Genomic DNA, 116,067 nt, shown 5'->3' on the forward strand with positions numbered 1-116,067 from the left:
CGACCATTTGTCTTCCCCATCAGATTGGGAGAATTAATTAATATGAAAAGAAACTTTTTTAATTGCGTGTCAAACGAAATCAGATAAGGCCTTCCCGATTCAATGCCTTTTTTTGCGGTCTTCGTTTTGCCCAGCTTATGTTTCCTTGCTTTCTCAAGAAGAAAGCATTAAGAGGGGGGGAAAAGAGGGGGGGGGCAGAAGATATGCAATATTCCCAGGGAAAAAAAATGATGGATTTGGGCAGTTAATTTATCGATTCTGGCTCCTCTTCCTGCTTGTTTTATTTTAGAGGTCATTAATCAATGAAGAAAAACACCACTGCATTTCACCTTTTTTGCATGTAATACACTTCGCCTTTCCTTATTTATTTCTCTGGGAATGGATTCCTAACAAATATTCACCAATCGATTTGGGGTGGGCGGTGGATTTTTTTTATCAAAAGTGCGATCGCTTTCGAGAGGGTCGATGTGATTTGTTTTTCTCTTCGCTCTATAAATAATAATCATTAAAAAAAAAAGCCTGATGAGAAGGCGAGGGGCGGGGAAGGGTGGGCGCGTGCCTGTGCCGGAATACTAAATCTGCGCGGGGGGGCGGGGGGCAGAGAGCTCCTCCTCACGACCTCTGTAAACCCAGAAGCCGCTTTCTGAAAAACCAGCAAAGGGGGAAACCCCCAAAAGCTCAGGGTGAGGCTTAAGAAAAGGAAGAAAAGAAAACAGAGTCTTAAGTGAGGGTGGCCTGGCCTGAACTGGAGCAAAGAAAGGGGGCTCCCTCCTTGCTCGCACTTTGGGGCTGGGTTTTGGTTCCGGCGACTCATCGCGTTTGTTTTTTCCGGAGGTCCAGTATCTCCCACACCTACACTCCCACACTTCGGCGCGTTTACCAGAGCAACTGCTCCACCTTCTATCCAAACCCTTGAGACCCCCTCCTCGCCTTTACCATGGCCTCCCCGGACGCTGCTTAGCTTCTGTTGAAGCCGAGATACAGACGGCTTTGAAGAAGTAGGGAAGGGAAAGGGAAAGACCCTCCTGGCCTTTCCCCGTCCCAGGTCGCCCAAGATGGACTGCAGTTCCTCTCATCCCCCGCCAGCATGCCTAATGAACTGCTCAAAGTAAAGGGGGGTGAAAAAACTTTATAGCCCAGAGGCAGCCTTGGATGTGGATGTGTGTGTGTGTGTGTGTGTGTGTGTGTTTTAAACAACAGCCATCGAAGGTGGGAAGATCCGCGCCTCTGCAGGCCGGCGCGTAAAAGAAGTGAGCGTAGTTGGGGGAAGGGGACACTGCTAAATCTGGCATTGATCCTTCAACCTTCAGGTTGGATCGCGGATCATCTTGCAGCGCTTCCCCCCCTCCCCAAATGGTTCCGTGGGATTTTCTCTTGCGCCAAGACCCTCCGGTTCTTCACATCTCCAGTTCTCCAGCTTCACCTGGAAGACAAATGGAGCTATTGACCTTCCTTTCTCTTGTCTGACCCTTTTTCTGCCCCACTTGCAAGTTCGGTTGGTTTCCTCGCATATTTTTTAAAATCGTTGTTATATTGGGAGAGGCAAGGCGTTTGCAATAGGGACCGTAGAGGTGGACTTGGACTCTTGCTTTCGAGTGAATTGAAGTTCAAGTCTCAATTTACTCGAAAGTAATTTTCAATTCCCATGACCATCTAAGGAGTTCTGCGCTCTTAACCGTCGAGAAAAGAACCTCCTTGAGTTCTGTTCTCGACTTTTAATAGCTCTTCTTCCGCTTTGCTCTCTAGTTTGTCCCTTTTCACATTGATCTAAAACCACTCTCCTCCAGTGCTGCAAAGGGCAACACTGTATATCAGTATCTTTAAAAGGCGATGGCCGGAGAAGATGCAGCGAGAAATCGTTGTCCCAATCAAAGGCAACGAGGCTAGCGATCCATTTGGTATCTCCGAAAGGGGTTTGGCACTGGAGAGCAGACTTTGGTTCTTTCCCTCGCTCGCCTCCTCGATTGATGTTTGTTTTTAACTTAGGTGTTATCAATCTGTCCCGAAAAATGATGGATGACCTTGTCACAAGGTCGCCAGTCAAAACATTTCTTTTCGCTTGTAGCCTGAGCTACAAATCTGTTCAGATTTCCCTTAGACGCAGACAAAAACTAAACAACCAGAATTCCCAGGCTCCCTCCAAAAGAGCCAAGGCGACAAATGTCAGAGAACCAGTTGGGCAAAAATGGATTTATGAAAAGGATTCTAGAGTGAGAAGGACGTCTTGGAACAGCATTGTGCAGGAAGAGAAAAGTTAATTTACTTCTGGTTAATTACTACTCATAGTTTTAACCCAACTGCCTGCAAGTCTTCCCCGGTTGTGGAAGCTTCCCGACTCCTAGGGTAGAATTCCGTTCCCGTAATGTACGGCTGAAATAATAAGGCTGGATAATTCTCTCCGATTATCAGCTAATTGGTAATGCCTTCAATTTTATATTTAACCAACCTGACCCAAAGATTAAGGCGTGAACTTGTTCGTCATCCAATTGCCTACCCGTCCACGCACAATTAGATACGACCGTCGGTTCCCATTTATTTGGGGCAGAAAAAACAGGGAAACGCTTTTCCAGTGCTTTTATAACCACACCAGTTTCTTAGATGCTGGTGAAAAATATTGCGGGGGTGGCCATACAGACAACTCCGGCCATAGAGACAACTCCGTCTGGGAAAGGAAACCCCACGTTGTACAAAAAATGCCCGTCCATAAAGGTTAGTCTCGCGTGGCCAACCTGAACTTGAAGGCTCGGCCGAGGTGTGGGGCCCCAGGCTCTTCTTGGCAACCCATGTAAGGACTATGAGAAAACAAGCAAGCTCTGAATTGTTTCGAAAATGGAGCTTGACTTTAGCGGAAGGTCGGAAAATGGGAGTGGGATTAGGAGGACGTGTGTGCGTTTGTGTGTGTGTGTGTGTGAGAGAGAGAGAGAGAGAGAGAGAGAGAGTCAAAGGCCAAGGATGTCAGCATCTCCTCCCTGACGCCACTTCAAGATCAGCGAAATGGCCCGTTCACACGCCCAGGGAATCCGTTTTTGCTTCCCGCCGATTTCGTTCTCCACGAGTTTCCCCTTCGGGGCGGCCTTGCTCTTTCAGGAAGCCGCCGGGTCATCTTGCTCTTTTCCCGCAACCGAGAAAGTCCCCAGCGGCGACCGAGCTCTCTCCAGCTCCCCGTGCAGCCCGCGTGCCCGGTCCGGTTTTCCACCTCGAGAACTTGCGAAGGAAGCGGCGGCGGCGGCAGCTGCAGCGCTTTCCCTTCGGCTCCGCACGGTCGCAACTTCAGCCGACCCCGGAGGCGGGATGGGTACGCGCACGCGCGTCTTTGTGCGGACCGTTTTGCTGGGGGGGGGGAAGAGCGTGGAGAGCCGGGAAAGGAGCGCGCGGGCTTCTCGGTCCCAGATCCGCCACTTTCTCCGCTCCCGCTCCCCCTCCTCCCCCCCCCGCCCCGCCGCGCTTATGTTTGATGCTGTCGTCAAAGCCACGTGTCTCGCCCAAAGGCGGCCAGCGCGCGGAACGCTGCGGAGAGCCCAACAGCCTCCGCCGAGCAGTCACAGCCAGAGCGCGCCCGCCGGCCAGCGAAGAGGCCAACCGGTCTCCCTTCCGGACAGCCGGCCGCCCTCCGGCCTCGGCGGCTTCTCGCCTCCCTCCCGGCCCAGGTTGTCGGACATCGAGCTCCTTCGTCCTTTCGCCTCGTTTGGATCCGCTGGGACCCCGAAGAGTTCTCCTCCTTCTCGCCTCCTCCTCCCCCTCCGCGCAGCTCAGGTACTAGGAGAGGCCGGCCGCCGGCATCCAGGCGGGGGCTTTGCCCGTCGGGGCGCTGGGCTTCCTGGCCGCCCGCGATCGGATGAAGTTGGCTTTCCGGCAGCCAACTTCTCGCCGGGACGCTGCGGCTCGCTTGCCTGGAGATTCGCGGGCTCAGCTCCTTCCCTTTCTCCCTTTCCCTTTCGGATGGCGTTGGGGAAATCAGTGGGGAGCGCGGGGCGGCCTCCCTGGGTTGGAGGCGCAGAGGTCGGATCGGGGGGGATGCGGTAGGGTGCGCGGAGGGGCGGTGGGAAAGGCGGCGGGGATAAAGCGGACGACTACAACCCGGAGGAGCGGGACGTTTGGGGAATTCTAGGGGGTGGGGTGGGGGAGAGGAGAGGAGAGGAGAGGGGAGAGGTCAAAGCCCCCGGGCTCCTCCTTCCCTTTTCCCCCCCTCCCTCGAAAGTTGGGGTCTACCCTGTCAGGCTCTGCGCCTGAACGACCCTCCCCAGTTCTCAATGGTGCCGGGAAAATCTTGGATGGGCGCTCAGTAGTAAAAGACCCTCACTTCTCTCCCGCCCGCGCTTGTCCGGGGGACTGAGACCCACCTGGCTGACTAAAATCCCGGCAGAATCTCTCAGCTCTCTCTACCCCCCCCTCCTCCTCCCCAGGCTCGCAGAGATGCTGAAGCCCGGCGATCCCGGCGGATCAGCTTTCCTCAAGGTGGACCCGGCTTACCTCCAACACTGGCAGCAGCTTTTCCCGCCCAGCAGCCAACTGAAAGGCGGCGTGGGGCTGCTGGGCCATCCCCTCCAGCCGCCCGAAAGAGCCGTCGACCCGACCTGTGACAACCTCCGGCAGCTCCCGGCCTCTCTCGCTTCGTCCACCTCTTCATCCTCTTCGTCGTCGTCCTCCTCCTCCTCCTCCTCTTCTTCCACTCCTTCGTCCGCCCCGTCTTCGTGCGTCGCCGCCGCCGCCTCCCTGGCCAGCTTGACTTCGCTGCCGATGGCGCAGATCCCTGTCTTCGGGCCGATCCAAAGCTCCGATCCAGCGACGGGAGCCCCGGTCTCGCTCTTGCAGACCAAGGACTTGGGAGGGGGCGGCGGCAGCCTGGCCAAGTGCAGCGAGAGGGGGGCGTCCAGGTTTCGCTGCACCGCCGAAGAACTGGACTATTACCTCTACGGGCAGCAGCGCATGGAGATCATTCCCCTCAACCAGCACACCGGGGACCCCAACAATCGTACGTACCCACTGAGTTTTCTCTAGGCACGACGCAGGCCTTTGGGATGGGGGGGGGGTTTCCTTGCTTTTCTCAAGGGCTTTGAGGCCTCCTATCCGAATTTGTTCCTCCACACAGCCGAGCTCTCAGGCAAACTTGTACAAGTTTTACTCAGAAATAAATTTGCCGATTTTTTTGCGAATAGGCTGGTAGAGAATTTCATGTAGCCAGGATTACAATAACAATTGCTACCATATAGGACCACCCCAAATCCACCCTTAAATGAGACGCATAGGACCCGACGTCCTAGATATCTGAAATATGCCTACAGTTTACTTTAAATTAAGCAGGTCGGAAAGAAGCTTCAAACTGGCCCTTTTGGCCTTTGCATTTTGGAGGGCTCCCAGCAGCCAACGGGACTCCCTTCCCCAAAGTTTCATGAACTTAAGAAGTAAGCTTAAATTAAATCGTAGAAAGGATTTTTTTTTTTTTTTTTGCCACAAGTGTTCTCTGGAAAACATAGTTAGACCCCCAATAGATTGTTTATCAAAGCCTTACCTTACTGTAACTTTCTTGAAAATGAGTGCTTTGTATTTGATTTTATTTACTTTCAAGGTTTTCTTCTTAATGGTGTAGCAAGAGAGTTGGAAAGACTTTGTCCGCCCCTATACTGAGAATACAGTTAAGGAGAAAGAAATTTAACTTTTTTCATTGGCTTGTTTGGAAATATCATACACCTTTCATTCTTATTGGGTTTTCCTCACTAGTGTCCAAGCTGTTTTATAGGAAGTTAGTTTTCAAAAGTATAAATGTCAGAAGTATAACTGAGTTTCAAAACTCAATGGGGAATTTCAGAATGGATTTTTAAATTAAAAGAGTAATATTTATTTTATCAAAAACACTGGTTGAATTCTTTTTTGATAGTTTTTCCCCCCAAAAGGATACATATTTTGACAGAACCCCTTTGTTTCAGGATTGTAGCTTGCACTGCATTTGCTTGCACCATGGATGGCATTTGAAATTGTTTAAAATCTTTTTAGTTATCTTAAATGACAACATAATGAAAGCCTACAAATAATACATGAAAAATATATATGAGGAAGTACAATATAGTTGTAGCTTTCCTTTCTCCTAATAAATTAGTTGTTCTTCAACCCAGTGAAACATTCTACTTCAAACTGTATGACTTACACCTTTGCTATATTTCCATGGAAACAAATGCAAGCAAGTTAGGAGAGTAATTAATTTTATTTGGGGCTTGAATGGGTATAGATCTGTGTGGCAGAAGAATCCGTGTAAAGTCTGAGTAAGAATACTTTAATTCAAACATTAGAAACCTCATCAATATAATTATGGTTTAAATAGCCAGGTTGGTGGGACAGAAAAGTAGCAATCACTCAAACAGATATTTCCACTTGGAACTAAAACTTCCTTCCAAAGTTGCAGAAATTTCCCAGTTTCCCATATAGCTTATTGTAATAACAAGATTACACTTGCACTGAATTTACATAAAAGTGAATGTCTTTAGAGATCAGAGAATTGAAACAGCTACTTGGAAGGAAGCCCCGGATTGCATAGGGCTCAGCAAGTGCGGAGGTGAGCCAAATCCGACCCATGTTTACTCTAAATTTAGGGAGAGAAGAAGAACACAGTGCTAGATCTTTTTCTTCACCCGCACTCAATGGGATATTGTAGCCTTAGCTTTTCTCTTTTTAACCGTCCTCCGAAAACGAGGCGTCAATTTGGATCCGTTTTCAGCATTTCCACAGAGATTTCTCTTGGGGTCCTGCCTTGTTGCGTATCACCTGGTCGTGCGGCCGGTGGTTTTCCTCAAGAAGCGCAGGGCGGTTAGAGAGGAAGCGACCCCCCTAAGTTATTGGTGCCATAAATTAAGACACTCCGACAGGCGCTTTCAGTTGCCAGCATAGATAGCTTTACTTCTCGCAGAGAGAAATCGGTAATTTGGGAGATACGGGGCTTCTAAAGAGCAAGCTGATGAATTAAGAAAGAAAGAAAGAAAGAAAGAAAGAAAGAAAGAAAGAAAGAAAGAAAGAAAGAAAGAAAGAAAGAAAGAAAGAAAGAAAGAAAAGCCGCCTTCCTGGGATCGAACTGGCTCTCTTGTCTTTTTGTCCGGAATTAAGTTTTCTGAAGTCGCGCGCTTCTTCCCGGAAAGGCTTGCAAGAGCCACCAGGTGGCCTTCCGTCTCTCCCAAAAGGCGGCTCGCCTTGGCAGTGGAGCTCAGCCACGCGTGGGGCGGGTTTAGGCTCCAGCGAGGCAGCTCGCTGGCCCCAACCCACTCCGGCCCTCTCCCCCTCCCCCTCGAGCCTCGGCTTCCACCTGGCTTGCTCCCTTCTCTTCCCCTCCCCTGAAAAAGGCTCCGATTGTTGCCGACAGGACTTCCTTCCGATCATTGGGAGGCGGGCCAAGTCTAGAGCCTTGAGCTAAGGCTGGTGGATCGGGCCGTCGATGCCCGGACCTCGAGCATCGACCACTCCTATTCTTTTCATTCCTTGTGACCGTAATTACATCGCCGGGTGTGTCTGTTCTGTGCCATCGGAGAGGGTCTCAAATCCTTTCTCCGGCGGCGACTAGGGACCGTCAAAAGAGGACTGGCTGGGGAGGGGGGAGGAAGGAAGGGGGGGGGTCCGTCTCTACTGTGGGTGAAAATGCCATCTGCTGCAAAGGAGCTCGCGTTTGCTCTTTGAAGGGACCCAACTGGGGGGTGCATCTTGCGAGCTGGCTGCGAGGGCCACTATTGCTGAGCGTGAAATAGAGACCTTCCATCTCCTTCCCCTTCTCCTCCCGCCAGCCGGCCCTTCTGGTGCCCAGATGAATGAAGCTCCTTTTCGTTTCGCTGTTCTGTTTCCCCATTTCGCGTGCTGTCCGGTCCGTTCGAACCTGCTCGTTGCCCGGAACAAGAACGCTTGGACGTCTATGCCTTTCGCTCGATTTGGTAGTAAACGCACCACACGAGTGCTATTGCAATCGGAGGTGAATACTTCTGAAGCCGCCCAGGGTTCTAGGTGCGACAGGAGACTATACCTAAATAAAAATAATTAGGCATTTAGAAAGCCCGGGTCAGAAAGTCAGAAATTTGGGGAGGGAGGGCGGGGGTGAGTGGGCAGTCTAGTCTCCAACACAAGGTCTTGTGCGTGTTGATGGTGCCTTCATTTGCTTGCCCTATTCCCCATCAGTAATTTTGTCTTGACTGTTGTACAGCACACAATTTTTGTCACCCTTAGCCCAGTTAAAGCAAGTTATCGGATTTGTCATTTAGCACTCTTACCCAAAACACATTTACTAATTTTAGTGTCTCTTTGCTCCATGGATGGAGTCTAAGCCCTAATGAGTTGAGTTGAGTTCCAATATTTCACTTAATTAGAAAACAAATCCAGCTGTCAGTAACACCATTCAGCCTAAATGCTTTCCAGGCAAAATACAAACTGGAATGCTAAAATTTAATTAAGTCTGTAAAGCGAGCAGAGAATAAAGTTGCAGTACTTAATCCTAGATTAATATTAATTAACATACTCATTATATCACCAATATCATTAATAACCATTATAATATAATGCTTTTTATTCTTATTGACATGAATATGTGAAATTGAAAATGGCTCGATGCCTCATACGTTTCTGGTAAAAGGCATCTGTTTTGCGATGTGGCAGTGGTTCTACAACATGAATAGTAGCTAATTTACAATTTCACACTTTTAAAAAATATACACAGCCATTGCTTCACTTACACGTCGACTTCCAGATAAATAGACACTTGACTGCTGTTTTTGGCACTTAGGAATTTCCAGTTCTTGATATAAATTAATTTGAGGTTAACATTGAGAAGATATTGCCCGCACAGATTGATTGATTTTTATTTCTTTATTTATGAAACATTGAAGGTTTGTTGTTTCTAGCGGAAATATTCTAGCAAGGAAATCACAGCAAATTGAGAGAATTGGGAGTCGAATGGATTCGGTGAAATGAGCAATCTGGGTCTGTTGTTGTAAAGGTTTGATGAACTCCAAAGTTGCTGAGCAAGTAAGGGCGTTTTTACTGGAGATGAAACAGAATTCCAGTCTTTCTCTCTTTCACAGAGCCCAGGCGAGTGAACAAGTTCAGTGCTGGACGTGGAAGGTTTCCTATCCTAAAATTTGCAAATAAGCAATAACCCAGACAAAACATTTTTGGCCTAGTGCAATTATTTCTAACGCCTTTTAAGTTGTTTACTGATTACTATAAGTCCAAGAGAGCCACCCCCCCCCTTCCAGTTCTTTCAGTAAGGGCAGTTTATGGTGAGAAATCCTTAATTAAAGCAGAGCCAAAGAGGAGGAGACGCCGTGCCTTTAGCGCTGCCTCCTAAATCCTGCTTTTATGCTCTCGAAGTCTAGTTTTAAAACGTATCTTTCCTTCCTCTCTGCCCTCCCCCCCCCCCGGAGGTTTAAAAACAAAGGACATTTCTGCCCCACACCGCGCTTTGCAACGTGTGAAACGAACCAGCAGGTTCAACAGCCCGCCCCCTTCCGTGCATTTACCCCTCTGTCTGGCGAGCGCTTTTGCCCCACTCCCAACCTGGCGGGCAAGCAGGAGGAGGGGGCGAAGAGGAGCCTCTTGGGATTAAACCTCGATGTATACATATATATGTACACGGTGTATATATTTCCCCAATTGCTATCGTATCTTCAGCGTACTGTAGCTATTTTCCACCATTCTGTTTTTTCCCCATCCAGGAGCAGCAACTTTACAAGGTGGACGCGCGGCCCGTATATTAGATTGAGGTTAGAAGAGGTGGTGACTGTTTATTTAAGGTGATAAAATGGTCCATCAGCAGTAATCTTCATCGATACGTGCCACAAGGAGATGAAGGATGAGGGGACAAGGCACAATTAATTGCCCTATAGTTTTGTAGGAGAGAGTTGAGGCAAGACGGCCCTCGCTTCGATCTCCTCTCCCAACGCCCATTCATCATCTCCACATTGTGCACGGGGCTCCCCCGGGGGCAAGGGGTGGCAAGGTTTATCTACACACAATATTCTCCTAACCTTCTGATACTTGACACTGGAATTTAATTCATTCGTACATGCGATCGAAGGAATATATATATTTCCTTGCCGCTTACACTCATCGCGGAGCTTTATGCAAAAGCCGGTAACTTGTCGCAGGCTGAACAATCTTCTCTTTTCAGTTCTCCCACCCTGGATTTTTTTTTTTATCCAAGGGAGGGAGGGAGAGAGAGAGAGAGAGAGAGAGAGAGAGAGAGAGAGAGAGAGAGAGAGAGAGAGAACTGTGCCTCCTTTCGTTGTACTCTTAATCTGGCTCGGCTTAACGAGTGAGTGGATCGAAAGACACGCACATTCGAAGGTGCAACCAACCCCACTCTAGTGCAGGGTTGTTGTTTTTTTGCAGAACTTTTTTTTTTTTTGCAGAGTTTATGGGGGGTCTCTTGGAGTGGAAGAACCGTGGGGTTCTTTCAGATCCTGTCCTACGGTCGTCGCTTCCTTTCTTTTTCCGCCGATTCTCCGAGCTTTGCGCCTTCTGACACCTGCGCGTTTCCTTACTCGAAGGGCAGATGCGCGCGTCTGCCCCCCACCCTCCCCTCAGCTGGCTGGCGACTGGGCTCAGGAGGTGACCTCGCGTGGCTGTCCGCAGCTCATCTGTCAGGCGGCCAGAGAGGGGCTGAGGCTGGGGGCCAGTCCCCTGCCACTAGGCGCCTGTAAGGATGCAGACAAGCAAAGAGGAGAGAAGAGCAGGGAGCCCCCCCCCCACTCTCCTCCTCTCTGGGGTGAAGGCTGCTGGGGCAGGATTGGAACTGTCAAACAGGAGAAGCAGGTGAGGGTGTGGCTTCCTCTCCACTTGGTCTTAGAGTTTGGGGACCTTGGGCTCCAATTGGAGAAGGAGTTTCAGGGTTCAAGAGCTTCAGGGGTTGCCATTAGACAGGATGCAAGGAGGCTTTTCTGGGAGTGAGGGCTTGGGTTGCCTTTTTACTCCTGTGTTGTGTTGGGTAACTGGGATGCCTTTGGCGGTTTTTGCCTTGGGGGGGGGGAAGACATAACTTTCTTTGAAACAGTGATGGTGGTGATGAAGGCATGCCATCAATACATGGTTGACTCTTATTTATAGGTTTTCTCCATGATCATCTATCCCTAACATGGCCCTTCAGTATTCCAATGGTGCACCCATCACCACTGTAACTGAGTCCATCTTGTTGCTAGTTGTCCTCTTCCCTTTCCTTCCACCATTCTCAACATCAGAGCCTTCTCCAGAGAACAAGGTCTTCCCATAATGTGTCTGAAGTAGGATAACTTCAGCCTGGCTAATTGTGCCTCAAGTGAAAACTCTAGGTTGATTTGTGACTCATTGTTACTGCTTTTATTAATAATCACCATTGCTGTTATTACTTCAGTGTGTTGATTACAGATTCAAACCATGCTAAACTGTTTTGTCACTAATACTTTCAAGGGTTAGTCTGTGATACATTTTTATATTGCCATAACAAAGGCTAGTTTTGTTATAAAATCCTGTAGATCGTTGAAAGAGGGGTAAATGACCCCAAAACACAAAGTCAGTTTGAATTATGTAATAATTTATATAACTTACATAGCTTATAATAAAATTATAGGTTACAGGCCTAAAATTTAATAATTAAGGTTTATTTATAGCATGACTAATAGCAATTATATTACTATTAATATTTAGGAAGAGGATTCAAATAACTGACTCTTATGCAGGAAAACCTAACTGTATCTTACAAAATATTTTTTAAAACTTTCTCTGAGATAATTGCTCCAAGGACCAAGATCTCTTTGCTAGCATACTGGTGTACTATTGGGGCATGTGTAACCTCATATTCAAACCAAGATGCAAATAATTAGGGTACAATTATAGGTTGGCACAAACTAGATTCATGCAGTTGTGTGAGTATAATGCAATCATGTCTGAAGATCTAGATCAATTGCACAGCTCTAAGATATCTGAACTTCAGCTTGCAGAATTTCACAGGCTGGAAAATTCTGTAAATTGAAGTTCATGTATATTAAATTTGCTTAGGTTGAGAAACATTTCTAGATAATGCAGCCATTTTGTATAATCAGTCAATTTATTAATAAGACAGGAGCCCATTCTTATCTAAGACAGAACTCTGAGAAGAAAGACTCTGGTTTGTGGCTAGCATTTGGAAAATTGTTACCAAATTCACTATTGTAAAGAAAAGTGCATACCAAAAAGAGTATGGAAATGCTAAAATTGATGCAGCTTTGAGTATGGCACCTTACATGACATTCTTTAGTGCCCTCTTGTTAACTTTATTAAAATGAAGCAGGAGGCATTTTTATGTTACCAAAATGATTTGACAGAACTGTCTGGAATATGTTTTGTATTATCAATTTAAGAAAGTGGCAAAAGAGAAAGCTAACATGTAGTATAGGTAATGATTATGTAGAATTCCAGACTCGGCCTGGCTTAATTTTTGGACAAATCATGGCAAATGTTATCATTCCTTTATATGTATATCATTTTTAGGATCATAATATTAAAAAAGAAGTTTGGAGACTTCCCCTCTTCTGATTTCATAAATAAATGACTATGTGCAACAGCTTAAACTACGAATAAACAGATATGTGCAGCAAAAAGAAATAAAAATGTCGGCTTGGGCCAAACTGAAAATGTGTGATTGCCTTTTATGATCTTCTTGACATCTTTCAAAAATATTTTATGATATTTTAGAATGGATAAAAGGGTGAGATCAGCCTTGAGACTGGAACAACACTACTGATGGGGATTAACATTGCCTGGAAGATGAGATGCTACACTACAGCTAAGTACATTTGGCCAAAGTGTAGTTCTTCAAGTGATTAAACTGACACATCTATGCCCCAGTCTCTGTCTTCTTTCTTTCTTTCTTTCTTTCTTTCTTTCTTTCTTTCTTTCTTTCTTTCTTTCTTTCTTTCTTTCTTTCTTTCTTTCTCTCTCTCTCTCTCTTTCTTTCTTTCTTTCTTTCTTTTTTCCTTTCTTCCTTCCTCTCTCTCTCTCTCTCTCTCTCTTTCTTTATTTCTTTATTTCTTTCCTTCTTTCTCTCTTTTTTTCTTTCTCCTCTCCCTTCCCTCCCCTCCCTTCATTACACACCCTTTTTAAATCCAGTTAAACTTCCCTAATACCATCCATTATAGGCTGAGTAAGACATTAGGGTGGGGTGAGCTGAGCTGATCTGGAGAGTAGATCCACAACAAACTCATTTTCTGGGATGGCCCACATATTGCTCTGTATAATGCAAAATATCATACTTTCATTCGGTCATTTAAAAAAACTAAGTTCTTGATTGTAATGTTGCTCTCCCTAAAAATAGTGGGAATTTCAAAAGGGATTCTAAATGGCAGCTCCTCAGTTTTAATAGCATTTACCCCACAGATAAATAATTAACTGAATATTTGGGAGACACTGTATAAAACTAATTTATATGAAATACTTTGAACAATGTGAGATTGTTTCATTGGTATCTTCTTGTATAAATAAGATATAGCTAACCCTGACCTATATATATTTCCTACTATTAAATACGTATCTTTTGTTAACATCCTGTTAGATACTTAAAATGGTCTATTAGGTGTTATTTTGAAAGATTAAGTGAGATAGAAATTCATCTAAGTAACTAAAATGTTGCTTCATTCTTGGGTAACTTTATTTATGAAGATGTTAAATCTCTCTACCTCATTAAATGTACTTGAAATAAATATGTTGGATGTTAAATTTGGGATTAGGACTATATTAGCTTAATGCAATGGACATAACATTTACTCTGACTACAATATATGTTAGATTTTAAAATATAATAATTTAAAAATTATTGACTTGCTCTTGCTATCTAGTGTTAGCAAGATTTTAACAGCAATTATAGCATGGAGAACCTCAGGCTTGGTTTTAGTGTCATGTGTAAAATGTAGTGTATGGTTGTCCCTATAGTTCAGCTGCAAGATAGAAGTATGCATGTCAAACTTTTTCAGATTTACTGAGCTGTAGTCACCTGGCATAACAACAACATAGATCTTTCAGTTAGATAGTTGTTAGGCTGTAATATATCTACTGTTAAATACTGAGAGATTAAGACTTTTAGAGAGTTTTTCATTTTTGGCACCAATATAGTTAGATGTATAGGAGAGTAAGGTTGAATGCTCAAACAACACCAATTATCTGAGACAAGAAAGAAGAATAGACACTGTTAAATAGAAACATTACATAGAACTAAGTTTTCTGTTAAAATCAAATTTAATAAGTGAGCATTTAGATTTGAATACATACACACTATCATGTACAGGTTTTCTAGTACTGAGGTAACATTCTTATTGCAAAATGGTTGTTGTGAGTTCTATTCTACTGTATTATAGGAAAGTATAATGCACATGTTATATACATAAAGCTATGGGAAAAGTTACTAGAAACAGTTTTGACTGAGTTCAGTAAAAGTTCCAGCTATATGTGCTTAGGATTACGGAAAAAACCTAAATACCTGAATATACACTTTTTGTTGAGCTTATTATTACTTTTGAAGAATAATACTCCGGATAGCGGTGTGCATTTTTAAAAATGGTTGCCCTTCACCAACAGCAGCTCAATTGAGAAAGCCTAATGCTTGTTATACACAGGTAATTCATTGATTAATGGGGATGGGGGCAAACCAACCATAACATTTGACCAACAAAAGATCTCCACTTCACTAATATGTCCAGTCCACTATATTGTGCTTTTTATTTTTCCCTTTATAAGTAGATCACAATTCACATATAAGGATTTTTACATGAAATAGATTGGCTGATGTTTGTAATTCAGGGTAAGAAGCTTTTGTATGTTCCAACTGCCCTTATTAAACAATTTGAATTCTGTTTTATTTTTGCTGTATTTGCATAAATATTTTTGGTTATTTTATTAATATCTGATTTATTGTGAATTTTTTTCAGTCTGATGATGATTAGAGAATCATTTTTCAAAAACTGATGAATAGAGATCTGAATCAATGCGCCCTTGAAACTAGATGGACTTGAAGTAAACATAGTTTCACAATAAATTTTGAGAGGAAGATGAGACACAGTCATACACATGGTTGTTTTGATACCCTTATTAACAATCTTTTTGCTTGGTTAATAATGGTATTTCTTCCATATGTACAAAGATGAAACTCAATATAAATATTTTCAGGATTTTTAGGTTGGTCTCTTTCTTCCTGAAAAATATCACTAGTTGAGCTGCAATCTATATATCCTTTTTCTTCTGATAGCTTATCTTCTAAATAGCTTATCTGTTCTTTTATTTTTCTTCTTTAAAATTGAATTTTTCTTTATTTTTTAAAAAATTATGATTACTTTTGTTTCCTTTGCTGTGAAAAAAAATAATTCTTGTATTGGCAGAATATGTATTAATTAATATATGAACATTTTAATTCTGATAAATGAATCAGAAAGCTGATAATGCTTTATATGTGTGTAATGTTAGCAAAAAAAAAAAAAAAAGCAAACCACAGCCATGCGTATTATCATTTTTTATCCTGACATGGAATAAATATCTACATTAGAGAAAACAAGTTGTTGGCTTTATCAGATACACTTACTTTAATGAAATAATCTTGTACCTAAAGTACCTAAAGAAACAATCTTGTACCTAAAGAGTAATATATAAAGCTGCATGTGGAATATGTTAGAAATCTTATTCACCTAATGATTATTATAGCTTCTAAGCATACATTTCAAAGATTTTTCATCTACTATCCTCTGGTTCAAGCTGTGTTGATGCCAAAGGGATCCAGTGCCTGTAATTTGAATGTAAATTGATTTGAGTGTATCTTAAATCTTGACTCCTAATCTTTTCAGTAGAAATATAATCCATTTATCTGAATGAGATTTAGCTGTAAACAATGATTAAATGTAAACTATGTTACTTAGAGTATTGTTAAAATAAATGGGACAAGTTACTAACATGCAGCTTACTGATTTATTAGATCTATTATATGTATGAATTTAATCCAATAATGTTAGGATTGTAGCTGCACTTTAAAAGATGGAAAAGTAATTTGTGCATTATATTCATAAAAATTTAAATGTCCTGAAAAATAGATGTAAAATATGAAACAGTACTGAAGTGTTAATAGATCTATTCTTAAATCAAATTTGAAATGTACCCAGACAATAACTGAGTTAATTGGTTTTAGATTTTGGGGGGGGGGGAATATAAATTATAGCAAGCAATCAAGTAGCTCTGGTTTATTCAACGGTAGATGGCATTCAATACAAATTACAAAACATTTATAATAATTTATAATACGATCTTAAATATGGCCACAACAATAATGTCTTTCTGTTTATGGCACCTTATTATGAATAGTGGAAAACATAAAGAATTCTACTGAATAGTTAAACAGATAATTTTTAATATAAAACAGAACAGTTCAGTTCCATAATTGTCCAGGTAGAATCTATTCCTAGCAATGGAAAATAATCCTTGGCATGTACAGTAGTCTACAATTTGTTCTCCCTAATTTGTAATGCTGATCTTTACTTTTTGGGCAGCACTTCAGAAAAAAGTTCCCAAAACTGTGTTTAGAACGAGTATGTATAACCATCTCAGAACTGTATGTTTATATGATGTTTTGAAGACCACATATGCATAAATGTGAGTGATACTATATGTTAAATATAAGAGTTTGATCCTAAAACTGTATGGTTAGAATAAAAAACAAAAAGATGCTTTGGCTTCATTTAATTGAAGCTGCTTGGTAGACATGGTGTCTCCAAGAGAGCCATTAATAATCAGGAAGCTGGGAGGAGGTTACACATCTAAAAGATTGTCAGCAGGGAACAAATTATTCTAGAATCAAGGGTCTGCACTGAAATGTAACTGAAATCTTGACCATACGGATCCTATATCTTGAGACATACCAAGTTTCTATCCTGTTTTTGGTCATGTTAATGTTGTTTAATTGTATAAAAAAATCTAATTCAATCCAAGTCACATCTTATGTAAAATTATTACAAAATAGTGAAGGTCATATTTGAATTAACAGTTCTATGAAAATAATAATGAGAAATGTTAGCTAGTTGAATTATTTGAATTATTACTGAATAATGAGAATGAAGCCTGACTGTTGTCTGCTTTTTCTTTAAAAAAAATAAAACCTGCAATTCTGCTTCTGAATTCTGTTGCATTTGGGAACATATTTATTTGCATATATTGCAATTATTATCTTGGTCAATAATGTTTATTTTTTTTTAAAAAAAGGTGCCAGAACTCACACATGTCATACAACTCACCTTGCCTACCATACAAGGTCCTATCCAAAAAAGGTGCCAGAACTCCGTTCTGGGCGTTCTATGACCAAAAAAAAAAGCCCTGTTAGTAGATAATAAAATAGTTTAACACAAAGTTATAATACATTTATAAAACTAATCTCTATAAGTGAGGCTCATACTTGATATAAGTTATAACTAAAATTACAAGTGAAAATATCTAAAATATACATAAATTATAGTTACAGAGATTACATGCAGGAATATTGCCCCATCCGGGTCGAATGGATCTTCTATGCTGCTGCACAAAACCTAGTTACATGCACTGTAATAACAAAAGGTAGTTTGTGTATGAGCAGCCCCTGGCACAGGCTGAATCTTGGTAACCAGGATATCTACTGACTAGAGGTAGTATGAATCTGGTTCAAATGTCTCCGAAAAAGGAGCAATAAAATAGAACAAGTTTTGTAGTTTCCTCCTTTCTAGAACCACAAGGGCAAAGCTAATGGTATTTTTCTTTATTTACCATCCAATACTGTGTAGAGGAGAACATGGCATCGGGCAAGAGAGAAAGCCTTCTGATGACTATGTGTTTCTTGCTAGGTAAGGTAGCAGGCAACAGTGACAATATATCTGTTGTGTACTAGTGAAAAGATGGCTGGAGTCTCCCCTAGATCTGCTTTCTGCTTTATGTATCATTTGCTTCAGGATTTATTTTGCCTGTTCATATTCCATCCAGGGAGAGGCGTCTAAATATAAAAGTTTGAACAGCCTTGATCAATGTGGATTGGAAAATTGTCCTAAAGAATCAGTGGTGTGAGGCCTTGAGGATAGAAGTATATTTTCTTGGTCTGGAATTTAAATAGATTTAAAGTTCATCAAAGCCAACAATTAGTAGTTTAACTTGTAAAGAAGGTTGTACGTGAAACTTATTTGTGAAGAGGAATGATAATTATTAGGTATAGCAAAGTTAAATGCTTGTATCATCATATTTTTTTCCTATATAAATTTTCCTACATTACATATAAATGAGAATTAGGTTGGAATGGGAACAATTTACAACCTTGATCATTTAATCTTTCCCTGTCCCTCCCATCCTCCAGTTGGCTGCAGGATATGTAGGATGTCAGACCCACCAAGCTGTAGTTTAAAATCTTAACAAGGCTTTTTTTGTGAAGTCATGGGCCCCAGTTATGGAAATTTATGAAAGTCCATAACTTCATTTAATTTTGCTGTTTAAAGCAGGAAAGGACAGAATGGTCACGAAAATGCATTTTGAGTTAAGAATTAAGAATTCTTTTTTTGTAAGCACACTGGTTTTTCCTCCTCATCAAATTAAATTGATATCCACTTACCCTTGAATCAGCAGAAAACTGTACCCAGATGAAGTAGTTGTCTCCACTGTTGAACCCTGTCCTTTCCCTATTGTCTTTACAGTATCAGCCCAATGCCTAAACTCCTTCCAAAGACTAACAAGTTTACATACTTTGACCTTGCCCTTGGCCATGTTAAGTGAAGGAGGAAAACACTTCTTCAATGCTGGCAGGTGGGGATGAATCAAGCCTGTGGCCCTCATGGAATGGAACATGATGATAGCACTGATGAGGACATGATGGGGGAAAAAAAGATGTTGCAAGGGTTTGTTGGCACTGTGGATAGGTGTGAATGATTTCAGAGCTTGGGGGCCAATGTCGCACTTGAAACTGATCTGACTCAGTACTTGGATCATAAATATATTGACTGAAAAATATGAATCTCTTCAAATGAATTTTCTGTTGGGATCCATAGCATTCCACCCCAATTTTTGTGTACATAAGAAGGTTCTGCAATTATACTTTTCATCTTAAGGCCACAAGTATTTTATGGATTTGAAACTAAAATGACATTTAAAAAAACCTCAAGAACTTACTATTGTTTTCAAATAACATATTTTTATAGGATTATTCAAATTGCAACGTATAATGTGTATGTTTTTCTAGATCTACAATATGCTTCTTAACCTGGGTCTTTGCAAATGTGCAAGTTTATTCCTAACCACCCCAGCTACTCAAGGTTGGTTGGGGATGATGGAATTGTAATATGACAGATTTAAAGATGCAAGGTTGTTGATAGCTGATCTAGATGATGGCAAAGAAAATGAAATTTATATTCACCTTTGGAGCAATTTATTGGAAAACAGTTTTAAAACTAAATAGTAGCCACTAGTTTAGGAACAGTAGAATATAGGCTAGATTTTAGTTATATAATTGATAACCGTGTTGGATAGAAAGGATTTTTGTGCTCTCTGAAACATTAAACTTGACTAAAATTTATTTGACACAGGAGGAAAGAAAACTATGTCAATTCTACTAGGTTTATTACTTGTGGTTCCAGGATGTATACTTATTCCAAATTTATGGTTTAGACCACCAAATCCCCAACCAACTAGTGAATATTTTTGTTTTATTTTTAGCCGCAAGATATATATATGATGCAAAATTATTGGGATGAAAGAAATTGCTGTGTAAATAATAAAGAACAAGCATTACTTTTTGAATATATTTCTGTAACAGCATTTGAAACCTTCCATTGTGTTTTAATGTCCCAAATATGGTAGGGACTGTAGTTAATTCAAAGAAGTTCATTTTTATTTTATTTTCAAAATATATTTCTGTGAATAAGCAATGTTCTTGGAAATCCAGAACTAAAAATATATAAAGAATGTGGAAATTATTGACTTGAAATAGAAAAATAAACACCTTATAAAGTTCTCTTTATTCAAGATTATCAATTAAAAATTTAATGTAATGTAAAGATGTTGCCCATTTGTTGCAGCAGAATTTTGTATTAATAAAATTATTAATTTGTTGCTTTCCAAGACATCCAATAACCATAGCTCTTTGTGTAGCTTGAAAATTAATAGAAATCTATTCTAGAAAAGCCAATATAAAATCAATAATAGGAATAATAATGACAGCACATACAGTAAAATCGTAATATAATAAATTAGCAAAACCATAATTCTACCGGCTTTAGAGGATATAGTACCTGAGAGAATTAAAAAAGGTTTCATATGGTTTAAAAAAAACCCTTTAACATTAGCCTTTTTGGGGCAGTATTTTGAAAACCACCCCAACATTAAAAAGTCCTTGTTTTGTGGCAATATGCTTCATTAGTTATTAACTGTAATGCATCATAACTGAAATAGTAATGGGAAGAAATGTAATTTCATACCTTTGGATACAAATAATGGTACATTATATAATAGGAATAATTAGGAATAATGCAACATTTTAGATCAAACATAATACAAACATTGTTAAAGTAACCCAGGGTGTAGAATAGCTTTCATTTGGATGCTTCTTTGTCCAAATAAATCATGGTTTGTATATTGTAATGGACACAATAAATCTTGATTTATATGTGCAAACCAGGCCTTGATGTTGGATGTTTTGTTAAAATAAATCTCTTCAGTTTAATCCACAAAAATCAGTTGGAAGATAGTAAGATGCCGTGCTGTCCAGTGTACACTTCCTAGAAAATAAATATCACCCCAGTCAATAGAACTACCTTTCATATAAATTGGTTTAGATGCAAAGCTACGCCAATATTTTTATTCTTTGAGTAAAGGAGTGGCAATTGACCCCATCCGTTGCAGCAAGTGACAGTCATATTTTTGTATCATATCTAAACACAGCAGGCTTCTGACCTTGGACACCTTTCTATACTACTTGTCTATGCCTCAACCTGCCACCTGCTTGCCGTATGCCATCCTAGATAAATGCTCCATTATCTGTGGGAATGCGTGCCCTAGATTCAGTTGTCTTTCTCTCTGCTCAATCCAGGCCCATTTTGAACAGTAGTCTCTGTCACATTTTGGGATAAGGTGTCTAGGCAAGCTCTTTCAATGTGTTTTATTTATCATTTCTCCAAGCAAGAGCACCCAACAAATCTATTCCTATGTATTTCCTATGATATTTGCATCTAAAATGTAGTGGATGAATTCTTATTTGCCAGTCTCGAAATCAGAACTACAGTCCAGCAGCACTTAGCGTTTGCCATTCTCTTTTCTCCACAGGGTGTGACATGTGTGCCGATAACCGAAATGGAGAATGTCCCATGCATGGACCTCTGCACTCCTTGCGCCGCCTGGTGGGAACTAGTAGTGCGGCGGCTGCAGCTCCTCCCCCTGAGATTCCAGAGTGGCTTCGGGATCTGCCACGAGAAGTATGTCTGTGCACCAGCACTGTTCCTGGCTTGGCCTATGGCATCTGTGCAGCCCAGAGGATTCAACAGGGCACTTGGATTGGGCCTTTCCAGGGCGTTCTCCTTCTGCCAGAAAAGGTACAAACAGGAGGAGCCAGAAATACTCAGCACCTCTGGGAAGTAAGTCACAGTTTAAAATCCAAATGGGACCTTGGGTTTCATTTCATGGGAGATTGGTTTCATTTATCTTCATTGTTAATCCTTGGAGGATTTCAGTATGTGAACTAACAGTATTGACATGGAACATCTGAGCCTTTTCAGCCTAAATGTGGCATTTTTGTCCAATCTTTCAAATAATAATAATAATAATAATAATAATAATAATAATGATAAAATTAAACTGCTCTGGGACTTCAGAATTCAAACAGACAAGCACCTGCAACATAACACCCCAGACTTAACAATTGTCGATAAGAAAGACAAAAAAGTCTGGATAGTGGACGTGGCAGTGCCTGGAGATAGCAGAATAGAAGAGAAAGAACTGGAGAAGATAACAAAATACAAAGACCTACAAATAGAAATAGAAAGACTGTGGCAAAAGCAAGCAAGGGTAGTACCAATAGTAATAGGCTCCTTGGGTGCAATCCCAAAACAACTGGAGCACCACTTGAACACCATTGGCATTGACAAATTCGCTATTAGTCAATTGCAAAAGGCGGCCTTATTAGGAACTGCTTCCATCCTGCGACGATACCTGTAATACCATCAAACATCCACATCTGCCTATCCCAGGTCCTGGGTAAGGACTCGATAGGTAGACAAAATGCCAAATCCAGTCTGAACATCTGGCTGACTGTGCGATGATCTACAATAATGCAATGATATCTGTAATACCATCAAACATCCACATCTGCCTATCCCAGGTCCTGGGTAAGGACTCGATAGGTAGACAAAATGCCAAATCCAGTCTGAACATCTGGCTGACTGTGCGATGATCCATAATAATAATAATAATAATAATAATAATAATAATAATAATAATAATAATAATAATAATAATAATAAAGTTGGAAGGGATCTTGGAGGTCATTTAGTCCAACCCCCTGCTCAGGCAGGAAACCCTATACGATTACAGACAAATGCTGTCCAGTCTCTTCTTAAAAACTTCCAGTGTTGGAGCATTCACCGCTTCTGGAGGCAGGTTGTTCCACTGGTTAATTGTTCTAACTGTCAGGAAGTTTCTCCTTAGTTTAGGTTGCTTCTCTCCTTGATTAGTTTCCATCTGTTGCTTCTTGTCCTGCCTTCAGGTGCTTTGGAGAATAGCTTGACTCTCTCTTCTTTGGGGCAGCCCCTGAGATATTGGAATACTGCTATCATGTCACCCCTAGTCCTTCTTTTCATCAAACTAGACATATCCAATTCCAACAACCATTCCTTATATGTTTTAACCTCCAGTCCCTTAATCATCTTTGTTGCTCTTCTCTGTACTCTTTCTAGAGTCTCAACACCTTTTTTATATTGTGGTGACCAAAACTGGATGCAGTATTCCAAGTGTGGCCTTACCAAGGCATTGTAAAGCGGTATTAATACTTCATGTGATCTTGATTCTATCTTCTGTTAATGTAACCTAGCACTGTGTTGGCTTTTTTGGCAACTGCAGCACACTGCTGGCTCATATTTAAGTGATTGTCCACTAGGACTCCAAGATCTCTCTCACAGTTACTACTATTGAGCAAGGTACCACCTATACTATACGTTACATTTGATTCTTCTTGCCTAAATGTAGAACTTTACTTTTTTCACCACTGAATTTTATTTTGTTAGATAGTGCCCAGTGTTCAAGTCTGTCCAGATCCTCCTGTATCTTAAGCCTATCTTCTGGAATGTTGGCTATTCCTGCCAGCTTGGTGTCGTCTGCAAATTTGATGAATTCCCCATCTATTCCCTCATCCAAAACATTGATGAAGATGTTGATGAGCACTGGGCACCCCACTACACACTTCCCTCCATGTAGATGCAGTTCCATTGAGGACCACACGCTGAGTACGGCCGGTCAGCCAGCTAAAAATCCATCTGGTGGTGATGCTGTCTAACCCACATTTTTCTATCTTATCAAATAGTAGGTTGTGATCTACTTTATCAAATTCCTTACTGAAGTTCAAGTAAATTATATCCACAGCATTCCTCTGGTCCACTAATAGAAATGTAAAGTTAATACAATTCCAAACAAGTGAGATTCTGACTGCTGTCATAGTTTTTAAAATGACACTTTGTATAAAGCTTTTATCACAAATATTTTGAGCAGGGGGAAAATAGACTTTTTTGTTGTCTTTTCTAAAAATGAAAAATATCTGAAAGCTAGTCCTGCAAAATCTGGACAACCACTAGATGGCAACAGACAGGTAACAGAAAACACTGTTCCATCTGGCAATCATCTGGATTTTGAGCCAAATCTGGTGTCCTATAAAAGCTATATTTATTTAGGTAATTTCTCTATTAGTTAGCACATAAGTATAATGTTATACTGATTGACAAATGCATGTTGATTTGGTTTATAGACACTGTGATTTTTAAAGGCTTTTTTCAGATAATAGTTCCAAATTCTTAAACTGTGTTTTAGGAAGTTGGAAATTCTTCCTCTCACTTTGATGTAGCATTTTGATGTACCATTTTGGAATTTTAATGTGGGGCCTTTAAACCATAGTTTTATATCTATTCTATGTTAAATCATATTTTGAATCCTCCAGCGAGACAAAATGTCTAAAGAAGCAAGACAGCCTCAAATGTTACATGAAGGAAGATTTCAAAAGGTGAAAGGGAACGCGAGGCTCTCTTCTGTTAATTCATTGGAATTAGATCATAGTTTTGTTTTAGATTATGACTAAATTTCATGCAGCTCTGGGAGCATAATCACAACACTGTTTCTAGTGTAGTGAAAATAAAATCTCTGTGTTCCTAGCTGAACATTTTAGCTTTTCCATATGATGATAATATCCCTGTGAAGGTTGGGCTAAATTCAATAAAAGCGTACCAAAACTATATATCACTGAAAGCAAAGGAATATATCTTAATGGCAATATACTTTCCAGGCACGTTCTCCAAAAGCCAGATAGGAATTTCAGTTGGAGGTGGGTTTCCCCCCCCCCAGAATACCACTAATGCTCATTAATTGACAGAAGGAATACAGAAGCTTATGGGTCAAGTATTCTGCTGTTCATTCATTTGTATACATATTACACTGTATGCAATAAAAAACTTGGTTTAGAAGAGGAAAAAGCTAGTGCAAGAATTACGGATGAGTGTCTTTAGTTTAGAAGTTAATAAAAATGAAAGACATAAGATATGACAATCAAAGTAAGAGAACATGGTAATGAGCATGAGAGATGGTCAGAGGGAGAATGAGAATGTTGTGGAGAGAATGAGAAGAAGAACCGTATCTTTGCTGCACTGTGCAGAAAGAATTCCATATCTTAAATATAGATTTACCATAAATAAACTAAAGGGGGAGGGGGGAAATGGGTACATTTAAGGCTGTACATACAGTTAGTAGGATACAGATGATACAGTAATTGAATATAAAGGCTTGGAAGGAAATGTAAGGGTTTAGTCTTGGTTGTCTTAATTTGTTACGGCAATATAACATTCAACAAAAGAATCAGTCAAACAGTCAGGCAGTACAGTATTGGATGAAGGAAAAGAAGCATGGATTTGAGACTACCCACTGTGAAAGAATGGTTGGTGAAGTTGACAGATCTTGCTGAAATGGATAAATTGACTTCTTTAGTTAGAGAAAAGGCATTATTTACATTTATTGGTGACTGGTTGCCTCTTACGGATTTTTTTGGCGTAAACATGAAAAAAATGAACTTGTGACTTATGGTTTTGATGATGAGATAGGATAGTTTATAGAAGGAAGATTAATATCATGTAACTTGAGAGAGAGAGAGAGATTAAACTATATTTATACTTGTAACTGCTGTGAAGAATATTTGAAGCCACTTTGTATATATTTTTCTTTTCTCTTTTTCAACTTTTTTCTTTTCTTGCATTTTTTGCTTTTTCCTTGATTTCTTTCTTTTTGTTTTTTCTTCCTTACTTTATATTTATTATTCTTGTCTAAAAGTTTAAATTATATATATATATATATATATATATATAGGTCTTTGGTTTTGATTATATATATATAATCTTAAAAATGTGAATCCCATTCACATTCATATTAAGAGTAAAAACTTCTAACACCGGGATAAATATAAATATAAAAACAGCTGTTTATTTAATAAAAACAACCGTTTGTTATACAAACATCTGTCTGCTATCTGAGTTTTCGTCGGTCCCCTGCCGACGTCAGCAGAGTAAAAGCTTGGAGTTTGGGGAGTCTGCTTATAAACCTAGTTGTTTTTGCACTCTGTTCATTGAGCCCGTGATTGGCCCATTCGCTCTAAATGACTGTAACTGCCCTAAATGTCTCGCACCCCTTTTTATGTGGTTTGGTCCTACTGCCCTTTCTCCTCCCATTACTCCCTTCCTTGTCTGCTCCATTTTGCCCGCCCCAGTAGCCTTGCTCTATATGGCTGTATCTTGTCCATAGGTATGCATGCCAATCTTGGCACCCCTTTTTCTCTCATCCCTGTCCCTTCCACCCGTCTCGCTCGCACTTGGCTGCTTGGAGTTGGCGTTTTTGCTGGATCGTCTGACAGTTCTCCCCCCCCCCCATGGTTCTCGTCAGTCGTTGTACGCTACAGTCATTTAGGGCGCATGGGCCAATCATGCGGTCAATGAGCAGAGCGCAAAAACAACTAGGTTTATAAAACTTCAATCTTTTACTCTGATGACATTGGCAAGGGACCGACAAAAGCTCAGGTAGCAGACAGATGTTTGTATAACCAACAGTTGTTTTTACTAAATAAACAGCTGTTTTTATATTTATATTTATCCCAGTTATTTATTTTACTCTTTTTATACACACACACACACACACACGAACACACACATGCATGCACACACTTGGATCTTTTCAAAAGAAGGTTGGATCAATAAAGCTAGATAACATCAGTACTGAAGTATTATTGAGCCAGGATATTTGCCATGTTAACATGTCTAGAAAGAAAATAATATAGGACCAAGAATGCTCAAATCCATACTTTGTGAATCGCAGAGACTGGACATTGAGTTGGAGTGGGTCTAAAAAGGATTTCGAGAAAAGATAGGTAAATAATGAGAATGGGAAAGTAGTCTGAAGGCATGTAGTATGCAAGAAATTGGTGATAAAATAATTGCAATTTGTTGCAATTATTATAGGTAGTCTTTGACCTATGACTGTTTGCTTAACAATGGTTCAAATTAATGACGGCCTCAGAAAAAGTCAGTTATGACCCAAATTCGAACTTACAACCATTGTCCCACCCCATGGTAACATGATTGCAATTCAGGTAGTTGGCATCTGGCTTGCATTTATGACAGGTTGCATCATCTTGTGATCACGCAATTACAATTTGAGACTTTTAGGGCAGTTTCTAGCAGAACCTACCATTGATTAACCTGGATTGGCACATTCAATTATGTGATTGATTTACAACTGTATGACTCCACCTATGCCCATTCTAAAAATGGTCATTTATACATAGGCCATATCATTAAATTTACAGTAACATCTACTTAAAAACCAGCAAAATGTTTTACGAATGAAGAATCTAGTTTCTTACTCTTCCCTCTTTTCACGTGTCCTGAAACTTCTGATTTTTAATGGTCTTCAAATAATTTTTAGTATGATTAGAAAACCAATGAAGGGTTACTGCAGAGGCAATTAAGCCCTAATGCAGATGTAGCACTCTTTTATTTGTTTTACTTTGGCAAATATCAGGATTATTGCATTTGATGTATAATTGGACACTGTAGACACTTTTTTTGGCTTGTCTGTGCAAGAGTTCCTGTCACACATTTAGTGTTTGCTTTGTGTGTAATCCATACAGTTCAATATACAGCAGTGTGAAGTAAATTAAACGCCATTCCATTACCTCACAACATGGCCTGACACCTATGGGTGTTCATTGGGAAATTGTACAGTCTTTTATCAATCAGCCAAGTGATTTTTTTTTAATAGCACAGGGAAAAGACAATTTCTTTAGGAAGCCAAGAATATGATTCATTTCTGTTGTGATTCTTTTAATTTTCCATTGGCCCATTTTTAGCTGGGAAAAAATTTGATACATTTTATGCAAAGACAATAAGCTCTGATTTATTTATTTAACAGAAAAAAAAATAGCACTGAACTTCGCAAGTAAATCTTCATACAGAGATTGATCCCTTTGAAAGTCAGTATTATTTCTAATGTGGTTGTTTTAAGTTAATGAAACCAATTCTTTCCTAGTATTCTTGTAAATAAACTTTTTCAAAAATTAGATGTTATAGGTGAGGATGAGATATTTTTCTTACTGTTTCTAGTAAAAAAGGATCTGCATTAGCTTCCAACATGTAGGAAAACATTATCTCAGTTATTAATGTTTTTGTTCCCCAGAGATAAATTAATCTAGTTGCACAAGGTTTCTACTTTCTGTTTAACATCAAATTGTAATAAGACTAGACTCAAGGAATGCATAGAAGGCGCACTTTACATTCCATGGGAATATAATATGGACATTTAAAAGGTTTGCAAAGTCTCATTACTGAAGTTTTTCAAGCTTTAAGATCTGAAGACCTGTGAATGGCAAACTATTCGCCTTTGCTCCCTTCTTCATATACTGGAAACTGTATAATTGTATAACTATACAGTTATACATAGAACTGAAATGAATGCTACTTCTCTTTAACTGATTGATCAAAGGATTAATTCCTACTTGTTCTGTCTGCAAATTCTTCTCAGATTTTTTATGTACAAATAACAAATGAAAGTTTCCTTCTACCCTGTCTATGACTTTACTGATTTAGTGAGGAGAACTCTTATTAGATTGAAATACTTCCAATACCTATATTGTTTTTGAAGTTTTGTTTAATAATCAGAAATATAAGGCATGCTTATGCTATTTAGGAATGTTGAATGCTGAAAAAAAGTATTTTATTTATTCTTTAGAAACAGAATGAATTTACAATTCTATTCATACTTCACTGGGAATGAGATTCATTAAGAACAATATGTTTTATTTCTGGATAAATATATATATGTAAATATATATATGGGTAAATTTTATTTCTGGGTAAATATATATATGATTACACAGCCAACAAGATCCTTCACTGCAATAATATAACATTTGTCTTTTAGATTTAATAGCAGTTACATTTCTAGGATGTAAGTTTAACATCTTGAAAGGGTGTTCTCATTTCTTAGAAAGTTATTTGTGATTAAATCCTATTAAGATCAATGGACTCTTCTGCTAGACCAGTGGTTCTCAACCTGTGGGTCGGGACCCCATTTGGGGTCGAACGACCATTTCACGGGGGTCGCCAAACCACACTGTCCGCCATTTTTTCCCTTTTCCCTAGCTGTCCTACTCCCTCTTATTGGTGGCCACACCCATTTGGGGATCACCACAACATGGGGAACTGTATTATGGGGTCACAGCATTAGAAAGGTTGAGAACCACTGTGCTAGACCTATGCTAAATTCCTTTGATGTCTAAGGAAACTAAAATGTAACAAAGGTAAGGCTGAAGATAAAGAGAACATTTTAAGTATGCTGGAAGGAAATAGTCCAGACATTCATTTGCTAATCTGAAAATAAATGTATCTTCACATTTTTTCCACCACACTTAAAACAATTATCTGAATTGGGTCTTGCATCAAATTATAGTCTTTATATGACAAATGGGAGAAGCAATTTAGCTATATTTAATTTAGTTTAATTCAAAATCAGTTTTGTCCTGGTCTTAGTTGTCCAAGCTCCGCTCAGATTTTGAAACATCTTGCTTAATAGAAGAGATGATTTTTAAAAAAATCTTATGAAATCTGCAATCAGCATATTTCAGGAATTCCAAGATAGTCTAGTTACTTAACACACTTGGAATCTCACAAGTAGTTTAAAATTGTGAAAACCATGGAAAGATAAAACCCTATCCTCCTTCTCCTCCCTGTGATATAGACTAAGTTACAAATGTAGAGATAGACACACGTCACAGTCCCTAAACTGCCTTTTTTGTTTGTTTTAGATGCAGTAAAAGTTTGCATAAAATTAAGTTCGAACTATAACTATATTAAGATGAATATTATATTATTCAATAATCCATCATCTGTATTTCGTGATGGCTTGTCAGCTCTTTTTCAAATGTATCATGATTGATGAAATCTGAATAATTTTGCCTTGGAAATAATGTTGGATCTCAGCCTGCAATATCGAGAGAAAAGGCGCCAACATCAAGAGTGGGCTGAAGATAGATCTAATGATTCATTGTATATGAGAAAATCTCAATTGTTTTACAGTATTATTTATATGATTTACCATACCTAGTATGGTGTGAAAGGTAGAAGGTAACAAGAAATTGAATAGTTTGTGTAAAATTCTGGTACTGAATGCAAGTTCAGAATGTGCCTTCTTTTTAAATTCTTTAGGTATCTTTTTTAGTACCTGTTAGGGAGTTTAGAAAAAGTAGTTCTGATAAGCTGTTTGTAAATTATGCTAAATTAAATGTCAGAATATTTGGGGCCTTTAGATAATCTTGCTAAAGGAGAATGTGGTCCATTCTTTCATTTGAATATGATAGAATGGAAGAATAATTAAAATGCACAGGGAATGCTAAAACTAATGGTGTGATTATATGAAATTAGCAGTAAACCAGAATTGTATACAGCTATTTGCTTATCAGCTAGTTTGGGGATTGGATTAGGATATTAAACCCTTATCTCAATATCTTAATTCTCTTGCTTATGTGAAATGTAATGGAACACATCTGACTTACAAAGCATATTTACTTAGAAAAGTCTTCTTGGCAAGAGTCCTAAGTTATTCCTCCATTGTTTTGGTTGGCAATTGTTTTCACTAGGACTTGTTCCAAATAAATGTCAGCAAAACTGCAGCTATAATTCTTGTGCACGTGTGTGTATGTGTGTATATATACAAATAGATGGCCATTTGTTAAAATGTATTTAGAAAGTGCCAGTCCAGATACAGTACATGCATTCAGTAATGAACTGTGCATTTTTTAATATTTTTATTCCGTCTTAATTATTTTTGTATATAACAGTGTTTCTCAACCTTGACAATTTTAAGGCATGTGGACTTCAACTCCCAGAATTCCACAGCCAGCAATGAAGACTAGAATTCATAGTCTCCTGATTTTTAGGCTAATGCCTTAACCTCTAGATCAGGGGTGTTAAACTCGCAACATCACGTAACATGTCGCAACATATCGTGACTTTTTTTCCATTGCCGGCAATGGGGTGGGCATGGTTTCGGCATGACGCATCTGGCCCGTGGGCCGGCAGTTTGACACTCCTGCTCTAGATCAAACAGGCTCTCAGTTTGTTTTAATGTTTAGTGCTGTCAGATTCACTAGTTTTGGAAAAGTTAAGGATGAAATACTACCTACCCCACAAGCTAACAAAATGAGTTTTCATAAAATAAATTCACCTTGCTTGGAAGCATGCATTAACTTTCTTATGATAAATATGTTAGATAATTGACTGATTGCCAACGCCATTTGTATCTTTGACAAATTTGCAGATGACACCAACTGGCAGGAATAGCCAACACCCCAGAAGATAAGCTGAGGATCAAAAAAGGTCTTTACAAACTTGAACAATGGGCTCTATCCAACAAAATGAGTTTTAATGTGAAGAAAAGCAAAGTTTTACATTTAGGCAGGAAAAATCAAAGGTTTAAGTACAGATTGGGCGAGATCTGGCTCAAAAATAGCAACTGTGAGAGGGGCTTTGGAGTCCTAGTGGACTATCACTTGACTATGAGTCAGCAGCATGCAGCAGCAGGTAAAAAATCTAATATAATCCTGGATTGTATAAACAGAGGCATAGAATCAAGATCATGCATAGTACCACTTTATATAACCCTAGTAAGACCACACCTGGAATACAGCAACCAATTTTAATCACCATACTACAAAAAAGATGTTGAGACCTTGGTAAAAGTTCAGAGAAGAGCAACTAAAATGATCAAAGCCCTGGAGATTAAAACATATGAAAAACTGCAGGACTTGGGTTTGGCTAGTCTTAAGAAAAGAAGAAACAGGGGCGACATGATAGCAGTATTCCAGTATTTGAGGGGCTGCCACAAACAGAGGGCATCAAACTATTCTCCAAAGCACCAGAGGCAAGACAAGAAACAATGGTTGGAAACTGACCAAAGAGAGAAGCAACCTGGAATTAAGGAGAAACTTCCTAACAGTTAAGACAATTAACCAGTGGAACAGCTTGTCTTCAGAAGTCGTGGGCGCTTCATCCCTGGAGATTTTTAAGAAGAGACTAGACAGTCATTTGTCTGAAATGGTATAGGTTCTCCTGCTTAAGCAGGGGGCTGGACTAGAAGACCTCCAAGGTCCCTTCCAGATTCTATTCTATTCTATTCTATTCTATTCTATTCTATTCTATTCTGTTCTGTTCTGTTCTGTTCTGTTCTGTTCTGTTCTGTTCTATTCCATCCCATTCCATCCCATTCCATCCCATCTCATCTAGTGATAATAGAATAGAATAGAATAGAATAGAAATTCTATTCAAAATGAGAGGGGCAGCAAATAAATTTAATAAATAAATCATCATCACCACCATCATCTCAAGTTTCTATGCAAATCCTAAATATTTAATTGAATAACATATATAATGGCCACAGAAATCACCAAACCTTTATAATCAGGTGTAAGTCAGACTTAAAACAACAAATTTACATATAAAATAATATTAATATCAGAGAGGAAATATTTCTGGCTCCTGTTGCACTCGTATCTCCCAGAAAATTATTGTGTGCCAATGACTTTTGTGCCCTAATCAATTATAGGCACTTATGTATCAACACCATAAACACAACAAAGATCTCTTAGAATGCATTTTACATGTATATCTGTGCAATATTGATATAACTGACTTGTTGATTAATACAAATTCATAGAACATGGTGATAGAAATTTAATCTGCTGTTGGTATAACGATCATCAATGTATCCTTGAATGTTTTTTTCAATTTTTGTGGTCGGCAAAAACAGACATGAAATTTTATCACTAGCAGCAGGCAAAACAAGGAATAAAAACAATACTTCTTATATCTTATCAATAATTTCATATGAATCAAAAGAAGTACATTTTAAAATGTTAAAATGATACATTATATATAAGGTTTCTTTTGTGTGATTAGGCTATGGCATTGCATTTTATGTATTGTGTCAGAACAGGTTACAAAAGTAGCCATCTAGTTAGAATGCTTGCCCCTCCCATCCATGCAATTATTTGGAAATAAATCTCATTTAACACAATGGGATTTTGATTACAGATTTTTAGGATTGGCCTGTTATATCTCTGCACCTCAGTTTGGATCATATTTTAGTTGCATAGATATTGTTATACATATTAATGAATGTTTAAAAGGTTATAATATCTATCTATCATTAATCTAATCTAATCTAATCGTTTTTAAATATGCAGAGACAACCGCTCTCTAATTTATTTCTATTTCTCCAGTTCATTGATAACTGTAATTTGTGAACTGTTTTGTCTGAAACAGATCAGACTTGATATTGAAGGAGATCTTATTAAAGTCATAGAAATATTTTCCACACAAAACACAACATAATTACATTCTGTGATATTAGTATTAATGTAGCCAACACTGACAATGTATCTGATATTGGCATGGTAGCCATAATATGAGCAGATTAAAAATTCCTATTCCTATGCTGGGCTGTCATATAGAATCTGTCGTGCTAGAAATATTGCAGAGTTACCTTGCAAATCCACTGTGCTCATTCTCACGCAGTGTTATTTCAGGTCCTGTAGATTTCCTCCCCCCCCCCCTTGAATTTAAATATGGCTGCTTTGGAATAATCATTACCCCCAGTCTCCCTCTCCTTCAAAGAAGCATAGAACTATAGCCAGCGTTTGCTCCATTTCTAAGTCATGGCCATCTTTCTCCCTCCCCCCTCCCCAATAACTTAGAGAATTCCATTATCCAAATTGTTACACATGTGTGACAGAGGTTGACCTTTAGTCATGTCAATCCTTTTTGTGTAGGCCTCAGGCTCCAGCTTAATAGCTCAAAGCCTGATTTACTCACTGTAATAAGGGCAGAAGGTCGAGCAATTGTCAGCTGCCTGTTCGTACCCTTCTCGGAGTCTGACTGAAGGCTGTTAACACAAAGCTTTTCAAAGTGAATTTACAGCCACCACCACTGACAGAGGCCAATCAGTAAACCATAAATGTCAGGTTAGTGAGATTGAGCAGTAAGTAAAACACTGACAGCCTAACATTGACTCAAATCAATTGTTTAAGATTTAACGAAGAATAGCAATCTGTGTATAACCATGTCTAAATATGTAGAATGTGCAGATTTAATGATCATTAAGAGAAAGTGGTACCAATTGTAATTTAATTTGAGGGGTTCCCTTTATTTGAGGGAAAACTCTCTACACCATAAGGCAAATATTTTACCATATACAATATCCAAAGTGTCTTTTTTAATTTTATTTTATTATCTGGAAAGCAACATTTGCTTTATGATAACAATATCATCTGTTTGGCTAATTGTGGGGAAAAGATACAATTCATTCTTTCATTCAGTTTGGGGCTTAGGAAGCAGAAAATATAAAATAATATTTTAGCAATGTCATCATTTCATTAAAGTGTAATAATTTCCAACCATCAACTGCTGTGCTCAAAACCTATAGGTTTCTCCTCTATTTTTATCAAAGCTTTGTTTGAAAGGAAACATGCTCTTTACTCATGCTGCAGTTCTAAAATGGAAGGCTATCATGTAATTCACTAATAAGTGATTATGTTTTGAGGGTTTGAATATCCATGAGATATAGTAACTTACAAGACTGAATGTTTCTATCATTTTGTGCAATGACAGTTTGGACAACAATTCATTTAACTTTGAAGGCATCAGCATGAAAATGTAAGAATCCATTAAAATGCTGTATCTGAGGATTTATAAATTAGGCAATTTCCTTGATTATTGCAACCATTTACAAAATTGATTGTCCAAGTGTGGCATAGGCAGATTCTAACAATGATAATTGACAAGAGGCATGCACTTGAATATCTACATTCTCTGTTCACTAAAATAAGATGCTTCTGTCCACTCAAGGTCAATCATGCACTAAAGTATCTTAATGTAAGAGATGGCTTATCTTTAAAGAAGACTCATATGCTAATTATAGACTAGTCATGATAACCAAAAACTCTTTTTCTTTGCCTCTTATTTTAAGACTTGATAGTCTTAGATATTTACTGGGCCCTATATAACATATTCTCTGTGTGATCTTCTATTGAGAGATAAATAATTTTTGTACAACGCATTGCAGCAGTAAACATTTACTTGATTGAAAATATGAAAGTCAATAAAGATTTGTTTGTTTCTTGCAAAGTCCTTGTTACTCAATAGGTATGCTTGATCACACAATTTGATCGCAAACCATTTTTTCCACAGAAGTTATAATAAAGATGCCAAATCCACATTCAGGGAGTCAAAAGGTTACAAAATAGCATGGAAGTTTCAAGGCTTGTAGAACTTATCAGCATGCTACATAGTAAACAAAATGAGGGAAGGGTGGAAAAATAACCAGCAGGTTATGGAGCAGCTTCCCCAATTTAATATCCATCATTTGTGTTGGGACTACAACCTTTAGGATTCCCAGTTAACACTGGTAGGCCTGGAGGTTATATATCTAGAGGTGGCCATGTTAGGGAAAAGAACCAGCTAGGTATAGTGGTAAAGTATCAGGCTAGAAACATGGACACGGTGAGCTCTACAGTAGTTTTGCCTTAGACATAAACTCAACTGGGTGATCTTGGGTCAGACACTCCTTCTCAGTCCTAAGGAATCAAACCAGGCTGAGAAATTTTACCAAAAAAACTGCAGGGACTTGTCCAAGCAGTCACCAAGAATCAATATTAATTGGAAGGAAGGAAGGAAGGAAGGAAGGAAGGAAGGAAGGAAGGAAGGAAGGAAGAAAGAAAGAAAGAAAGACAGAAAGAAAGAAAGAAAGAAAGAAAGAAAGAAAGAAAGAAAGAAAGAAAGAAAGAAAGAGAGAGACGGCCAGGAGGGAGGGAGGGAGGGAGGGAAGGACAAATGGACAGGGAGGGAGGGAAGGAGGGAAGGAGGGAGGGAGAGAGGAAGGGAAGGAGAGAGGGAGGGAGGGAGGGAGGGAGGGAGGGAGGAAGGAAGGAAGGAAGGAAGGAAGGAAGGCAGGCAGGCAGGCAGGCAGGCAGGCAGGCAGGCAGGCAGGCTAGGGAAGGAATCAACCTGCCTCTGTCATAGTCTTAGAATTGTGAAAGTATTTTCCATATAACATGGTAGACTGCTGCAATTGTTTCAGGTTTGCTTAAATATTCTATTTTGAGTTGCATGATGAAAAACATACGATATGGAAACATTACATTTTGGATATAAAATAACATCTTCAGTTACGTTTTTCATTCCCAAAGCAATAATTAGGTAGGTACCTCTAACTACCTAGATATTATCAACAAAAACCACATTTTCTCTTTGTATATATAAAAAATAGAACTACGTATATTTTCTGGATTTCCTGATTTTTTTAAAAAAAATATAGTAGACATAACAAATGTTTTTACTACAAAATGTAAGCCAAGTTATATATTGTTTATAGTGATTATATGGACCATTGCTGTAATTGTGGTTTTGGCAAAGTTTATGTATCTGCTAATCCTTCATTTGGCAATCCCATTATCTGGTGGGTAGGCTAATATTATAAACTCTAAGCAACTGTTATATAACCAGTGGCCTCTAACAATTATTTGAACTGTAGTTTTTTTAACACTACGACTGATATAATATTCTGAAAAGTATGTAATTAAACATGCATAGTATGTGATTATTTTTCATTGAAATCCATCAGTTAGTTTTGCCCACTTAGGTGCTGTGGGTGGTCTTTGATGGAAGAGGATCTAAGAATTATTTCCAGGCAAAGCTAATTCTGTACCTCTAAATTAGAAATTAAGACTTCTCATGGCATGCATTTTTGAGTGTTTATATTTATTTGAAATAGTTACACATCCCTTGCCAAATACATCAACACTTTTGAAAAGTCAAAGTCATTTGCTTCTGAATAATTATGGTTTTTCTTCTTCCAGGAAGCCCATTTGCCTTTTCATGACTTTCCTTATTTTTCTACCTGAAAATAATAAATCGTTCTAGGTGCATCAGACAAAAATGGGTATTGAGCTAGGGCACATTAGGACATGGTATTAGACATATACTTTTGCAGTGTAAAACTCAATTCTTGGAACTGGGAAGCACATCTTAAAAATCTGAGGGAAGGATGACATTGAAATAGACAATAGAGGGTTTTTTTCCCACACTGTTGAGGTAAAGTGTTGTCCAGCCACTCTTGAATCACTGAGACTAAAGTTGTTCTCCCAATTGCCCCTCTTGTCTGTCCTGAAACCCATCACCTGATTTCTTTTCAAAGTAATAGCTGACAAAGCCTAACATTTTTTGTATATATTGAGGCTGTGCTTGGTTGGTGTCAGAATAAGGGGAAAAATGCTAAGGACAACTTACGTCTGTCTCACTCTTGGGCTTGGAACTAGATGAAGGCAACATCCTGGGGACACAGCTGAAAAATGATGTTGTCAGGGCATGTTTGTACTATGGTTAGATGCAATTAGGAAAAGGCCTAAGATACAAACCTTTTCTTTTTATAAATTCACAAGCTCACAAAAGTCAGACATTAAACAGCAACCTATGAAGTCAGCAATAACAGCTTTATAGTGTGCAGTGTTCAGAAAGGGGTTGAGCCATGTCATCACCAGCATCTCATGCTGAGGAAGTACTCTAAATAAATGCAATTGCCTATTCCTATCCATGCAAGCTGATTTAGTCCAAATACTTCTTTGAACTGTCTATGGAGATTCTCAGCCATCCAGGTCATAGTTATCTCAAAGGTGCTTTTCATAAGGCAACTGGACTTTCTTGTTTTTCTTTGAAAATGTTTCACTTCTCATCCAAGAAGCTTCTTCAGCTCTGATTGGATGGTGGGGAATGAAAGGATTCATACTCCTTGCAGACAGCTGGTTATTTGCATTCTTTTATAGAGTCATTGAGGCCATCTAGAGACTTATCTGTGTCTTCAGGGTCACCTGAGTAGTGCAAATGGGTGTGGAGCCTTCTTGGAACTGCTGAAAGAATTGTGTTATAGACTGGAGATAGATGATGTTGTATCCTTCCCCTCTGTTGAGAGAGGGCTATTCAATTTTGACATAGATGGCCTCTTTGACCCTTCTTTCAAACCAGCAGTATTCTCTGTCCAAAATGTGGACTTTGCTGTTATCAAAAGAGTGACCTTTGTCTTTTAAATGCAGATGGACTGTTAAATCTTGTCCTGATTGGTTTGTTTTCCTATGTTGTGCCATGCATTTATGAAGTGGTTATTTTGTTTCCCCAATGTACAGATCTGCACATGGCTCATTGCATTGTACTACATATATCACGTTGCTCAGTTTGTGTCTGGGTGTTTTATCCATAGGATGGACAAGGTTCTGTCTTAGTGTATTCATGGGTTTAAAGTATACTTGTATATTTTGTTGGCTGAAGATCTTCCTGAGCTTTTCCAATATTCCTGCAACATATGGAATGACAATGTTGCTTCATTTATTGTTTTTTTTCTCTGTTATGGAGGAACTCCTGCTGGGTCTTTTTTGGGATTTGATGAAGGCCCACTTGAGATAGCCACACATTCTGAGGGCTTCCTTGATGTGTTTTAGTTCTTTTTCTTTCCCATCTTTGCTGGTAAGCAGGCCTTCAGCTCGATGGTGTAGAGTTCTGATAACTTCCATTTTGTACTCCAGTGGTTGGTGAGAATCAAAATGTAAATATTGATCTGTGTGTGGGTGTTTTCTGTAAACTTCAATGTTAAGGCTTCTGTCTTCCTTAATATGTACTGCACTGTCCAAGAAGGCCAGGCTATTTTCCTTATCATCTTCCTGTATGAATTGATATATCTGTCCACAGAATTGATGTGTTTGGTGAACGCTTCCAATTCCTGATGCTTGACCCAAGCATCATCCACATACCTATATTAGTGAGTAGATGGAATTCCTGCGAAGGCTTTGGTTTCTACCTCTTCCATGTAGAGATTGGTGACAGTAGGGGACATAGGTGAATCCATGGTGCAGCTGTGTTTCTGTCTGTAGAGACTTTCATTGTATTTGGTAGGTCAGGCAGAGGTCCAGCATGGCATATAAGTAGGCTGACATTGGTTCTTTTGAAGACAGCAAAGTCCACATTTTGGAAGAGAGGTTTGAAGACTGGTTTGAAAGAGGGGTCAGAGAGGCTATCTATGTCAAAACTGAACAGCCCTCTCTCAATAGAGGGGGAGAGATATGGCATCATCTATCTACAACACAGTCTTTTCAGAAGTTCCAAGAAGGCTCCACAGCCATTTGCATTACTTGGGTGACTTTGATGACACAGATAAACCTCCAGGTGGCTTCAATGACTCTTTGAAAGAATGCAAATGACCAGCTGTCTGCAAGGAGTATAAATCCTTCCTTTCCCCACCATACAGTCAGAGCTGAAGAAGCTTCTTGGATGAGAAGCAAAACGTCTTAAAAAACAACAACAAGAAAGTCCAGCTGCCTTGTGAAAAAGCACCTTTGGAATACTTATTTGAACTGAAACATAATTTGCAAACATTTAGTAAATTGATTGCAACATCTCTCTTCAGCCAGATCCAATTCAGAAAGATAGACAAGTAATCTGATTGAGGTGGGCTTGGACTCCCTTCTTCCTTGGACTGTTTGTATCCCTCAACATAGTCAGTTGAAGGGCTGTCCACTTATTTATCCACTTTGTCCTTCTGTATTTCAAAGGAAGTGGTGTCATTGGGATCCTTAGTCTCTGCAGAATCTTCTGTGGGTTGACTAATTGCTGGTAACTTTGGAGGTTAAAAAAATAAACAAAGTGCCAAGGTTTTGGTTTGGTTTTAATGGATTGTCTCTCTTCTACTTGAGAGATGGGAAAGGGGTTTCATGCTTAGACCAGTAACAGTATCAGCATGGTGGCAATTTCATCATCTAGCAGTTGCCTTCTTAAAAAGACAGTTCTGCATGTGTGATTGGTCAACATATTTTGATGAAGGTATATAGGTTGAATTTTGTTTCTGCCACGATGATGAAAAAAGCGCCATAGAATGTAAGAGATAGAATTCAACTTGGAGATCATTTGGTCCAACCCTTCGCATAGTAAAGAAAACTATTACTACAGAATACTTAAAAAAATAGTTATCCACCAACTTCCAAGGCAGTTTATTCCATTGTTGAACAGGTCTTACAGTAAGAAATGTTTCATTTGACCACTAAAACTTAAATCCATTCTTTTTGGTAAACAATTATTTCCTGTATTCCACTGATCACTCTTCGGCTATTTGAAGAGAACTATCATGTCTCTCCATTATCTTATCTGCTCTGGGCCAAACATACTCAACGCCTCCAATATTCCTCATTTGTGTTTTTTTTTCAGGTCCCTTGTCTTGGCTGCACTCCACTGGGCATGCTCTATGACTTTGTTATAGTTTCATACAACTTTGTTTTTGTTTGCTGACATCATAAAATAATGTTAAACTTAGTGATTTAGCATATATTGAATTTCCATGCCAGGATTGGTCAACAGAAATCCATCTGGTACTCTTCACATAGATTGAACTATGACTACTCTTTCCATAACTTGCTTCCTATGTTGACTAGGTATGGAGGTGGTATCTTGAAGTTGGCAAGTTGAAGAAAGCTGTTTTTAAAGACCAGAAGTTAGTTATGGCAGAGGTCTCAAATCTGGCAACACTTGTAGACTTCAACTCCTAGAATTTCTCAGAATTGCCATGCTGGTTGAGGAATTCTGGGAGTTAAAGTCCAAAAGTCTTAAAGTTACCAAGTTCATAGACTGCTGAGTTATGGGAAGAGCTGTAGTTAAGACCCTGGTGAATTATTGTAATGGAATCTGTGATAGGCCTTGGAAGACTGGGCAAAAAGACACTGCAAAAGGAATGGTTAGATAGGATAGTTCACAGTTGGATAATGGGAGGGGTAAGATGCTCAGAAGAGATCCTCCCTAGTTTCTTGGGCAGTAAAGGAGACAAGAGGGAGAATTATACTTTCAGTCTTACAAGGTTCTGTCAATGTAGCATTACAATAAAGTAGAATTAGCTCATCTGGTTGTGATTCCTATCTGACTTACCTCACGAGGCCAACATCCATCTTGCAAGTCTCTCTTAGGAATGGACTCCGGTCTTCAAGGAATTCTGCTACTGCTGAGTATTTGGCAACAGCATTGTTGAAATCTGCAGTAAATGGATGTAGAATGCAGAATGTCATGATACAACTAATGCAACAATTGGGGCAGGATTTACCCCAACCTACGGTAGCACAACAACTTGCAATTCAGTCAACACTCTTATGTTCCCACAGGAGTTTGTTGGAGAATTCAGAGGGGACCAGAATCAGTTCCAGACATTTACCACTCAATGTGCAATGTTTATGGCATGTAGACCGGTGGAGTTTTCCACTGATCACACAAAAATGACTTTTGTGCTGACTTTGCTGAAGGAACAAGCAACTACGTAGGCACTACTGTTCATTGAAGGAAATGGTCTGATGCTGGACAACTATCAGGTTTCATGCATAAAGTCAGAGGATACTTTAGAGAATCACTGCTAGGTGTGAGGTCCAAAGGTGAGAAGAGTAAGGTCATTTATTTTTGACTTTAAAATATTTTCTGATGTAAGGTGGCATGACTAGTGTGGATAGACCATTTTCAGAGAAAGGTTGGCTGAGCACCTAAGAGACAAGTTGATGAGGCAAGGCACCTCAAATACTCTGGAAGAGCTGTATCAGAGGTATGCAAATTAGACAATCAATTGCAGAGGTTAAGGCAGGGAAGGAACTATAAGGGGAAAAGAACCTGTAGCCTGAATTCCCCCATACTACCCCTCTTAATGGCACCTTTGGATTCCAGTGCAGGAGAACTTATACAAATCAGAGCAAACAAGATATGCCTATAATCAGGAGAGAAACAATAGAGAAGAGATCAGGGGTATCATTTTTACTGCAGGGCCCCTGGACACCAGATCATGCCTGATAAAAGCACCAGCATCTGACACAGCAATGAGAACTTGTAAATCAACAGAGCATGTATCCAGCAAGTGCCCAGCTTATTTCAAAGAAGCACAAGGAAACTTTGCTGGCCCATCTCCCAGGAACTGTGAAGGGGGGCACACCACCATTTAAGGAAAGCTCAGACAACCAACTTTAGGCAAGCATATTTAATTACTTTTGCTATAGTTGCTTAAATGCCAAGCAGAAGGTGAAACTTTCTGCTTTTGTATACTCAGGGCAACCACTAATTTCATATATGTAGAAGGAATACAGAAACTAATGTTGCCTACTCAAGCTCTAAAACACCCTTTGATATTCAAGATGAGTGATGGAGAGGCGGTAAGAACAGGACCAATTTTGCAGTGCTTGGCTCCTTTTCAGGTAACAAAAGTCACACAGGGTTCCTAATTTTCAATGTAACTGCCTCCTTGCAAGTGCCCATCATCTTGGGAACAGAGTGGCTTTAGCTGCATGATCCAGATGTAAGTTGAGCAAAGGGAACATTCTCATTCCCTTTTTCTAAATGCCAGCATCATCACTTACAGCAGGGCAGCTTCACCCCACCTGCACTCTGCATTCATAAACAGTACCTCTTCCCCAATAAGTGGGAGAAAAAGGATGAGATGGGAGCAGGTTGAATACTTAATACTTTGAAAAGGCTACCAAGAGAGGTCATGGGAGGCAGAAATAGGTGTGCATGCCCCACAATTGTGGCACTGCTTTCATGACCTACACCTAACAAATCCAATCCTCAATAAATAATAGTCTTTCAGGAGTTTGGCCTAGTCAAAATGAGCATGAAAACTACTTCTATGAGATGGAGGGAGGAAGGTGCATTGAATATATAAGACGAGATCAAATAGTGGGCATAGAAAATGATCCAGGCCACATGGGGAGAAGCCTGATGGCAGCAATCATATCTATAAGCACAACTGATTACAGGACACCTCATCTGAAGGGGACAGTGATGTGATGGTATGTGGAAAAGATCTTGGAAGATGGAGCAAGAGGAGATGCTGCCTTGGGAACCATCAGATAAGTGAGAGCATGGCCTATAACTGGACAATGGGAGGGGCAAAGGGCTCAGAAGAGATCCTCTCTTTTCTTCGGCAGTAAAGTAGACAGGAGGGAGAAATGTACTTTAGACTTGCAAGATTCTGTCAATCTAACATTACAATAAAAGAATTAGCTCATCTAGTTGTGATTCCTATTCCCTGGTTTACCCCCACGGCCAACAAACATTGACAGTCAGAACAAATAATATTGGCTACACAGATAAATAATCTGATCATAATTAAGTGGCTTCCTATATACTGTAGTTAGATGTGCATTTACATCAACTTTTATTTACAGTCTGTTTTTTATTCAGTAGACTTACTCTGCATCACTTTGCAATGTTCTTATTAAAGTTTATGAAAATATTTGCCATAGATGAAGAGATGTGGCTGCTGATAAAAACAGGATCATCAACATGATCGCCAACATCCAATAACAGATATGGCACAAGAAGAAGATGAAGAGAAAGTGCCATACCATTTTTTATCATGTTAGGAATGTATCTGAAATATATAGTGTGATGGAATTTCTAGCCGGCCATAGAAATACAAGAATATAGGATTATTGAAAAAATCATTTGGAAAGGGAGGAGTGGGGAAAAAAGAGACTGAGAGTGACTCTGCCATAATTGTACTACTGTAGATACGTTGAGTAGAAAAACTCTTTTAACAACCTTTTAATATACCAACAGTATACATATTTCTAGAAAGCAAAGTGGTTGTTTTTTTTTTCTGAGTTTGCCATTTTGAAGAGTTTGGCACATGTCTTTATACTTGTTACTGCTCATATCTTTTTTCTAATAGTTTTATTTTCAATTATGGAACTATAAAATTAAAGGACTGTTCGTAACACCATTATATAAAACACAACCTAGTTATTGCTAGTCTTGGTAATTTATACTTGGAAAAAATGTGTTAGAACCTAGCCTACACATATTTAAAAATAAAGTAATTGGCAGCATGATACTGATGATGCTAAACTGCCTGCACTATTTTTATGGTCCCAATTAATCACATTTTATAATGTTGTGATGTAGTGTACAACAGCAAAAAGACTTATTCTCAACTTACATGATATGAATCACTTAAATAATAGCTACTGTATAAATAAGATGTATTTGAGTTATGACTTAGGATGCATAATATTTTTAAACAATTCAATTGCAATGTTTGTAATTTGGTTTTGTTTACTGTGTATATATATTATAATAATCATAATTATATACTCACAAACATACACAAATTCATATCCACACATCCACACACACGCAAATCACATAAACACACAGAAACACACACATTTGCAGTTCAGTACACTTGTCGGGATTAAACCATTTTAGTCCTTCCAATACATTTTACAACCAGCTAAGAAAATGTGATTCTAGGAAATAAAACTGTACCATTAGTGTGAAGAAGAACTTAGACAAGTGGTATTAAGTGCTATATACGTACTATAGCTGTCAGTGAAAGGACATCTTTAACATTAAGAACCAGTTTTCAACAACATGTGAAACTGGCCTACAAATATCAAATTTATTTTACTCAAATTCTGTTCCACATCATCTTTAAGGACTAGTGCTCTGAAAGCCTTCGTTATTCTTTGGTAAACTTGTGCTACATCAAAAGGGAGTTGGCTAGCTAAAGTTGGAAAACTCAGGAATGTGGTTAATACTCATATGAAAGTCCATCAGAAAAACTGGCCAAAGAAATAAGTTTCTTTTTTGAATATGCAAAAAATGCTTTCCATCCATTTTAGTCACAACTTATTATTGTGAAAGAGAGCTAAATTGCAAAACAAACAAGAATGGAGGAGTGGATGAGTTGAGAAGGTAGGCGAAAACTGAAAAAGAAACCCTTGTTTATAGTTGAAGCAAGAGCAGTTTGCAATGCTAGAAAGCAGTGGAGAGATATAGTGAATAGGACTGGTAGAAATGAATTAACTACTGTTTTCCCCTGAAAGTCTTACCCTGAAAATAAACCCTAGTTTGATTTTTGGGGTTGGGCCTAATATAAGACCTACCCCCAAAATAAACACTAGTTTTGGGGTGAGGCACATGCCTAAAAATCAAGCTAGGGTGGGGGTAAGTGGGTGGAGCTGCCCCCACACCCTGTACCCGCTTACTGTTGCAGCCAGGCCTCCCATGAATTGACACCTGCCTCGCCTCACTGGCCCACTTCTTCTGTGACTCCTCGCTGCCGCTCACGTGCATCGCCCCCGGCCTCGATTTCACCATCAGAGGCCCTCAGGAAATGCCTCTGCAGCTGAGAATGGAATTCCAGGTTGATGTGCATGGCACACACACCCCCGGCCTCCATTTCGCCATCAGAGGCTTTCCAGAAAGGCCTCTACAGCTGAGAACCGTCAGGCCTCTGATGGCAAAATGGAGGCCAGGCACAACATATGTGAGCAGTGGCAAGTGGGCGCAGAAGAAGTGGGCCAGCTGGGTGGAGCTGTTGATGCTGCTGCCATGAGGTGAGACCATGGAAATGACACCCCCTGAAAATAAGACCTGGTGCCTCTTTTGGAGGCAAAACAACAACAACAACAGACCAGGTCTTATTTTCAGGAAAACTTTTATCTTAGATTTTTAATGTCATTGCCTTAGTATATACACATATATGTATAATTTCTGATAATGATAATAAGTTTCCATAACAGAAGGATGCTTTTATACCTTGTCCACATCTTGCTGCATCTGTAACAAAGAATAGTGAAAAATTGATTGAGCAGATTTTGATATTACTTGCTTTGGATGCAAATTTCTCTGGTAATTGAAATAATTTGTGTCAAAGTTGCAAAGTTTGAAAAACACTGAAATGCAGTGGAGCAGGCATTAACAACACAAGGTCTACCAAGAAACTGAATCTCACTGATTTTTTTTTAAATCAAGAAATTCACCGCAACCTCTTCTAAAGATATATTGCCAAGCACCTCCAAGCTTGATTGCAGGCATCAGCACAACCAGTGCTCTACAAGCAACCAAATAGCTGATTGACATGTCAGCTTCCTCAAGGAAATTCATGTTTATCCATTGCACATTTTTGTATCTTTCCTAATGAGAATAATCCTTGTGCATAGGCACAAATGTCTGTGGATATTCTCTGTCATTCAGGTCATAGTTGTCTCAAAGATGCTTTTTCAAAAGGCAACTGGACTGTTTTTTCCTTCTCATCCAAGAAGCTTTAGAACTGATGAAACCTTTGGATGAGAAGCAAAAAGTTTTCTTCTTCTGCCTCAAGGAAAAAAAAACAATCTAGTTGACTTTTGAAAAAGCACCTTTGAGATAGGCACAAATGCTTAAATTCAGGCCATACAAGATTGCTCTTCATATATTTTAAATCAATAGGATTAACAAAAAATTAAAGTTGGATATAGTGTCCAGTAACTGGGGTCAAAAGTCCTACTAACCACTATTTTAAAATAATCAATGACAGTATCAACTTATGATCAATAGGATTCTGTTCTCTCACTGTATGTGAGTTACAATTGTATAGAAATATGAACTGATATTATATGGAATCGGTGCCTTTTTCCTTGTGCTGCACCTTTAGCTTTTTATTTCTTTTGACTTAATGTGAGTTTAATATTGTAGTAGCTTATATGGATTGTAATTCAAAATGTCATGCTTCGCAATGCTTTATAGCAGTGGTTCTTAACCTGGCCGATATCGCCCCCCAGAGAGTGATTTTGTTTTTCAGGGGGGCGATGGAACAAAAAGGGGTGATGTGGGGGAGAAGGAACAAAAGCGAGAGATAAGGAAGCGATGGAGCAAGAAGTCTTGGGGCAGGGCTTTTCAACCGGTGGTACATGAAGGACCGGTTGAACAGCACTGAAAAAAAAAAATGAAAAAAAAGTGTAAAAGTGGATGAGGTGAAGCACAGCAGCGCCCACACAGGCTTGTGGCAAAGTCAGCTGGAACTGCACATTGCCTGGGTCCTACTGAGAGCCCAGGATCAAAGCGCGCAGCTCCAGCTGATTGGCGGCGGACTTGGAGGTGGCAGGCAGCCTCACTCAGTCTTCAGTGGAGATTCCACTGGAGCTGTGCGACACATTGCCTGGATTCCCCCCTGCCCCCACCCAGATGCCCTCACCTCCCCCAAGTGTTTTTTTACTCACCTGCTTTCAGCAGCATTCCCTTTCTCTTGCCTTCTCAGCCTTTGCCATGTGTTTGTGAGACAAAAAAAAAAAGTTCCATGAGACTTTCTAACTTCTCACGAGAAGTTAGAAAGTCTCATGGAACTTTTTTTCTTTTTTACCCACAAACACGTGACGAAGGCAGAGAAGCAAATGAAGGCAGAGAAGCAAAAAGAGAAAGGGAATGCAGCTGAAAGCAGGTGAGTAAAAATGCTTGGGGGGAGGTGAGGGCATCTGGGCAGGGGCAGGGGTGCCAACCTTACATTGCATGATGGCGGGAGGGTTAATGGGCGCGGAGGCCCAGGAGAAGCTGCGCAATCAGTGTGTGCTCAGAAATGCCAATCTCGTGCTCCTTCTCATCTCACTTGCTTGCAGAAACAAAATTCAGAAGACACGGAAAGGAGTCAAAAGCTGTTGATAGATAGATAGATAAAAAGCAAGCGGAAAGCAAGCAAGTGAGCTGGGCAGGAGCGCGGAATCGGCGTTTTGTGAGCACATGCCTATTAGGGGCGTGAATCAGCATGTGCTCAGAAACGCCAATTCCATGCTCCTGCTCATCTCGCTTGCAGAAACAAAATTCAGAAGACAAGGAAAGGTGTCAAAAGCTGTTGATAGATAGAAAGCAAGCAGAAAGTAAGTGAGCTGGGCAGGAGCGTGGAATTGGTGTTTCTGAGCACACACCCTCTCTCTTGGGCAAGCAAGTGAGCTGGGCAAGAGCCCAGGATCGGGGGGGGCACAGCTATAGCTGATCCATGCTGTAGCTGCTCTCCTGGGCTTCTGCCCAGCTCACGTGCTCACGCTTTGCCAGAAAGCATGCCGCTTGCTAATTTAGCAGAAGCACGAATCAGCTCTAGCCCAGTGCTGCTTCTGCTAAATTAGCAAGCGGCATGTTTTCCGGCGAAGCACGAGCAAGTGAGCTGGCAGGAGCCTAGGATCGGGGCATGCAGCTACAGCTGATCCACGCTTCTGCAGAGCAGCCCAGAAGCGCAGATCAGCTGTAGCTGCTCTCCTGGGCTTCTGCCCAGCTCACTTGCTTGCACTTTAGCAGAAGCGCGAATCAGCTGTAGCCTGGCGCTGCTTCTGCTAAATTAGCAAGTGGCATGTTTTCCTGCATTGCGGTTTGTTCTTATGCCCTTTTTATATTTTTGCGTCTTAAATTTCACTTGTAATTCAGTCATTAAATGTTACTGTTTTTCTTTTTGGGCATTTCACTTTCTTGCAATTGAATTTTGTTTTCAGTGGTCATTACATTTAAGTGTCTTAAATAAATAAGATAATAATGAAATACATGTATCACGAAGTTTGGGAATAAAGTGACAGGTGGCACCAAAATTTTTCACACAGTTGAGATACGGGAAAAAGACTGGAAATAAATTATTTGCATCGATACGTCCTGATGACAATTTTAAAGAAAACAAAAAAAGTGTTTGCATAAATTGAAGAATTATTTCCTATGTTGTGATTGAGAGGTTATGTGGGGGAGGGGGGCGATGACAACATCCTCATTGGCTCAAGGGAGTGATTCATTCAAAAAAGGTTAAGAACCACTGCTTTATAGTACCATCACGAGAAAATGGATTAAAACAAAATATTCTGCTAATATGCTTTCTGTGAATTGCATTCTTGTACTGGATGATATCACAGAATTTATTTCTGAGTAGTTGTATAAAATATTTCACTCTATATGATGTACTTATAATATATTGCTATATTCTAACACAGCTTTCTCTAGCCATAGTCTTTCCAAACATTACAGGATTACATTTGGTAGAATTCCATAAGCAACAAAATTAAAATGGTTATAGCTTTGAAGGATGTAGTCCCATACATCTTTAGAGAATGATAGGTATTAAAGAATTAAAGCTGTCTAATATATATTCAACTGATGACCTACTCATAGATAAATGAATGTATAATTTGTCTATATTCCATTTTGTTCTGGAATCTAGTACGGTGTTCTAATACAGAGAAAATGTATTAATTTATACAGATGCAATTTATTTTAAGATGTGAAAAAGTTCATTGTAACATAGTCCAGTCTGAGTAAGATCTCATGTGTGATAAACCTGGAATCTATTTCTTGTTTTTATTTTTGTTTTGGTTTACGGTCCTTACTGAATTTTGTGGAAAATAGAGATGAACTTGAACTAGAAAATTCATGGTTAGAAACAATTTGGTTGCCTTCATGAAATGTGTTGATGACTTACTTTCCATTGGGTTTTTAAAGATAACAAGTTATAATTGGCACTTTTAATAATTGAATATAATATTATAAATACATTTAAATTAAAATGAGAAATATTGTTTAAGTATCAGTATAGATGTAGTGGGCTATAACTACATCTGAAATATTTATAGCAGTGAAAAAACATTAATATGTGTCTAATAGCTTAAATGGGTGCTTAATGTTTCTACCGAAATTAATTATTCATTAATTATTCCTAGAATCTCTGCCACAGTTGACTGTTTAATAGACATACTATTTTCCCCTTATATTTTACACTTATATTTAATCTGTGTTTGAATCATAGCTTAAATTTTTTTTCTGAATCCTTGCTTGCTTGAAATCCATTAACTACAGTGCTTGAATCAGGCCAAAGCAAGTAACTGTAGTTCTTTCTATTATAAAGGCAGCAGTGAAATAACAGCAACCAAAACACAGAATCCTGAACATCTAAACTGGGCCGATTTAAATAATCTAGAGATCAGGAAGAAATGGTTCGGTTTCAATGAGACACTTATTTCTCATACAGTCTTGCCTAATTAAAATTCTCTTTGCTTTTCTCAACTACTGTTTGCAGTTTCTCCTTGCATCCTAGAGAAAGACCCCAGTTGCCTTAGTTTGTTCATGTAGTAATGATATCCAGCAAACCTTGATCCATATCTTGTGAATGCATTATATTCAAGGCAATAGGAATGGGAATTGGTTACAGATGCCTGAAATAAGTAAATGCAGGGATCACAAAGTTTTACCTGTACAAACATGGTACATTTTTGAAATCTTTCTCACCATGCATGCTGCTTGTTGCAATAAGATATATACTGAAGTCAGTGGTGGGATTCAAATATGTGAACAACCGGTTCTCTGTGTGGATGCCGCTTTCGGAAGTCCATTCTGGGCCTGGGCAACAAAAAATTAGCTACTGGTTCTGCTGAAATGGTGTGACCTGGCTGAATCCCATCACTGACTGAAGTTTAAATTTGTATATAAACTTTTAATTTTCTGAAAAATTTGGATGCCAGCTTATTTCTTTTAGATAGTTAAAGCTTTTTTTAAAAAAAGGATAATGCACAAGCAGTGATGAAATTATAAATGTGAACTTTATTTTTTGTGTCTGTATAATACTTTCAGTGGCTAAGACTCCAGGAAAGATAAGATAGTGGGGCCACTATCAGTTAAAAAGTTTATCCTCTAGTTAAGGGGCCTGCAACCTTAAATACTCAAAGAGCCACTTGGACCCCATTTCCCAGAGAAAAGTAAACACTCAGTGCTGCAAAACTTGTGCACATGCATGCACACATGCAAGGAGTGGGGACCTTGATTGAAGAGTTTAATTAAAAAGAAATAGAGGCTGCTGTGCATGAATTCTCTCTCTCTCTCTCTCTCTCTCTCTCTCTCTCTCCTCTCCCTCTCTCTCTCTTTCTCTCTTTCCTCTCCCTATCTCCCACTCTTTCTTTCTCTCTTTCCTCTCTCTCTCTCTCTCCCCTCTCTTTCTCTCCCTCTCCCTTTTTCTCCCTCTCTTTCTCTCTCTCCCTCTCTCTCTTTCTTTCTCCCTTTCTCTTTCTTCTCCCTCCCTCTCTCTTTCTCTCTCTCTTTCCTCTCCCTCTCTCTCTTTCTCTTTCCTCTCTTTTTCTCTCTTTCCTCTCTCTCCCTCTCTCTCTTTCCTCTCCCCCCTCTTTCTCTCTTTCCTCTCCCTCTGTCTCTCTCTTTCTCTTTCCTCTCTCTCTTTCTTTCTCTCTCCTCTCCCTCTCTCTCCCTCTCTCTCTTTTTCCTGTCTCTCTCACACTCTCTTTCCTCTCCCTCTCTCTTTCTCTCTTTCCTCTCCCTCTCTCTCTTTCCTCTCTATCTCTCTCTCTTTCCTCTCTCTTTCCCTCTCTCTCTTTCTCTCTTTCCTCTCTCTTTCTCTCCTTCTGTCTTTTGTCCCTCTCTCCCTCTCTCTCTCTTTCCTCTCCCTCTCTCTTTGTCTCTCTTTCTCTTTCCTCTCCCTCTCTCTCTTTCTCTTTCCTCTCCCTCTCCTCTCTCTCTCTTTCCTCTTCCTCTCTCTCCCTCTCTCTTTCTCTCTCTCTCTCTTTCCTCCCCCCTCTCTTTTTCTTTCTCTCTCCTCTCTCTTTCTCTTTCTCTCCCTCTCTCCCTTTCTCTCCCTCTCTCTCTTTCTCTCTCTCCCTCTCTCTCCCTCTTTCCCCCCCCCCGTCTCTCTCCCTCTCTCAGATCTTCTGCTCACCTGGCAAGCTGGCTTCAGGCTCTTCTCCAACAAGCTGACACACATTTTTAGGCTGGCTCTCTCCTGCCCTTCCTGCTTCCTGCTTCCTGCAGAGATGCAGCAAAGGGAGAAACCCCACCCAATAAGCTTGTCAGCTCGTGAGAACAGTGTGAGGCCACTCTCTTTTTTACACACGCACACACACACACACACAGAGAGAGAGAGAGAGAGAGAGAGAGAGAGAGAAGAGAAGAGAAGGGAAGGGAAGGGAAGCAGGGAAGCGCAAGTGCCTCTCTCTGTCTCTGTCTCTTTCTCTGCAAATGGCAGAGGAGGCTGGGAACCGCAGGAGAAGGCTCAAAAAGTCGCATGTGGCTCCGGAGCTACAGGTTGCCGACCCATGCCCTAGTTGCAATATAAAAGGCCCATGGCTATAAAGTGACCAGTCCCTATAGATAATGCTGATTATTAAAGGAACAGACATTTCAGAGCGTGACTAAGATATATTATTCTAAAATAATAGTTTTATTTCTTAAACATAAAGTATTTTTCTAAATAAAATAGATTCTAGAGTTCTAAACTAAAGTAATATTGATATTTACTGCAGGCATGATCATGATAAACTAGTTGTCTGACTCCTCTGTTTATGCAATCTAAAAGTGAATCAAGAAGTTTTGAAAAGTTAGAGTGGATCTTGACAGTTATCTCAGACCTGTTTATTTTAGCTTTAGTTCACCTAGTCAAGCTTAGGTCAGGTGGTAATAATGGAATGAAAAATTAAATTATTAGAGTTCAATATAGCTCCACCTAGGAGTAAAACTTTATTTACGTGGTGTATATATATTTTGGCTTGTAATTGTTGACCTTTGGAACTAGAACCTGAATTTTAAAACCTTATGCACATTGTGGAGCAACAGTTAATTGTTTTTTTCAATACATAATTCTATTGAAATAACAGTGAATAAATTCTGCAGTTATTCAGCGGCTTGCCATAGCTGTCACTTGAGTGAACCCCTTGATAAATTGGATCCTGATATTTACAAAATCTATTAAAATATGACCCATCATGTGTTTGTTTATATGTTGACAAGATGATGTACATACTACAGGTCAAGGGTGAGGTGAATTGTTATGGCATGCTTGTCAAGGCATCTTTATTAAAAAAAAGAGTATTTAAATTGTTTATAGACAATAGCTAGCAAAAACAGCATAATAGCAACCTACCATGTTCGGGTTTATAAAACAAACACCTTTATAGGATTGATTCATCTAAAGTAGAAAAGAAGAAGAAAAAAGACAAAACGATAGTCATCAATCTAAAGACTTTTGCAATATGCTTGACAATAGACAGTTCTGAGAGTGAAAGTAAACCGCAAAATTAAACAGAAGGCAATTGATTTAACTACTTGGGTGGCTTCCTCAGCATCACAGAGAACTTTCCATTCTGTCTTGTCACTTGCATACCTTCTCTTTATCAGCTGAGTTTAAATAGCTCTAAACAAAGCTAAAGATTAGTCTGAAATAGCACAGTCTAACTCAAAGACATTTTAACAGCTTATCAAATGTATTTCTATCAGTATATCCTCACATGTTTATTTTTATTAGTTGCCTTTACAAACTAAGAAACATTTTCAGAAGCTGTGATATGCATATGTTCAGGACCAGCTTACCGAGGGTCTAATTGGCATTCGAGAATTTGTGGCATTGAGATTAACACGCACATAAAACAGTGATCTGTACATCTTTTCCCTGGCTATGCAAAATGAACAAGGGTGGGCTTTTGAGGCAAAGTTTTCACTAGTAGCCCCATATTATGGAACTGCTCCCTGTTTAGAGTTTGAGGAGACACCCTCCTTGTTGGCCTTCCAGAAACTGTTAAAGACAGAAATATTCTGGAGGAATTTTAAGAAGTGAATGATCACCATTGTCCCATTGCTCTATGGCAAGTTTGTGCTTTTATTGGTTTATTGGTTTTTATTATGTTTTTTTTAATGATGTAAACCACCAGAAATCATTTTCTGACTCTGGTGGTATGTATACTAAATCATTTAACACCATTTCATAGTTTCTTCTTTTTCTATTGATATAAGGTTACCCAGGGTTAAATAAAAAGCCCTGAACAGTATTTTTAATATCATGTAATTATTAAAAGGAATGCGTTTAAAATATACATATATGGAAATAATCTATAAAACAGAAAACTAAGTTTGAAAGAAATCAAAATCTTGAGCCAAGAAGAAAATCTTATAATAGAGATTACTTATTAAATTTTAACATAAATTATATTCATATACATCCAAATTGTCCCATAGTCTGTCTTTTTTTGCTTTTTGCTTGGTTAGAAGTAATGAGAATATGATGCCGTGACCAAGACTATGTTTTCTGGCAAGGGCTATGCAGCATTCAGAACACTACATGACTCTGAAATAAAATGATACATGTTATTGAAATGTAATTTAGATGAAAGATTTCAAGTTTTACTGTGTTCAGTGAAAGGGCATTTGTATATGTTCTATTCTATTTTTAAAGCCTTTCTCAGTGTGTAACTTTTACAGCTGTATATTTGTTTCCCTATAGAAAATTGTTAATAATATTCCTGAGTGAAGGCAAATATACGTTTCCCAGGTTAATGTTGCAGGATCCAGTCTGGGTCAGTCACTGGGATCAGAGGTTGTCTGTGCTAGAGAGAAGATCCCCAAGAATGGGTTCCAGCATGGGTCCAAAAGCTTGGAAGACAAAACCTCTGTTTCTGTATACCGATCCAGAATGGATTGTGGTTAATAGTATTGTTTGCCATCCAGAGTCACTTATCTAAGTTGGGAGACTATAGAAATTAAATAAATAAAAATATCTAGGTGAATCCCTGACATGAGTCTCATCAACTTAATGACCCTCTATATTTTAACCTTGTTTTTTTTTTTTAGAAATCAGGTTATTAATTAATGCATTGTGCGGGATAAACGCATCTGGATTCTCTTCTACAATTTTGATAATGAATGTGATGGTGAGTTCTGTTTTTTAGTGAGAGGATCATTAATTATGGAATGTGTGTGGTATGGTCCATGTTATTGTGATGTATCCTAGAGGGTTGGGTAGGCTGGAGTTAAGAATAATGCTCTCTCTCATGTTATATAATGATGCAAATATCTTTTAAAACAATACTTATGATCTCTTACAAATACTGAAGAAACTGGCATAGTTCTATGATAAAGTACATAAATGACCTGCATACTGTAAGTCTCCAGGTTTGGTCCTTTAGTTGTAGTATGTAATAACAGGATGAAGTCTAGATCTGTGGCTGAAATCTGTCAGCACAGACATTATTAGTTTAAACAGACCATGGCCGGAATTTACTATTAGCAACTTCATATCATTTATTGATCTACTTACATTCTGGATTTTCCACTATTATTGCACATTCTTAAGATCATGTTACCCTGTCGCCTCTGCAGGTACAGCTGCTAAATAGAATGAGCAAAGGGCAACTGTTAAATTAATATACTTTTTGTCTTTTATAAAAATTATCAGTGAATGCGACATAGTACTATCTGCCAGTGCCAGGGCTTAAATCAGACCTAGAACTAAATTATGATTTACTAAACATAATTTACTTTACTAAACATTTCTGAGTTATAATACTATTCTCAGTGTAAACTCAATTCAGCTATCATGTTATATTTGTGTAAATCCAGAATAAAAATATACAATTATAAAGCAGCATTTAACATTGATTTTATAGCAACATATGCAAGAGTAATAAATGATCTGATATTTTCCTTTGATGATAATGTATATACAAAATATTCACTAAATTCGTTTACTTTAAGCAGTTTATGTTTATGAATTTAAAGACAAATGTTTTTCTTATACAACATTCGTTCTTAATATTTTCTTATTCAATAAGGTCAGAACAAGTTCAAAACAACTTTATGGCATATATCTATCTACTTGGCAAAGTAATCTAGCAATATAATGAAAATAGTCTAGCAATTTTATATCAATGATATTCCTACGTATTCATAGAATGCCTGAACTATGAGTTCCATGTTTACAATTTTTGTCAGCACTCTTGAAATTTAAAGCAATAAAAAGTCTATGCATATTTTTTTAAAAAATGATTTGGGTGAAATGCTTTGAAACTCATGCCGAACAGAGTACCTCGACACTATTTATCAAAAATCCCACATTTTTTTCCTGCTTTCTATACAAGCCTGAAAAATGATGTGGCTGCCTTAAGGAATTGCCTCATTAAAGGTAATATGCACCTTGTTTTCAGGCTGACTCAGAAGCCTGAAAACAAATTCATCCTTATTTAATGGATAGAAAGGAAGTGCTAAACTGAGGTCACTGAAGCACTTATTTTAAAATGTACATCATTGTAATAAATAGATTTTTAAAGTGATGGTAATAATAACATAGCTGCTTGGGGAAAAGATGATGGATCCCTCCTTGACCTGTGAGATGATATATAATTCTGGAACTCAGTCCTTGACAGAGGTTTGAATTTGATTTGGAAAAGATGATTTGGACTGTATGGGAGGAAGAAATGGAGCATCTGCTTAGGTTCCACAAGTCCTCAACTCCAGCAGGTTCTCAAAGTGGTCTTTAATCCCAGGAAAGGCTGCAGCTGCTATGAGCAACTGTACCGTAATGTTAAATTTGTGCCTCTGCATATTTTGAATCACAATGTTGAATTGAATCCAGGCACTGCACAGTTGTAAAAGTTGCCCAGTTTTCCCATCCAGAGGCAAAATTTAAGTTATAAATGGAAACTTAAATGTCTGTGGATAATTAGATTTAAAAAACAACAAAGTAAAATATTGTTAAAATTAGAAATGAGCAGTATGTGGATCAGAAGCAATCATAAATAAAATATATTAGAATTTGGGCCAGGGGAAAAATTGGCAAACTATTTATATCATATTTTTCTTGCTAAGATGAAAGATAAATTATTCTTGAGATGGGGATTTATTTAAAATGAAACAAAAATCAGGATTTTATAACGTTTAGTATTATGAAATGAATTCAAGATTGAAAAAATATGAACTTAAACAAAAATGTAGCTGTCTATCTTTAAGCACTACAATTTAAAGATATACAAACAAAAATATTGTTTAGTATTAATAGTTACTTTATAAGTGCTTCTCTAACATTTTCTGCTTTATTTTTTTCTCCTATTTGCTCTGTAGATTATTGTTGAAATTTTAATGTCTAGACATTTAAATATTAGAATTAGATTCTTCTCCATATTATCCTGCGTCTGAAGTTGGATGGAGATTAGGAATAGGACTTTTTCATATTTGAGTTTTATATATGAAATTGTTTTCCAAAGTATTTTGTTTTATTTGCCTAATTCTTTTATCTAATTTTACAACTGATTTTACTTTCTGTGATTTGATTAAACATTTGGTTTTATATTTCTAGTTTTGGTATATGTAATATTGTTTTACATTTTTATGTTATAATTTTATTTTTATATTTAAATTATTTATCAAAAGTAAACTTTTCTACCATTTTGAATGATATACCAACTTTTAATTATTTTAGCAAATGAACTATATTTGTTTTCCAAAATTATTTAATTTAATTATATGTCAGTGAGCCAAGTTCAGCTCCTGGAACCTGTTAGACAAGTGGTCACCATCTTGATCTGTCTTTGGTAATCTCCCATACTCATTCCAAGGACATCCATCCTGTATTTTCTTCAATAGTATTCATATATCATATTCATTGCTCTCTCCATTTTGTATCTTCTTTTGCCAAGCATACAGTAGATATTGGTGCTAGTCCATCACTTGCTTATATCACATTACAGTACTATATGAGTTTCTGCTTGGCTTAAGGATTTCTTATTTCCAAATCCATAGTCCAAAAGTTCTATGTTATATATTTTTTTCATTCTTTCTCAGTATGTAACTTTTACAGCCGTGCATTGCTTTGTTCTAATGTTTCAAGTTTTTAGGCCTCCTAATTTGATTCCATAGGTACGTTTTCCAAACTTTTTAGTTTTAAATGTGTTGTGTAGGGTACTAGACATGGATTAATGGGCACCACATTCATTTCTTTTCTCTCTGAGCCACTGTAATTCTCCATTTTCAGTAGCTCATTGGAAGTATTTCTCAGAATAATTAGGTGTTCTTTTTATTATCTTACCATGTTCCACATTCTGGCATTATCTACACAATCAACGATGTTGCTTTAATCAATGAAGCAATCCCAAATTAATATTCTATTATTCTGTCCATTATCCACCTCAGATCAATCATTTAACCTTGCCTACTTCTGCCTATTTGTTAGTTATTCCTCCTTCAATCTCCTTGCTTCTTGGAAGATCTTATGCAAGACACATATTTGAAGAAATAGTGAAATCATTCAATTGTTGTTCATTTTTCTTGCATCTCCTGACTCTGGGGTGGTTAATTCAACAATGTTTTCCAGTCTCTCTGCCACATATTGTTCCAAATTTGTTGACATAGAGCTGTTATCACTTTTACTGCTTTTTCTGATGCAGCTTAAAACAGTTCAGTGGATATTTAATCTGTGTCTGGTGCTTCCAATTTGACAGCTGATTTATTGTCTGTTGAATTTCAGTTTCTAGAGGAGTCAGTTCCTGAACACAATCTCTTTCTCCAAACATTTCTGTATTCTTTAATTCCATCTGTAAAGAGTTTGGGTATAGTATTGCCATCTTTCCTTATCCTCATTGGCATTTATGAAATATCTTCTCAGAGTACTATAATATGGAGCATTCCTAGCTTAATTATAAATTTTCCTTTGATTTTTCTGTAGTTGATTTTTCAATTGACAATGTTGTAAATTTAGTGTGTTTGTGTATGTATACTGTTTATATATAAACACACACACATACTGTATATGTGTGTGTGTGTGTGTAGCATTATAGACAAACACTATATTCTTCTGTTCACATATTCCAAAAATGCCAGTTTTGCAACACTTCTTTCTTATTTTGTGAATGTCAAGTTTTCGTGCTTCTACATTCTAATTGTAAATATTCTTGTAAAGGGAATATATCTTCTTTCAGTGCTGTACCATCAGTGATTAGACTTCTTATTCACTAGTCATGTTCCTGAAAGCATTGCCATTGTTTTCCTAAAGCTACTGACTCTCCCCACATAGTCAAGAGGTAACCCATTGGGATTACTGAAGCCTGGAAACACTCATCTTTATATGTTAACATTGGTAACATTATAGTAACTTGAAGAGGTTACTATTATTGTCTTTTACTTGTGCATATTCATAGTTTGAGATCCAGAAGCTGAATATGATTTTGAAAAAAAGTTGAAATACTGATAAACCAAGTTAATAGCTTTTGTATGTAGGTCCTAGTTAAATCTTTAAATGTACATTTGGATATATGTTATGGTATTTGTGATAGAAATAATGCATTTCAGAGAAGTCTACTCAATAATATTTTAAATATTAATTTATATTATATGTAAATGTTTATGAAGTGTGCAATGATTTTGCCACAAGAGGAATTAATGTATTATTTATATGTTTCAGAAAACTTGAACAAGTAATTTTATGATCTCATATTTACAGCAATATCTTAAATTCATCTGAAGTAAATACCATTCAGTTCAATCAAGCTGACTTTAACTATATTTTAGAATTATAGTATTCAGAAATAAGCCCCTTTGGTCCCATTGGTGACTTTTCTGAGTAAATATGAATAAAATCAGGTGTGATTTTTTTTCAGATTGTCTGATATGTAGTTATTGTTAATACTTAGAATTTTGTTTAAAAGTATAAAAGTCAGAAATAACACATCGCTAATTATGTTAATAAGAACAGAAACATATAGAATATGTAATTATTATAATAACAGGAAGTGAATAATGTTCAATCTCTTTAGGCAGGCCTTTGCAGCTTGAGTTATTTTAATTGTCTTTATTTTTAATACTTGACCTCTTTATGCTTTTTTAACAGTTTGCTGCCTTAAATGGGCAGAGAGATAGAAAATAAATGCTACAGATATGCAGCTGAATGAAATAAAAATTAGGCGAACTAGTTTGGATTCAGCATTTTATTCAGCCAGTGGTAGAATTCCCTAAACAAATGCCATTTAAAATGTTCCTGCTGGGAAAAGCAGGGAAGCCAACTCTGACTGGTTATCTGTTTTCCTGTCGCTTCATTGCCTGTTGACCCTGATTCAGAAGAGCTTCTTAATACTCATCAGAAGATTTGGGTTGCTACACATTAGTAGAAATCGCATTGTACTCCATGCTATCAGCAGAAACTAAATTGAAAGTTAATTCTGTAGTCTGTAAAACTTGTCCACAAAAACAGGAACCAATGTTATCGATGTCTAATATTTGTTTTAGGAAGAGATTAAAATATTTCTAGCTACCTTTACTGTAGTCTACTTATTTATTCTGGCTAAACAATTGGCTACGTAAAAAACATTGGATACTATATGTGTTTTTTCATAAATTTCTTAACCATTTTATAATTCTTTTTTTTTTTAAAAGTCTATTCCTTGCTTGTTTTGCTCTCCAGTGACATTCACCACAGCTTCCTTTTAGGGCAAACGTAATAATTCTTAAAAGAACTTTAATTGCTCTCTTGCTGCCTTTTCTTGAAGAACATCAGACTATTATTATGCTCATTTTTATGCCATTCACATGCTATCCAAAGAGATACAGTACATTGAGAAATGCCTTTCTTTTTGCCTGCTTATTGAGAATTATAATTATATAATTCTTCTGCATTGTTTTCCCCAGTGTAGGAAATTTTTCTATATAACTGTATGCTAATAGTACAATACTTTTTAGGACTTTGAAAACTGAATATTAAAAGGAGAAATTATTATTAAAGTCAAAAGAAATATAATACTAAAGATTGCTTAATGCAATTGATGTCTTATTTAAGCAATGATAAACCTTTCAGGAAAAGGAAGCAAATGTGCTCCACTTGACAATTGTTTTGAAAAGAACTAATCTTTAGCCCATATAGGGAAAAACCAGGGCACCTTGATCTCTCTGTTTTTCTACTAGCACCTAAGTCTCTTAGGCTGTCATTAAACAAATCTTAGCTGTCTAAAATGATAAGTCTAGAAATGATGGTCACAGTGGGTTCTATATCACAGCAGTATTTTATCTAAGCTGGCTGCGACTCTTGTAATAATCAGAGATTCCCTAGGGCTGTGGTGTCTTCACAGTATCTTCTTGCCCTGACAGATGTCTTTAAACTCAGTTTACTTTTGCTGGATTGAATATATTGAAAAAAAATGAGGTCATTATAAAAAAAAACAGTTACGAGCGTTACCAGAATTACTCAAATTCATTGAAAGTGTGATTGCCTACGGTCCTTATTAGGTGGTAAGCAACAGAATGTAGTAGAATTAGGTAAACACCATAATGTTAAAAAATGACACATTGTAACAAGAAAACAAAGCTGTTGGTAGTACAGAGGAGAACCTCAGAAGCCATTGTGGCTAACATTTTTTAGTAAAAAAACAACAATCACTTTCTTATTTAAAAAAAAACAGTGAAGGAAAATTCTCTGGAGCATTTCATTTTTAAAGTTGTTAAATATTACTTAAGAATCAAAGGCAGCTTCTTAATTATGATCACAAAATGAGTACAAATATACTCAGGTATTTTTTTTAAAAAAGAATATATTTTGGTCTTCTTGCAAATATGGAAGATAAATCTTAAAATTAAAGAATGTCTGTGCTGCAGCCTTGAAGAAGACCTCAGCTACATCTTATGCGGAGAGCAACATTGAACTGGAATGTATTGCCATGGAAATAATTAAAGCTGGTTTTATAGCAATGTGCAATCCTGACAAAAAAAAAATCCCCAATTCTAGATTGAATAATAACATTTTCTATCTGTATCTAAGTCATTGCTTAAAGAGTATAGTTATGACAAGATTGTTGTAACATAATACTGTAGGTATTTAGCAGTTTTCCTTTTGAAGCCAATAGAGTTTTTCTCTAGGTGGGTGAGTAATACAGAGTGAGGCGGGGTGGGGTTGCTGTGGTGAGTATGTGCAGGCAGGGGATTGAGTGCTGCAGCATGAAAACACTACACAGTATGAGATTCCTGGGATCTTGTAATCCATTGGAAAAAAAAAACCCAGTGGAAGAGATTTGAATTTTCCTTGCTGGCTTCCCCATTGCTTGTGAGAAACTGGCAGGGTGATCATGTGATTTTGGCATGCTGCAATTGTCATAAATATAAGCCAGTTGTCAAGTGCCCAGATCACAATCATGTTACTGTGGGGGTTGCTATGATGGCGAGAACTTTGAGGTCCTCAATACTACTCATTCAGTGGTCACAACTTTAAACAGTTGCTGAAGACTGTTGTTTAACCAAGGACTACTACAATGATTATTATCCTATTGAAATTACATCTGTGAAAGCATCAGCATGTTGTTGTTGTTGATGATGATGATGATGAGGAGGAGGAGGAGGATTCCTGTTCTTTTCTTTTTAGTTCTGTTAAGAATCAACTTTGGTTTTGAAATTGATAAAATGTTAATTTAATTTGAATAAATGAATTAAATTAGTGCTTCCTTTTGAACTCAGATATGTTTTGATTTCTTTTTAAAAGTTTAGCTTTTTATTAGTGTGCTGAGTACAAATCCTTTATTCTGTAAAATAAATAGTAGGCTGGAGGTTCCGGAGGCTATGAACGTGCCAGTGTCTAGTTAAATGTGAATTTTATTCATATGAATAAACCAAAAAGTGAAAAGGAGGAGGGGCAGTAAGTAAAAGTGAATTTAGGACCTATTCTGTCTCATTTCACCTCAGTAGACAGGGAAATACTGCAATGATGTAGCCTATACTTAATTTACAGTATACACAATTTGTGACAGAAGTTTTTATAACTCCAAAAATTGCACTTAATAAATATGAGAAGATACAGATTTTCTTGATTACTTAAATCTAAATGTTTATTCAAGCTTTCATGAGAAGTTTGTCTTAATTTAAACAGAACTAGGTCCTGCTGTACCCCAGCCACTTTTTTGATGTGGGCTCAAGTGCACATGAAACATCCAAACACATTTCATTTGTAAACGAAACCTCTACAAGGTTCACTTCATGGTTTGGTTACTGTAATCAGAAGTAAACTAAAATTCATTTTTCTTAGGTAAAAGATATTTCAAATCTTGATATTTCATATGTAATATATAATAACAATTTCTGATTTAGATAGTTCTTAGAAAACCAAACATGTACATTCATATAAGAGAAATATGTATAAACATTTGTAATAAAGTTCACAGAGATATAAAGTATTGCTTTTATTTCCCCTTTTGGTATTGATGTTATATAGTGATGTTGAGCATATCTGTGGCTCTGATTGCTGAGAAAAGGAGAAAAAAGAGAGGCATGAATTGTGGCATTTTGCCAGGACACTGAAGAATGGCAAATATGCCACATTTTAACAGCTGGATGCAGAAATATTTCTCTTTAATTTAGAAGGATTTTTTTTTTCACAGTAGGGCAGTCTCAATAGACTGCCAGATCAAAGAGGGTGGGTCTGTTCAGTCAAACATCATCTGGCTCCAGGGTGGAGCAAAATGAATGAACTGTCATGCCTTTTTTCTAGTATATAGAGTTTTGCCAAGTAAGAAATAAAGAAGGTTCTATGGCTTATTCTGATCATAGACCAAACTCTGATAATGGATAACTCATTCCCCAACATTTTCCTCTGATCAGCTGACAAGAGATGCCTGAAGAAGACCCCAGATTGATTGATGGTCCACTTTGTACTGTGGCCTCTGCTACTCTTAGAGATAAGTAGGACAGGGAAAATGTCGAGTAGCCCAGGAGGGCTCTTGGGAAGGGAACATGTTCTGATGTAAACATTCTAATCTCTACAAAAACAGGGTGGAACAATACTGAACAAAATCCATACTGAAGGGGAGGGCACTGGTTTCACGAACATAGGCTTTTTGCTCCTTTGTAAAATGCCTGCTGAATGCAACTTTAATGATTAGTTGTGCAAGGAAACGTGCTGATTTTCTAGCTCCCATCTAATGAATGTGAAGAATGGCAGAATGATGGGCTTTTATCAGCATTAAAATATGACTCCAGCTTTTACAACCATTGCTCATTTATTTTATGGGGGAAATTTCAGACATAGTTTAGCATATATTTTATTACTTGGACTTTAAACATCATCCTAGAAACTTGACAGTTCATCTGTTAAAAATATACAATTTTTTTTTACAATGTTTTCATTTTGGAATCTTTGCAAAAGAACTTAAAATAATAACTATTACATATAGGTCTTTTTGTAAGACTAAGTCTTTCAAAATTATCTTCACTTTCAGCGAAGTAGATCTACTAGATCTCTTCTGCAAAAATCCAAATGATTGGTAGGTGCAGCAAAGTGCTAGATGTGTCATTATCAGAATGAAAGTCAGATTGGGTACCCTATAGAACAAGGGTCCCCAACCCCCGGTCCATGGCATGCCAGCAACTGAAGACCCATCTGCAGGATGCAGGCCGCATGGAAAACCATACCCCTACAGTCCATGGAAAAACCTTGCCCCAAAGGTTGGGGGCCACTGCTATAGATAAAATGGTATTTTGTGCAAACTTATCCCCAAAGTGAAACAAGGAGATGAAGTGGATGACCCAGAGAGAGGGCTTCTTTATAGTGGCAAATTATTCTGTAGTGAAATTTACAATTCTAATTAAATTAGAAATAAGGCTTTATATAAGTGTTTCTACATTTTCATATATAGCTCCAAAGCTGATGCTAGTACACACAATAAAATCTCTGAGTTGCAGCTATAATGAATATATAGGATGAGATACAGGATTCTTTGTTGAACTTTATAATCAGTGTGAGTTTTCGGCAGGGAGGTCCAGTGGGATACCCTAATGCTTTTACCAGCCCTAAGTCTGGCACAGCTTTATCTTTTCTTAGTTGGTTCCCCATTCCATGGAGATAATGTTGCTGCTTTGATGTTAGGAAGTTGATACTTAATACTGAGTGTGTTTGAGAATTTAGAAAAAGCACTGTATACTAAATTTTGTGAATTTTTATACCTCATGTAAGCCAAAGATGCTTCACCAGTGCAGCAATTTAATTAGAAAGACTAAGTGAAGGTTCTTAAACAAAGACTCTGTGCTAGTTCAAAATTAGCTTCATATTAATTGATCTGAGATCATTTGCTGAATTCAGCAACTGGTTGAAATTTCTAGGGGAGAGGAGTTTATCAGTAACCCAGATCACCATTCTTGCAAAGCATTTTCATTTTGCAATGATAAAGCTATTCTGTTTCATTGGAGGAATTGCTTGCTACTTGTCAGCTTTTGAATTTTAACCATCCTATTTAGAATAACAGAGTTGGAACGACCTTATAGGTCATGTAGTCTCAAGCAGGTTATCTAGTCCTGCGGAAGCAGCAGATCCTACATTATTTCTAACAGATGGAAGTCCAGTCTCTTTTTGAAAGCTTCCAGTGATGAAGCACCAACAACTTCTGAAGGCAATCTGTTCCATTGGTTGATTGTTCTCACTGTCAGAAAAATTCTCCTTACTTCTAGGTTGAATCTTTCCTAGATCAGTTCCCATCCATTGTTCCTTCAGGTGCTTTAGAAAATAGGTGGATCCCCTCCTCTCTGTGAGACTCCCTCAAATATTGGAACACTGCTATCAAGTCTCCCCTGGTCTTTCTCTTCACCAGAGTAGGGTCCTTTAAGAGGAATGGTTCCTGAGTGCCACTGTCTGCTACCAATAGTCTTTGCTGTTTGAGAGGGAGGAGGGTTGGTGTTTATTTTTAGCAAGAATGAAATTCACAGGGAGAAGGAGATGAGGATCTGCTTTCCTTTTGTCTTCAGCACAGCTTGGAACTTTTGCTTACTTTTCTCTCTTTTGTGTAAAGGGAGGGTAGCAACAAAGGGATTAGCTTACTAGAGTCAAAATGTTATGGACTGTAGGTGCCTTGCAATCCTTCCACCCTAAAATTAGTTAACTTTATTTAGAACATATTGACCTACTCTCCTAAGTCAGCTACTGCCATGGACTTCAACCATGATTAGATATTTTAGGAAGAGGATCTGGTTGCAAAACTGATGATATGATATAATGCAAAGTTAATGGGGAACCTAGTTGAAAATCAGATATCATAATCATGTGAAGTCCTTGCTTAACAACAGCAACCAGAACTGCCGGAACTGTTGTTGCTAAGTGACACAGTTATGTAATATTGCCCTTTATGATCAGATCACTCGTATATATTTAATATAGAAATTCATATATATTACCCCAAATATTTTATTCCTAGCCTTGTTTCAATTCACACAAATATGCAACACTTTCTATGGAATTATTTGAGCTATAACTGAACACCATAAATAAATAGGATTTTTATACTCTGAAAGTTTCATTAATTAATTCACCATTAATTAATATTAATTCATATTAATTCCTGGCATCAGCAAAAAAAGAGTGAACAATTCTCTATAAATTATTACTGCACTCTGGCATTATTTTGTTAAAACAAAAGTTTAATTACTTTGTTAAGAGCACAATCCTATGCATTTGTATTTAGGAAATAAAACCTCTTATGTTCAACTAGGGTCAAGAGATAGTGTGTACAATTGTATCCTATTTCTGGCTAAAATAATACAGTGAAATATTTAATGGCCTACTTGTGAGGAAATTTTTATTTATTTATCAACCTTGTTTAAATGTGAAACTATACCATTATTGTAATTTGCATTGCATGATGATATTGGTATACCAATGGTATAAAATGGTGTAAATGGAATTTTTACATGTTACATGTAAAGTCTATTATACTTATTCTGGTAAATAGAAGTTTCATTATTGTTTTCTTTCTCTTTTTTTAGGTATAAGATAATAACATTTCTTTGCTGCCCTAAATTGCTCTGTACTTTACTAATGATGTATTTGTAAATGTGTTCCAATGTTCTTTTTTGCCCAGGTGTTACACACTTTAGAATCTGCATTTATTCCATAACATTTCAATATTTTTATTTTATTCCTTTATGATACATTTCTGTAAACTTATGTATGAGACATTACTGAATCCTTTTAAAATAGTATTGACATAAGTTAAATATTTTCCACTGAAATTAGCTTGGACAAGTACTTTGTGTATGTGGACAATCTTTTTGTGTGTACAGTATTTTATAGATCATAAATATTATAGTAAAATAAAAATAATTTGTTTTTTTACAATTCTTGGTGACAAGACTTGAGAGAGCTGCTTTGGATTCTTGAAGTAATAATTGTTAGTTACTACAGCTGAATTCTTTAAATGTTGACAAAATACATTTGTATTATTGTTTTAAAGCTTTTAAATTGTAAATAACCTTTAGGGGCTTTGAAAGTTAAACTATGACTCAATCATTTTGCCCCTCAATTCCTAGAGGCTTTGATTTTCAGTTAATTCTTTTCGTATCAACATAATACTGTTATTAAATATATTTTCACATACTGATACGTATTTTCACATACATTTGAGTGCTGGGTTAACAATGGTAACAATTAGCAGTTCTGCAGTAATTTGAATATATCAACCCACAATTTATTCTAAACAAGTGAGATAACTTAAAATAAAGATAAAGTTTTATTTTTATCTTACTTTAGCATAAGTATACTTCAGTTAGTTTGAACCAGGAACTATGGACCCTAAAAAGTCTCTTTGCTTTGTTTTCAGTTAGGTCTTGTCTTTCTAATTCTCCATGGAACCAAAAAACTATGTAACTAATGCCACCAAAAGAAAGTATTAAACATTCACAATATTCTTTAACAATCTTTAAAGTTTAAGTAATAAAACTAGATCTTTGATTATGCTTTTCCTATCAACATGAAGAACATACATTTTTTTTAAAGATTTTTTTTTTTCTAAACAGGTTCCCACCTTCTCGGAAAATAACTCCATGTAGAATATATGTGCAGAATTTGTCCACTATTCAATAAGTTTTATCTAGAAATAGGGCTGGATATTTTTTTTTTTTTGTCTGAGAGTCAGCATAATGCTAAGTGAAAGGAAACAATCTAACTTCTCTAAGGCTTCTTTCTATCATTGAAGTTGTAAATAATTTTGCTAAATTCATCTTCAGGAATTAATGCTTAAGAATGTTCTCCAACTCAGTGTAAGGCTGTCATTTTTTTTCAAAGTGTCCTGTTTAAGTTTCAATCCTCAGTGTTTCAGTTATTAATATAATTTCTTCAGTTGGATGGTGTGAAGGAATGTCATACATTTCCCCCAGGATGGCTTCTCCTTGTTGTCCGCCTTATTCTTTAACATTCTGTAACTTGCCTTGGGAAATACGGGAAATATTTTTAGTAAAGCGGCAGCAACAACAAAATGTTCAGCAAGTACTGACCCTTGTTCAGCCTTTCCCATTCAGATTCCATATGTGTATGCTTGTGTGTTTATATGACAGTTCATTATTTAAGTTTACTCTGTCAAAATAGGTTAAATATTCTTTGGGAACTATGGCTGCATCTTTGATACATGAAAAGCATGCTAAATATAGGAAAGACTAACCTGATAAGAAAAGCATGATAGACTGCTACCATGAAAAATATTTTGTCATTTGTTTCCTCTGATTTCTGAGAGCATTATATAAGCTGTGAAATCTCACTGCAATAAATTTCCAAGAGTGGCACGTAGCAACAGCAAATATGACTGTGGATGATTCATTCTAATGACTTGACTTCTGACCTATTTACAGATATATGATCAAGATGGGACACTACAGCACTTTATTGATGGTGGGGAACCCAGTAAGTCAAGCTGGATGAGATATATTCGATGTGCACGGCACTGTGGGGAACAAAATTTAACTGTAGTCCAATACAGGTAAGCTCCACTTCAGCTTATCTGACAAATATTTCAATTTATTTGCAATAGTACGTATTTTGTCAAACAAATATGTGTCAGCAAGCAGCAACAACAACAAAATGCCACGTGAATAGTATTTCACTGCAGCAAAAAAAAAATGGCTTTGTAAATTCTCTTACGATAAGAAACGGTGCTTACCAGGTTGCGTCTAGAGGTAAGTGCTTTTTAAAAAAATGAATGCAAATGCTTTTGGAAAAAAATTGCACTGAAATCATATGATGATTTTCTGTAAGTATAAGAATAATCAATCACCTGAACTGGGTGATTGCATAATATCAGCTAACATAAGGAACTTCAGAAAGCATTAAACATGCTTGCAATCAGGCTGTGTCCTGCAAAAATTTTGCAATTGTTTAGAAAACAAGGCTAGTGCAAAAATAGAATTTGAACCACATAATTGAACTGTCCTGCTTTTCATTTGGCAAAAGAATTCAGATTTAAGGCTCCAATCTTAAAAACAGACTACGAACCACATTAGATTAGACTAAAACTTCATTTATTTATAATATGCATACTATATGCATATTGATTGAAAGTAACCCCTATAAGATTCAGTTGCACTTATTTGCCTACTCTTTGTCCCTCAGCAGCAGCTCTGAATTTAGCTATATTGTCCACTGATAGATAGGAAAATTGTCTAATTCCCTTTCAAGGTCATCTGCCGGTTAAGTTCCAACTGTTAATTAAACTTAGCTTGCATTTTCCAAAATGATTGTAGGAAACGGCTAGAAAAATGTATGTGTTAATGATGAGAAATATAAGTCTACAATGCATTTACGTCTGAGTTTCTTATCTGCAAGGGACACCACACTCTCATGGGGTAAAGAAACCAATCCTTTGAAGTTTCCCAGTGGCTTCACTGAGTGCCCAACAAAACCAAACTAAAGAGAATGGAAGAGAGGAACAATCCCACTGTGTTTATTCAAGTTTGTGGCTTGTTTATCAGACAATAGTTCTGGATGTATCTCTTCTATGCAGTTGTGTAGGCCTAATTCATTCTTGGAGAGAAAGGCTTGTGGAACACGGGCATTGCTCTGCATAGTACAGCACATGTTCTGTCAAATGGCATGTAAGCTTGAAAAGTTTAGAACTTAATTGCCTTTACTCACAATAAAAAATATCAGTTCTTCTGTGGAAAAAACAGAAAGCTTTGTAGACACACCTTCTGCTAGCACCTGGTCATTAGCTATAATTATCTAAGAAATAAAGGTCAAACATGAGAAGTTATAACTGGATGTAGAAGTCATATTTGCAAACAAAATCATCCAGTAAATGTGCTGAATTGATATATGAACTTTCAGTCAACAATATTTCCCTTTTAAACTCCCCCTTTTAAAGCAGCAAGATATTTATATCAAATAACTGTCTCCTAAATCCAAACAGCATTAACCTTAGTGTGCTGCAACGCACTTCCCACAGCAGTTTTGGGGGGCTAAAACAAAAAACTATCATATGAGCTGAGATTGGGCCCCTGTGCGCAAGAGCCATTGAAAGTGTAACTCCGGCGGTACTGCATCTTCTATAAGACTCAGGGACTCAATTTATAACACTTTATCTAATAAGATATCTGAGAAACACTGATTTTTATTTAACATACTATTATCAGATCAGTATGAAGTAGTTTCTCTGAATTCTGCTATGCTGTATGTAAAATTAGGCAAATTTTAACTGCCCACTGTTAATCCACCACCAATCACAATATATTATTCTGTCTTTTACTTTTACTTTTTACTGTTATTATTGTCTTAATGCTTTTATTTGCTGGCTTGTGACCATAATAAAGATTGATTGATTTCCCTTTTAAATTCAGAAACAATGATTTGACATGACTAGACATTATGGCAATATCGCATGGCCAATTTGACAATTGCTATATTAGCTTCTTTGTTTTGTTTTGCTTTGTTTTGTTAAAAAGGCATATACTTTTAACTTTCTTTGTATTGACAAAAATCATTTTCACAGATGATTAGAGAATAACATGAATAAAAGTAACTTCACAATCTGGAAAACTTTCACCAATGCAATGGACATTAAGCCTTTCTTTTTTACAACTTAAACATGAAAGTAAATAATAGGAAATTAAAGAAAAACAACTTGCCATTTTAGGCCACTAAACATTTTCTGTAAGAAGAAAGGTTTCAGTATAATATTATTAGTAAAAGTAGGGTGTGGGTCCCTTCATGAAGAATTCATCCCAAATGTTGATAGAAACATAGACTGGTCTGTGAGTAGTTCCTTCTGTAGGGAGATGATGTTGAACAGTTTTATCCTGTGGCTGGATTGTTTTCGTTCTTGGGGGCTTTTTCTCTGAGGTTTTAATGTCAGCTCTTCTTTTAACCTGATTTGTTCTTTTTCTTTTGTTCACTGTGTTCAGACCCCTGATTTGACTGATTACAAATAATTTAATCCATAGCAAAATTAAAATGGAAATTAATACATTGTTGTCATAAAGAGTACATTATTTACAACTGTTGAAGCACAATGGAGAGGTTGTGGGACATGACAATGCACCATATGCCACATCAGCTATGGTGCTAGTGTGATGGCAATTCCTTCATCCATGTCTGCCATTCAACTTGCCTAAACAATGGAGTGTAGATGGTATGTTTGTAATTGAGATATTTTCTGATCTACTAAGACAGTTGTGAACATATGTTGTCCTTATGCAGAACCCTGTGTCACATCTGATATACTCTTAGAGGAAAGAGAGAAAGAGAGAGACAGAGAGAGATGAATGATGTCATACTTCAGCTTACTCTTTCTAAGAAAAGTGTAGAAGACTCCTAGTCAGCAGACAGCGTTGGTGGCATAGGAGCACTGTTCTCCCCAAATTCACTAGATTAAACTGAGCATACTTGCAAGCAAAAAGACAAATTCTAAATTAAAATGCAGCCATGGGAAACCATTAAACATCTGTCAATATTAAACAGATCTTATAACTCCCCTGTTCATTCTGTAATTGTTGCTTAGAGTTTTCTCTCTTGATCTGTTTTCCATTGCCTTTAAAAACAGTTTTTAAAAAAACCTGGCATCTATCACCAGGGACTAAATCCAAGTGTAAAAAAATAATTTAAAAAATGTTAGACCCTGAAAATCTATCTAATTTTTATTGTACATGGACATCCTCCTCACTGAAAGTCAGATGGTTTAAATTCATTCTGTTATGATTTGTAATATCTAAATGGAATTTTCTTCAAAGAGCTCTTGATTGATTGACCCTTAGCTGAACGTTTTGTTTTTATTTTGAAGCTGACAATAATGTTTGTTGGCATGTGTTCTGCTTCAACTGCGTTGGGACGCCACGAAGCTATCTTTATGAGTCATCCAACCACAATACTAAATACATGTCAGCAAAGGAAATATTATCCGAAAGAGGAAAAATCCCTTTGATGTACTTCAACATGCAGAGATTTCTGCAAGTTTTGGAAGCTCTGTGAGCTTGTAAGGAATGGTGTATGCTTACATTTTTTTTCCTCTTTTTTTGGCCTACTCCTCAGAGACCACCCATTGCTCGAAAACAGTTCAGTTCTTTCAGCACCAAAGTGTGTCATTGGGTTTTAGCACATTCATTTGCTGGGCTGCTGTGTTTATGTTAGGTGAAGCCAAACAGAGAGATGAAAAGTTACAAGGGTGAAGTACAAAGTAGACTGTATTTTTTTTTAAAAGTCAGGAGATGCGGGTGATTTATAACTCTGCCCCAATTTGATTTTTATGTAATGGTGGAAAGAATTAATAAAATGTGCAGCTTGGGTGAAAATAGTGGGAGGGATAGAGAATGAGGGCAGGAGAGAGAGAGCAAGGCTTGAGTTTTTGTCAGATATTCATAGAAGGTTGGGAAAAAGCATTTTGCTTAGCCAGCAGTGCCCTCCTGAGACAGGGTGGCAGTAAGCGAGGAAAGTAACAAGATAAATGAAATTTTTGCAGCTGCTCGTAAAATATTGAGAATCTGCACTTTTTTATTGATCTTTATGATCCTGTTGCCAAGAGCCACTTTGCGGTGACAAAATATGTTGACAAGTGCATATCTCACTGCCATGAAAAATGTGGTTAAGGATTCTCCTTATGTCGGCAGTGTTACACAAGAAACAAATTGCACCACTCTGGCCAATTTTTTACAAAGAGACTAAATTTAAGGCTTACCATCCCTGCAAGCTTTTATCTCAGATTTCAGGCTTTTAGCAATTCTTCACTTCAGGAAGCAGTTCGGATTCAACTTTTTCAAAAGTCCATTTGTATCTATGCTTCACATGAGGTGGTGTTATAAATGGCCCTTCTTTACTTCTATGGCTATATCATTCTGCAGGGCGTTACTCAAGGTAGAAAGGAATACTCATCTTGTATTTATTGAATTGCTATCTATTATATATAAGGATGTTTTATGTTACTGTAACTGGTTTAAGTGACAAGCTATAATGTCAAGATAATTTTTCTTTTGGCTTCTAAATGCCTACTTTCAGGTTGGTTTCACCACTGTCTTATCGCCTCCCCTTATTGTTTCAGCTTGCATGCTTCTTTCTAAGAAAATATTATATTAGCTACATTATAAAATAATACATAAAGAGAAGTATGAATGAATAAAGAAATGGATTACCAGGAAAGGTCTGCTTTGTGTAGCTCTTGTACAAATCTCAGGTTGTGCTAAGCAATGAAGTGATAGCATGGCTTGGCGCAAGCAAATGGGTTTCCTTTGAGTGGGTATGTATGTGTGTATGTGCCTCTGTATGCACACATGGAGCAAGGCAGAATTTAAATGACTTTGAAGAACTTCAATGTATAATACATACAGCATCTCTTTGCTTAAAACAGTTCAACTTTATTCAGGCTGCAAAGAAGACAAAGAAAAGTTAAGGAATTCCATTGAGTTAATTACATTAAAGTTAACTTTCAAAATGTTCAAAAATATTCACAGGAACTAGCTTCCCAGCGTATAATTGTTACTGATTCTATTATTTTTGTGAAAATACACTTGGAACGTTCTGACATGCCAGAAAAATGACTTTGCTGAGAAATTATGGATCTGTTGTTCAGTTTTGACTATATTAGTGTCTTTTAAAAACCTGCAAGATTATTCTGGATTCTCTGTCAAAGAAGACACGTAACTTATTTATTATCTGTATAATCCGTTCTAAGACACTGAATGCTAAGAAACAAAATAGGTGCCTTTTTATGCCCGAAATATCTCATTTTGAAATGTCACATCAACTATCACCAGCTGGTGGAAGCTCTTTATCTGCCAAGCTATCAGCAGGCAAGCTGGGAGTTTCCATGATGGTATTTTTCTCCATTAGACCTCTTCAGGGGGTTAGTATTACTTTCAAAAACTGGACGAGTTAGTTACTTAAAATATATTTGTAAGCAAAACATTGCAAGGTGGAAAAATATTTGAAATATATGGGTTTTAAAAATATTTTTAAAAATTGTCCTAAAAAGATGTTAAGCACTATTTAGTATCAGGCATCTTTAAAATCTTAGCTATTACATAACTTTCTACTTTGTTTTCGTGCTTTTGAGGGATACTAGCTACAATTTAATTCTTTATTTATAACTCAACTTCTATAAATTAAAAAAGTATATTGCCTGAAACAATACTTAATTTAAAAAAATACATAACACACTTTGACTATGCAGAGTAGAAAAGATGAAGCTTCTTCACATTGAGTTTGATTTCTGGTGACTAAATGGAAACATCCCTATAGTTTCCTTGTTAGCAAAACCAAAGTGTTTTGCCATTGCTGCCTTCTGGGATTTTGTTTTGATTTCCCTGCTTAGCCTACAGACTGAGATATCCTAGTGGTCTCCCATTTTATTATTAGCCAGTTCAGAACTTGACTTGCTTTATGAGACAAACAAGTGGTTAGCAACATGCAGCCACTTGCTGAGACCCACACATGGTATTGAACTTCAAAATGCCCTTTATGGCTGCCGCTGTATCACAATGTAATAGCTGTCACCCATCACCTATTAGCTTTCCCCATCACTTTTGTATTTATCTTCACCTTAAGATGCAGATTGATACTAATATGTACTGTATGTCCTGAGATTGCTGTTTCAATTACGAGGAATAAGGTCAGTTAGACATGTGATATCTGGGACTGCTAGAATTCATAGAAAGTTTTCACTCAGGTGATCAGGAGGATGCACTTTAATAAAAAATATCCTGGGGTCTCATTCATTCTTTCTTTCTCTTTTGTTCTATGACCAGATCAAATATATTCTACCGAGCTTGCATGGATATTCCCAGAGGCACTGAGTTGTTGGTGTGGTATAATGACAGCTACACATCTTTCTTTGGAATCCCTTTGCAGTGCATTGCACAGGATGAGAACTGTAAGTGGCACTTTACCTAAAAATAGTATCTTATGCATCAATGATTTGTATTTGGATTAAAGTAGATCCCTGCCCTATCAATTGAACCATGTCAACAAAAACAAATTTTCCACCTTCGATATGAAAAACTGTTTTGAAGGTGCTAACTATAGGAACTAATATTATGATACTACAAGATATGGCATTATTGCTTACAATTATAATACAAATTTGTTGTATTTGAAGACCATTAACTTGAGGTTTTGCAAGACTATTAACTTAAGTGCCGCCACACTAATCCATGAAAAGCAGTTGATTACAAAAAAGACTTTTATGAATAGAAAGGTTATACCTTTTCTTTCCATTAAGATGTTAGTTAAAATCTGAAAAACCCATCAGTTTAGTGAACATTATGAAGCAATATCAATCTTATAAATCATTGTGAAATATTAGACCAGCAGGGAAATTTATCATTTGGTCTATCACAAAAGTTAGTGTGTCCTGAGAATGGTGCCACATCCCTATTGTGTGCACAGATACTCCCTTGATAAACACCAGGTTCTGTATCTTTTTAAGTTAAAAAAAAAAAGTGCTGCCAGTTGTTGCATATAAAGAAACATATAGTCTTATGTTTAACCTGAATAGGAATGGTTTGCATTTAAAAGGGAAGGACCTGGTAAAAAAATATTTCTGCATCAGCTGCAATGTTTTCTAGCCACTGTGTCATAGACAGTCCCAGATGCTGGATCAAACATCTACAGATATATAATGGGGAGACAGAGTACTGTAAAAACTAATGCAACAATACGTCCATCTTTATTTGTTCCCATGCCCTGTAGGTAACACAACCTGTCATGAAACCAGCATTTAAGGCAGAACTCAGCCTGTAGTTTTGATTGTTTTTGTTTATCCTGCATCCATTTCCCCCCCTTCCTCCATTTTGCAATGTGTCAAATTTTACATGATAAATTCCTAAACAACAAACTTATCCTCTTCTTTTCTGGAAAGTATGATAGGTATCAGTGGCATTCTGTAAATGAATAAGCAATCATTGTTTTTTAAAAAATGTAATAATTAAATCTTGATAGTTCCAAATTTTGAACTAGTGCATTTAAATGGGGGTAGAATGAGTTGCCATCTCTGTTTCAGATGAGGAAGTGCATGATATGAAGTGTGAGCAGTCATTGATATTATTGGTTGCTGGATATATAATTAATTTTATGGCTTCTGAAATATGTCAATTACACACAGAGACACAGTTGCAAACAACTGTAATTATTTTAGACATCTGTGACACTTGAAAAATTGAATTTCATTTACTCACTTTCTCTGTACAATTTAGTATATTGCTCTTATTCATGTCTACTCAGACATAAATTCCATCTCATGAACAATGATTCTGAGTGGCATACAGTTAAAAAGTATAACAACCAAATTAAAAACAAAGAAGAATTTAGGGGAACGGATGAGGACTATACCCATCCTATCTGCTTTGAAAAGTGCTTGCTTAGAGAAAATATACAAAACATCCAGATTTATTCATCTATTCATCTGCATTGAATTGCCTGGCTAATAAATTGTTCTTCTTCATATGTTTGTGTAAATTGTTTGTTTGCTACTAATTGTATATCAATTTTTCATAATGAGTTTAAAAATTTGCAAAGGAGAAATAATGAAAAAAAATCACCGATAAATATTAGATAGGTATATCCAAAACTATTTCACATTCTTATAGTGAACTAAACTTTGTTGCCATTATTATGAAAATGGTGATAAAATTCTGAAAATAATCAGTTGGAATGTATCATGTGTGGTAAATAAGATTTTCCACTTTTCTAATGTCTCTGCAAACAGAAAACAGTCACAATGCTAAAATAGTCTTTTTTGCATTGCTGTTCTTTCACTTATATGATGTTCGTGGCATAAGGAAATATCCAGAAATATAAATCTCAGATTTGTTTTTGGAATTTTTTTTTACCACTTCCTGACCACCATACAGGATTGCATGTGTAGACCAGGGAAAATTTCATTGCAATGCTCATCTGTTTATCTCTACAATTAGAATTCAGTGCTTTATTGTAAACACAATGAAAGATAAGTAGATTATGGTGCATGTTTGTGCTAATATATTTTTTTTCATATTTCTGAAGGCTGTGTTATAATGACAGAAATTTTCTTTTTCTCCCCCCCCCCCAGTGAATGTTCCTTCAACTGTAATGGAAGCCATGTCAAGACAAGATACTCTCCAGCCATTTAGCAAAAGTAGCAAACCGCCCTCTGCCCCTCCACAGCGATCCATAGTCTTTCCACAGACTCCATGTAACAGGAATTTCTCTCTTCTGGATAAATCGGGTTCTCTCGAATCAGGATTTAACCAGATCAGTGTAAAAAACCAACGAGTCCTCGCAAGTCCAACATCAACAAGTCAATTAAATTCTGAGTTTAGTGACTGGCATCTTTGGAAATGTGGGCAGTGCTTTAAGACTTTCACCCAGCGGATCCTCTTGCAAATGCATGTTTGTACACAGAACCCTGACAGGTAAAAACATGGACACTCTTTACTTCTGTATCTGTTTATATAGACAACATTGCTTTTGCTTTATCAGGCTGACACTCTTTTTAGCAGTGGAGGGTTATTAGAAGGGAACCTGTGCAGAGCAATTCATCTGCTGCTGTATGAAATATACAGATAACAGCTGTAGGTTAGTGTTATTTGTAAAAATATTGGGTACCTAAAGACACAGATAAGAGAAACTGGCTACGGATATAATCTAAATTTGGTACATGTCTTGGAAAGTGGAGGAGGGGGACAAAATAGAAGGAAAATATATGGATATACCAAATGGGAAAAAAGAGGTCAAGATAATTAAAAGTCATTCTGTCTTTGAGAGATAATATAACTTGTGGCTCAGCAGCTGTCATAGCCATTTCAGGGTTCACCTATAGTGTGCAATGTGTATGAACTTAATTAAGTACTAAGGGGTAATGAATTGGAATTTTTTGCTTAGCACTATTTTTCTTCAGAGCATGCAAAGCCATAAATCGTGCAAAGCTGTCAAAAGGAAATACCTACTCCACTAGTGATGTGGAGGAAAACAGATGCCATTTATTCAATAAACTAATATCCACACCGAAGAAAAATGTTGACTAGATACCTCAGAGTCAAAGTTGGTTGAAAGTTTGTCAATACAGAATTTTATGGCCATGAACTGAGGATGAAATTTAGCTGAACAAGTGAATTAAAATTTCAGGTACTCTGACCGGTGGCCCGGTAGAGATAATGGAACTATTATTTATGAATCAAATCTGGTTTATTTGACAATCTTGACAGCTGGCAGCACAAAAGGCAAAAATCAAATTAACCCAATAAAAATATTGTTTGGGATTTTGTTGTTCCTTTAGTGACAAAGAGGTGCTTTAACAAAAATGATTGAATGTCCTGGAACAATCATTTGAGAAACAATCCACAAGTATTGTTCTTATGCTACTTCAGTGGTAAAAAGGAGCCTTAGCAGATTAGAGAGAAGTTTTGAAAGCTGATGTGCCATTTTAGTAAACATTAATGTTTTCATTGCTGAGTATAAATCTTTTATCATTTTTTTTTGTAATTTTTTTTTTATTTTCAATTTTACAATACATAACAATCTTACAAATACTTCAGATAAAAAACAAAACAAATTGATACATACCACATTCGGTCTTGCCTGCCCATTTCCCCCCAAACCGCATCCCACCTCAAACCAACTTACCTCTTTCCTCTTTTTCTTCACTCACCCCCTATAAAATCTTTTATCATTTTATAGGAATCTCATTAAAATACATTAATCAGGCCTATTACTATAGAACATCAGGAGTTTTTTTCGGTAAATCTTCTATATGGGTTTTGCATGAGAACAAAATAATAAATTTATTAAGGGAACAAAAGACCTTTTTAATATTGCTTGAAAATTTCCAAAGGAATTTCAATTATTCAACCAGAGATCTAAATATGAATGGATTTGAATGGATGCATAGATCTCTCAATTTTTTTTGTTCATTTCAATAAAGTGAATAGACTGCATGGGGAGATATGTATTTAATGGTAATTTCTCCACTAAAGTAAATTAGCTAATTTTCCAAAATACTTATGCATGTACTGTAGTGTACATCAAATATTCTGTGCCTGCAAGAAATCAGATCTTTGGATTAAAGTCAATTTCATGTTACTATTTTCACTGCATTAAAATGTGCAAAACATTGAGCCATAATTAAAGAATCTACAATAACAATTTTGAGGATTTAAAAACCAAGATAGAATGCCATTTTTTTTCAAATTCAAGTGTCCATTGCCTTCCAAAATTAATTTATTTGCACACTTAATCATACTAAATTATAATAATGTTCCTAAGCATGCACCAACCTATCGCTGAATCTTAACTGTAATCTTGTACTAATGCTGAAGTAAGTCTTCAAACAGCAGCCATGTAGGTTGTTTGGCTCTAAGATTAGGCATAGTCTGAAGTGAGATGAAGGAAGAGTTTTTTCATCATCTTTTACAAAAAAACAACATTTGAATTTATCTGGAGATTCTGCATTTATTAAGGAGATAGAAAAAACATGGAAATTCATTGGTACCTCTGCTTGTTAGTAGTAATGGAAATCTACACCAGTTATTTTTAGTTCTGGTACTCATACAACTTATATATTCTGGGGCCTTTTTCAGATATTACAATAAGAAAGTGGTTAGGAAATGTAAGATATGAATAGTCCACAGTATGCAGGGGTAGTAGAAAGTATATCTTTCAATCAATAGCCAGGAACAATAGTAGTGAGTATGTGTACTTTTTTCAGTTTTCCAATGGTGTATTAGCAAGCTAATTTTTTCTCACCAAATAATGATAATTGTATTTGTGAGAATATTGTGCTTGCACTTTTTGTCAATGTTTTTGTAGTTGAGTAAAGCAATTATATAAAGTGTGACTCATAGTCAATATCACTATAGTGTCATTGTTCACCTGAGAAAATGTAGATTGGAATAAAGTTCTTGAAACTTTTCACTGCCAACAGATCTACATTGAGCTAAAATAAGTGTTCTTGAAGGTGAAAGTTTGCTTCCTCTCATCTTATGCACTCCCAGCTGCTTGAGGGAAGGGTTAACTCACTAGTAAAAAAAGGCTCTAGCAGCAATTCATGAGATTAGGAGAAAGCTTCTCTTTAAACATTTACTCTACACAAGACAGAGCTGGATAAAATCTCATTATAGGCAGCTTTCTGGGTTTGCTTTCTGGACACAAAAACTGGATGTAATATTAAAATTATTCTACAAGAGTAGAGTTTGTCTGTTGAGAGTAGAGACAGCTAGGGGAATAAGGACATCATGGAAATTGAGATTATCACAATTTTATATCAAAAGAATAGAGACAATCCTTAAATCTTTCTTAGAAAAAATGGGTTTTGGTCAACTATTCTTCTATCCTAATATAGGATAAGAATTTCAATTTTTTTGCATTTCCTATATATACAGTCTAAACATTTTTTCCCTCTGGATTACTTAAGAACTAATTTATAGGTTTGCTGGAAAATTATTTGTGGATTCAATGTAAAATATCTTGTAATAGATGAAGTGAATAAGGTTTTTCTATCAAGGTTATAGAGCAGTGGTTCTCAGCCTGTGGGTCGGGACCCCATTTGGGGTCGAATGACCATTTCACGGGGGTCACCAAACCATGCTGTCCGCCATTTTTTCCCTTTTCCCTAGCTGTCCTACTCCCTCTTATTGGTGGCCACACCCACTTGGGGTCACCACAACATGGGGAACTGTATTATGGGGTCATGGCATTAGAAAGGTTGAGAATCACTGTTATAGAGGTTGTGCAGTGCAGAATATTGGAGCCAGATTTGGGGACAATCAAGGAATTTCCCCAGTGCATGTATTTACAATTCTAGGCGAGCACTTGTAATTCTTGTAATATGTATATTAACACTGTCATCGTGTATGATTAATAATGTAATTAGCATTTAATATTATGTAATTATTAGGCCCATACAAAGCACACAGCTTCAGTTCGAGCAAAGTGATTCACTGCACGGAGATAAAGAGGACACCTTCATTTTAATAAAGGCTTTCATGCAGCCTTAGACACTGGGCTAATACTGTGAGAAAAGACTTCTCTCAGACTTCTGGCCCAACACTATCAAAGTGCTTAGGACATAGGAAACTTTAAGAATCCTCTCATGCCTAGCCGGAAAGACCTTCAGGACATGTTGGTAGGGTTTAAACCTCTGGGTTGCACTGTGGATTTGTGCACTGTCAAACCTAATTTAGCATAGAAGCACATCAACTGAGCTCTGCAGAAAAAGTCTGAAAAGAGGTTCCAGAGTAGAGTGAGATAAAGCACTACTGTCACTTTGCTCTTATAGATGTGATGATTTTGCTTTGCAAAACAGTAGGACCTCATGCTTTGTTCCAAGTTGCACTGAAGCAAAATGCTTCATACAAACCATTGTTCAAATCACTCAAAGGATAGTCACTGTTGCGATTATTACTAAAGAGTGGAATATGAACCTTGTGTAACTCTTCTTAAATCACCAATAAAAGGATTTTCTAGTCATGTTCTCCAAGGCAGAGAGTCTAGAACACCAGAACAGATTAAAAATCCACCTGCTTTGAGAGGAACACCCTTGACCCACCAGTGCTTTGACCCATCCCTTTCACCATTGTTTCTGAACAGGAGTATAATAGACCTTTCTCTATTTCTCAACGGTAGCAGAAATAGGTTTACAGGCACAGTCGTTCCTCTTAAGTCATGCCTGGTTATTCACTAATTTGCACTGGTTTATGGATATTATGGCTGGTTGCTCAAGTAGATTTGACAGTAAAAAAAACTGTGAGTGATTTGTGCCAAGAATAGAGACATTCAGTGCCTGTAGCATGATTATAGTGGCAGAGTGCAAATGCCTTTCTACATAAAGAATACATGGCATTTCAAAAGGGAGAGGAGTTGTTTTGCAGATATCTTTTACTTCCACTGAAAGAGAAGAAATATATTCATCAAATGCACGGTGTTTTGTCCTGTTTTCAGTAGTAATAGTAGTAGTATAGTATAGTACAGCATTAGTATAGTAGTAACTTTTAATTATCTCATTTGCAATATATATTGTATGAACATTTTTATTTGGATTTTCTATTCCCGTTTTAGACAATAAGTATATATTTTAATTTAAACCCAATATTTTTTCTTTTAATTAGAAAAAAATTAAGAAATCATCTTACTATGGTTTACTATGACTGATTATTTCTAGTTCAAATAAATAATTTGACTTGTTTCCAAGATATAATTACACATCTTGTGCTGTTTCTAATAGCTCTTCTATAGGGCAATACAACAGCCTTCCCTAACTCTGCAGCCAATCCCTTTTAATAATAATGCAGTAAAAGGGTCTTTATGATATAGTTTGAATTGTGTAAAAAGTATTATGTGCAAAATTAATGGCATTATTTTTTCAGAGTAATAATATGAGAGCAATGTATAATGTTTATGTATATTAATTAATAATTGATTAATCATATGATAAAATATATATTGTATTATATTATTTTAAAAGCAGCTTTTAAAATTTTTGGTAGACAATGATATCCCCAGGGCAGAAATTAAGTATGTTCAAGGTTTGTATGTAGGCAATGTTGAATTTTATAGTAATTAGATTTTTTTGGAAACAGTTTTCACCATTTTAGTTACATAGTCCCTTACCACCTGTGGGAGGGAACAAAAGAGGTTCTGTCTCATATAAAAATGGGATAGGACTTAGAAAGCCATTCAGGCTGCCATCTTCATTTTTTTTTACACCTCCTTCTCTCCGTAGATGCTGTTTTCTCTTGCACTAGAATCTATTTTTTAAATTGCTAATTAATTTAATGCTTCTCCTGAAATCAACTTAAAGTCTAAAATTTAGAAGCACACTAGAAGTAATTGGCCAAGCGGTTTCCAAGATTTGGTTTGGTTGTTTGCTTGTTTTGCCTGGTTCTTCGCAATCTTACCCATTATTCCATGAACCAGGATTAGAAATCCCTTTTCTCTTCTGTTTTTCTGCTGCAGAAATTCCCAACAATCCCATTTGGGGGGCTCCAGAAAGGGGTAAGCAGAAGCCTTCAATCAAAGTGATCTTTTTTTAAAAAAAGCATACATTTTTCATAATGAATTTTAACTAAAAAAAGCAGTTCTTACAATACACATCATTATTTTTAATGTCGTGCACAATCTACCCTGCAATTTAAATGATTAATATATATCTTTTAATATACATATATGGATATTCTCCCTGACAGCTTCATTTATATATATATATATATTCAATAATGATGGTGTTTTCTGAGGTTTTCGTGGGTGTTTGTATGTAGGTCTTTGGTTATTCGTCATCTTCAGGCTGTTGTTTTCAGCTTCTTGCTTCTAGGAGCAAGAAGCCAAAAACACCAGCCTGAAGATGACGAATGGGACTTCGTCGAAACGTCACCAAGACACTTCCAATTTGATGCGGGAGAAAACCCAAATAACCAAAGACCTACACACACACACACACACACACACACACACACACACACACATATAAACATTTGCATCAAATTTTAATTTGATAAATTAAATGTTATATGTACAATATATTGATGGAGTAATAAACACAGTATGTTCAAGCTTGTATCATGAGATATGTGTTAATACACATAGTCCTCGACTTACAACAATTCATTTAGTGACCCTTCAAAGTTACAACGGCACTGAAAAAAGTAACCTATGACCATTTTTCACACTTATGACCATTGCAGCATCCCCATGGTCACTTGATCCAAATTTGGATGCTCTTATTTATGACAGTCTCAGTGTTCTGAGGTTATATGATCCCCTTTTGTGAGCGATCCTTTTAACAACTGTGGCAAGAAAGGTCACAAAATGGGACAAGACTCACTTAAATGTTTCCCTTACAACAGAACTTATGGGCTCAATTGTGGTCGTAAGTCGAGGACCATCTTTATGTGCAGCACCTCCTGTCATCTATTGATGAGCACATCAGATCAAATATGCTTCATCACACATCTGATGCGATGTGTGTCATATCATGACACCACAAGTTACTAGGTCTTGGGAGGAGAAATGGAGGCAGTTGGCCCCTGCTGAGGTCATGGAGGCTGAGTTCCGGCTGTGTCGCTCTTCCTGTCATTTACTTTGATTCATTGATGTGGACCTTTTACAGCAAACAAATGTGCCATAGAACAGTGGTTGAAAAACAACGTCTTAGAGCCTTGTGTTTGTAGTGTGATGGTATGTTGAATTTTCTTCAAGTATATTATTTGGAGTACCTTGCTTGATTTTAAGAGCAATGCAATCTTGTCCATCATTTCTATTTGATAGTAACTGTCCAGAAATCACAAGCAGCACATGAGAGCAAAAGCATCCACCTGTTCATATTTCCTATTATATGATATTGTAAGGTCACTGGCCCTTGGCAAAACTTGAAAACTCATAAAAAATCCAATCATGAAAACTCAAGCAGAGGCTTCTTAAAGGTACAGCACTTTATTTTCGATTGAAATAAGTCCTGGGTGGGAACACAATCTGAACACTGGCAGCAGTTGCGTTCAGAAGTGCCACACCTTGGAAAGTTAGTAGCAGTGCTTTATAAACTTTGTTAGCCAATGAGAATCAGACAACAGAGTCGTTACATTATAACGAAGATATCAATCATTCCTGTACACTCCCTTATTCCTCCTTCAGTACATCTCATCCATGTACATGTTTCCCACACTTGCATGAAATTTTTCCCGAGGCAAACACTGATTACAGAAGCGAGATAGCAATAGTTAGGCTAAACAATTTCTTTTTCTTCCAGTTACAGAACCCTTCAATATTTAGCAATATATATTTAAAATGTTTCAAGTTACATATGTTATCACCAAAGAACTTTTATCCATCCCCTACCCCATTTCTGCAATAGCCATGACAGTAGCTTTATTCACTGTAGGTTATCTTTCTTATTCCCATCACATTTTTGAAGAGAATGTAAAATAATAATGAACATCTTACCAGGATCTGTTCCTCTGAGTATATGTTGACTATAGAATCAAAAAACTGATAATAAATTAAATTTAACATTCAATTCTTCTTGCATAATTACTTCTAAAAAGCTTGTAGAATTATTAGTTTGTAGTTTAGTATTCTAAATAAGTGAAGTATTTCTGTCTAATATCATTATGATACAACTGAATATTACTTGCTTATGCCAATAATCTTTTCTACTTTACACGAAAGCTTAGATTTAACAAATATGAGCAGAATATTTGACAAAATATTATTTGACAAAAATATTTTTCCCCTTCATCTCATGAGGTGATTTCATCATAATATAGCCTCTGTTACATAAAATTACTTACTACATGGAGGGAAATGTATAGTGGGGTGCCTCAGGACTCTGTTCTGGGCCCAGTGCTCTTCAACATCTTCATCAACGATTTGGACAAAGGGATAGATGGGGAACTCATCAAATTTGCACATGACACCAAGCTGGCAGGAATAGCCAACACTCCAGAAGACAGGCTTAAGATACAGAGAGATCTGGACAGACTTGAACACTGGGCACTATCTAACAAAATGAAATTCAATGGTGAAAAAAGTAAGGTTCTACATTTAGGCAAGAAGAATCAAATGTAAGGTATAGTATAGGTGGTACCTTGCTCAATAGTAGTAACTGTGAGAGGGACCTCGGAGTCCTAGTAGACAATCACCTAAATATGAGCCAGCAGTGTGCTGCAGCTGCCAAAAAGGCCAACACAGTGCTAGGCTGCATTAACAGAGGGATAGAATCAAGATCACGTGAAGTATTAATACCACTCTTCAATGCCTTGGTAAGGCCACACTTGGAATACTGCATCCAGTTTTGGTCACCACGATGTAAAAAAGATGTTGAGACTCTAGAAAGAGTACAGAGAAGAGCAACAAAGATGATTAGGGGACTGGAGGCTAAAACATATAAGGAACGGTTGCTAGAATTGGGTATGTCTAGTTTAACGAAGAGAAGGACAAGGGGGGACATGATAGCAGTATTCCAATATCTCAGGGGCTGCCATAAAGAAGAGGGAATTAAGCTATTTTCCAAAGCACCTGAAGGCAGGACAAGAAGCAATGGGTGGAAACTAATCAAGGAGAGAAGCAACCTAGAACTAAGGAGAAACTTACTGACAGTGAGAACAATTAATCAGTGGAACAACCTGCCTCCAGAAGTGGTAAATGCTCCAACACTGGAAGTTTTTAAGAAGAGACTGGACAGCCATTTGTTCGAAATGGTATAGGGTTTCCTGCCTGAGCAGAGGGTTGGACTAGATGACCTCCAAGGTCCCTTCCAATTTTACTACTACTACTGCTATTATTATTATTATTATTATTATTATTTATTAAGTAAATCACTGAGCAGTCATTATGCATTTTTCTATAAAAAATGATAGTCTTGAAAGTATAGTATCTGCAGGTTTGCTGACAAATGTTAAAGGCTTAGTATATCTCGTATTCAGTTGCAATTGTTTCTAATAGAATGATTTGATTTTGCAGAAAAAAAATCACCTTAAAATAAGGGATTAATTGATTTTATTTAGTGACTTATTTGTTCATTGTGGTACCAGTTTAAAAAATAGATAACCAGGGGCTAATAAATGTTAATGATCCCACTCATTCTCAGAAAATCAATTCATGATGATTACAGCACATCTTGGTTGATCTTTTTACCCAAAGAATCTAATATTAAAAATATCTTATTACAGCAGATTATTATTATTAAGTGCTTCAAGAAAAAAGAATATACTATAGTGAAATATCTAATCTTTGGTAGATTTTTATATGTTTGATTTATCAGCTTCATTTTCTATATAAAAATGAATAGTTCCTTTGAACAAAAACTGAAATTGCTTTCCAATCATAAAAGTAAGCATTAGAATATAACAAGTTTAATATGTAGTATTAATGCAATGTAAAATATCTGATTTTTTGGAAGCCTGAAATCTATGTACATTGAGTTTGTATGAAAGGCACCTACTTCCAAACCTTCAACATCCAAAAATGTTATATACATTGCATGAAGTCTGAATGTCAGGACAAGGGGGGGGGGGAGGGAGAATGAAGAAAGAAACATATATAAAGGTTCCATTTATTAATTATGTAAAAGAAAGAACAAAACAAGTGAGTGGACTAAAAGACATTATGTATTTTTTAATGAACTTGCTCATCCCAGTGGCAAGCAAAAGTTAGGATTTCAAGAGCTCAGAGATACAGTATGTCCTAATGAAATGCCCTCAGACCTTTCCACTTCAAAGAGCAATAACGTCCTGTAAATAGATACTAGAACAAGGAATTGAAAAATCATATCTATCTATCTATCTATCTATCTATCTATCTATCTATCTATCTATCTATCTATCATCATCATCATCATCATCTGTATCTAATCTATGCATGCATAAATCTTATTTATTAGTAGCATTACCATTATGGTAATGCTCTTTATGGTACAGTAAAGTTCTTTCTGGTAGTTCAGTAGAAAAGAAATGAATTCTTTTTTCCCTCTTCCTGAAAGCATTTACATAAGAAATGATCAAATAATGTTTGGAAATCTGATTATTATTAACATAGGGAAAATTAAAATCCCTAAATAATTTCAATTCAACTGATATCTTACAGCTATAGAACTTTATATTTGAAACTTGTTATGGAACAGACATCACAGATTTTACAGTGCAATTAAAATAATATAGTATTGAACTATTGACCAAAGCTAGGTTATTAATCAAGCAGAAAAATTCTGTGATCAGGGCTCTGAAGCACTGTAAAATAATAGTATTGGTGATCAGCGATGCAAGTAGTCACAATTAAGCAGTCCAGCTGAAGAATGAGGGATAACATTTTATTGTACACTTAATTGAATTGTTCTGTATGCCTGGTCACCATTGTCTCTTTCCTTTGTTCTTTTGTTTTAGCTCTTCAGCACTATATATTTGTTCAGAACAAAATGCTGTTAAGACATCAGTGTACATTAACATTAAAAGAAAAGGTTTTACGAATTGTAGCTTAAGCTGCTTGTTCCTCAGGACTAAAATTATTGGGGCACCTAAATATATATATTCTTATTATTATTTTTTAAAAAAGAGGTTGGTAGAACTAAATATAAATAAATAAAACAGCCAGTTGAGTAAATATGCTTAAAGCTTTGAAGTTTCCATTGGCAACATAAAGCATTTTCAACAAAAGGAAATTACAATTTGTAGTTGTCTAGCTAAAGGCAAAACAAATGAATTCTTTTTTCTAATTTTGGAAAGTAAAATTTAAAAAATATAACTATGAAATATGACTTCCAAGATATATACAGGAAGACACAACCCAGGTTTTTCTGCAGCTATAAAGTAATATTTATTCTAGCTTTGAAACAGCAATATAGCTATCTGAGCCTTCTTTGAGGCAAAACATTATTTCGATTGAAGAGGTGTTATACACCCCCTTTAATTGGTCTTCTAAATCAACCCCACATGTCATAATGAAATCTGCTAGATCAGGCCCAATTGAACACCTGCAGCAAGGAAGAGCTTATCTTTTTCTAAACATTTAATTCTTTTACTATATAATTCTTACCACTGGAAAAAGATTTGTAAAGTTCAGTGGAAAACCAACCTATAACTTAAAACTATTTGTATCTGACTCCAGGTCTAGGGTTTTTATATGATAGTCCTTCAGATACTTGAAAGGTGCTGTCATGTGTCCTCTTCTCTAATGAACTTTCTTGTAATTCATATTGTCCCATGAAAGGTCTAAAGGATATTGAGTTTTTAATATATTTTCTCTGTACTTCTTTAATTTTTATTGCACCCATGTTTTGTATCGTCTGTTTTGTGTGCATCATTTTGAGACTGACAGGCAAACACAGGGTACATTTGTAAATTGTTATGATCTAGATTTCTACAGCACTATCCATATACATGTACAGCACACTCTGAAACATGACATGGGGAAGGCAGTGCAAAAAATAGAATATGTACGTATTTCAGTTACATACTCTGATGTTTATGGAGATTCTCAATCATCCAAGTCATAGTTGTCCCAAAGGTGCTTTTTCAGGAGGCAACTGGACTTCCTTGTTTTTCTTTGAAGACCTTTCACTTCTCATGCAAGAAGCTTCTACAGCTCAGACTGGATGGTGGGGAATGCAAGGATTTATATTCCTTGCAGACAACTGGTCATTTGCATTCTTTTAGAGAGTGCCTGAGGCCACTTGAAGGTTTATCTGTGTCCTCAGGGTCACTTGAGTAGTGCGAATGAGTGTGGAGCCTTCTTGGAACTGCTGAAAGGACTGTGTTGTACACTGGAGATAGATGATGTTGTATACCTCCCCCTCTATTGAGATTTAGCCGTCCATCTGCATTTAAAAGACAAAGATCACTCTTTTGAAGACAGCAAAGTGCACATTTTGGATAGATAAGACTGCTGGTTTGAAAGAAGGGTCAAAGAGGCCATCTATGTCAAAATTGAATAGCCTTTTTCAACAGCATTTTTTTAGAGACATCATCTATCTCCAGTCTACAACACAGTCCTTTTAGTAGTTCCAAGAAAGCTCCACACCCTTCTTGGTGACCCTTTGGACACAAATAAACAGTGGCTTCAATGACTTTCTAAAAGAATGAAAATGACCAGCAATCTTCAAGGAATATAATCCTTCCATTCCCCACCATCCAGTCAGAGCTGAAGAAGCTTCTTGGATGAGAAGGCAAATGTCTTCAAAGAAAAACAAGAAAGTCCAGTTGCCTCCTGAAAAAACACCTTTGGTACATGCTCTTATATTTAAGATAAGTAAGAAGTAAGTACTGGGGTGTTCAAGGAACTCTAGCATTTAAGATGGACATAATGGTGGAAAACTGGGGATGGCAGCAGACAATAGTGAGGAGCCTTTTTAGATATCAAGAGCTACCTGAATGTTGTTGTAGAACAAATTCTTTTCTATACTTAAGCACGAGGATAAAGTATAACTCTGAATTAGAACATCCTGGATGTGCTCCAGGAAGGGCACAACAGAACTTTATGTATTGTATATTATGGCATCTCAGTCGTATCCAAAGTATTTAATTTTCTTTAAATACCTTACTTTAAGTTCTTTACAGTTGTTTTTTTTCTTTTAAACAAGTTTTATTGTTTTTTTCATTTTACAAACAAGTGCTTAAGAAACAACGTGGTGGCAGGGCAAACAATTGTCCACAAAACAGAGTCATACTCATAAAGTTCAGATTAAATCATTTAAAAAACCCCTCTCTTTTTCCTCTAATGACATATTATATTCAAATTGATATATTTCAATACAAGTAAATCAATCCTAACAATCCTCAATAACCTTTCATCCAAATAAATCCACAAATCCAAATCCTGTGTTAAGCTTAGCTATTTCAACTACTATATTCCATATTTCTAATCTAAATACATAATTAACACTTCGGGAGTCTCCCCATTACCTTTTTCCTTAATATATTCATTAAATATTTATTAATATCATTTCTTCTTTTTTCTTATTTTTCTTCCATTACAAAGTGACTATCAGTTCTAATAAAAAAAGATATTAATTCAAATCAGAAATGAAAAAAAAGAATAAGGAAGAAAAAACAAAACAAAAAAGAAAAGAGAAAAAATACCTTTCTATTTCTATTATACTTTATAATCTAACAATCAATCCCTCAATATCTGTATCAAATTTCTTTAACCTCCTCCCAAAATTACTATATCCAAAACATATTAATACATAGACAAACAACTTATTATTAAGTTCAAACCTTTAATTAATTTTTATTCAATCTAACATCTTATTTAACTGTCTTAAGCCATAAATCAATCCATATCTAATAAGCCTTTTAAACCCATTACATGAAGCCTTAAGTCACACTCTTAAATCTTATTCTAGCTTTCCTTTTATGCCAAACAGGTTTCCATAATAATGCCTCTATATCAATGAACAAGTCACATTTTATGCCTTGTAGTATCCTTTGAATCGATCAGAGATGTCCTCTTTTCTGTTTTAGAGACCTAGCTCCTTTATAAGTAATCCCTTGTTGTTTCGAAAATTCAAATCTCCACGTTTGAAACTGTTGAATAGCAGGCTCAATTATCTCCAACTTTGTAGATGATAGTTGTTTATCCAAGCTACCATAGTTCTCAATTTGTTGGGTTTGTCTGTCCATTTCTGTTGGTTTTAGGGTTGTAAGTGGTTTAATTGCAGTCCTTTTTAGTTCCTCAGAGATCTCATCAACATGCATATGAAGTAGAATGGAGTCTTCTTTACCTTTAGTTAATCCCGCTTCTGTTGTTTTTTGATCTATAGAGTGCTCAGATAAAGTCTGGAAGTCGATTTGTAAATTCAAAGCAGAATTTCTGTTTTTTATTTCCAGGGTAAATTTTTTTATTTGCAAACATATTTCATCAAACTTCGTAAAGATTTCCAGTATAGGTTTATAGTCAAGTTGAACCAAGGGTTGCTCCATTTCAAAGATAATTAGAAACAGTCTGTATCATTTAGTAGAGGCTGTGTTCAAGGAACATTCAATCAGTGTTCACCCCCAACAGTACAGCTGTTAATTTTCTTTGTGTTTTTCCTTTTATGGTAATCTAAAAATCAAGGTCAATCTCACCATAAGAAGAAAGAGAAAGTTGTAATTTTAACTTTTTCCACAAGGTGTCCTCAGTACATTGTAAAATCTTCTCCCAGAGACCAGGAATCTCATAAACAAGATCAGGAAACACAGAAAAAAAGAAAATTCAAGTCCAATAGCAGATTCAATATTTAAAATTTTTTCCAAGACCTCAAAGTAAAGAGAAAAAAAAATAAAAATAGAAAAAAAATCACTTTAAATTAATTCAGTCCTTTTAAGCTTCTTTTTCCCACACTCACAAATGCCGCTTTATTAGAGTAGGGAAATCATTTCAAAGGTGCTTTTTACAGGCACAAAAGAAAAGAAAACCAAGAGAGGGAGAAAAAAAGTCTCACCCGACTCAGCCACGGTGGTTCCTGTGCTTAGATGTTCTTCTGACTTCTGGTTACAGCGGCAAGGTGAACGGTCATTTTACTGGCCGTTCTTTCCACCGTCGGCCCAAAGGAGCAATCTCAGGCCATGGAAGAAGCTGCCACTCTCCCACAGATGATGAGGACCTCCTCAGCAGTAGCTGCCCCTCCAAGGCAGCTTTTCGACCCGATTAAGGGTCTAACGGCAGTGGAGAATCACTGGCAAGGAGAGCAGTCTCCTTGCGCAGCTGTGAGCGCCGCGATCCGGAACCGGAAGTCAAGTTCTTTACAGTTATTAACCAGAGCTGAGCATCACACTTAGATAAAGCCTGAATCATAGATATATAGGATAATTTGGGGCAGTAGAGCAGTATAACCTATTTTTTAACCTTGAAGCTTCACTTATCCTGATAGAGCTACATCAATATGGAACCCATAACTGCATTACTATGGTGGGAAGGAGAAGAAAGAAGATTAGATTCAGTGGTGTATTCCAAGTAAGAGTGACTCTTATGATCAGATCACTCTTTATTTTCTTATTCTGAGCACTTTGGGAATTAGTTAAAAGATTTGGGAACAGAGAGCTTTAGTTATTATTATTCATTGTACTAAATGTCTATGGAGATTCTCAGTCATCCATGTCATAATTATCCAAGATGCTTTTTCATGAGGCAACTGGACTTCCTTGTTTTTCTTTGAAGATGCTTCGCTTCTCATCCTAGATGCTTCAGAGCTGAAAGTCATGAAAAAGTATCTTTGGGATTCATTCTACTAATTGTTAGCCTTTCATCTATGACGATTGTATAACAAAGTGAACTGTTTTAACTAGATGATTGGCTTGATGCCTATTTTCTTTTGAGGAAAATATCAGTACATTTTAGACTATTCTCTTCCTTCAACCAGGGCTTCAGGTGCAATCCCATTCTGGAAAGAGTATCATTGTTTCTCATTAACACACTTTTTCCATTTGCACAAAATCTATTTTAGAAACTTCAGTCGAAGTGTCTAAAATTTGGTATGGGTATTTGTCATAATAGGAACTATTTTCATGATAATTTTTTCTTCCTAATTAAAAGAACCTGAAGTTCTTTTAAAACAAAGAAACATTTTAAGAGAATGTAAATTGGGGAAAAAAATCTTAGCACCACTAATTGATTCCATATTAATAGCAAACTCTGAAAGAATGGGCCCATTGAACTTCTGGAACCAAGGTGTCATGTTTTTCTCTTGCTGCCAAGCAAATCTTTTTTGATAGTCGCATGATTAGAGATGACAGGAAAATATAAGATATGTTGGTTTCAATTCATGGAGGTCTTCATAAATATTAATTATTACCTTGAACTGGATTTCTGCCTTTAGGACTACAGTCTGCAGAGAACTTAAGTAAAAATATTTATATTTTCATTGCATTGCTTTTGTGGATATTAATAGGATTTTAAGTAAACATGCTTTTATATATCTCCGCCCCCGTATGATTGGCATAATCACATGCAAAACAAGCTACGTATGCTTCAACCTTTATATTATTGAGATGTTTCTCTATCTAAAAAGATCTCTACCCCACCAATACATTTTTAATGTATAAGGTTCAAAGCAACAGACTTTTTTGTCCTTGTTTTAATGGCATTTTTACCTACTGAGTACAGGACTGCAGGGGGAGGGAGCTACTTGTATACATTCATTGGTATTATTGATGACACATCCAAGCCATGTACGTGGGTTCTTTGTGTGACGGTGGCACTAGTGAATAAGGAACACAAATTGGAGCTAATCAAGACTACATGTAGCACAATAAAATCAAAGAATGTCTAGTCTAGCTTTCACTATATTAAATAACTTCAAGTTTTTCTAAGAATCTTCTAGAATTAATAAATAGGTGCTGTATTTAGATTCCATAGGCACTGATAATACTTAGTGTAGAAGGGTTATTATATTCAGCAGTACAAGCTTTTAAATGAAAGATTGAATTCCAGGCTCACACCATCTCCAAGTCCCTGATTTATTAAGCATGACCTGTCTTAGAGATTTCAAACAGAAAAATGATTGGAGCAATCTTGTTGGATTCTTTGCAATATAACAACTATATTGCACATTCTCAGAAGAATCAAAGATACTATTGTTTGTAGCTGGTAATATACTCAATGTTTTATTGTGAGGAAAAGAGAGAAAATATAAGGCGAGACCTTCTATGAAACTGAGGTTCCCTATTATTAAAAAAAAGACTATAGAGACAACTTAATGTCCCCCAAATGTATTGGACTTTGGCAATATCTAGCAAGCATACCAGTAGCTACAGACAATGTTTGCTAGGGGTTATAGCAGGAGTCCTCAACCTTGGCAACTTTAAGGCTTGTGGACTTCAATTCCCAGAATTCTTCAGCCAGCAAAGCAAAGCTGGCTAAGGAATTCTGGGAGTTGAAGTCCACAAGTCTTAAAATTGCCAAGGTTGAGGACCCCTGGGTTATAGGATATGATATTTATCAGTTGTGGAAACCATCAATAGGAAAGATGAGAAGAACATTTCAAATTTTAAGAAAGTTCACTATTAAATTCCCTTTTAAAGTAAGCAATCAAAGCTTGGCGGCACCACCCATATGATTTTCCATGTGCTGCAGTTTAAAAACAAAACAAGTAGTGATCACATTGGGTGTTTCTTATTTTCTGCAGGCCCTATCAGTGTGGACACTGCTCCCAATCCTTCTCCCAACCTTCAGAGCTCCGGAACCACGTAGTCACTCACTCCAGTGACAGACCTTTCAAGTGTGGCTATTGCGGTCGTGCCTTTGCTGGTGCTACTACACTCAACAATCATATCCGGACACATACAGGGGAGAAACCCTTTAAGTAAGTAATCAAAGACTCAGTTGAGCAGGAAGGGAATTAGAACACTAGGATAAACCAAATTTAGATTTCACCCTTTCAGAGATGTCCTTTTTGAATTCAGTTCTGAATACTAAACAGACACGTGAACCTGGCTGTGCTCCTTCTTTATTTCAGTGGCATTTGTTTAGAAGAAAGAGACATGGACAGGAGTCATTAGCTGAGTCCGTAAGGATTATGATAGTATATCTTCATATTTTTATTTCTACCTCTGCCTCCTTTGACTATCTATATCTCAGCTACATAATCTTGTAATTTCACTAGAAAATGGTGGTTGTTTTTTTTAAAAAAAGTTTTCAGTAACAATCTCTCCAGTAATAGTATCTAAGAATGCCAAAATAAATAAGAGTTTTTCAGGCATATGTCATATATGATACATGGAAGAACATTAAGTGGGGAACAATTAGTGAGCATCAAAGCAATAGTGATTGCATACTTTAAGACAGAAGTATTTTAAATAGGAAAAAAATACACAAGTGTATGATTATATTATTTTATATTGTTGTAATATGTAGCAATTTTAAGTACAAGTAATATTTCAGAGTGTAATTGGGGAGTGGAAAACATGGCTTGTGGATACTGAACTACAAATTATATTAGGTTTGACCTACAGTGATGCTCAACATGATTGATAAAAGTTGTAATTCAACAATATTCATAGACCAATCAATGGAATCTAACTCATTCTGGTTCAAGTGTTCCCCTCATGAACTTTTACTACATTACCTCCCAAAACTAATCAAGACAGAGCAGCTATCAATATGAAAAAAATAAAAGCAGCAGAAAAGGTTTAGTGAGTCTGCCTTCCTCCACTTTATCATCACTAAAGCTGAATTGAATTCCATGTTGAGATTTAGTTGCTTTGCAAGATGTGTTTGAGATGGACATCCTAGGTTTGAGATGCATATGAAAACAAGGTTTGTTGTTGATTGTTTATATTTTAAGTAGTTCAGATAAATCAAATAAGTTTGAAAGAACATATTTTTTAAAAAAATTATCAATAAGCTTGTAATTGATTCTGCTACTAATTATGGGATAACCAGTTAGCGTTCTAGTTAAAGCATCAGGCTAGAAACCAGGAGACCATGAGTTCTAGTTTTGCCTTAGGCACAAATGTGGGCCTTGGGCTTGTCACTTTTTCTCAGCTCTAGGAAAGAGCTGAGTTGAATGCCCAGAGTATGAAGAGAAGGACGCGAGTGCTATGTTTTCCAAAATCCAACTCAATCAGTGTTTGGCTTCGGTCTAGAATGACACAAAAGTGCCGTGTCAACAAATGGTGGCTACTGAACCATTACAAAGAATTAAAACAGCCAATGGAAAGAGAAGCCAAAAACTAGCAGTTCAGATTGATTTTATGTAGTTGCTGTGTAAATAGATTTTAGTAATTAATTGTACAGGCTTCCAGGTCAAAATGGAAAATAGATTTCTTTTAATGTTAAGATGTTACTTATATGTAACCTTGTTGACTCCATTTAATTTCCATCCCTATAACATTCTGTTTTTGTCATGTTTTCAATAAATCTACAATTTGCACCACAAAGAGCCAGTCCTATTTTTTTCCCTTTATATTTTCTTTCTCTTTTCTATTTCCCAAAATATCTGAATTAACCTACACACAGTGGTTTCAGTTCAGTTCCATCCATGAAATAAATGCTTAGGAACCTATTCTATTAGATACATGAGAATCATGTTAATTTTATATGTTTTATTCTTTAACTGATTTTTACATAAAGAATTTACCATTATTTGATATCCTTATTTCAGTTAATATTAAGAGATTTATGTAATGAAAAAGCAATTTGAAATCCAATTTTAATGGATATTGAAATGATAATAGTGTTTTGTGTAAGACCAACATCTTTACTCAACAGATATATTGCATTATAATTTACAGAATAGCATATCTATGTAAGAATTTATAATGTATGAAATAATACATTGGAATAATTTAGTTCAATAGTGTGTTGTTGTACCTTTTCAAAAGTTATATATTTCCAGTGTATGTGTTTATGTGTCTAAGTATAAATATACATACCATTATATATTATATCATAAAACACAAATGAAAATATACATTTGGACAGGAGAAAAAATGATTCAACTACTGGCTATATTACAGGTGTAGAATGGTCACCATGAATATTAGCTGTATGGAGGATTTATTTATTTATTTGATGCATCATGAATAATCCTAAATCTCCCAAGTGTTATTTTATCTTGTTTCAGTAAATACTTATTTTGTACTTAGACTTATGGTCATGCTTTTTAAATTTGGATATTTTATGAATGCCATATGGAAATTACTTGAAGTAACTTTAGTATAGTATTACTAATATAGGAGCAAATTTTACTTCATGATCCAGGAGAATTTGGTCCTCATTTCATAAGTTTTCTGTTTTCACTTGTGCCTTTGATTTATAATATGCTTCAGTAGTGACAAGGTGAGAACCAGTATGATGTAATGGTTAAGGTATGGAAACCTGATGAAACTAGCTGGATAACATTAAACAAATCACTCTCTGCCCTTAGAACAGGTATGTCAAACTCGCAACGCCACGTGACATCGCACGACGTATCACAACCGTGTCCCCATTGCCGGCAATGGGGTGGGCGCAGTTTCGGTGTTATGCATCCGGCTCGTGGGCTGGCAGTTTAACATGCCTGCCTTAGAAGAAGGCAATAGCAAATTTAAAATATCTTGTTAAGAAAGCTGGAGAGATTTGTCCAGGCAATAACTAAAAGTCAGCACTGACTTGGGAGTAGATATATGACAGACAGGAAGACAGACAGTTATACACATACATATGAAATATATATCATATTTGTAGCTTTGTTGATATAGAAAAGAGAAAAAAAATCAAATCTAAGTAGAGATCACTGCAATGTACTATAGAAACTAAGTCTAAAAATGAATTGATTTCAAGGTGCTCATAAGGAAAAACAAATTCATAATTTGTAAGTTTATCAAGCAATGAAAGGTAGTACATTCTGACACACTAATCCAGTAACTAATCAGTTTTCTAATAAACAATCAGCAACACACTAATGTGTCATCAGCATTTCAGGAACTCTGGAGAGAGGAAGATCTGCACATAGACATTAATGAATACACCAGAAATCATTAGGTGATCAATAGTTCTGAGTTATTTTCATTGAGCTGATAAGTCTGATACATTAGACCTGACATTTTACATTTGTCAAGATCACGGTGCAGTTTTTAACAGTAGAACAGGCTGCTAAAATATTCTAAGAGAAACAATCAAAGAAACATAACTTAAAGATCTTGACATGTTAGACTGGAGTAGAGATAAGATGAATGAATTTGTAACCTTCAGGCCATAGGTTTCTCAAGCCATAATTTTCTTTTTTTTTAAATGACACACACTTTATATCATCCTGAAATTATAAATTTATAAATTATAAATAAACAGTTCTTGATATATTCATAATGAACTAATTCATTATATATATATAATGTTTACAATAGAAAGATGCACATAAACAGTGTCTCCTTTTATTTCATTTGGATATTTTTTATGTAAGGATATCTTGGATTATGAGCAGGCTTCTTAAATCATTGTTAATTAATTATTACATATGATTCTATCAACATTATGTTAAAACTGTAGTTTGTAATTCACAAATATCTCCTTTGTCAACTCAATTTAAATTAATGTGCTCAAGAAATTCTTATGCAGGCTTTATTCATTCCAATACAATCTATCTGTGACAGCTTTACTGGCTTGAATCTTATGCTTAATTCCACAGCCAGCATGTAGTTTAACATATCTGGAGAGCATCTAATTGGACTAAGTGATCTAGAACAGATTTCTTGCTAGTTTTTTTTTTTTTTTTTGGGCTGTAAACCTGGGAGTAAAATTGTAAGAGTTTGTTTATCGAGAGGGCATTTGGTAGCAGGATACTTGCTCAGATGAAAGTTATTGAAAAGAATATTTACATCTCATAGATTGCTCAAGTGTTAAACATCCTATGCTGAATATTAAGTCAAGTTATTGAAGGCCAAAGTTTGGAAAATTAATTCTTATCTGAAAGAGATGAAGTTGTTTCTGTTTGAATTATGCACATCCCTTGGATGTTCACACAGAAAGCCTGCATCTTAAATATATTCATTGTCTTGTCATATCATTTAAATCTATGAGGAGAAATGGCAATGGGACACGCAGTGTTGAAATTTGGGGGTTTCTGTCTGATCATTTCAGCAATATACTGATTCCATAATAATATTTTTAAAAGTCTCTTTTTAATCACAATGACACTTTGTATCACACTGGCTAAACAGTAATTTCAGAGAAATACAGAAAGTGATTATTGTTTCCCAGTTTCATGATTGTTCCAATAGGTAAGATTCCTGATTTTAAATTAGCAGGAGGTGAAATTCTATTTGTCATCAATTTCTCTGAGGGATTACAGAGCAGAAAACTGCAGACAAGCTGCTTCTTTGATGGCTCACTCCTAAAAATCTCTTTTTGTTCTTTATCTATTTGAACTGACAGTGATCAGAGCTACAGTAGGACAGGCCTCTCTAGAGAAATCACCTTCCCCTATCTATTGACAGATTCCCTTGTTCTGAATCAGACAGGCCTTGTCCCATCATAGGCATCAAGGCCTTGGAAGTAGCCACCAATTAAACCTCTTGAGCCAGTAAAATCTGAAGCCACTTTTGAGTGTCTGTTCTGATTAGGCATGATAAGACGAAGCCCCCTGCCCCCCAGGAGCAGCTTCCCACTCTCAATTTTCTCTCTTGCCTTTCCCAGGTGCGAGAGGTGCGAGAGGAGCTTCACCCAAGCCACCCAGCTGAGTCGACACCAGAGGATGCCCAATGAGTGCAAGCCAATAACAGAGAGCACAGAATCAATTGAAGTGGATTAACTGATTGACTGGTTGGAATTAAACTGCAAGGAAAGTCATGATTAAATGTCACGGACACTTAAGCAAAACCAAAGATTTCCTCTGAGCAACTTTCAATCAGTCTCAGAAAACCAAGAGCAGTAATAAAATAAGTAAGATGTTAAGAGATATTGATCCTGGCATGGAAGCGAAACCAGGGAAGAGATTATTTATTTATGACTAAGAATGAGACGGATTTCAATGGACAAGAAATCCAAGCCTTGTAGGATTTCCAGCCCCTTCCTCATCATGTATTGCTTTATTTCTAAAAGCTTTTATAATTGCTATTTAATACCAAAGCAACAAATGTCAAGGGCTTTTCTGCCCATAACTATGAACGGCAAATGCACAGGGAGTTGTTTATTGTTGCACCTTTTTCTTCAGCACGACTCAATGGACCCAAATATGTGTTCTTGATAAGGTTCGGTTGGATTGCCATTCTTTTGACTTGACAGTAATTTAAAAGGACTAAATGACAAGAGAGAGAAGGTGATCCAGGACCATCATTGCCCTCTGACTAAGGCACATTTCATTTCCATGGGTTCAAAATTCACATTTTGTGCACTTTTTTTGTATAAATGTTTTCATTAGCCAGTATTGCATTGGCCAAGGAGATCCCAGAAATGTTAAATAAATCTGTAGATATATATGTTGTAAAATATCCATAAGGAAAGCATTTGAAATATGTAGAGTTTTTGAAAACTGTTCTCTTTAATGAATGAGACATATTATTCATAACTGATGAATAATTTCAAGTGAAATAGTGACACTCTCTTATCTAAAGTTATCATGCTTGAAATCATAAACATTAAAAGTGGTATAGCAAGAGGCATTCTTTACTTTAATTACAAAGAAGAAAAATCAATACAATTTGTCCATGTTTAAAATTTTTACGATCATCCACACAAGGCAAAAATAGGTTCATGCTGTATAGCTACGACACAGGATAAATTCGGTTCCAATTTTCTATTATACAACATAGAAAAATACAGGCAGTTTAGATGTCAGTTACTACATGGACACAGAAGTAAAGTCATTCCTGAACCCACACATTTGATATGATTGTAATATCTCCTGACGTACAAAAGGCTTAAGACTTATCTGCCTTTATTCCTCTCTATGTGCATATTCTCAAGTCCTTTCCCCATTTCTTGCAATGGTGAGCATAATCTCTGAGCATAAAATGGTGGAGTAAGGATAAACAGTCAATATGTATATTTACATGAAAGAAAGTCCTACCATATTAAGTGGTTATGTGGGGCAAATGTGCATTAGATCATCAATTTTAATTTTATGTTGAAGCATTTTATATTTTTTAATCTCAATTGACCATGCTGGCGGGACTTTATACTAAATTAAATTCACAGTTATTCCCATCACTTCAGAGTAATATTTATTCCTTGAAGGTCCTTTGGGCCATTTCCAATTTTTAAGTCCTTTAAAATTGAAACACATGAAAATAGTTGTGTTGTGTGAGATAGGTGGCAATATAAATGTGATAATTAATTAATTGTGAAACGTACTACAAATGAATAAGTTGAATGCTGTAGCAAATGTAGCAAAAGACTAATCTAACAATAGGTAAGGTGACCTTCCTACTCTGCTCCCGATTGGCCCTATTTCCTTCTTTTGTTTCTGTGGTTTAGGGGTTAGCCCAATGTTAAAGATTAAATTTGCAATATTGAATTAAAAACTTAGTAACAAAAACAAAACAAAAGATTTATAAGGTACATCTTTGGTATTGATGATATAGTTGCACAGATATTTAATCAAATCAACAAATTAATGAAATCAAATACAAGATGTATTGTTGGTGTGTGGATAAAAAAGTCCTTTATTCTCGTTCTCAGGATGGCCTGTGCTATAAAAGATTATCATCATCATCTGGTTATTGATTCCTTTGTACAAGCCAATTCTACCAATTTTGAAAGTCATCACTGGCATGGTCCCAGACTCAGTTGTATTTATCAGGCATAATCTGTAAATGCCATTTTTGCCTTTAGAACCTTACCTCATTACCTCATGACTGAAACATCACTATATAATTCATAAACCTCTTGAGTTAATGTATTGGCTCATTTAGAAAAGTAACCAGGCACCTCTGCCTCATTAAACATGTAATATTAAAGAGTTGAAATTTGTGTATTTCATACCTTTTTAATCACATTTTTCTATTACAAGAGTAGCAGACAAAATATATAAATATGAATAAACATTATAAAATTGAAACAACAAAGTAACAATAATAAAGGATCTAGAAGAAACTCTTGCTGGCCCGCATATATCTAGGAAATGGTTGTTAGCTTCATTTATCAACTTTAATGGTCTTAAGGATATGGCACTGTTGATACCCAAGAACATCAATGGATTTTCTGTTCTGCAAGGTGAGCTGCAAATTTCCCAGTAGTAGTACTGCATGCTAGGGTATTTAGCAGTGCTTTTTAAACAATGAGAGGCCTGAGGGATTGATCATGAATTTCCTTAATGCACTAGAGAATTTTTGCTTCTTATTTTGTACTTTACTGCCAACTGAATAAGTTTATTCCAAATCAACTGATGTGTTTATTTTGTGGAAATGCATAAAGATTAGAAGTATCAAGACATCTCTCTAAGTGCTTTTTAGAATCTGCAAATTTTTTAGATCAACAAGACTTTTCTGAACTTTAAATACTTGGATTTAGCTAAATTCCATAACCAAAAAATCAGTGTTGAACTTCCCTTTAAAAAGTGTCTATCTTTAACATATTTTAATAAATGTGACTTACGTTTCAACCTGGGAAAGTAAGCGAGTTATACTTGTTTCTCATTTTCAGTGTATTGTTTACTGTCCTCTTTCCAAGTGCAACTTTCAAAATTAGATCCTATTAATCTGTTGCAGAAAAAAAGGCATTAGAGCACTATTTCACAACTTTAACAGCAGCACATATTTATTGGATATAATTTATTGTTCAACCAAATCTGCTCTTTCAGATTAAGAAAATTGCCACCAAAGCTTTATAGGATTGTTATTTTTTTAACACCAGATTTTCCATTGTTTTAATTAATGCAAAGAACAAAGTACCCGAATCAGGGGAATAAAGAAGTTATGGCTTGCAGCATATACATTTTAACAAAACAATTCTATACATTTCAATTCAAAAGTAAGCTTTGTTGAGTTAATTGAAAACTAACTCTACATCAGTGATGGCGAACCTTTTAGAGACTGAGTGCCCAAACTGCAAGAGCTGAGGTGGCGCAGCAGTTAGGGTGCAGTACTGCAGGCCACTTTAGCTGACTGTGTTCAGCAGGTCAGCGGTTCAAATCTCACCGGCTCAAGGTTGACTCAGCCTTCCATCCTTCCGGGGTAGGTAAAATGAGGACCCAGATTGTTGGGGGCAATGTAATATATATATATATATATATATATATATATATATATATATATATATATATATATATATATATATATATATATTGCTTACTGGTGTGCACTGCTTAGAGAGTGCTTGCATTTAAAGCGGTATATAAGTCTCATAAATAAATAAATAAAAACAAAACCAACTTATGCATTGTCAAGTGCTGGGTGGGTGTGGCCCATTGGATGGGTGTGGCCCATTGGATGGGCATGGCCGTGGTGGTAACGGCAGACTGGGTGGGACTAAAAAGTTCAATTACTCAATTCCAACTTTGCAAGATCTTTTTTTTTTCTGCAAGAAGTTGAAACTGACTGATTGAAACTTTTTTTTTTTTTTGCAAACGGCAGCGGAGGCCTAAAGTGAAAATGTTTTCTAAAACCTAGCTGAAGGCCTAGGACTGGGGCAACGGTGCGCGTGCCCACAGAGAGAGCTCTGAGTGCCGCCTCTGGCACCCGTGCCATAGGTTCACCACCACTGCTCTACATGAACACAACAAGGAAGTCACCAAATGTTCAAGCTCCTTTAAGGCTTCACAAGTTGCCAAAGCCCTTTTGAACTTATTCAAATCCTTGTATAAATATAAAAACCTATTTCCTTCCTCAATCAGAAAAAAGATAACCTTTGGATTTAGATTAAGGTAATTATTAGTATGAGAATAATAAAATTCATAATAAAATTCTATACTTTTTATACTTTCATGCCAAATATATACTCTGGTAATAAATGTCATTGTTTCAAAATCATCTAAACCAGGGGTGTCAAACTGCCGGCCCATAGACCGGATGCGTCATCTGGAAGCTGCGCCCACCCCATTGATGGCAATGGCAAAACTGTCCCAATATGTCTCACGATGTCATGTGACATCGTGGGTTTGACATGTCTGATCTAAACCATACTGTACCACAAGAAAACATTTTTTTTTCATCAGATTAAATTTTCAAGGGAGAAATTCAGGTTCACTTCTAGAAGCTGGTTGTAGGGATGAATGACAGCAGCATGATCAACAGCACAGCTTCTGAATAATGTGTCTCCAGGCATGTTTTTGTGCTAAGGCAGTCACCTCTTGCAGGCTTTGAAGGACCCATCTATTTAAAATAAGTCATAATGACTCATACTTAAGAAAAGGAATCCAAAGTGTTTGATAGATAAGAAATTTGATTTCTCTGATTTCTAAGACAACTAACAATTTAAATTTCCAATGGTTTTGCCTCAACAAACACCATCAGATTGTACAGCAGATGCAATTTTCTTCAGTTTTGATTGTATTAAAATCAAAAGGCCATAAATAAGCAACAGATTCCACCATTAACTCATTTTTATGATTAAACTATATGGCTGTAAAATATACTGGTGGTTAACACTTTTTCTAATTCGATGGTACTAATGCAAAGCTGTGCACAATAGCACTATTCTGAAATGTTTTAGGATTTGAAGGAAACCAAATTTACTTTTGAATCCTCCTACTCATTTCCCAGAGTTCTTCAGTCAGCACAGACAATTCCAATGTGGAATTTGGAGTGTGCCAAAGTTGAAAAGACAAGTTTAATTCCAAGCCATATATAAGCCGTGCACTGGGGGGGGGGGAAGTGTCTACAAGAGGGAGAGTGAGAAAAATTAAGATGGTAAAAAGGGATGTGGAATAAAAATAACTCTGATGAAGGAATGGATTAATGGTTAAGGAATGGTTATGGGAGGGGGGAAATGAGAACTCAGTCCTGGAAAATGGAATATATGAGAAAGCAATTCACCATAAACTCACCATGATTTCATTTAGTATAAGAAAGAATAGAGCAAACCTGTGGCAGCTTTTCAGAATTGATGTCAGCCTTTCAAGGTAGGCCAGCTGAGGAAACAGAGACCAGAAGAATCCTAGCAATGCTACTTTGTCAAGGTATAACACCAGAATCTTGTATATGTCTTTCGAGAGTCATTCCTAGCATTACAAACAATAGAATTATTGCAAAAAAAATTACCACAATGCAAAGCATGTGAGTCAATTAATAAAATAAATAAAGAAATATTTCAGTGACTAGGTGAAAGATTATAAATGATACACAAAGCTCTAAAACAAGCTTAAACTCAGGGCAAGTCTGGCACATCACGATGATGTAAAGTCTGTCTGTAATGAGCTCATTCTGTAAATGACACAAATTGTATAATTGTATAATTTGTGTCCTTGGCATTATGATGCCATGGTGATAATATCACTGTGCAAGTGACATGCTCTTTCTATCCCTGTAGATGCAAGTGGACATTAACAATCCAGTGTCCTATAGACATTTTGGATTTCAATCTTCATCAGCCCAAACTCCAAAAGAGCCAGTGGCAGAGTTATTAGTCAAACCCTGTAGAACAGTATTTCTCAGCTTTGGCAACTTGAAGAGGTGTGGACTTCAACTCCCAGAATACCCCAGCCAGCAACCTGGGGAATTCTGGGAATTGAAGTCCATATCTCTTCAAGTTGCCAAAGTTGAGAAACACTGCTGTAGAATATATACCAGATTGCCTGGCTTTAAAACAGTTAAATTATTTAGAAATTGATCAAAAAGAATTTCCCCAGAAATATAGAACAGAAAAAGGAAAGATGTGCAAAAGATAGGGAGTGAAACCAACAAAAAGAGGAATTTTCCCTAAATATGGATCTTATAAAATCATTTTGCTGTTTCATTATTTTTAATATTATAAGCTGTTCAGTCTTAATGGAGTTGGGTAGCCATTAAATCTAATAAAATCATTCATTGATAATATGAATATAGTCACTGAGGTAGTGTATTCTTTGATGGATATTGACAGTGCCTCCACTTTGATAGCCTTTAGTTGTTCTCTTTCAAAAGCATTAAAAGAGACGCTGGTCATTTATAGCCATGTGCCTTTCGTATCTTATCAAAGTACTTGACAGTACATAGTACAGTTACTGAGGAAGTCAGTGTCTATGTTTTTCTTTTCTTTCATTGTAGCAGCTGTGATAACCAATCTTGTAGAAAATGCTCTGTAAGAATCCGTGCAAATTCATGAAAGATTTCAGTATGAAAAAAGCTGGCTATTTTTAACATGAAATGACAGCAGTTGTACTCAATTAAAATGTTTTCTGCAGGTAACAAAAAGTGTACTCTGAGTGATCCATAATGCTTAGCCTAAATGAATGTTTCCGCAATACTAAAATACAGTGACAATGCAGTCTCGAGAAAAGTATTTTTAGAGGGGAAAGAGAAAAACACACATTAGCTTTTACTCTTATATACCTCATGTATTTCTAGATCCTTAGACCCTGAGGAGGGTGGGTTATTTCCCTCCATAATTTGGAAGAATAACTGAGTGTAGGAATTCCACTTGATGAAATAAATGCTAGCGTCACCAGACGATGAGTATTCCCAAAAGCAATAACAGTATTATACCCAATACATTTAGTATATCTACGTTTGCCTTCAGAGGCTTAACACTACTTCATACTGTGCATAGCCAGTGGGTCTTAATAGGAAATAATTTTCTGTAATCTATAGAGACTTCCTGATCTTTCCCTTTATGAGAGCTTGCTCCATTTAGCCTCTGTTTATACTAATTGAAAGACCTCATGTATCTTAATAATGGAATGTATGGGGCTTATTCTTAATAAGCATGTCCTCTGGATAGCAAAGGCTTCCATAGGTATCAAATTGATAAATATAAAATTAAGAGACTGCTATATAATTATCTGCTTCTTAAAATGGTACATTAATAAAATATATTTTTTAAAAAATTGAAATATTTATGCGACATGTTTATGAGGGTTATGCAGTGTCTTGAATTCAAAAATGAAAAGGTTTTTTTGATCATCTGAGGACACATACAGAGCATTTGCCTACAACTCCTTTAATCAAATGCATCTTTTCCTGGAATTGTATGGCAGTCAGCCACATAATCCTGAGAAAAGATGTTGCTGATTTAGAGACCCACAGAGGGATGCTATATGAACACTCGTCACACATTTCTAAGCATATTTCTACCTATAGATAGAGTGCTTCAAGGCCCTATCAATCACAAAGGTTTCTCAAGCCCCATTCATTCTGGTGTTTTGTGCCCTTTTCTGTAGTTTTTATTTACCCTTGCACACACACACATTTATTGGTAAACAATCTTTCCTCAGTTGGGGCTCATTTCATGATTTAGATTGTCATTAAGATAATCAGAATGAAATGAAATATTCATTAAGTGAACAGAATACTAAAATGTGTGCTCTGTTGTAATTCAAATGGCAAAAGGGTACTTCTTTTTCTAAAAAGCAATTAAGTAATATTTCAAATATGTTCATTTTGTAATTGTAAATAATTTAGATATGCACATAGTGGCATTTTGTGTAGAAGCTGTGAGATCACACCATTTTAATAAAAACACCCACTCATTTTTTCAGGAAACTGAAGTGTAAATACATTTGGTTAATAAACTATTTCTCTTCTTATGAAGATTTTTTCATTAACTAACATATAAAATTTGCAATGAAAAGAAACTAAGAAAAACTCATAATACATCAATATTCAAACCTGAGCACTTAGACATTCATTAATCATTGTGTCCTGGAAGAATTACTTTCTGCATCATTTCTCTTGAAAAAACAACAACTCCCCAGCTATCTGAAAATAAGCTATTTATGTATCTTTGACCTCAGAAGAACTGCTGTCATTTTCTTCTTTGTGTGATGAAATGATGAAATAGAAAGAATTCCTTTCAAATTTAGAATTTTCCAAATAGTCACTGCAACCAGATTACTGTAGGTCAGTGGTCCATGCTGACAATTCCTCTTAACACAAATTTTAATCAATTATAAAGTAATTATAACACAGGAATGACTGCCCAGTTCAGAACAAATAATGCTCCTGGAGATAATTCAGGGTCATTTGGGAGAATGTACTGGAGAAATATTCCTCAGAATATTTTACTGTAAAAAATCAATATCGAAAATAAACCCATTTGCCTAGCTCAGTCAAACACAAGGCCTGGGGGCCGGATGCGGCCCGCGAAGTGGTTTCATGTGGCCCGCGAAGCCATCCTGGAAACAGTGAGGGAACAGCCCCCACTGCCTTGGCCCTGGCTCAGGCTGGCCGGGAGCCAATGTACAATTTTGTGGCGGCCATCTATGCTGAAACACATTCAGTCTTATCTCCACAAGGCCATCTGGAAACAGCGAGGAACCAGCCCCTGCCATGTCAGCCCCACCCCCTGGGTGCATGCTGGGAAGGTGTCACCTTTGTGAGGAATGAAGAAATGCACCATCGCCTAGAAGTGGCCAGCAAATGGCCCTCGCCTACTTCACATATCCGGCTTGATGGGCTCTGCCCTGGTCCCACCCCTTTCTGCCAGAGACCCTTAGATCTGTCCCCCTCCTGCCCAGGCCCCCACAGGCACTTTTGACGTGAATGATTAGAGCTGGCCACGCCCACCCAGTAGGCCACACCCACTCCATCCACACCCACCCAGTAGGCCGCACCCACCCTGGCCACACCTACCCGGCCCCCCGAAGGCAACTGCAATGCTGATGCGGCCCTCAATGAAATTGAGCTTGACACCTCTGGCCTAGCTGAAAGTTGAAGAATAAGGACTTCCTGAAAATAAATTCTTACAGAAGCTACCACTGTGGAATATGCCAACTCATTAGTATCTCTTTTCTCTAAAACTGCTTCCTCTTCATCCAATTGTTTGGTGTACTTTAAATGGACACTGGGATTAAATACTGTGAATATTTGCTAATTGAACAGCCAAAGGATAAAGATGCCGCTTTCTGAGAGGGGGGGGAGGGAGGAAGGGAGGGAGAGAGAGAGAGAGAGAGAGAATGAGAAGTGTAGGGAATGAAAAAAAATCCCTATGGGAATCAGGGAGATATGACTTGCATGAATTTGAGTAGATGAATATATTTAAATGAATAAAACATGTGAAGACTGAAAAGGTGAGTCTAGATGTGATATCTCCCTTTGCTTTTAGTTTTAAACTTAGGACTCTTGCCTTACTTATGCCAATTTGTGACCCACAACTTCTTTCCCTCAAGAGAATACATACCCAGAATGGGTTACTAGGTTGAACCTTGTTATAATCAATGAGTAAGCAGCCTGAGCTACTGACTTAGTTTTACATGAAATTAGCCATGAACTCCAGAGTGGCCCTTGGCAGTCCTTCTCAAGGAATTTCTTTCTATCTCAAAATAAATATAATTTTTTTTGTCAGGTTCAGCAATCTCTCTTGATAATATTGTTTGTTGATGCTATATAAGAAGGCAAATATCCTTCTTTTTCTTTATTTGTACCATATACAAATACAGCTTTCAAGCCCTGGTGGTGAAGTGGTTAAAATGCAGTATTGCAGGCAAACTCTCCTCACAGCCTGGAGTTCAATCCTGACGGGTCTCAAGGTTGACTCAGCCTTCCATCCTTCCAATGTCAGTAAAATGAGGAACCAGATTGTTGGGGGCAACATTCTGACCTTGTAAACTACAAAACTGCTTTTGTATTTTCACATTTTATGTTATAAATGAATGTCTAGAGAACAACTTGCACCTGAACATCGGCAAGACAAAGGAGCTGGTGTTAGACTTCTGGAGGAAAAGTGAGCAACCTGCCCCACTTTACATCGAAGGGGCTGTGAGGAGAGAGTTTCCTCCTTTAAATTCCTGGGAGTCTACCTCTGTGAAGATCTTACCTGGAAAATTAATACAGCCCAGGTGGCCAGAAAGGCTAACAGAGACTCCACTTCCTCAGGGTCTTGCGGAAGAACAGGGTAGAGCAACGGCTCATGACCTTCTTCTAGCAGTCTACTATTGAAAGCGTCTTCACACACTGTATCGTGGTTTGGTATGCTGGCTTGACAGCCTGGACAGGAAGGTATTACAGAGGGTAGTGAGCACGGCACCAAACATTGTGGGCTATTCCCTGACACCACTGGATGACATCGCCAGGGCCTGTTGCCTTAGAAAAGTGAGGAAAATTCTCAGGATGACTCATACCCTGGTTGGTACCTCTTTACTCTCCTACTATCAGGTAGGAGATATAGAAATATAGCCAGCCGTACCAACAGGCTGAAGAACAGCTTCTATCCATGGGCTGTCAGGCTCTTGAACAGGACATAACTTTACGCATGATAGACTCGTGAGGCCGGCACGCTATGCAATTAGCTCACAGGGTGTAATAAGTTGGTGGGTTTGTAGTCACTGTGAGTTGTGGGGGGGCACGGAGGGAGGTTCAGCCAATCTCATTGTATACATGTTATACTTTGATAATAAAGGTTTATTCATAGTGATGGCTGAGTGACTTTTTTACCCACTTCCATTGGCCAGCTGGAGAGAACCCTAAATAGTTCTAGCAATTGACTGAATGTAGCAGTGCAAATAGCAGGGTGTTAATGTGGAACCTGAGGTTTCTACTTGATTGCTGTTTGAAAGTGCCTAGAAGGTCCTGAATTTTATTTTAGAAAAGACTGAAAACAGGCTTCTGATGCTACAAAGCAAAAAGAGGTCCGCATTTAGCCTTTCCTGAAATGAAGATGTTTTCAATTCAACATCTTACAATCCTTTCACCTCTTGAGTGATCCTAATTTAAAAGGATCACCATCTAGTGGCTCAAGGCCGAAATTCAAGCTGTGCTTGTTACCTGATCTCACATTTTGAAGGAAACCAAATCTCAGTGCTCTAGCCATGCTCCCCTCTGAGGGACCTTTCCTGCATTGTAGAACCTGCTTTCATTGTAGCCATATATGTCAAGGAGTAATGATTAGTGCATTAACTCACCGCTTATGCCACTTGAAAAAACACTACTTCAGTCTGTGAACAGTATGTCAGTTTTGTTTTGTTTCGTTTCGTTCCTTGTGTTATATGACCTTTTGTATAAGCACCAGAGCCACCACTGCAGAATAATTGTATAAAACTACTGTACTTGAGAAAATAACCAGGTAATTGGCCAACAGACAGCCTGCTGGTTTACAAGTGGCCTGGCTAGTCAATCATCCAAAGTTAGGCAGCTTTCATTATGTTAGCAGAGTTCTTGAAAGCAAGAAATTGTATGGATTCAGGCTGCAGGAGATTATATCTCAGCCCTCTCGCTCAACTGGGCAATCAGTCATAAACTAATGAGACACAAATGGTTCACACGGGAGGTAAGAATTAAATCTGTTCTTCGGGAGTTTCAGAAGAACCTGGATTCTTGAATTCACCTTCTCACCTTTAAAGGCAGCAAAGGAAATGACAGCAAAAGCTAATCACAGATTTGGGAACCACAGGCAACTAATCTGGAATAGATTGACTGAAACTGGTTTAGGATCTCCTCTTTACAGTTATTTAGACTAGTTTTCCAAGCAGACCAAGAAGAGTATTCAAAGGCAATGAGTTTTAGTATTGCAATCTCAGTTCAACTGAAAGTAGCACAGTAAATAAGCAAAACATGTACTTATATGCCGATGGTACCTGTATGTTAGGGTAAGTGAGAATATAGCAATTTCTTGTTCTTTTTTTAATGGCTATTTTATTATTTATATTATTTGCTTTTTTTGTAAACTCTAGCTTATGGAATGGAAATTGCTACTGGTTCTTCATGATATTTGTAAAACTAAATTGCTGCTTAGTGTTCTAGAATCTATATTAATAAAATTTAATGGCAATTAACAATAGTAAATATATATTACATGTAATATTTAATAATATATTACAGCAATATATTACTATTGCTAGAGAGATAGTTCTTGAAATTTTGAAGCCATGGGAAAATCCACCTTTTCTGTCATTTTTAATAAATATTTTAAGGAAAAATAGAAATATAAGGAATATCCATTTTTGTTACCCTATTTTATGTTCTTTTTGATATCCTCTAGCAGTAGTCTACATTTTTGTAAGCCTATCAGCATCTGCACAAGTAATGAATTAATAAACATGAAAATATATCCAAATTAATATGCTTCTCTTATTATATTTGGAAATTCAGTATTTTGAACTCCTCTTGTAGTCATATTTTTTAGAAAAAAAGTTGAGATAAAATTACTGTGTAAGAGCTTTGTCTTTAGATGTTCATTCAGTCTCATTTGCTGACCTATAACTATTGCCGGCAATTTTGCTTTCCTCTTAGTCTGAGATTTAAAATGAAGAATTGCTCAAGTTATGACAAGTTTATCCACTCTTCTATATGTTGTTTCTCTGTATATGGGAATTGTAGTGCTATGATACCATAAATAAAAATGTTTCTGTTAATTTTTTTGAAAAACATTTAGAGAAGAATAAAGGATACCTATAAAAGACCATGTCTTATTGAATTCATTACTCTGAAAAAGAGTGTTTATTTGGCTTCTAATTCTTTCCAGTTATATTTTTTTCAGGAAAAAAAATCAAAAAGAAAAGAAAAACTTAAAGGGGGAGTAGGGGAAATGTTTTGGTATTATTCTGGATTTAGTTCACTCAACATTTCCCAACAGTGTTATGCAGCTACAAAAAAGACCAATAGCATCTTGAGGAGCATTGAGAGGCATATAAAGTCCAGATCACAGGAAGTAATTATCCCTTTCTACTTTACCCAGATCAGGAAGCACTTGGAATATTGTTTTCAGTTCTGTACACCCCATTCCCCAGTTTAAAAATACATTAATGAACTGGAACAATCCAGGGAAGGGTTACCAAGACTGGAAATCTGGTTAAAAGACCTAGGTATATTTAGCTTACATTAGATAAGGTTGAGAGGGAAATTGATAGCTGTCTTCAAACATCTGAAGGGATTGCCACATTGTAGAGGGTTCGGACTTATTGTCATTTGTTCCTGAGGTAGGGCTAGAATTAATGGGATTAAAACTTCAAGGATATTGATATGGATTAGACATTAGGAAGAACATGTTGATAATAAAAGCTGCCACTTACTGGAATGGGTTGTAGCATGGAGTGGTTTCTTCCCCTTCACTGGAGGTTTTCCCATAGATTAGGGGTAGGCAACCTTGTCTCTTTTATGACTTGTGGACTTCAATATGCAGAATTCCTGAACCAGCCATGCTGATTATAGTAGATGGGGTAGTGAATCCTGCAGTGTTTAGGGGGATAGATGATCTCCCTTCCAATTTTTCTATGATTCTAGATCAGAACAACTGTTGGGCCCTAAGTGGCTATAAACCACCTGCAATTAAAGTTAGGTTTTTTTTCCCCCTTCTAATCTCTCCATAGCTATCCATTTTTTTTAAATTTCTCATTTGACTCTCATACTTCTCAGTCATGATCTCAATGTTCTACACAGTATTCCTCCTCATTTAGCTACTTCTAAGAAAAGAACTCCCTTTTGTTTGCATTGGCACAGGACAACAGTAGAATAATTTTTCCCATAATCTAGGCATTCATGGGTATGTCTCATATTATAGTAGTCAACTAAAGCTGAACTCAGGCCTTTTTAATATATATTGGCCACCTTAGGTTACCAAAATGATGGCGCTGTCATGCTGAATCTATTTAAGAGTTTCCTCTTAAGAAGTTGAAATTATTTGTAGTGTGGGTTTCTGTTTTTTTTTCCCCTTTGGTGTGTGGTTTGAAAAAAAAATCAATAGTGAAACCACTCAAAAGACAGGAAATTCAAAATTAATATCCCACTTAGAATGTATAATGAAAAGTATGGGAACATGTAGCTATAGTTATTGAACAAGCTTTGCTGTGGCATTTATCCACCTTCTATAATCTATATTATATTTCCAACATTCATGTGTTAGATGGGAAATAACATAACTCTGTTAAAATTAATACAAACCATCAACTTAAACTTGCAGGTCACTTACTCTGTAGTTACTTTCCCTAAACATATGTCCTCTAGATATGTATCCTCAGCCAGCATAGCCAGTCTGCAAGGCATAAAAATGCGCAATAGTTCTAAAACACTCTTATTGTCTTAAATAGAACATGAATGAACAATAGTCTCACAGCAGCTGTTTCTTGAAGAGAGAAAGATGGATAGACAGTCAGACACATGATAATTATTCACCTTTTTTTTAATGACAGGCAGAATTCAATTTCTTTTGAAGGTCTGTTTCCTGAGACCTGCTCTTAAAGGTTTGCAAAGTTACTTTTTTGGTCCAACAAACCATACTTTCTATTCCCATTTCTTGCATCTATATTCTTAAGCCCTTGTTCCTCCTTTTTTCCCCAGTCACCATTCAAGCTAAACTCTCTCAGTATTTGAAGGTTTCCGGGGCTACTGATAAATACTTAAGCCAATTCATTTGGTTCAGCCATGTTTAAAGGAAAAATATATATTTTCTTTTAAAATAGTATTTAATGGTGTGTGCATGTCTGCATTTATTTGTGTATAGTATCTAAGATAGTTAGATTTGTCTTACATTTTTTCTTGATTTAGTTATTTTCAGACTTGACTGAAATGCTAATAAACTTTCTAGTATTTCCAGAAACAAAATTAGGGCTGTCCTAATAGCCCACTTGACTTTGGATGATTCAGCGGTACAAGTCTGAATGTCAATTCAGAAAATTCAAATTCTTCTATCTCCTGTCACCTTAGTGATGAAAATGGCCATAACATATAATTGCAGATATAATAGCTACATTCCAGATAGATAGATACGACAGTTTTTAAATTTGTCAATAATTTAATATTGAAGAAATTAAATGAAATTTATTTGCAAAACATCACAACTGTTCCATTTTATACAAATAGGTCATTTCAAAAGCATGAGCTTGCAGGTTTTAAAAATGTGTTTATTAGTATTATTCAAGTATGATGTAAATGGCATATAGCAGAGTTACTGTTCTATTACAGAATCCTGCAACATTTCAGAAATTTAAATACAATAATATTGAGGAAAAGGATTTTTAGCAGAGGAGAATAACAGATGTTGTAAAGTCAAGAGAAGACTATGGCAAATGTCAAAGGAAAATTAAAGAAACAATGAAAAACAGCATGATAAAATATCCTATTTTCTTTCAATGCACTGATTCCGCTCTCCAAGATTTCTAAAGCCTTGTCAAAGGACAGAGACCTCTTATCCTTCCAACTAATATCAGAGCAAGCATGAGTTTGGTACACGATGCTCAGTTTGGGCACAGGTCTGGGACCAGCATTTTCCAAACAGGATGCCATGGTACCACCACCTTCTCAGTTCCCACAGCTTCCACTAAAATTTTCCCACGCTACTTCAGAAGAAAGCCTTTCTCCAGTTTGGAGGAAGAGTCAATGCATCTCAAAACATTGTGTCATGTTACTGTTAGTCACACCTTTATGATCTCCAGTGCCTCATCTATTAAACTGTAAGCATAAATCTATTGGAAGAGTTCATAAGTCATTTTGAAAAAGAAGTGTAATGTACACTGATAAAATTCATATCTAACTCAACAAACAGATTACTTAATATAATAGTCTGTTAGCAATGATTGTTGTTTGGCATTATAGAAACTATGTTATGTTTTCCTGAAAATATTGTTTCTTGTACAACCATATGCTTGTGCAAATAGCTCCAGTTCCTGAAGACCCCCAGCACAGGCTGTTGAGTTAGGGGAACTGAAATTCTTCTTTCTAAAACTGAAAGAAGAGTTATCACTAATATACTGCGCAGCTCCTAAAGTTTAATACTGTACTATAATTATAAAATGTTAGATAATTCTATACCTAAACAGACTTTTTTCTTTGATAAAGCTGTCAGTGATCACCTTTTAAAGAAATGATGAATGACTCTGCTAAGTCTTCTCAAACCAATTTCTGAAAGGGACTGATAGCCAAAAACAGTACAAATAAATTATGCTTTTGAGAGCAAGTCTAACAGTACTGGCCCATACATAAATACTTTGGAATGTAAACTATTGTCTGGGTTTTTTTTCCACTTTTATCTTAGGCAGTTAATAAATGGTTGCCAGTGGGGAGTCACAAATGTTATTTGAAGATAGGTTGGTCATGATTTATTTTCTTGAGCATGGTAGTGATGAAAGATTTTTACAGTAATTGTGCATGCAAATATTTACTTATACTGTTTTTGTTTTAGGTAGAGCCAAATTAGGTAAGTCAGAATTAGGATCTATTAAATCGTAAAAACAAAGATAACTTATTTCAATCATTCTTTTGCTCAGAAAAAAACAGTTTTCAAATTTATAAACACATCTTCTCTATTTTTTTTCTCTTTTGGAATAACATCATCTGAAAAGGATAATACTTGACATTTGTATTTTACATCCTGAGGTATAATAAGAGTTATTGCTTATATACAGATCAGAATCTAATTTTTTTCTGTAGTCCAACTCCCTGGAAATTCTACATCTAAATTTTGTCAACAAACTACTGAGAAATAGTAATGCAATGGGCACTGATTTTTTTATCTCCAGGATTTAGGCTATTATTTGGTTTAACAAACTTAACCCCTTTTTCCCCCAAACCAAGCCCTACACATTCAATCTCCTTAGTGATCACTAAGTCATCATCCTTA

At 36.8% G+C, this 116,067-nt stretch overlaps 1 protein-coding gene across 3 annotated transcripts; it reads left to right on the forward strand.

Annotated features, from left to right (window-relative positions):
- Positions 1-3,474: 3,474 nt before the first annotated feature.
- On the forward strand, positions 3,475-102,021 carry PRDM6 (PR/SET domain 6). Of its 3 annotated transcripts, XM_039329860.1 has the most exons (9): positions 3,475-3,753; positions 4,404-4,972; positions 21,271-21,578; positions 67,971-68,098; positions 74,343-74,467; positions 76,643-76,985; positions 82,522-82,560; positions 94,157-94,333; positions 99,145-102,021. In XM_039329860.1, the coding sequence occupies exons 2-9, from the start codon at positions 4,414-4,416 to the stop codon at positions 99,257-99,259; spliced, it is 1,794 nt and encodes a 597-aa protein (XP_039185794.1). In that variant the 5' UTR covers positions 3,475-3,753; positions 4,404-4,413; the 3' UTR covers positions 99,260-102,021. The 3 variants fall into 3 exon arrangements, with proteins under 3 accessions (XP_039185794.1, XP_039185795.1, XP_039185796.1); XM_039329861.1 differs by lacking the exon at positions 82,522-82,560; XM_039329862.1 differs by lacking the exons at positions 82,522-82,560; positions 94,157-94,333.
- The last annotated feature ends 14,046 nt before the right edge of the window (positions 102,022-116,067 follow it).

Source organism: Crotalus tigris, unplaced genomic scaffold (assembly GCF_016545835.1).
Source record: "Crotalus tigris isolate CLP2741 ecotype Arizona unplaced genomic scaffold, ASM1654583v1 scf7180000024419.1143555, whole genome shotgun sequence".
Lineage (NCBI taxonomy): Eukaryota > Metazoa > Chordata > Lepidosauria > Squamata > Viperidae > Crotalus > Crotalus tigris.

Excerpts from the sequence above, each read along its gene's own strand:
- PRDM6 (XM_039329860.1), top strand. The coding sequence starts at position 4,414 with ATGCTGAAGCCCGGCGATCCCGGCGGATCAGCTTTCCTCAAGGTGGAC. Across the intron at positions 76,986-82,521 it reads TGTACACAGAACCCTGACAG|AAATTCCCAACAATCCCATT; the intron begins GTAAAAACATGG and ends TTTCTGCTGCAG. Across the intron at positions 94,334-99,144 it reads ACAGGGGAGAAACCCTTTAA|GTGCGAGAGGTGCGAGAGGA; the intron begins GTAAGTAATCAA and ends TGCCTTTCCCAG.